We start from the raw sequence: 141,525 nt of genomic DNA, 5'->3' as shown, positions 1-141,525 counted from the left end.
CCTTTCAGTTTGACGACCAGCATGCATTTCTCCTCACACTGTCACCCGAGGTGTCCACCCAGTCTGTGATCTCTGGTAAACCCCTTAGTCTGGCCTTTGTTGTGACTGACCCTGTGGCTCACACACTCACTACTAGCACTCCACTGTGGCCAGCACGTGGGGACACGGGGGAGCGCATCCTATGGCTCCCTCATGTCCACACGGCACGGCCCCTTGCTCTCCCTGCCTCCCCCCCAGCCCCCCGCCGTTGGCCGAGTGGGGCACTGACAGCCCTACTTCTGAGCTTTCTTGACTCTGGGGCAGAGCAAGTTCATGTCGGTTCCTTATTTTGAAAAATCATGAATAGAAGAAAAAAGATAACCCATATTTAAATATTCTCCTACTTTTTAAGACCAAATAAAAATTAAATGTATTAGATTATAAACCTTTCGTTTGGGTCAGCGCCTCCCACTGTTTACTTCATGCTGACTCTTCTGAGTGGCATGGTCAGGCTGCAGCGGGTCAGCCCTCGCTAGGGCTACTGTAACAAAGCCCCACAAACCATGTGGCTCAGAGGGCAGAAATGATTCTCTCACAAGCGTTGCAGGTCAGAAGTCTGAGCTTGAGGTGTCGATAGAGCTGCGCTCCCCTGGAAGCTGCTGGGGAGGGTCTTTGGTTCCAGTCTCCATGCATGTCCTCCCGTGCATGTCTGTGTCCCCTGCCTATGAGGACACCAGCTTGCAGGATTAGGGCCCACTCTGATGACCTCATTTTAGCTTGGTGTAGGGCCAGCGGTTGAGGCTGAGGAGGTTCACATGGAATTCAGACAGAAGCAGAGGGTAGCTGTAAGGTGCCCTTTATTCACCTGTGGTGGCTAGTGAGCAGGCATGGGACAGCCACCTTCATTTTATTCATGGGAGCAGGTGAGCCAGTGTGAGACGCTTCTCCTCCATTAGAAGCCCACACAGGTGGAAGGCCTCGGAGCCTTATAGAGCAGCCAGAATAGTGGCTCTGAGTCCAGCACTAATGACAGTTACTAATGATCACAGGCACCTGCTGGCTTAATCGCGGTTACTCAGAACAATCTGGTGCCTTGTGGTCTTCAGGAGAGAGAGCCTAGTTGACTCATCTTCCCCATACTTGGTTATCTTTTTAAGACCCTGTCTCCATTGTGAGGTCCTGGGGATTAGGGCTCCAGCACCTGGATTTGGGGGATGACAACTCAGCCCACAACAGATTCAGCTTATGGAAATGAACCAGCATCATCTTTGTGACTGTCATCATTTTAACGCATGGTTGTGGCATGACCAGGGGCTGCCCTTTAACTTGCCCCCTTTCTCTTTGAGCAAAGCCCTTGGATGTCTTTTAAAACCCTTCTTCTTTCTGGCAACGTAAGAATGTTACAGACCCTTCTGAATTTTTTTCCCCAGCCAAAACTGGGAGCCCACACCTCCAGGAGGTTGTGGTGTTTGTGTGAAAAGTAGCCTGAAAGGCCTGGATCTGGTCCCTGGAAGGACGTGTGTGGTTTGCGGGCGACCAGCACTGCTGTTTGCACCCTGTACCCCTGCCCCAGAAGGCTCAGAGCAGGAAGGTCTATGTTTTTTTTTTTTTTTGGCGGGGGCTGGGTTTGAACCCGCCACCTCCGCAATATGGCACTGGCACCCTACTCCTTGAGCCACAGGTGCCGCCCAGAAGGTCTATGCTTTTTAAAGTCATGGGCTGATGACCAAATTGCTAGCATGTGGGTTTGCTGACACCTGAGATGCTCCTCTGTCTAGGAGGTGAATGGAGCTGTACTTATCTGGGGAGTGGAGGGAGGATTTTCACAGACCCCAGGTTGCAGATCTAGACTACAGTGGGGTCTGTGTCCTGTGTGAGAAAATAGGGAAGGAAGGGGCAGACATCATTTCTGCTACAGTGGCGGAGCTGTACAGGACCTGGTTCACTGCAGGGGGATCCAAAACAAGCCCCGTGGAGCAGCAGCCAGAGCAACAGCAGCCACAAGACATTGTTTCTCTCCCTCAGCCACCCCTTCCCCACGCAACCCCAGATCCATTTACACTTTACACATACTGGAGCATAATGAAAGAGTCTATTTTGAGGCTTCAAAAGTAGTGCTGCTGCGAGCCATGAGCAAGAGAGAAAGAGTGGACACTAGCCTGCACGGATGGTCTTGAAAAGCAAATGGTTTTTGAGGCTCCTGTCCAGAAGGAAAGTTAAAGGACAGAAATTTAGCAAGTAACCTGGTGGATTAGAGCTGCACCAAGAGAAAAGGTTGAAGAACGCACATCAACCCTGCAGAGGCGAGCGGCAACCCCAAGGATAAAAACAAAAGGTACAAAATCCATCACCAAGTGGACGGGAGTCCCCTCCCCCATGAGAACGGCTCAGAGTACCCCATAAACAAACAAGCAGTGTTCAAAAGTCTTCCCATTATTTTCCACGGGAGAGGCCCTCTAAAAACTGGACCTCCTTCCCCTACTAGGGTGCCATGGAGCTCTCCTGCCAGGCATAAAACTGTGTAAAACTGTATATATTCTCTACCTGCAACTCTGAGCTCCCAGTACTCCCCTCCACTCTCACTCTGAGGTCTGGAGGCCTGTCCCCCAGGAGTCCAGATTCTTGGGTGTTTTCTCGAGAGGTATGGACAGGGCATGGACTGCTGCTGGCCAGTGCTGAATCTGTGGCACGGGAGTGAGGAGAGGGCAGTCAGCTGAGAGGGAACCACACTGGAGCGGCAGTCACCCAAGGCGCAGAGCAGCAGCTGTTTTTGGCAACAATAGGATATTCCAGAGTCACACCCCCTGGATATTCCAGAGTCACACCCCATGTATCTCTGGCAACCAGAGGAGGCTGGGCATCTTCTCAGGTGGCAACCACTGGCGGAACAGATCTGGGATGGAAACAAGGGCCCCATGAGTAAAGGGTTTGCCTGAGGCGGTACCAGCCTGGATGGAGCGCGGGGACTAGAAAACCAACGTGCAGTGCCAGCAGACTCTCAGGATGGGGCTGACCCAGAGGACCGCTTTACTGAGCCTAAAACACACCCGGCCCTCAGGGGATCATCAGGAAGGCAGGAGGCTAGAACTGACAGCTAACCGTGCTGCAAATACAAACCTGCAGCAGCAAAGACAGGGCCTGAGGCGCAGGTTCTGTGAACTCAAAACAGCTTCTCTTCTGCAGAGAAATTTATCTGGGACAGAAACAAATTCCGCAAAGTTGTTCTGTTCGGTCAGTAACATCAATCAGGGTGGGGCTGGAACTGAGTGAACAGCCCAGCCACCATCAAGCGCCCGAGGTTGTCAGGCCTCACCTCCCCCTGCCGGATAGTGGCAGAGAGCAGCAGCCTGGCTGAGGAGACATAGATTTCCTTGTAATTCAGGCAGGTGCAAACCCCTGGAGTATCTGCTCATTGCAGGTAACTGGGTCACAGCCCTTTGGGATTATCAGTGACTGGGTGAGACAGAGGTGCAAGGTGGGGAATGAGGCATCAACCTTCCCAGACTAATCTATTTGCAGGGTGGGTCCTCCTGACCTCACAGAGCACCGGAACAAGTCATATTTGAGTTGTCAGCAGACCCCTGTGATCTAGTTCCCAGAAAACTTTTTTTTTCTTTTTTTTTTTTTTATTGTTGGGGATTCATTGAGGGTACAATAAGCCAGTTACACTGATTGCAATTGTTAGGTAAAGTCCCTCTTGCAATCATGTCTTGCCCCCATAAAGTGTGACACACACTAAGGCCCCACCCCCTCCCTCCGTCCCTCTTTCTGCTTCCCACCCCATAACCTTAATTGTCATTAATTGTCCTCATATCAAAATTGAGTACATAGGATTCATGCTTCTCCATTCTTGTGATGCTTTACTAAGGATAATGTATTCCACGTCCATCCAGGTTAATACAAAGGATGTAAAGTCTCCATTTTTTTTTTAATGGCTGAATAGTATTCCATGGTATACATATACCACAGCTTGTTAATCCATTCCTGGGTTGGTGGGCATTTAGGCTGTTTCCACATTTTGGCGATTGTAAATTGAGCTGTAATAAACAGTCTAGTACAAGTGTCCTTATGATAAAAGGATTTTTTTCCTTCTGGGTAGATGCCCAGTAATGTGATTGCAGGATCAAATGGGAGGTCTAGCTTGAGTGCTTTGAGGTTTCTCCATACTTCCTTCCAGAAAGGTTGTACTAGTTTGCAGTCCCACCAGCAGTGTAAAAGTGTTCCCTTCTCTCCACATCCACGCCAGCATCTGCAGTTTTGAGGTTTTGTGATGTGGGCCATTCTCACTGGGGTTAGATGATATCTCAGGGTTGTTTTGATTTGCATTTCTCTAATATATAGAGATGATGAACATTTTTTCATGTGTTTGTTAGCCATTCGTCTCTCGTCTTTAGAGAAAGTTCTATTCATGTCTCTTGCCCATTGATATATGGGATTGTTGGCTTTTTTTCATGTGGATTAATTTGAGTTCTCTATAGATCCTAGTTATCAAGCTTTTGTCTGATTGAAAATATGCAAATATCCTTTCCTATTGTGTAGGTTGTCTCTTTGCTTTGGTTATTGTCTCCTTAGCTGTACAGAAGCTTTTCAGTTTAATGAAGTTCCATTTGTTTATTTTTGTTGTTGTTGCAATTGCCATGGCAGTCTTCTTCATGAAGTCTTTCCCCAGGCCAATATCTTCCAGTGTTTTTCCTATGCTTTCTTGGAGGATTTTTATTGTTTCATGCCTTAAGTTTAAGTCCCTTATCCATCTTGAATCGATTTTTGTGAGTGGGGAAAGGTGTGGGTCCAGTTTCAGTCTTTTACATGTAGACATCCAGTTCTCCCAACACTATTTATTGAATAGGGAGTCTTTCCCCCAAGGTATGTTCTTGTTTGGTTTATCAAAGATTAGGTGGTTGTGAAATGTTAGTTTCATTTCTTGGTTTTCAATTCGATTCCAAGTGTCTATGTCTCTGTTTTTGTGCCAGTACCATGCTGTCTTGAGCACTATGGCTTTGTAGTACAGACTAAAATCTGGTATGCTGATGCCCCCAGCTTTATTTTTGTTACAGAGAACTGCCTTAGCTATACGGGGTTTTTTCCGGTTCCATACAAAACACAGAATCATTTTTTCCAAATCTTGAAAGTACGATGTTGGTATTTTGATAGGAATGGCATTGAATAGGTAGATTGCTTTGGGAAGTATAGACATTTTAACAATGTTGATTCTTCCCATCCATGAGCATGGTATGTTCTTCCATTTGTTAATATCCTCTGCTATTTCCTTTCTGAGGATTTCATAGTTTTCTTTATAGAGGTCCTTCACCTCCTTCGTTAGGTATATTCCTAGGTATTTCATTTTCTTTGAGACTATGGTGAAGGGAGTTGTGTCCTTGATTAGCTTCTCATCTTGACTGTTATTGGTGTACACAAAGGCTACTGACTTGTGGACATTGATTTTATATCCTGAAACATTATTGTATTTTTTGATGACTTCTAGGAGTCTTGTGGTTGAGTCTTTGGGGTTCTCTAAGTATAAGATCATGTCGTCAGCAAAGAGGGAGAGTTTGACCTCCTCTGCTCCCAATTGGATTCCCTTTATTTCCTTTTCTTGCCTAATGGTATTGGCTAGAACTTCCAGCACTACGTTGAATAGTAAAGGTGACAGAGGACAACCTTGTCTGGTTCCAGTTCTAAGAGGAAAAGCTTTCAGTTTTACTCCATTCAGTAAAATATTGGCTGTGGGTTTGTCATAGACAGCTTCAATCAGTTTTAGAAATGTGCCACCCCAAGATGGCAGCCGAGTAACAGCTTCCTTGCATCTGGGCACCGTGAGTCTGGGGATATAGGACTCCAGGCATCTCTGGCTGGTGGGATCTGCCTATCATCACCCCTGAGAGGATACAGGGAGTCAGCGAGAGACTTCTGGACCCCAAGAGGAGGACTAAAACAGTGGAAAACCGGCAAGTGGTCGCATGTGTTCAATCTGTCTAAACCCGCCCGCAACTGTAAGTTCAGTAGCAGCAAGACTGCAAACCAGAAAGGCCTTACCTGTGCACTGTTTTGGTGTCTTTGGACTTGGCACTCAGCTGAACTGCCTTAGGGAGAGCCTGAGCAGGAGTGCAGAGAACTTTGGCCTTTGTCTAGGGCCCCAGTCTGAGCTGCTGAGCCAGACGGAGCTAATAGTGTTTGGCTCTGGGTCACAGGCAGACATTGTGAGCGATCTGCCCCGGCAAGCTCCGCCCTCAGGGTCGCAGAGGTGGAATTGGGTGGGAACTGGTAACCCAGCGACCAAGTAGCCTAAGGGCGGGGTCTGAGCCGCCTTGCAGCCCTAACCCTCGGGGGCAGAGGGAGACACAGGGTAAGTGAATAGCCACTTCAGCAGTGATTCCAGCGACAAGCACTTCCCTGAGAAAGCTTCTGCTCAGTAAGTGAACAAGTTCAAAGTGCCTTTTAAGTGGGCTGAAGAGAGATTTAGGGTGTCTACCTGCTGGGGTTTGAGAAACTAGCAGCCTCCAGTCGTATCAGAACTGTGATTAACATCTCATACCCCAGAAGACCACGTGTTGCCCAGACAATATTCAATAACATATACATACTGCTTTGTTTTTGGTTGTGTTTTTTTTTTTGTTTTTTTTTTTGGTTTGGTTGTTTTTTTTTGTTTATTTGGATGTTGTGGATTGTTGTTTTGTTTTTTAAGTTCAACCTTTTCCATAAAGATCCTTTTTCTTTCTCAATTTTTCTAGTTTAATTATAATTTCCCATTGCTGCCTATTTCAATAATTAGAACTTCATTTTGGTTAGCGTTTCTACTGCTGTTATTTGGTTTTTCCAGCCAATTTTATCCCGTAAAGTTTACTGTTTGCTTGTTTTGGTTTGATTTATAGCATTTTTGTCTTTCCTCTCTACTTGGTGGAGGTGGGGTACTGTGTCTGATCAGGTTAGCAAAGAGCTGCTGACCTCAAGGGAACCACCCAACTGGGCACCCCCAGAAGGTGGTTTTTTTTTTAAGGTTGTATCAAAGTACCCTACTGTACACCTATATTGCTCTGTCTCCCTCTTTCTGTGCCTCTCTTCTTTTTGTCAATATTCCCTTTACCCACCCCCTCTCCTTTCTCTATTTTTCTTTTCTTTTCCTTATCACTCGGTCCTCCATTCTTTCATCCCTTTTTTGCTCTTAAACCTTCTCACCCTTCTGGTCCTGTAACCCTTAGTCCACAGGCACGAGAACTTAAAGAGCAACAGGAAGAGAAAGGAAAATTAGGGCAAGGAAACAGATTAAAGAAATCACCCATGAGGAAGAATCAGCAGAAAACTCCAGGCACCATGAAGAACCAATCCAGAACAACCCCGCCAAGGGACCATGAGGTAGCTACTGCAGAGGATTCCACCTATACAGAAATGTTAGGAATGACAGAAAGGGAATTTAGAATACACATGTTGAAAACAATGAAAGAAATGATGGAAACAATGAAGGAAACTGCTAATAAAGTGGAAAATAACCAAAAGGAAATCCAAAAACAGAATGAAATAAGACATGAACGATATGAAGAATATAAAAAGGATACAGCAGAGCTTGAAGGAAATGAAACAGTCAATCAGGGAACTTAAAGATGCAATGGAAAGTATCAGCAACAGGTTAGACCATGCAGAAGAAAGAATTTCAGAGGTAGAAGACAAAGTTTTTGAGGTAACTCAGATAGTAAAAGAGGCAGAAAAGAAGAGAGAAAAAGCAGAACGTTCAGTGTCAGAAATATGGGACTTTATGAAGCGTTCCAACATACGAGTTATAGGAATCCCAGAAGGGGAAGAAGAATGCCCCAGAGGAATGGAAGCCATACTAGAGAATATTATAAAAGAAAATTTCCCAAACATCACCAAAGATTCTGACACACTGCTTTCAGAGGGCTATCGGACCCCAGGTCACCTCAACTCTAACCGAGCTTCTCCAAGACACATTGTGATGAACCTGTCCAAAGTCAAGACAAAAGAAAAGATTCTGCAAGCAGCCAGGAGTACGCGCCAGTTGACCTACAGGGGCAAATCCATCAGAGTGACTGCAGACTTCTCTAATGAAACTTTCCAAGCAAGAAGACAATGGTCATCTACCTTTAATCTACTTAAACAGAACAATTTCCAGCCCAGAATTCTGTACCCTGCTAAGCTAAGCTTCAAAATTGATGGAGAAATCAAATCATTTACGGATACACAAACATTGAGGAAATTCGCCACAACAAGACCAGCTCTACAGGAAATATTTCAACCTATTCTGCACACTGACCACCACAATGGATCAGCAGCAAAGTAAGAACTCAGAAATTAAAGGACAGAACCAAACCTCCACACTGATGCAAAAGATAAAACTAAGCAATGGACTCTCACAAAATAAGACGAATAGAATACTACCACACTTATCAATGATCTCAATAAATGTTAATGGCTTGAATTCCCCACTGAAGAGACATAGATTGGTTGACTGGATTAAAAAACACAAGCCATCCATTTGCTGTCTGCAAGAAACACACCTGGCTTCAAAAGACAAATTAAAGCTCCGAGTCAAGGGTTGGAAGACAATTTTTCAGGCAAATGGAATTCAGAAGAAAAGAGGAGTTGCAATCTTATTTTCAGATACATGTGGATTTAAAGCAACTAAAGTCAAAAAAGACAAAGATGGTCACTTTATATTGGTCAAGGGAAAACTACAACAAGAAGACATTTCAATTCTAAATATCTATGCACCCAATTTAAATGCTCCCAGATTCTTGAAGCAGACCTTACTCAGTCTGAGCAATATGATATCTGATAATACCATAATAACAGGGGACCTTAACACTCCTCTTACAGAGCTGGACAGATCCTCTAAACAGAAATTAAACAAGGATATAAGAGACTTAAATGAGACCCTAGAACAACTGTGCTTGATAGACGCATATAGAACACTCCATCCCAAAGATAAAGAATATACATTCTTCTCATCACCCCATGGAACATTCTCCAAAATTGATCATATCCTGGGACAGAAAAAAATTATCAACAGAATCAAAAGAATTGAAATTTTACCTTGTATCTTCTCAGACCATAAGGCACTAACGGTGGAACTCAACTCTAACAAAAATGCTCGACTCCACCCAAAGGCATGGAATCTAAACAATCTTCTGTTGAATAACAGATGGGTGCAGGAAGAAATAAAACAGGAAATCATTAACTTCCTTGAGCATAACAACAATGAAGACACAAGCTACCAAAACCTGTGGGATACTGCAAAAGCAGTTTTGAGAGGAAAATTCATCGCTTTAGATGCCTACATTCGAAAAACAGAAAGAGAGCACATCAACAATCTCACAAGAGATCTTATGGAATTGGAAAAAGAAGAACAATCTAAGCCTAAACTCAGTAGAAGAAAAGAAATATCCAAAATCAAATCAGAGATCAATGAAATTGAAAACAAAAGAATCATTCAGAAAATTAATGAAACAAGGAGTTGGTTTTTTGAAAAAATAAATAAAATAGATAAACCATTGGGCAGACTAATGAGGAATAGAAAAGTAAAATCTCTAGTAACCTCAATCAGAAATGATAAAGGGGAAATAACAACTGATCCCACAGAGATACAAGAGATCATCTCTGAATACTACCAGAAACTCTATGCCCAGAAATTCGACAATGTGAAAGAAATGGATCACTATTTGGAATCACACCCTCTCCCTAGACTCAGCCAGGAAGAAATAGAGCTCCTGAACAGACCAATTTCAAGCACCGAGATCAAAGAAACAATAAAAAATCTTCCAACCAAAAAATGCCCTAGTCCAGATGGCTTCACTCCAGAGTTCTATCAAACCTTCAAGGAAGAGCTTATTCCTATACTGCAGAAATTATTCCCAAAAATTGAGGAAGAAGGAATCTTCCCCAACACATTCTATGAAGCAAACATCACCCTGATACCAAAACCAGGAAAAGACCCAAACAAAAAGGAGAATTTCAGACCAATCTCACTCATGCATATAGATGGAAAAATTCTCAACAAAATCCTAGCCAATAGATTACAGCTTATCATCAAAAAAGTCATTCATCATGATCAAGTAGGCTTCATCCCAGGGATGCAAGGCTGGTTTAACATACGCAAGTCCATAAACGTTATCCACCATATTAACAGAGGCAAAAATAAAGATCACATGATCCTCTCAATAGATGTAGAAAAAGCATTTGATAAAATCCAGCACCTTTTTCTAATTAGAACCCTGAAGACTATAGGCATAGGTGGCACATTTCTAAAACTGATTGAAGCTGTCTATGACAAACCCACAGCCAATATTTTACTGAATGGAGTAAAACTGAAAGCTTTTCCTCTTAGAACTGGAACCAGACAAGGTTGTCCTCTGTCACCTTTACTATTCAACGTAGTGCTGGAAGTTCTAGCCAATACAATTAGGCAAGACAAGGAAATAAAGGGAATCCAAATGGGAGCAGAGGAAGTCAAACTCTCCCTCTTTGCTGACGACATGATCTTATACTTAGAGAACCCCAAAGACTCAACCACAAGACTCCTAGAAGTCATCAAAAAATACAGTAATGTTTCAGGATATAAAATCAATGTCCACAAGTCAGTAGCCTTTGTGTACACCAATAACAGTCAAGATGAGAAGCTAATCAAGGACACAACTCCCTTCACCATAGTCTCAAAGAAAATGAAATACCTAGGAATATACCTAACGAAGGAGGTGAAGGACCTCTATAAAGAAAACTATGAAATCCTCAGAAAGGAAATAGCAGAGGATATTAACAAATGGAAGAACATACCATGCTCATGGATGGGAAGAATCAACATTGTTAAAATGTCTATACTTCCCAAAGCAATCTACCTATTCAATGCCATTCCTATCAAAATACCAACATCGTACTTTCAAGATTTGGAAAAAATGATTCTGTGTTTTGTATGGAACCGGAAAAAACCCCGTATAGCTAAGGCAGTTCTCTGTAACAAAAATAAAGCTGGGGGCATCAGCATACCAGATTTTAGTCTGTACTACAAAGCCATAGTGCTCAAGACAGCATGGTACTGGCACAAAAACAGAATAGACACTTGGAATCGAATTGAAAACCAAGAAATGAAACTAACATTTCACAACCACCTAATCTTTGATAAACCAAACAAGAACATACCTTGGGGGAAAGACTCCCTATTCAATAAATAGTGTTGGGAGAACTGGATGTCTACATGTAAAAGACTGAAACTGGACCCACACCTTTCCCCACTCACAAAAATCGATTCAAGATGGATAAGGGACTTAAACTTAAGGCATGAAACAATAAAAATCCTCCAAGAAAGCATAGGAAAAACACTGGAAGATATTGGCCTGGGGAAAGACTTCATGAAGAAGACTGCCATGGCAATTGCAACAACAAAAATAAACAAATGGGACTTCATTAAACTGAAAAGCTTCTGTACAGCTAAGGAGACAATAACCAAAGCAAAGAGACAACCTACACAATGGGAAAGGATATTTGCATATTTCCAATCAGACAAATGCTTGATAACTAGGATCTATAGAGAACTCAAATTAATCCACATGAAAAAAGCCAACAATCCCATATATCAATGGGCAAGAGACATGAATAGAACTTTCTCTAAAGACGAGAGACGAATGGCTAACAAACACATGAAAAAATGTTCATCATCTCTATATATTAGAGAAATGCAAATCAAAACAACCCTGAGATATCATCTAACCCCAGTGAGAATGGCCCACATCACAAAACCTCAAAACTGCAGATGCTGGCGTGGATGTGGAGAGAAGGGAACACTTTTACACTGCTGGTGGGACTGCAAACTAGTACAACCTTTCTGGAAGGAAGTATGGAGAAACCTCAAAGCACTCAAGCTAGACCTCCCATTTGATCCTGCAATCCCATTACTGGGCATCTACCCAGAAGGAAAGAAATCCTTTTATCATAAGGACACTTGTACTAGACTGTTTATTGCAGCCCAATTTAGAATCGCCAAAATGTGGAAACAGCCTAAATGCCCACCAACCCAGGAATGGATTAACAAGCTGTGGTATATGTATACCATGGAATACTATTCAGCCATTAAAAAAAAATGGAGACTTTACATCCTTTGTATTAACCTGGATGGACGTGGAATACATTATCCTTAGTAAAGCATCACAAGAATGGAGAAGCATGAATCCTATGTACTCAATTTTAATATGAGGACAATTAATGACAATTATGGTTATGGGGGGGAAACAGAAAGAGGGAAAGAGGGAGGTGGGTGGGGCCTCGGTGTGTGTCACACTTTATGGGGGCAAGACATGATTGCAAGAGGGACTTTACCTAACAATTGCAATCAGTGTAACCTGGCTTATTGTACCCTCAATGAATCCCCAAGAATAAAAAAAATAAAAAAAAAAAGAAATGTGCCACCTATGCCTCTACTCTTCAGTGTTCTAATTAGAAAAGGATGCTGGATTTTATCAAATGCTTTTTCTGCATCTATTGAGAGGATCATGTGATCTTTATTTTTGCCTCTGTTAATATGGTGGATAACGTTTATAGACTTGCGTATGTTAAACCAGCCTTGCATCTCTGGGATGAAGCCTACTTGATCATGATGAATGACTTTTTTGATGATAAGCTGTAATCTATTGGCTAGGATTTTGTTGAGAATTTTTCCATCTATATGCATGAGTGAGATTGGTCTGAAATTCTCCTTTTTGTTTGGGTCTTTTCCTGGTTTTGGTGTCAGGGTGATGTTTGCTTCATAGAATGTGTTGGGGAAGATTCCTTCTTCCTCAATTTTTGGGAATAATTTCTGCAGTATAGGAATAAGCTCTTCCTTGAAGGTTTGATAGAATTCTGGAGTGAAGCCATCTGGACCTGGGCATTTTTTGGTTGGAAGATTTTTTATTGTTTCTTTGATCTCGGTGCTTGAAATTGGTCTGTTCAGGAGCTCTATTTCTTCCTGGCTGAGTCTAGGGAGAGGGTGTGATTCCAAATAGTGATCCATTTCTTTCACATTGTCGAATTTCTGGGCATAGAGTTTCTGGTAGTATTCAGAGATGATCTCTTGTATCTCTGTGGGATCAGTTGTTATTTCCCCTTTATCATTTCTGATTGAGGTTACTAGAGATTTTACTTTTCTATTCCTCGTTAGTCTGCCCAATGGTTTATCTATTTTATTTATTTTTTCAAAAAACCAACTCCTTGTTTCATTAATTTTCTGAATGATTCTTTTGTTTTCAATTTCATTGATCTCTGATTTGATTTTGGATATTTCTTTTCTTCTACTGAGTTTAGGCTTAGATTGTTCTTCTTTTTCCAATTCCATAAGATCTCTTGTGAGACTGTTGATGTGTTCTCTTTCTGTTTTTCGAATGTAGGCATCTAAAGCGATGAATTTTCCTCTCAAAACTGCTTTTGCAGTATCCCACAGGTTTTGGTAGCTTGTGTCTTCATTGTTGTTATGCTCAAGGAAGTTAATGATTTCCTGTTTTATTTCTTCCTTCACCCATCTGTTATTCAACAGAAGATTGTTTAATTTCCATGCCTTTGGGTGGAGTCGAGCATTTTTGTTGGAGTTGAGTTCCACCTTTAGTGCCTTATGGTCTGAGAAGTTACAAGGTAAAATTTCAATTCTTTTGATTCTGTTGATATTTGTTTTGTGTCCCAGGATATGATCAATTTTGGAGAATGTTCCATGGGGTGATGAGAAGAATGTATATTCTTTATCTTTGGGATGGAGTGTTCTATATGCGTCTATCAAGCACAGTTGTTCTAGGGTCTCATTTAAATCTCTTATATCCTTGTTTAATTTCTGTTTAGAGGATCTGTCCAGCTCTGTAAGAGGAGTGTTAAGGTCCCCTGTTATTATGGTATTATCAGATATCATATTGCTCAGACTGAGTAAGTTCTGTTTCAAGAATCTGGGAGCATTTAAATTGGGTGCATAGATATTTAGAATTGAAATGTCTTCTTGTTGTAGTTTTCCCTTGACCAATATAAAGTGACCATCTTTGTCTTTTTTGACTTTAGTTGCTTTAAATCCACATGTATCTTAAAATAAGATTGCAACTCCTTTTTTCTTCTGAATTCCATTTGCCTGAAAAATTGTCTTCCAACCCTTGACTCGGAGTTTTAATTTGTCTTTTGAAGCCAGGTGTGTTTCTTGCAGACAGCAAATGGATGGCTTGTGTTTTTTAATCCAGTCAGCAAATCTATGTCTCTTCAGTGGGGAATTCAAGCCATTAACATTTATTGAGATAATTGATAAGTGTGGTAGTATTCTATTCATCTTATTTGGTGAGAGTCCATTGCTTAGTTTTATCTTTTGCATCAGTGTAGAGGTTAGGTTCTGTCCTTTAATTTCTGAGTTCTTACTTTGCTGCTGATCCATTGTGGTGGTCAGTGTGCAGAACAGGTTGAAGTATTTCCTGTAGAGCTGGTCTTGTTGTGGCGAATTTCCTCAATGTTTGTGTATCCGTAAATGATTTGATTTCTCCGTCAATTTTGAAGCTTAGCTTAGCAGGGTACAGAATTCTGGGCTGGAAATTGTTCTGTTTAAGTAGATTAAAGGTAGATGACCATTGTCTTCTTGCTTGGAAAGTTTCATTAGAGAAGTCTGTGGTCACTCTGATGGATTTGCCCCTGTAGGTCAACTGCCGCTTACTCCTGGCAGCTTGCGGAATCTTTTCTTTTGTCTTGACTTTGGACAGGTTCATCACAATGTGTCTTGGAGAAGCTCGGTTAGAGTTGAGGTGACCTGGGGTCTGATATCCCTCTGAAAGCAGTGTGTCAGAATCCTTGGTGATATTTGGGAAATTTTCTTTTATAATATTCTCTAGTATGGCTTCCATTCCTCTGGGGCATTCTTCTTCCCCTTCTGGAATTCCTATAACTCGTATGTTGGAACGCTTCATAAAGTCCCATAATTCTGACACTGAACGTTCTGCTTTCTCTCTCTTCTTTTCTGCCTCTTTTACTGTCTGAGTTATCTCAAAAACTTTGTCTTCTACCTCTGAAATTCTTTCTTCTGCATGGTCTAACCTGTTGCTGATACTTTCCATTGCATCTTTAAGTTCCCTGATTGACTGTTTCATTTCCTTCAGCTCTGCTGTATCCTTTTTATATTCTTCATATCGTTCATCTCTTATTTGATTCTGTTTTTGGATTTCCTTTTGGTTATTTTCCACTTTATTAGCAGTTTCCTTCATTGTTTCCATCATTTCTTTCATTGTTTTCAACATGTGTTTTCTAAATTCCCTTTCTGTCATTCCTACCATTTCTTCATAGGTGGAATCCTCTGCAGTAGCTACCTCATGGTCCCTTGGTGGCGTTGTTCTGGACTGGTTCTTCATGTTGCCTGGAGTTTTCTGCTGATTCTTCCTCATGAGTGATTTCTTTTATCTGTTTCCTTGCCCTAATTTTCCTTTCACTTCCTCTTGCCCTTTAAGTTCTCGTGCCTGTGGACTAAGGGTTACAGGACCAGAAGGGTGAGAAGGTTGAAGAGCAAAAAAGGGATGAAAGAAAGGAGGACCAAGTGTTAAGAAAAATAGAGAAAGGAGAGGGGGTGGGTAAAAGGAATATTGACAAAAAGAAGAGAGGCACAGAAAGAGGGAGACAGAGCAATATAGGTGTACAGTAGGGTACTTTGATTCAACCTTAAAAAAAAAACCAACTTCTGGGGGTGCCCAGTTGGGTGGTTCCCTTGAGGTCAGCAGCTCTTTGCTAACCTGATCAGACACAGTACCCCACCTCCTCCAAATAGAGAGGAAAGACAAAAATGCTATAAATCAAACCAAAACAAGCAAACAGAAAACTTTACGGGATAAAATTGGGTGGAAAACCAAATAATCGCAGTAGAAACACTAACAAAAATGAAGTTCTAATTATTGAAATAGGCAGCAACGGGAAATTATAATTAAACTAGAAAAATTGAGAAAGAAAAAGGATCTGTATGGAAAAGGTTGAACTTAAAAAACAAAACATCAACAACATCAACATAAACAAAAAAAACAACCAAACCAAAAAAAAAAAAAAACACAACCAAAAACAAAGCAGTATGTATATGTTGTTGAATATTGTCTGGGCAACACGTGGTCTTCTGGGGTATGAGATGTTAATCACAGTTCTGATACGACTGGAGGCTGCTAGTTTCTCAAACCCCAGCAGGTAGACACCCTAAATCTCTCTTCAGCCCACTTAAAAGGCACTTTGAACTTGTTCACTTGCTGAGAAGAAGCTTTCCCAGGGAAGTGCTTGTCGCTGGAATCACTGCTGAAGTGGCTATCCACTTACCCTGTGTGCCAAAACTGGTCTCCCTCTGCCCCCGAGGGTTAGGGCTGCAAGGCGGCTCAGACCCCGCCCTTAGGCTACTTGGTCGCTGGGTTACCAGCTCCCACCCAATTCTAGCTCTGCGACCCTGAGGGCGGAGCTTGCCAGGGCAGAGCACTCACAATGGCTGCCTGTGACCCAGAGCCAAACACTATTAGCTCCGTCTGGCTCAGCGGCTCAGACTGGGGCCCTAGACAAAGGCCAAAGTTCTCTGCACTCCTGCTCAGGCTCTCCACAAGGCAGTTCAGCTGAGTGCCAAGTCCAAAGACACCAAAGCAGTTCACAGGTAAGGCCTTTCTGGTTTGCAGTCTCGCTGCTACTGAACTTACAGTTGCGGGTTGGTTTAGACGGATTGAACACACGCGACCAACTGCCGGTTTTCCACTGTTTTAGTCCTCCTCTTGGGGTCCAGAAGTCTCTCACTGACTCCCTGTATCCTCTCAGGGGTGATGATAGGCAGATCCCACCAGCCAGAGATGCCTGGAGTCCTATCTCCACACTCACGGTGCCCAGATGCAAGGAAGCTGTTACTCGGCTGCCATCTTGCTCCGCCTCTCCCAGAAACCTTTTTAAACTCTCCTACCTGAGATAGGTGCTGACTGAGACAATTGATTTGGACCTCTTGAACTGGGCCAATTGCCCGAGGACTATCCAAGTGGTGCCCTGGGTGTGTGGTTGTAGGAAGATTTGATTTTTCTTTTCCAATTGTTGACTATGGGGGGCGGGGTGACTTAATCGCTGGGTATTTCTCCACAGCTGAGACTTCTACCCAGAGTAACTGTTTCACTAGGGTTGGACAGAGACCTGCTGAAAACAAGACAGAGCCACTTAGCCCAACCACACCAAGTAGGTCCCCAGTTTCTCAGGCTTTAGCACTGTTCAGTTCCTCGGAAAAACTCCAGGGAAAAAGGTACAGACACTAGTTCCAGCTTTTGGGCAAAGGGCTGGTTAATCACTACTGCTGGAGCCCCAACCCAACTTTTCTTTATCCACTCATTTAGTCAAACAATGTAAAATAATCATGGGGTGGAATCAGCGGAAAAACTCTGGTAACATGAATACCCAGAGTAGATCAACCCCGTCAGGGAAATATATGACAGATGTAACTGAAGATCCCATTCATAAAAAGATGGCCAAGATGTCAGAAATTGAATTTGGAATTTGGATCACAAACAAGATTAACAGAATGGAGGAAAAGTTGGAATTAGAAATTTGAGGAGCAATTCAAAAGTTGGAATTGGAAATTCAAGGAGCAATTCAAAAGTTGTCTCAAGAATTCAAAGAATTTAAAGACAAAACCACCAAAGATTTTGACACATTGAAGCAAGAATTTGCAGCCCTCAAAGATCTGAAAAATACCGTAGAATCCCTCAGTAACAGAGTGGACCAAGTAGAAGAAAGGATTTCTGACATTGAAGACAAAGCTTTTGAACACTCCCAAACTCTCAAAGAGGAAGAGAAATGGAGAGCAAAAATGGATCATTCTCTCAGAGAGAGAATGGGATAATTCGAAGAAGGCTAATATCAGCCTCATCGGAATCCCTGAAAGCAATGAAGTGGCTTTGCAAGGCACAGAGGCTCTTCTCCACGAAATTATGAAAGAGAATTTTCCAGACATGCCAAGAGATTCTGAAATTCAGATAGCAGACAGTTTCAGAACCCCAGCATGACTCAACCAGAATAAGACATCCCCCAGGCACATCATAATTAACTTCACTAAAGTTAATAAGAAGGAGAAAATTCTGAAAGCAGCCAGACGTAAGAAAACCATAACCTACAAAGGGAAGAATATTAGAATGACTGCAGATCTCTCTGCTGAAACTTTTCAAGCCAGAAGAGGATAGTCATCAACTTTTAATCTCCTAAAACAAAATAACTTTCAACCCCGGATCTTGTATCCAGCTAAACTGAGTTTCATTTATGATGGAGAAATTAAATACTTTAATGACATTCACGTGTTGAAGAAATTTGCCATAACCAAACCAGCTCTTCAGGATATTCTTAGACCTATCCTCCATAATTACCAGTCCAATCCTCTACTACAAAAGTAAACTCACTCAGAAACTTTTGATCAAACTCCAACTTCCACAGTGGCAAAAGGATTAAAAATGTCCACTGGACTTTTGAAAAACTCGATACCCAAAATTTTACCAGACTTATCAACATTCTCCATTAATGTAAATGGCTTAAACTGCCCTCTAAAGAGGCACAGGTTGGCTGACTGGATACAAAAACTCAGGCTAGATTTTGCTGCATACAAGAATCTCACCTTACCTTAAAAGATAAATATAGGCTCAGGGTGAAAGGATGGTCATCCATATTTCAGACAAATGGAAATTAGAAAAAAAGCAGGTGTTGCAATCCTATTTGTAGATACAATAGGCTTAAAACCAACAAAAGTAAGGAAGGATAAGAATGGTCACTTCATATTTGTCACTCTCAATATGATGAGATTTCAATTATTAATATTTATGCACCCAACCAGGATGCACCTCAATTTATAAGAGAAACTCTAACAGACATGAGCAACTTGATTTCCTCCAGCTCCATAATAGTCAGAGATTTTAACACTCCTTTGGCAGTGTTGGATAGATCCTCCAAGAAGAAGCTCAGCAAGGAAATTTTAGATTTAAACCTAACCATCCAACATTTGGATTTAACAGACATCTACAGAACATTGCATCCCAACAAAACTGAATATACATATTTCTCATCAGCCCACAGAACACACTCCAAAATCAATCACATCTTAGGTCATACGTCTAACCTCAGTAAATTTAAAGAAATAGAAATTATTCCTTGCATCTTCTTGGACCATGATGGAATAAAAGTTGAACTCAGTAACTACAGGAATCTGCATACTCATAAAAAAACATGAAAGTTAAATAACCTTATGCTGAATGATAGATGGGTCAGAGATGAGATTAAGAAGGAAATTGCCAAATTTTTGGAACAAAATGACAATGAAGACACAAATTATCAGAACCTCTGGGATACCGCAAATGCAGTCCTAAGAGGGAAATTTATAGCACTGCAAGCCTTCCTCAAGAGAACAGAAAGAGAGGAAGTTAACAACTTAATGGGACATCTCAAGCAACTGGAAAAGGAAGAACATTCCAACTCCAAACCTAGTAGAAGAAAAGAAATAACCAAAATTAGAGCAGACTTAAATGAAATTGAAAATAAAAGAATTATACAACAGATCAATAAATCAAAAAGTTGGTTTTTTGAAAAGGTCAATAAAATAGATAAACCTTTGGCTAACCTAACCAGGAATAAAAGTAAAATCTCTAATCTCATCAATCAGAAATGACAAAGACAAAATTACAACAGACTCCTCAGAAATTAAAAAATTCTTAATGAATATTACAAGAAACTTTATTCTCAGAAATATGAAAATCTGAAGGAAATTGACCAATACTTGGAAGCACATCACCTTCCAAGACTTAGCCAGAATCAAGTGGAAATATTAAAGAGGCCTATATCAAGTTCTGAAATAGCATCAACCATACGAAATTTCCCTAAAAAGAAAAGCCTGGGACCAGATGGCTTAATGTCAGAATTCTACCAAACCTTTAAAGAGGAACTAGTACCTATATTACTCAACCTGTTCCAAAATGTAGAAAAAGAAGGAATACTACCCAACACATTCTATGAAGCAAACATACCCTGATCCTCAAACCAGGAAAAGACCCAACAAGAAAAGAAAATTATAGACCAATATCACTAATGAATATAGACGCAAAAATATTCAACAAGATCCTAACAAACAGAATCCAGCAACACATCAAACAAATTATACATCATGACCAAGTTGGTTTTATCCCAGGGTCTCAAGTCTTTTATCCCAGGGTTTCAATATACGTAAATCTATAAATATAATTCAGCACATAAACAAATTAAAAAACAAAGACCATATGATTCTCTCAATTAATGCAGAAAAATCTTTTGACAATATCCAGCATCCCTTCATGATCAGAGCACTTAAGAAAATTGGTATAGAAGGGACATTTCTTAAACTGATTGAGGCCATCTACAGCAAACCCACAGCCAATATTGTATTGAATGGAGTTAAATTGAAACCATTTCCACTCAGATCAGGAACCAGACAAGGCTGCCCATTGTCTCCACTGCTCTTTAACACTGTAATGGAAGTTTTAGCCATCACAATTAGGGAAGAAAAGGTGATCAAGGGTATCCATATAGGGTCAGAAGAGATCAAACTTTTGCTCTTCGCAGATGATATGATAGTATATCTGGAAAACACCGGGAGTTCTACTACAAAACTCTTAGAAGTGATCAAGGAATACAGCAGCATCTCAGGTTATAAAATCAACATTCATAAATCGGTAGCCTTTCTATATACCAACAATAGTCAAGCTGAAAAAACAGTTAAGGACTCTATTCCATTCACAGTAGTGCCAAAGAAGATGAAATATTTGGGAGTGTTTCTAACAAAGGACGTGAAAGATCTCTATAAAGAGAACTATGAAACTCTAAGAAAAGAAATAGCTGAAAATGTTAACAAATAGAAAAACATACCATGCTCATGGCTGGGAAGAATCAACACTGTTAAAATGTCCATACTACCCAAAGCAATATACAATTTTAATGCAATCCCTATTAAAGCTCCACCATCATACTTTAAAGATCTTGAAGAAATAATACTTCATTTTATATGGAATCAGAAAAAACCTTGAATAGCCAAGACATTACTCATAAATACAAACAAAGCAGGAGGAATCATGCTACCAGACCTCAGACTATACTATAAATCGATAGTGATCAAAACAGCATGGTACTGGCACATAAACAGAGTGGTAGATGTATGGAACAGAATAGAGAACCAGCAGATGAACCCAGCTACTTACCATTATTTGATCTTTGACAAGCCAAATAAAAAAATTCAGTGGGGAAGATTCCCTATTTAACAAATGGTGCTGGGTGAACTGGCTGGCGACCTGTAGAAGACTGAAACTGGACCCACACCTTTCACCATTAACTAAGATAGACTCTCACTGGATTAAAGATTTAAACGTAAGACATGAAACTATAAAAAATAATAGAAATTACAGGGAAAACTCCTGAAGAAATCGGTCTGGGTGAATATTTTATGAGAAGGACCCCCCAGGCAATTGAAGCAACATCAAAAATATACTACTGGGACCTGATGAAACTTAAAAGCTTCTGCACAGCCAAGAACACAGTAAGTAAAGCAAGCAAACAGCCCTCAGAATGGGAGAAGATATTTGCAGGTTATGTCTCTGACAAAGGTTTAATAACCAGAATCCACAGAGAACTCAAACGCATTAGCAAGAATAGAACAAGGGATCCCATCGCAGGCTGGTTAAGGGATTTGAAGAGAAAATTCTCTGAAGAAGACAGGCGCATAGCCTTCAGACATATGAAAAAATGCTCATCATCTTTAATCATCAGAGAAATGCAAATCAAAACTACTTTGAGATACCATCTAACTCCAGTGAGACTAGCCTATATCACAAAATCCCAAGACCAGAGATGTTGGCGCGGATGTGGAGAAAAGGGAACACTTTTGCACTGCTGGTAGGAATGCAAATTAATACATTCCTTTTGGAAAGATGTTTGGAGAACACTTAGAGATCTAAAAATAGACCTGCCATTCAATCCTATAATTCGTCTACTAGGTATATACCCAGAAGACCAAAAATCACATTATAACAAAGATATTTGTACCAGAATGTTTATTGCAGCCCAATTCATAATTGCTAAGTCATGGAAGAAGCCCAAGTGCCCATTGATACATGAATGGATTAATAAATTGTGGTATATGTACACCATGGAATATTATGCAGCCTTAAAGAAAGATGGAGACTTTACCTCTTTCATGTTTACATGGATGGAGCTGGAATATATTCTTCTTAGTAAAGTAGCTCAAGAATAGAGGGAAAAGTATCCAATGTTCTCAGCCCTACTATGAAACTAATTTATTGCTTTCACATGAAAGCTATAACCCAGTTATAACCTAAGAATATGGGGAAGGGGGAGAGGGAGGGGAGGGAGGGTAATTGGTGGGATTACACCTGCAGTGCATCTTACAAGGTTACATGTGAAACTTAGTAAATGTAGAATATAATAGAATATAATATTGTCTTAACACAATAACTAAGAAAATGCCAGGAAGGCTATGTTAACCGGTGTGATGAAAATGTGTCAAACGGTCTATAAAACCAGTGTATGGTGCCCCATGATCGCATTAATGTACACAACTATGATTTAATTAAAAAAAAAAAAAGAAAGAAAGAAAAATAAAAAAGAGGAAGGAAGGTGGTTTGGATAGGACCGGCATAGAGCACTGGTGGCTCTCAGTCGGCCCAGCATGTGGGGAGCCCATTTGTGGGCCCCAGGCTGAGCAGAAGCAGCCTGGCATTAATGCCCTCACGGGAGACCATGGTCTGGGCCAGGGGTCCTCAAACTACGGCCCGCGGGCCACATGAGGCAGTGTGATTGTATTTGTTCCTGTTTTGTTTTTCACTTCAAAATAAGACACGTGCAGTGTGCACAGGAATTGTTTCATAGTTTTTGTTTTAGTCCCGCCCTCCAACAGCCCAAGGGACAGTGAACTGGCCCCCTGTTTAAAAAGTTTGAGGACCTCTGGTCTGGGCAGAGCAGGTGCAGAAGTCCAAGGGCCTGAGAAGTGCGGGGGATATAGTGACTGGGGGCTGAGGGCCAAGGTGAGCTGCTTGCTAGGATTCCTGACAGTACAGGTAGCAGACAAGGTCCTTCAAATGGGCTTAGACCATAAGACAAGAGTGAACAGCCTCAGAGGACGCTGCGTCCTAGAGGAGCTTAATCTGGCGGGTCAAAGGCAGCTCCCGGGAGGCCTTCATCGCCAGTCTATGCTCTCTTGGGCCAGCTCCCTGCCCCCACACCCAGGACATGCCCAGAGAGTAAGCATGGCCATGAGCCGCACTGGGGTCCTCATCCTGCTGCACAGCCCAGCACCCCACGGGCTCCAGCGGGCTGTGGACCTAGCCCTGGACCAGATGTGACAGCTGTGGGGTGGCGTGCAGGCACAGCACGGGAGGAGCTGAAGCAGTGGCCTGGAAGAATTTCAGGAAGGGGCACCCAGGTGGCCCCACCCTGGCCGCAGACCGCGTCTTCTCCCCCCCTCAGGTAGAGAGCAACCCTAACAAGTACCACCAGTTCCTCATGCCAGCCTTGGCTTACCTGGACAGCCCCTACAGGACCCTGAAGCTGGCTGCCATGAGGTTCATCGGTAGGTGCCCGTCTGATGGCCTCACCTTGTGGCCACGGCACCCACCCCACCTGCCACCGCCCTGAGCCTGCAGCCCAGAGAGCTGAGCTCACCCCCCAGGGGTGGGCAGGACTGCCCCCTCAGCTGAGCTCTGCTTGCTTGTCCCCTCAGGGGGCCTGGGGCTCCCCCAGCACCAAGCCCCCTGCCCACCTGCCTGTGCAGGGGGGATGCTGCAGGAATACCTCGCAGACCTCAGCTTCTGCCTCAAGAAGGATGACGTGATGACCCTCAGGAGACGTGAGCCAGGCCTCAGCCCCAAGCTCCCAGGGCTGGGTGGCTAGGAGGGGCTCTGTCCCTACCCTGACAGTGGAGGAGGTCCCCAGCCAGGTTGTGTTCCCTGAAACCAGGCTTTCCTAAGAGTTGGGCATTATCTTCTCCTTCAGACTGGGGCTTGGGGAAAGGCTGTGCCCCCACCTGTCCCCACTCAGCTGGACGGGGCCTGGCAAGCTGTGGCCTCCCAGTCAGACCCGTGGTCTCTGCCATAGGCTTTGAGACCCTCAGGCATGACGAGGACTCCAAGTGCCGCAAGTTCTACCAGGACTTCCTGGACGACATTGTGGAACTGTCCAAGTATGTGACCTGAGCCACGAGCTTGGCAGCACCCCCTTCCCCCGCCCGCCAGTCCTTGTTCTTGTCGTTGGGCCTTGTTTTCTGCTTTTATTAAATGTTGACAGAGTCCTCTGGCCTCCTGGGCTCCTTCTGCCCTGTTCCCTCCTTGGTACACTCAGGGCCCCACCAGCATCAGACCCTTCAGACCAGATACCATGTGTCTGTGGGATCAGAAAGGCCCTGGGCTCCAAGCAAGAGGGTCCCTGGACTTCAAGAGGTGGCCTTGGCAGCAGCTCCCCACTCTGCCCTGCCTGCAGCAGGTCCGTGGTCCTCCACGCTGCCTGGGCTGCCCCCTCCCCCACCCCGTCTGTTCTCTGCTTCCTAGCTCAAGTAGTTTCCTAAAAGCATATCTGATGCTGGGTCTGGGCTTCAGGAGCCAGTTTAAGTCTGGACCCTGGGCCCCCGCTCTGGCCCTAGCCTGCCTCTGCTCGCCATCTGTCTCCACTGCTCACTCTTCTGCGGCCACTGAGCCCTCACCTGCCAATGCCCGGGCCTTGCAGGGTGCTCAGCCTTCTTGGGACTTCATTCTGCCTCCCTGCCACTCGGCTGCTGCTTTGCTCACGCGTTCCTGGTATGGACGTGAACTCTCTCTGCAAAGCCTTCCCTCCTTCCCCAAGCCCAGCTTAGGGGCCCTTCAGTGCTGCCCCAGCCCTCTGCTCCCTGGTGGTGGCATTGGAACTCCAGTGCCATCTCTGAGGAGGCAGTGAGGATCCTTAGAGATCATTGGCACGTGGTCATCACCCAGTAAACGTGTGTGAAGTGAACAGGTGAAGACAATGCTTTGGCTTTGCTCTTGCCCTCAAGAGGCACCACAGGCCTTGAGGCAAAAGCACTGATGCATTCTGAGGAATTTCAGCTTTTTGTGGTTGGATGGACAAATGTCCCAGCAGGGGACACTTAGAAGAAGTTCCCAGAGAGTGGAGAGGAACACCAGGGCTGCATGAGGTGCAGGTGCCAATAAGGGACTCAGCCACAAGAAGGAAGAGGTGGTTGGCCGTGTGGGATGCTCCTGAGAGGCTGGGAAGATGAAGGTGGAAAGTGTTTGTCTTCAGAACATTTTGGGGGTGGCAGGGTGGGGACGGAGGCCAGGATGGAGGTCTCTGCCCTCTGAAGTGTGCAGACTAGATGCTCCAAAGATCCTTCCCACTGTAACAGCTTGATCTTGGATAAAGGTACTTTTTCATGTAGCTCTATTCACTCCCCCTGCCATACACAGAAAGGGTGAGGTAAATATCTAAAGCAGGGGTCCTCAAAGTACGGCCTGCGGGCCACTGCTTTTTTACCTCAAAATAAGATATGTGCAGTGTGCATAGGAGTGTATTCATAGGTTTTTTTTTTTAACTGTAATCCGGCCTGCCAATGGTCTGAGGGACAGTGAACTGGCCCCTGTTTAAAAAGTTTGAGGACCCCTGAAAGGTTTAAAGACAGAAAGCAAGTGGAAGAACCCAATAGCGGACACCGGAGTGGTGAGGAAAAAATAACTGAAAAATCTGGTGTTGCCCTTGGGACCAATACTGAAATTGGGTTGGAAAACAGGCCTGGGCTCCCCAGGAGGAAGGAAGAGGGAGAGCCGGACCCAACACTGCTCTAGGCCAGGACTCTGCGAGGGTCCTCCAAGGCAGGCAGTGGTACCCACCAATGCTAAGCAGAAGCAAGTGCAGCGGTGCTCTGGAGGAAGGCACCCCCACCTGAGCCCTCCACAGGCTGACAGGCTGAATTAAACCAGACGTGATCTCCCAGTAAAATAGGACACAAGGAAAGAAGGCCACCAGGTGAGAGTCAGCAGAGAAGTCACAATACTTTTAGGCTCCCAGGAAACCCAGATACTAGAATGAACAAATACAACGTACAGAATAATAATGTGTGAAATATTTAAAGAAACAATATATGGCAGCAAAAAAAAAAATGAGCAAGGATAAGGAAATATCAAAAATTACTAAGTAGATTTGAAAAAGAAATCAAATAGAGCTTTTAGATAGGAAAGATTAGTTATTAAATCTCAATGGCTAAATCAGCACATTAGACACAGCTGAAGAGAGGATTCATGAGCTGAAAGTAGGTGTGAAGTCACTCAGAGTTCTCTGAAGTTGATGAAAGACATGAACCCACAGTTATGGGAAGCACGACATATATTTAGCAAGATAAATAAATCTTTAAAAAAGGAAAAAAAAACCCTATGTAGGAATGACAGATGGCTATCAGACTTTTGAATGGCAAAGATGTGAGCCAAAAGAGAGAATGGAATGATGATTTATAACTACAAACCTGGCATTGTAACCCCAACAAACCCAACTTTAACTTTCAAGCATGAAGATGAAATAAACATGTTTTAAGATACAGGAAAACTGATAATGTTGCCAAGATGGTTAACACAGGACATTGTCTCCCTCTCCCCACATCAGCCTGGAGAAATAGAAAAGCCAGAGGGCAGCCAGGGACTCCAGGAACCGGCATCCAAAGTTTTAAACTCCTGGGGACATTGGATGTGACTTTGAGCTGATAAAAGCAGTGGAGGTGATGGAGCCTGGGAGTGCAGCAGATACCTGAAGGTGGCAGTGAGAGTCAGGTTGGAGGAGACGTCTGGAGCCCCATTCTTATCACCCCTGCTGTGCGTAGGCCCTTGGGATAGTCAGTTACTTCAGTTACTTCAGATAGATACTTCAGCTACTTCTGAAGCAAAGGAGTCGGGGCGGTGGCCTGAGCACCAGGGCAGAGGTCCTTGGCTGACGTTGGTGGCCAGCATTTGTTCTCAAGTGGCAGAGTGTTGAAAATGCACGTGGACTAACAGCAGGACTGGAGCATTACCCATCCCTCCCTCTCCAAACATCGATGTCTGCTGGGTTACAAACTACAGAGACAACCTCCTGGGGGTGCTGCTTCTGCCTGGGGGTTCAAGGTACCCCCGACTGGCAGAGGAGAAGGGAGCAGCACTAGTTTGGGAGTGTGGCACCCCTGCCCCGAGGCTCCCCCCAACCCTGTCTTTGAACATGGCTGGACGGACATAGATGAAAGCCTGCACTCAGCCTCTTTCCACCTTACCTAAAAGAATTTCTGATACTCCCAAATAGCCACCTGAGAAAACAACCGCCCAGAAAACTGACAAAGGGTGGTGCCTATTACTTGAGGCCGAGTTGTCGGAGAAGGTGGACCAAATACATTAAGCAAATTCAGTATATTTAAAGAGAAAGAGGAAAGCATTGGTATATAAAGTAAGAATAAGAAATCCTCCAAAAAAGAACAAGTCTTGGTATTAAAACCATTGTAACAGAAACAGCACCGTAGATTGGGTAGGTGCTGGTGTAGGTGGCCCAGGTGACTTAGTGCACGGGGAGGTCAGGCGGAGGACTCTCCCAGAAGGAACACAGGAGAAGAGGAAAGAGGGACCCACAAGGTGACACGGGCGGTTGGGGGGACCTAAAAGTTGAAATAAACGTCCTAGAACTTATGGTCTGAGGCCTAGATGAAAGGCCTCAGGCTGAGCAGGTTCCTGGAATGTCAAAGAAGGCAGGTTGGAAAAACACCCTCAAGCCCTTTGTAATACATAAGAACATTAAAAACAAAAGGATAAAAGACTGTGCCCACACAGGGACAGCGTAGACTTAATTCTGAGGGTAGAAGAACAAGTTCTTGTGAGGCGTTTCAGTAACACCTGTGACTATGAGGCAAGGATAGAATAATATTTTTATCTATTTAATTTCTTTTGAGATAGAGTCTCACTTTGTTGCCCTGGGTAGAATGCTGTGGTGTCATAGCTCTTAGCAAACTCAGACTCTTGGGCTTGAGCAACCCTCTTGCCTCAGCCTCCCAAGTAGCTGGGACTGTAGGTGCCGGCCACAGCACCCAGCTATTTTTAGAGACAGGGTCTCTCTCTTGCTCAGGCTGATCTCGAACTCCTGAGCTCAAGCAATGCACCTGCCTCGGCTTCCCAGAGTGCTGGGATCAAAGGCATGAGCCACCGTGCCCAGCAGAATAATATATATATATATTTTTTTTTTTTGGCCAGGGCTGGGTTTGAACCCGCCACCTCTAGCAAATGGGGCCGGTGCCCTACCCCTTTGAGCCACAGGCGCTGCCCCAAAGTAACTTAGAATAATATTTTTTAAATGCTGAAGGCAAGTAACTATGAACTTAGGATTTTATATCCAACCACACTGTCACTTGAGATCCACCACATAAAGACCACATTCAGCACACTTTAGAAGTGTTCAAATAATAAGAGAAACAGATCCAGCAGATTTTGACAAAGGCTTGGGAAGTAAGGGATTGAATAGGTTTACGAATAAGGTTTATGATTATCTCAAAATAAATGAAAGGATAGACTAAGCAAAGATGACCCCGAAGGGCTGTCAACAACTTACTCTGACAAACTCGAATCCAAGACACAAAAGCTATTCTAATGGTCAGAAGGGATGTGCATGATAGTGAAACATCACTGGAGCACACAAGAGGCTACAGCATTATCAACGCAGGCCCCAGAACTTAGCTCAGAATGGATCGAGCAATAACTGACAGAATCTTACCAAATTTTAAGACACACTGCAAGGTCATGGTAGTAAACTTCGAAAGCTGTGACAGAAAAGAAAAACTCAGAGTGTTCAGGGACAGTTCTGTCTTCACACATGTAGGAAATTTGATATATGGAAAAGATGGCAGGCAGGCCAACAGATAATGAATGGTCTCAGTGCTCAGATTAGAAACAGACAACAGAGCACAGTGGTGGACACTGTGGTCCTGGCTCCTCAGGAGGCTTACTCAGGAAGAGCACGTCAGCCCAGGAGTTGGAGTCTACAGTGAGTGAGGGGGTGGTCACCACTGCACTCCAGCCTGGTGACAGAGCTCGACACCATCTCTGGGGGGTGGGGGAAAACTGCTGGAAAGATGCATAATAAAGGAACAGGGCTCCCCGGTAGTGATGCCAAGTCCTGAACATGGAGGGGACCGACCCAGCCTTCTGCACATGCACAGAGGGGGAGTGACAGTCAGCAGGTGCTCACTGGCGGGACTGGACAGAGTGCGCTCCAGAGTAAGGCAGGGAAACTGTTAACACAGGGGGAACCAGATCTGGGGAACCACATGGGGTAAAAGTGCAAAACCAAAGTAGTCACAGCTGTGTGGAGGGAGTGATCAGTGTCCCGAGGGATAGTGTGAAAGGGGTGATATCCTGATGAATGTGAGACCTCATTAGCTTAATAAGTGGCAACAGTTCAAAGGGAAGCTGCAAGGGAGGAGAAAGAACCTGGGATTTCCAGGTGACTACAAGGTGAACATAGACTAAAAAAACAAATACTTAAAATGAGATCACCTCAAACAAGAAAGATTTTTTTTTTTTTAGGTATAATGAAAGCAGGAAAAGAGACAGCCTTGAGGGAAGACAGCCAGATCTCTGTGGGAATCACCCACATGTGGGACCGAAAACCTTAAAAAACATTATCTGATTGGATTTTAAACATCTAGTTGCATGCTATTACACCTCAAATTTGAGATTATACTTATGAAAATACTATTTAACAAAAGAACGTCAGGGTGTTTATATCAGTATCGAAGAAGATAGACTTAAAAGAAAAAGTGCTATTAGGTATAAAGATGGTTACTTTAAAATGAGAAATTCGGTTCTCCAGGAGGATATAACAATTCTAAACCTGTGTTCCTCAAACATACACAGAGCAGAATTTGTAGGCTTACACTGCCACAACTGGACGCTTTAATACGTCTTTTCCAATTATCGTTTGGCCAAGCAGATTTAAAGCAGCTGAAGGTCATGAGAAATGAGAAAAACCCAGCTAGAATGTTCTGCCTCTCGGAGCACACACTCAACATGGCACTGGTCGCTTCTGAGACCGGATGTGCTGCTGCCGTTCTGGGTGGGCACCAGGTGGGTGTCTCCAGTTATCAGTCCAGTCCAGCTCTGACACTGTCTATTGCGGGTCGGACCCCTGCAGTTTCCCCTGACACTGCCCACTGGAGATGCCAGTCTCTGGTGGGGTGTGGCCCGTGCTTCTGACCAGCTGGCTATAAATCAGGGTCCCACGTGCTCCTCCTGGGGTTTGGTGAATTTGCTGGAGCAGTTCACAGAACTCATGAGAATGCTTTACTGATGGTCCCAATTTATTATAAAGGGCATTGAAAGGACCTTTTGTTAAGGAGCTGGCTAACAAGGAAAGAGGAACTATCACGCAGAGAGGTAAGGGGAGGGAACTCACTGCAAGTTCTTGCCCCTTTAAGGAAAACACAGCACAGGGCCCTCTTCCTCCGAGTCTCTGCTTGTCTTGGCCTAACTTGTTTCTCTGAGTTTCCTTACAGCCGGGAGGAGCCCTGAGCCGGCTGCAGGGGTTGGTGCTCCCCACCACAGTTCCTGCAGGCCACATCTCAAGGATTATGAAAAGCTGGCCTCACAAAGAGAAAAGAAAGACAAGAAAGGGAACACATGGCAATTTTATGGCTGTGTTTGCTGCCAGTTGTCACTTTGGTTTTTTTTTGATAAAAGCCCCGAATCCACTCTCGATGCCTCTTCTCACACCTCTTTCTCTTGCCTCATGTCCTTCCCACCTTTGGGAAATCAACTTTCTTTCTTTAAAATTATTCTAATCTTTAAGGTAAAACAAACGTGTGTGTGTGAGAGACAGTCTCGCTCTGTCCTCCTGGGTACAGTGCGGAGGCATCATAGCTCACAACCACCTCAATTCCTGGGTTCAAGCAATTCGCCCGCCACAGCCTCCTGGGTAGCTGGGACCACAGCCACCCGCCACAACACCCGAATAGTTTTTATATTTTTAGTAGAGGTGGGATGAAGGCTGAACTCCTGAACTCAAGGATGGGTCACCAGGAACCTGCCTCCCAGAGTACTAGGATTATAGGTGTGAGCCACCGCGCCAGGCCTTTAATGTAAAATAAACTTTTTACTTCTTACCACTTTGGTTTTTGTGTGAGAAGTTTTCCTCAGCCTGTGTGTGAGTCACACCCTAAGAGGCACGTATGACAAAGGACACAGTTAGGGGGAGACATGTGTAGGGCAAGGTGCAGAGGGACAGAGCTCCAGCCCTCAGAGTACAGCACCATCTGGGAATGAGGCACCACAGGCCCGGTCCTCTGGGGGCTGGTGTGAAGGCTTCGCTACTAGGCACAACCGGTTACATCGCTGGCCACAGGTGACTGACCCAACCTGTACCCTCTCTCCTTCCTGGAGTCCCAGCCTCAGTCTTCCTGGTGACCAGCCCCATCCTGAAGCGCCTAGGGGCCACCTGTTATCCCATTAGCATACAGAACACACTCTGTACAGAGATTCCAAGGGTTTAGGAGCAGCCTTGCAGGAAACTGGTCGAGGACCAAATGTATATTTTACCATGTCGCAAAGGCACAGAAGATTCGAGCAATAAAATTGACCAGTTTGGTTCCATGAACACACAGAAGACTGTGCACTTAGCAGTTGCAATGTGCGGGTGGCATATTGGTGGAAACTGGCTGCGCACTGTGCAGCCCAGCAACCCGCACATAGACTGCCTTCACAGTGTGAGGCAGAGCAGCAGCATGTGCCTCTGCCCCCAGAGTCGGTCCTTGCCGTGAAGCAGCCAGGACTGCTCTCTCTGCTTCTCAGAAGAACGTCACAAACCCCAACTCAGGGTCTGAGTGCAGCCTGCTAAAAAAATGCCCTGGTGATGATGCCAGTGCCTGCCCACAGGGGTGTGGGGAGGCTGGGAGGTGAGGCGAGGGGCAGAGGTGAGGTGCCCGGAGCAGGTGTGGCTTTGGGAGAACGCAGGAGAGAGTGCTGCTCCAAGGTCTCTTGCACTGTTGCAAGACGACGAGGTCCAATGGAGAGAAAGAGCACCCGAACACTATCTTTATAAGAGGAAGGGCTTTATTCACCAGCTGGGAGCTTACAGCATAGAAGAATTCCAAATGGCCGTGCCTCTCGACTGGCTTGGTCTTTCCCTTTTTATCTACAGTCAAAAAGTTCCACCCCACAGGTACCCTTCTCATTGGCCAGTTTGAATCAAGCGGGAGATGCTATTCCAGCCACCACAGAATTACAGGATTTCACAGAAATGAAAATATCCAAGTTCCAGGAAGTTAAGTTTACAAATTCCCAAGAGCTGAGCCACCATGGAGAGGACCCTTCAGGTGTATCCTTGTGGTCTCCTTGAGAAGCCCTGTTCTCCTAGACCTCACCCTTCTTGGGTATCCTCTCTCAGCATGAACAGGTGCATTTCTCGGAAAGATGGATTCAGTGATCCCAGAGGCTTGGACTTGCACAGAAGCTGATGTCTGATGGTAGTAATATTTAGGAAAACCCAGACTTTGGTGAAAATCTGCTCTGATGCAACTTCAGAGCCCTTACAGAAGCTCTGCCACCTGCAGGCCGAAACGCTGCTTTGGAGCATTCTAACAAAATTTAAAATCTTGGTTTTTCCTTAGTTGATAATGACATAATTAAGTTAGGAATCACAAAAATGAAAGGATGGCCTTGCTAAATAACAGGAAAAAAACTCACCCCAAGCTTTCTAAGTAACAGCTAATTCCCTACTAAGCACCCCGTGGGCTGAACAGACTGAAAGGAAATGCAAATTCTTTTCTTTAACATTCACCAGACTTGCAGATTAAACCACTTCCGGGGGTTTTGCTTTTACAGCCTTGAGGAGTTCCTCAGTGGACAGCACAGGGGAGGGGATGAGAAGTTCAGGCCCAGGGGCAGAATTGCATTTCCAGTGATAAGCCTGTCTCCAAGAGAAAGGCAGCCACTTCTGTTATTAGCCTGACGCCAAGAAAAAAGAAAAGAAACGGATGCAGCGTTTCCCAAGGCCTCTCCTTTCATCAGCTAACACCAATCACTTACTTCCTTCCTTCCTTCCTCTTTGTCCCTATAAAAACAGCAAGCTGCTTGGCCTCAGGCCTGGCACCTCCCTTCTCTCTTTTTGGGTGCTAGGCCACACCACCTCCTCTCTTTCTGATTTCTCTCCTCTCCCTTCCTAAGGAAAAAAACAAACTTTTTGCTGTTATATATCCTAATCTCCATGAGAAAAATATTTCTTTCCTTTGCAGTGAGCACCTAGTGAGTTTTCCATTTTTACAAAAAAGATATATATTTTTAAATCCCATGCTTTGGAACTTTTAAAACATACATAAAATAACATATATTCAAAACATTAATCATAATGGAACTTTAAAAACCATTAGACCTGAATGATAATGATAATAATGGAAACTTGCAAGGGATGGCTAACACAGCACTGTAAGAGAAAGTCATACCTTAAAACGTTCAGACAGTGAAGAATGAAAGTTAACGAGTTTGTTTATTTTTGATGTTGTTGCAATTGCCATGGCAGTCTTCTTCATGAAGTCTTCCCCCAGGCCAATATCTTCCAGTGTTTTTCCTATGCTTTCTTTGAGGATTTTTATTGTTTCATGCCTTAAATTTAAGTCCTTTATCCATCTTGAATCAATTTTTGTGAGTGGGGAAAGGTGTGGGTCCAGTTTCAGTTTCAGCCCCTCATAGATGCGGGGTATGGACACAGGCTGCTCCTGTCCTCACTGAGTCCCCTTTTCTGGGACCCTCTGCCAGCAGCCCTGGTGCGGCCCCCACCTTCCTGAAGGGTTGACACTTACACAAGAGACCGGTGAGATCCGTGAGGTTGGTGCAGCCACTGCCTCTCTCAGCCGGGCCCCACCTGGCCTGTCCGCACCTGCCCACTGGGCTCACTCTGCCACCCTCTTGCAACAGCTGTCTGTTCAGATTGTCACTGGTACACCTGGAAGCAGGGCCAGGTGGTCTGTGGGCCCCTCCGTCCACCTACAGGAAGATGCCCACAAGAGCATGCCCTACCCTGAGTGGGACTAGTTCTCAATGCCAAAGCCTGATATAAGGCACCTGGTGGCTTTGGAGGGACTCAGAGCCAGGGGTCGGGTAAGGTGAGACCCATGAAGAGGGAGGTCCCGCAAGCTTTGGGGCCAGGAGCCCTCTGGCAGCCACAGGCAGAGACTTCCTAGGGGCTGGTAAGAGTCTAGAGTGGGGGCAGGGATCCAGAGGTCAGGACAGTCAAGGCCCCAGCCATGTGACCCTGGCCACATCACCCTCCCAGTAACCTGATAGTGACCTGGGTGGGCCAGAGAAGCACCCTGGGGTGGTGCCTGAGGGCTGAAGTTCTCTGGCCCAGCCTGAGTCCCCCAGGCCTCTGAGGACAGGCACCCCCACCTGGGCCATTAGCAGCAGCCACCCAGGTTGGCCCCCTGGACACTGCCTACCTCCATCTCCAGCTCTAGGAAGCCTGCGGGGGTGGGGGTCATGTCCCTGCTCTTTTCCTCCCTCCACCTCTCAAGTTCCCATCCCCTGGCTGTGCCCCTCCTCTCCTCTCTCTGACACTACACCCCCCAGGCCTGTCCTGCCTCCCCTTTCCTGCCCAGGGCCCCCAGGCCTGCCCACTCACAGGGAGGAGAAGCATTGCCCTTTGGGGACTGGGTGGAGCCCATCACTTGCTTCCCCTCTAAGGGTCCCTGAGCCTCAACTTGGGCTGAGAAGGCTCCGAAAGGACAGAGAGGGGAGGCCACCAGGGGTGGGTAGAAGAGCACTCCACCCCCGTGCATACCTTGAGGCCAGCCTGGGACAGACCCCTGTGTGGCCAGCACCCGAGCCACCCTGGAGCCCTGGTGTGTGGGTGAGGGAGCCCAGGAGGCTGCTGATGGGGGCGCTTCTTCCTGCCTCCCTCCCACCCCTGCCTGGGCAGGGTCCATATGGTGTTCCCAGAGAGCTGTCTTGAGCCTACAACACCTCCTCTGCCTTCCCGGGACAGCTGGCCTGCGGGGGCACCCAGCTGCCTCGTCACCCTGCTCTGGGGTCCCCACTTCTCTTGGGAGGCTGGGTGTGGGGTGTGAGGAGGGAAGGCCACCTGTCCACAGGAGGCCCTGTGGCTACTTGGAGCTGGTATCCTCTGATATTGAGGGGAGGCATCTGAATTTGATTGTCTTAAGATTCCATACATTTAAATACAAGTTTCTAGAATAGTATGTTCTTAGACTCCATAATTATAAATTCCAGAACCACATATGCAAAGAGCTGCCATCCCTAGTGGGCTCTGAGCATCTAGAAAGAGCCAGCTCCCCTCTGCAGGAGACCTGGGGGGCGCTGGCTGCAGAGGCTCCTGGGCTCTGGGCACTGAATGGAGAAGGCCTGCTGAGGGCTGACGGCCGGTGACTCTTGGGCTTCCGGCTCCACCAAGGCCTTATTTGGAGGTGTTTCCGCTGCTCGTGGGGTGGTGACTGGCACGTTCACAAGTTATTCAAAGATGTTCCTCCCTCCTGGTTATTTTTAGGGGCTATAGAGATACTTGGGGAGCCCGCTGCTTCCTGACACCTCAAGAAGTGCCGAGTCACAGAATGCAGGTCCCGGAAGGGCTCTCACAAACCACCCATCCCTGCTCCCACTGTTCTAGTGGGGAAGCCAAGGCCTAGAGGGAGAAGGTCTGAGTCAGGGCCGGGAGCAGTGGCCCTGGGTGCCCAGACAATGACAGCACAAGGCTGAGCCTCCCAGCTGGGCCCTGCACCAGGGTGTCACCTACCTTTGGGCCCCTCTGTAGGCTGTTCTGAGGAGGGAGCAGAGCAGGATTGTGGTAGGGCCCTCCTGCTCACTTCCCTTCAAGACCTGGGCTGCTTCAGCCAGATTCTTGGTGTTTTTCCAGGAGCCACAGGTGGAGCCTTCTCTGTTCAGTGCCTAGAGCCCAGGAGCTTGCAGGGTTTGCAGAGGGCCAAGGGTGGCATCTTTCAGAAGAGGGCTGCCTGCTCACTCCTGATCCTGGCCACCTCCCAGGGCAGTAGATGGCTGAGCAGCAGTTTCCAGACTTTGTGGATGAGACACCAGCTGTTCTGTCATCTCAGAGGCACCCAGAAGCTCCTGACAGGGGCCCTCAGGCCCTGCTCACCTCGACACAGCCTCCTGTCTCAGGATGAGATCAGGGAGCTAGGGTGGGGGGAGCAGGTTGATAGGGCACCCGAAGCTGGTGGAGGGTTCTGGAACAAATCCTACAGCAGGAAGCACATTGTGTCTGCTTCTGTCTGTAGTCAAGCCCTAGGAAGCAGGGCCTTCGAAAGGGGTGGGCCTGGCCTGGAGGGTCTGGCTTTCATAGCGGATGAGACCAGAGGATCAGGGAGAGGTTGCAGGATGGCCCCATTAAACAGGCAAGGAGCTGCCCCCATATTGGGAGAGGGCAGCCAGTCAGGATAGATGGAGTAGATGAGTAAAAACTGAGGAACAGGATCTGCTGATGGGAATAGGAGCCCTCTCACACTGCAGCACAAACCGTGGAGGTTAGACTCGAGGAAGGACTTCATGACAGCAGATTTGATTCCTGCTGGATAGGGGCCAGGGAAGTGGGGTGAGAGGGGTACTTACGAAGGATTTTGCAAGAAGGAGCCTCTAGCCAGCTTAGAGGCAAGGCCACTCAGGGCAGGGGGGCAACCTTCTCCTTTGTGTCGGTGACAGGAAGGAGAAGCAGAGACAGAAGTCAGGTGAGAAAGAGCTTCCTCCACATTTTAGGAGTGTGGGTGCTGACAAGTTGCACAGTGCCTGGGCAGCTGCTGCTCCTGTCAACTCCACTCCCCACAATGACTCAGAGACTCTAGGCATTGTCCTTATGTGTTCTTCCTTCCATTCCTCCATTCATCCATCTACCCATCCACCTATTCATTCATCCAGCCATCCAGCTAGCCAGCCAGCCATCCGCCCATCCATCCATCTCCCATCCATCCATCTATCCATTTGTCTGTCCATCCATATACAACCATCCATCCATCCGTCTGTCCATCCATCCATTTACCCATCCATTCATTCATTCTTCTATTCATCTGTCCATCCATCCATCTACCTACCCACCATCCATCGACCCATCCACCTATCCATCCATTCTCCAGACACTCTCAATCTGTAGAAGTGGAAGACAGAGGAAGCTGGTGAGATCATCAATTTCAATCCCATAAACACTATTGCCAGCAACGGAGATCTCTTTCCAGCACCACCACCACCACCACCACCACCATCATCAGTTCCGTCACCATCTCCACCCCACTGTTAGTGTTATTATCACCACCGTCACCACAATCACTGCCAACATCTCCAGTCCCAAACATATCTACACAATGTTATCACCACATTTGGCCTGCCAGTGTTCCTGCCCCTCACAGACGCCACCACCATTCTCAGCCCCATGGTTCTCCCTAGGGCAGGGTGGTGCTGGTGACGGCAGAGGAGAAGGTCTTAGCTTCACCAGGGACAGGTTGCCAAGGAGGGTGACACTTGCACAAGGAGGCCAAGAACAGCCGAGGGGACACAGGCCCAGGAAGATCTCTCTGGTGACCTGACTAGTCTGGACTCCATGGAAGAGAAGTGGCTTCTGGTTGGAGGGAGTGGCAGGTGGAGGTGCCACTAGTGCCCTTGGGAAAGCTACCCACTGTGTGTGGTCCTGAGTCAGAGCCAGCAGAGCAGGGCTTGTTCTCACTGCCTGTGGGACACCCCTGAGTCTGGGTGTCCCAGCTCTGCATAGCTGGATGGAGTAGAGGGAAACCAGCGTGCGTCTGAGGAGAGGCACCTGTCCCAGTGCTGAGCGTCTCCATGGTCCCAACCTCATGCACAAGCCAGCACAGGGCTCACCACAAGAAGGTCTCAAGGGTTATGGGACCATTCCTGGCCAGCCTCCTGCTCTGAAAGATATAAGAGAACAGACAGTAATTTCTGTGATGAATCATCACGAGGGGCAGTCATGGACTATGAACAGCTGTGAACAGTCAGGCTGAGGTAGCACATGGGATATAGTTTCCCCAAGTCTAGCCTAGGCCTCCTGTGAGGGAGGGGCAGGAATGGAGGAGAAACTAGATTCTGCCCACAGACTGAGTCATGACCTTGGTGACACAGAACTCTGATCCTTATCTCACGCTGAGCCCTGATCCTGGTCACACTGAACTCTGAGCCTGGTTCCACACCGAGCCCTAATCCTGGTCTCACACTGAAGCCTGATCCTGGTCACATGCTGAGTCCTGGCCCCAGCAGCACACACTGTTCTGAGTTGTTTGCCTTGAATGCAGTAAATGTGTGGCTTAGGTCCTTCTTGCTGTTTGTTTTACTTTGTTTTGCTGTAGCTTCTGTTGTAAGTGGTGCTGGGCATGGGCAGAGGCTGGGGAGGTCAAGAGGCTGGCCAAGAACCTGCTCCAGTCACTCGCCAAGGACAGTGGCGCCCCGAGTGGAAGCCTAGCTCTCAAGACCCTGGCCTGTGTTCTGTGCTTCTTTCGGCAACAGGGGCAGGGGGCTTGGTTTTCTCTCCGTATGCTCTAGGGTTCCTCCAGCTCCGTCTGTTACTTCTGGAGGAGGAGAGGAGGACCACAGCCCACAGCTTGGCACCTGAAACCCTGTCCAGGTGGGTATGGGATTCATGATCTGTACGGGTCCAGAGAGGTGGCACCATGTGTGCGTGATAGTCACTGAACCCCTCAGGAGGGGCTATAATCAAATGGCATTAATTCCCTTGCAGTATGCCCGTGTATACATGCCTTCTGGGGCCCAGTTGGGGCCAGATTTTGTTGCCAAGTCTCAGCAAAAATCCAGGTTTGAGGGAGTTTAGATCTGTGGCTCAGGGACTATACTTCCCTACTGGCACCTAGGGGCCTTCGCACCGCCACTGGGTGGCTGCAGATACATTGCCTGTGCGTCCACTTACCTCCTCCCATTCAATGTGGTGACCCGCAGTCACCCTCAGTCACTGCAGTCACTGCACCCACCAGGCAACTTCCTTGCGCAGGCCCCACTGTGGGCGAGCCCCGCGGGGCTCGTGTTCACATCTGCACAGTGAGACGTGCAGGAGCTGAGCAGAGCAGTCATGACAAGCCCTGCATGGCTGCAGAGGGCCCAGGACAGGCGGTGACCCTTTTGTGTCTGGCCTTGGCAATGTTTTCATTTTGGATGACATGGTCAGGGGCCATCATCTCGAGGTCCTGGGGCCTCCACATGGCCCACCCTGCACATCATGTCCTCAGGGCCAGCGGCCTCTGTCCACTGCCTTGAGGGGTCCAATGGGAGTTGGGATTTGTGGGGCTTGAGGAGGGGACCTCACAGGCCCAGGTTTTGTGCCAGGTTTTCTCACCCTGGCAACCCCCAGGGTGGGTGCAGTCTAAGGGAGGAGGCCAGGCCAGTGCCCCACTCTCCCCACACTGGGCCAGGCTTCCTGCAAGGGCTCAGGCCGCCCCCTGCTGGAGACGTGGAGTGCAGCAACATGGAGACTGGAACGCGCCCCCAAAGCTCCTTAGAGACCTGGTGGCAGTGGCAGCAGGACTCGGGTCGGGGCAGGGCAGGGCTTCTGCAGGAGTCTCTAGGCCTGCTCACAGTGCCCCCCATTCCTGCCCCTAGTCAGACAGGCCTGAGGACAGGAAGTTCCCAGCACTGGGGCTCAGCCTGCCCCAGGACCGAGGGGAGCACAGGACAGGGGTCTGGGGAGATTGAAGTCCACTGAGGTTGGTGGGATGGAGGTGCACCCACCGCCTGCTCCTACATCTTTCTCACTGTTGACTTTTTCCGTCCTGAAAATGACTCAGGGAACAAGGAAAGTCAAATGTGTCCCCACTGAGGGGCTGGAGGGAATGGGGGGTGGGTTCCAGCACTCAGGCACCCCAGGATGTTCCCACAGCCCCACCAGATGGGACACAGGAACAGGTGTGCCGGTGTGGGAGTCCAAAGCCGACATCCACCCAGAGCCACATGGGCAAAAGCTAAGGGCCTCCCTGGTCCCCATCACCCTCTGCCCAAGGACAGAAGACACCAAGGCCAGTCAACAAAGCCCACCCCAGTGACCGGGGCCATTTAGGCTGCACAGGGGAAAATCACACAGGTGTGGATTTTTAATTCTTTTTATTGAAGAAAAGAAAAGGAGAGAAAAAATAGATTCCCCCCACTTCTTCCTGGAGGGGGGCTCAGTCCTGCCCCTGGGGGCCACATGGGTCAGAGGGCTGTGCTCTCCGCTGGGTCTGGGGGCCCAGGGCCCTGGAAGGTGTAGGGGCTGGCTGCTTCCCGAGGGGGTGGGGGTGTCTAAAAAACGGTGCCAGGCCGGCCGGGCCAAGCAGGCTGGTCCTCTGCAGCAGCAGCTCAGGCGGGTGCCCTGGGGACGCTAGTAGCGCTGGGCCCGTCCACTGTGACCGCCGTCCACTGTGACCGCCCACCTGCCCACCGGTGCTCAGCCCGAGGAGGGCAGAGTCTGAGGCACCTTTGGCCTCTGGAGCCCTGTGCCCCGGCCGGGCCATTGCCTCCTGTCCTCCGTCTGGCTCTGGCCCCAGCACTGTGGGCCCTCTGCCTGGCCGCCGTCCGAGCGCCCTGAGGCCGGGGCGCGGGCCTGGCCCGCCGCCCACGAGTGTGTCTGTGCCCGTCCTGCAGCACAAGCGGGCAGAGCAGCATCCCTCCTCCGTGGCCCAGTGCGTGGCTGCCGCCCGCCCACTCAGACCTCGGTCTGGAGGTCAATGATGTCCTGGCCCACCAGCGGGATCGTGGCCCCCGACTTCTCCCACTCCACACTCCGCAGCTCCAGTGGTGACGGCTGCAGTGGCTCCAGCTCCTTTTTCACCCACGTGGGTGTCCCGTGGGCTTTCCGGAGACTCTCCCAGGGCCGCTTGTTGGGTGTCTGCTGTTTTTCTGGCTGCTGGGGAATCCGGGGGGTGAGGGGAGACATAGATAGGGAAGGAGAAGAGGAGGCAGACAGGGAGCAGGTCAGTGAGGAGGGGCCAGAGCAGGTGGGAGGATGGCAGAGCAGGCGGGCAGCAGCGTGAGCCCATCTCCTCACTAGGCTTTGCCAGGGTGGCAGCCCCTAGGATTGGGGCAGGGACGGGGCTTGAAGGGAAGGGGAGCCTGGAGGCCCCAGTGCTGTCCAGACCTATGGCCTGGTGCAGCCCTTCCTGCCCGGCCCTGGTGTGACAATGGGCACTACCGGCCTTCCCGCTCTTCCACACCTGTGTGCCCCACCTTCCTAGCAGTTAGGGTCAGGCTGGTCCTCAGGAAGGGTGGGATGAAGGAGTGAAGGACATGGGCAAGGCACAGGGAGAAGATCCACCAAGGCCCCCTGCCCTCCAGACCTTGGTGTCGGGGCCGGGCGTGTCCTTGTCCTTTTCCGCAGCGTGCTGCAGCTTCCGGTTCAAGTCCTGGAACATGTCCTGGTGTCGCTTCCGTGTGTGCATGATCTTCTGCAGGTGGCCGGGGAGGGGGCAGAGTCCTGAGCCAGGAGGGGCACTGGCCTGTCCGCCCCACCTCGGCCCCTGGGGACTTAGCCCTCTGCCTGCTGGAGTGGCCCCAGCCCCTTGGCCATGGGGGGGTCAGAGCAGGCGTGGCCCTATGTGTCAGGGGAGGGGACTTCAGGACCCACCTCAAAGTCCAGTTCTGCATACCGCGATTTCCGCCGCTGTGGGAAGAAGGACTTTGTGAGCATTTGCAAAGCTTTCCTGAAATCTCCTAGGCCCCAAGTCCAGGCCTCTCTCTGAGTCCCCCTGACCCTCTGCCTGTCTTCAGGAGAGCTGGGGACGTGCGTTTGGGGTGTCCACCAAGTGCCCAGGCTCCAGTGCAAGGGCCCTTCCCTGGACACACAGAGAATCCAGTTAGAGGGCCAGGAGCAAAGTTGGGGGGCCTACGGGGGCAGCAGAGAAACAGTCAGAAGCTGAGATGACAGTGACAGGCCAGCAGGTGGGCCTCTCAGGGAAGTGCCCCTCTTTCAGCTCAGTCTGAGCTCCTCCTGTAAGGAGGTAAGCTACAGATGCCCTCACCCTCCCACCTTCAGTTCAAAGGGGCCTGACAGCCCTACTTGAGGCAGCTCTCAGCTACACACTGGGTGTCAGAGACCAGCACCAGGACTGGGCCAGGGTGTCCTGCTTGGGTCTGCCCAGGACATGCTCCCGAGGGCTGAGGAGACCTTGATGCAGGGCCATGAGCTGGGACCTCGACAGAGAACTTGTGAACAAGGGCCACATCACCAGAGGCTGAGAGCCAGGAGGCGGGAACATGTCCCGGGTGCAGGGTGGGGATGGGGAAGGGGGGGCAGTTTTGCCGCCTTGTCTCTGAGCCCTCACCCTGTAGGCAGAGCTGGGGCTACTGAAGGCTTTAGCTCTTCAATGCAGAGCTGTGGTGCCCTGGACACCCAGTAGCCTTGATTCACTCCCCATGGTACATTCCCTTGGACCCTTCTGAAATGGGGTGAGACCACCCCTGCTGGGCCTGGAGTGGGTACCAGTGACAGGCAGCACATTCTGTGTATAAGCTTCCATCCCAAGGGCTGGAAGGCAGAGTGAGTGTGTTGAGTCCAGGGTTAGGCTGGTCACCAGCCAGCAGTGCAAGCCCAGGGCAGCCCATCCCACCCCACACAACGTCTGTGCCCCTTCCTGCTGGCAGGGATGATTCTGGCTGCTGTAGCCCAAACCCACAGTGGCCCCACTGGCCCTGCTGGCTGGGGTCCACCTGCCTCCTTACCTCCAGGGAGCTCATGGACAAGGTGGAGACATTCTCATTCTTGGTCCCGGCTCCTGTGCTGGGTCCTGCGTGGGCCGCAGGCTCCCCGGCCTCTCCCAGGCTGGGGGGTGCGGGCTCCAGGGTGGGTGGTGGGGGCAGGGGCTGCTGGGGTGGTGGGGGTGGGGGTGGTGGGGGTGGTGGAGGCTGGGCAGGGGGTGGCTCGCGGGAGGGTGGGCTGCGGGCGGGCACCCCAGCGTCAGGCGCTGTGCTGAGGTGGATGAGGCGGGTCTGGGGCATCTGGTCAATATTGATACTGTACTTGGGCTCTTCCTTGGGCTTGGGCCGCAGTGTGGCCGTAGCTGTAGGCAGGATCACGTAGCTCGTGTCCAGAGCCTTCTCCTGGGCCCGGCTCAGCTCTGAGTCCAGCTTCTTAAAGATGTCCCCATCACCAACAAAGGTGGACTTGGGTGCCTTATCCTTCTTGAGGGTCAGCGAGTGGTTGGGGAAGTCGGGGAGGGGTCCACCAGGGTAGCGGGGCGAGCCGTGCAGGTGCAGCTTGGACACGTTGGCGGGCAGGCTGTTGAAGTTGGTGGGCGGCCCCTTGCTGTGGGCTGGCTTCAGCTTCTCCTCCTCTGGCAGTGATGGCCGCTTTAGCGTGCCGGTTATGGTGGCGGTACGGCAGGCTGCGATGTCCTTGTTCAGCACTGTAGGGGCCATAGGGGAGAAAACAAGGACAGGCAGAGGTGGTCAGGGCAGCACAGGATGGTCCCCAGCAGAAGAGGCCCCAGTCGGCTGCCGCTGCCTCCTGAGAGCCCCACTGCATGCAGCTGGGTCCCGCCCTCCTGGCTGACCTCCGGCATGTGTCACCCCTCATACTGATGCTGCGGCAGTTGGGGTTCCTTTGCCTTGGGGCTGCCACATGGATGCCTCTCCCAGCAAGTTACCCAAGAGGAAAAATGGCTACCACCCACATACTGACTTCCCCAGCAGCTAAGGGCTGCCCCATATGCCAAGGACACAGCTCCTTATCACGGCCACAATGGCCTGGCCCCAGCTCTGAGTCAGTGGGGGACAAGGAGGCCTGGACTGAGACCAACAGCTGCCCAGAAGCTATGCAGCCAGCCAGGCTCCCTGGGGCCCTGCACCTTCTGTCACAGCTCCTCTTTGGTGGCCACACCTCACAGCCTGTAAACCTTCACCTGATTCTTGGCCTCTGTCCTGACAGCCACCTGGTCACAGGAGGCGAATATCACCCACCCAGCCCTCTCTCTCCCAGTGGCTGTGCAGGGCACAGGCTTCTCTGACCTCTAATCTAGGCTCCAGCTTGCCCCACGCCCTACCTGCCAATTGAGTCAGTTTCCACTGGCCAGTGGGGAGAGCCCAAAGCTGCCACCCCCACCCGATGGGCATCCACCCTCCACCTGCTCTTCTGGAGGTTCCACTCCCCAAAGATCCAGACGTGGGGCTCTTCCTCAGGAAGCCTGCCCTGCCCTTCCCTCTCTGTCCCATGCTGACTAGTGAACAGGCTCCCATACCACACTGGGCTGGCCTCTGGCCCCCAGTGCCACTCACTCTCCTGGCCATGCCCTTCTCTGGTCCCCTCAGGACCCATCAATCTGGGTCCTTTTCGCCACCTTCTGGATGGCAACACTGTCTGCCTTTCACCCACCCCTCCACCCCCTCTGGCATGGCCTGCCACCTTCTCCACCAGAGCTGTTCAGCTCTGCACCTCAGGAATCACCTGTCCCCAGGGCCACCCCACAGCCACCAGCACTGGGGACCCTGCCTTCTGTAACACCCATGCTTTGTTCACCAAGGCAGGGCCGCACCCAGTGCAGCATATGGGTCTGTTTGCCTTCCCTGCACACACCCAGCTGCTGACGGGCAAGATCCAGTCTCCTTCCAGGCCCCAGGCCCCTCCCTGGGGCGTCTGGGCCCCTCTACCTGCCAAGAGCAAGGTCTCCCCAGGACGTGCTCAGCACTGCCGAGTGGCCCCCACCGGCAGCCATGGCCACTCACTACACACCCACACATGACCCAGACGGCCGCATGGCTGTCTCACAGAGATGGAGCCAGGGGCAGAGAGAGACCAGTGCACACCCAAGCAGGCTGGGCCACACCACCTGATGCCCCCAAGTCTTGGGTTTGCCTCTTAGAGAGTTTGGGGCTGGATCACTCCCCATCCATGCTTTCTCAAGCCAGTCACCACGATCATCTCTAGAGAAAGTGCACCTCCAAACATATGACTGCCTGAGGGAGCATGGCCATTCGGCCACTCCACAGCTAAGAGAGATGCCACTTGTACCACCAGCCCTTTCCCAGAGCAGAGCCAGGGAAAGAAACACTCACTGCTGCCTGGTACCTGGAGGGTGGGGAGGGTCCTCCCTCCTTGCTCAGTGCCTGGCCCTTCCCCCTACTCCCCTCCTGCTGTCATTGACATCCCCCCAGTCTGGAAGTTCCACCTGCCTCTGCCTGTGCTCAGACAATGATGACGATGATGTAAAGGCCACACAGATGGGAGGCAGAGGCAAGGTGGGGCAGAGGAGGGTGGCCCCAGGTCTTACTCAACCATAAGGAAGATGCGGGTGGACGAAGGGGCTGTGGGATGCTGAGGATAGGACTGTGCTCTTGTCTGGGGGTCATTGTGGATGGGGAGAAGGTGCTGGGTCAGGTATGGGAGGCATATAAGATCTCCACCAGCACCTGCTGACCAGTGGTTCCAGGACAGAGTTCTGGAAGCTTCTTCTCATGCCCCACAAACCATCCTTTCAGCCTCTGGGGAATGGCTAGGGGTAGAGGCATGAAGGCTGAGGTCACTGCCACGTGGGCCTGAGTCTCCCTGCGCTGACCAGGGGCCACGAGGAAAGGCTGGGGGAGGGAGTCATGGATGAGATGGACAACACAGAGACATGCTCGGGGTGAAGAGAAAGAAGCAGGTGGGCCGGGCTGGCCACCTGTCGCTCTCACCTGTCAGGCGCTCACCTGATCTACAGGCCAGATCCACATCCTTCTCGAAGTCAGTCTGCAAGACAGGGACAGCAGAGTGGGTAAGAGCCACAGCCGAGGATGGGTGGGCTGCTGCTGGCAAGGTGTGCACGTGTGCAGGCTCGTGAGGGTGCGGGAGTCCAGACCCCCAAGGGTGCCTGTGAGCTGACATGTTGTCACAAATAACCCTGTCTGCTGGCCCACGGGAGTGTACCTGAGTGCTCTGGCCTGTATATGTGTGACTTTGTGTTTATGAGTGTGTGCGTGTTTGTGTATGTGTAGAAGTGCTGGGTTTAAGTATGTCTGTGAGTGTATTGTGTACACGTGTGCGTGTCTGTGCCTATGATGCGCATGTGTGTGAGTGCTGTGTATGTCTGTGAGTGCCTTGTGTGCACCTGTGCGTGTCTGTGTCTGAGTGAGCACATGTGTGTCTGTGCCTATGAGCGCGCATGTGTGTAAATGCTGTGTATGAATATGTCTGAGTGCCTTGTGTACAACTGTGTGTCTGTGCCTAAGAGTGTGCATGTGTGTGTAAGTGCTGTGTATGTCTGTGCCTTGTGTGCACGTGTGCGTGTCTGAGTGTGCACGTGTCCATGCCTGTGCCTATGAGTGCGCATGTCTGTGCCTATGAGTGCGCATGTGCGTGTGTAAGTGCTGTGTATGTGTACATGTCTGTGCCTTGTGCGCATGTGTGCACACATGAGTGTGCATGTGTCTGTGCGTGTGCGCACATGTGCGAGGCTGTGCATGTGAGCGTGCACATGTGTGGGGCACACAGTATTCTCTCTCCAAGGCATCGTGCAGCAGCTGGCCCCCAACCCCTTGGGCTCAGTCTCTCAGAGCGGTCCTTGGCCTGTGGTACCACAACTCTCTGTCCCCACGCCCTACCAAGGGGGCCCCACACCACGGCCCTGGGAAGAGGTGGGGTCAGGCTCAGCCACCCCTCCACCACCTCAGTGGTCCCTGCTACAGCTCCTGCAGAGGCATGAGTGTGTGACCCATGCCTACCCTCAGGGAGCTTGGTTCCAGACAAGGCCAGGGCAAGTGTGCCTGTGGAAAGGCGTCTAGCACCCATCTAAGCCTGGGTGTCCTTCTCCAGGGGCCACAGGGCTGCAGGCCCTTCATCTCACACCTGGTTGGCTGGAGATGACAAAGTAGTCACCTGAGGTCAGAAGTGAGACCAGGAGAAGTGTCAGTGGAAGGGAAATTGTGCCCCAAGAGGACAAATATGTGTTGGGACCCATGAGACCTGATGGTTTCTGGATGGAGACACTGAGGCTAGGGGTGCACTTGGACATGATGACCTGGCCCCCACCCACTGGGGCTGGATGCTGGCATCTGCTGTGGCCCTGCCTGTGACCCTCACAACCACCAGGAGGAGGCCAGACTGCTCGAAGACCCAGGGAACACCTGTGGCAAGCCAGGTTCACTCAATGCCAGTGGGCAGCAGATCCCAAATGCTAACCAGGGGAGGTCCCCAGGTTGTGACCAGGTCCTGTGCCGCCTGGGCTGGCATCAGGGAGGGCCCCCTGGAGGAGGTGAGCCAGGAGCACGTGACCCGAGAAGGGCAAGAAGTCGGTCCAGCACACAGAACTGTGGGGCCTGGTTCCAGACAAGGCCAGGGCAAGTGGCTGCTGGGGCCTTGGGGCCTGCGGGCCTGTGGAAAGGCGTGTAGTCCCACCTTCCATGCTGTGGAGCCGAGGCAGAAGGACCAGTGTGGGGGGCAGGTCTGGCGATGGAGGCGGGAGGAGGAGCCCCGTACACAGGACTGCAAGGAGGAAGGTACTGAGGTGGGGATGTTGTGGGCTTGAGGGGCCATCGGGAATGGCCAGGGGCCTTCACATGCGGGAGCCTGGTACCTGGGGGACCTGGGTTGCAGGAGGCAGAGGGAGAGCCCAGAAGGAGGCAGTGGCCGGGTGCAGGACAGTAGAGGTGGCAGGTGGGGGTTCCCTGAGGGTAGAAAGGCAGCCCCAGGTGAAAGCTAAGTGAGGCACGGTCCTTCCCTGGGGTGGGATTGAGGGAAGTGTCAGGAGCAGGAGGGCAGGTGACAAGTAGAGGGTGGTGTCTGGACAGAAGGCACCAGGGCCTGGGCATAGGGTGGGCACCAGCCTCCGCTTAACTCCTCATCAACTCAGCCCTTCTCAGATGGAAAGCCTGGGCCAGTGATTTCACCTTGGCAGGCTTCAGTTTCCCCAACTGCAAACTGGATTGAGAGTTCTTCCTAACGGGGCTGCTGGGGCCAGGTTCCGAGTCCTACCATGAGCTGGGCGTGGCCATTCTGGAAGGAGCCCCCGGAGTCCCCGTTGCCTTCCTCCTGCCGATCAACCACACGGCATTTCACAGCATCCTGGACCTGGGGAGGAGAGCTCAGAGTGTGAGCTGGCAGCAGAGGCACAGGAGCTCCACCAGGAGCAGCATCTGCATGGCAGGTGCCCCAGCCGTGGCAGTGGGGGCTCCTTGTGCAGGGCTGCCACTTGTCTGCAGGATCACAACCTGTGTGGTGGAGAAGCGACAGAGCACAGCCTGGCCCTGCTTTCCTCTGAGGTTCTCAGGCCTCTGTAGCACGATTCAGTCTTGCAGGGCTCCCGAGCACACTCCAGGCCCTCTTGGCCAGAGTCTGCCAGAGACAACCTGCCATCCGTCTGAAGCGGGTCCAGGACTGTTCTGAGTCACCAACTGAGTTGCTGACTGCCCTGGGCCCTCTCTGCTGATGCAAGTCCATCAAGGGTGTGAGGGCTGCTGGGTGGGTGGCCAGGCCCACTCCTTCACTCAGACGCATCACTAAGAACAATGTGCCCCACCAGTGATGGGAGCAGTCCCATGGGGGTGGCAGGGGACAACCCTAGCAGGCAGCCGGCACAGAGCTCATCAAAAGAAAGGCACTGCCCGCTATGCAGATGTCATCTGTTCAGGACACAGGAGGGAATGGGTGGCTCCCTGTCCATCAGGGAGAGCTCTCATCTTCCCGAGTAGATGTTCTAGGGGCAACAGTGTGCAAAGGGAACTGTCTGGAGCTGTGAGAGCACAGAGGGCTCCCTGGAGGAGGTGTCCTGAGTGGGAGCTGGAGAGGAAGAAGGTGGTTTTGCTGCCAGGAACACATTTGTCCACCCCAGCCCCAGGGCTCGGTCCCTTCTCAGCACTCTTCTTCTTGTTGCTATGAGGGGCTCAGCATGTGCAGCCCACCCCCCACCAGGCAGATCGGGATGGAAGGAGCACTGCGAGTCAAACTCACGCCAGGACACAATGTCCTCCAGCTTGTCCCTTGGGGAGCTGCCCACAGACATCTGCTGAGCACCTGCTGTGTGCCCAGACCATGACCCAGGATAGGCAGATCTGAAGAGTTGCGACTCCCAGAGTTCCGTCACCTGGCCAGTGTCAGACCTGAGACCCAGGCTTTACTGCACAGATGAGGGACTTACCTGGATGAATGTCCCTAGCCCATAGGGCCACCTGCACAGCCCAGTATGGCCCCTGCTTGGCCCATCTCCCTCACATATCTCCTAGCAGCAGCCTCCTGAGGCTGAGGACCTGGGCAGAGCTTGAGGCCTGACCACCTGGCCAGGAGGCAGGGCCCCTCCCTCCCTCCCTGGGTGACCCTATCACACAGAGCCCCTGTAAGGGGCTGGGAATTCAAAGACTAGGAGAAGTCTGGGGACACAGGGTCCCCTTTGCCCCCACCCCTCCTCCCCATTCTGAAGTTTCCCAGCAAGGAGACCACATGTAGGTCTGAAGAGCACAGGGCCAGTGCTCTGCCCCCTTTCCGTGGGGAGTCCTCCTCTTCACTGCTGCCTCCGCTCCTCCATCAGACCCCTCCACTTCACCCTCTGGTTGCCTTAGAAATCTTCTCACCAACTCCTGTCTTTCCCATGGTGTGGGAGATCACCCTCTACTACCTCACCCTCTACTAAGCACCTGCTGATCTCACAGTTTTAACTTCTAGAAGCTCTTTTTGTTCTTGGAATGTTCCTTTTAGGTAGGCTGCTGTTCTTGTTTCACAAAAGCCGGGCAGCCAAGGGCCAAGAGTTTGACTCGGGAGCCAGACTGCCCGGCCCCCAGTCCCCTTCAGTGGCGAGCTCTGTGCAGGGCTGGTCAGTCCTGTTAGGGGCTGTGAGAAGGCTGCTGTGAGACTCACTGACAGGAGGAAATGGCCAAGACCTCGAGTTGGTCTCAGAGGACGGGTCTGTGAAGCTTCATGGGCCGTCTCTGTCCCCACATTCCATTTCCTATTTGTTTGGTTTGGTCTAGGGCTCTGCTGGAAGCTCACTGCTCATCCTGGATCATGGCCCAGCTGGACATTTGTAGGTGCTGGACCTTGGGAACTCCCATCTTCCTCCTCCTGTTTCTCCTGGTGACCTGAGCCCCTGGAGAAGGGTGTTCAAACCTACCCGCAGTCCACCCAGGAGGCTGAACTGGAGGGTGACCGAGGGTCACTGCATATACATCCCCCAGGCCAGTGGGGACCTAGTGAGGACCCACACTGGGGAGGCTGGACTGGGCAGCCCCGCCAGTCCAAGACAGGATGGAAACTGCCACTTAAGAGCATAGATTTCCTTTGCCCCAGAGGCCAAGTCCCCCTGGGTCCCTGTGGCTCCTGTGGCAGTCTGCGGCCAGGCTGTGTTGGCTGGCCAAGTTCACATCCTCATCCTGCTCACCAGCCTCCCAGCTCTGCTGCTGCCATCACCTCTTTCTCTTTGTCCTTCCAAATCTGTGTGCTTTTAGAGAGGCCCTTTGCCATCTTCCGAGGGAGTAACCCACCCCACTTGTGGGCCTTTACCCGCGTCCTGGCTCTGATCTAGAGGCAGGTGTCTTAGTTGTGGGTGTCAATGTGCATGTGCTCCCACACTTCCACCTCCGGGAGGTCTGGATGCTTCATCCTCATCACTGCCAACAGCCACAAGGTAGTCAGGATGCAGTTTGGCAAAAACCTTCTATAGGCACTTTCCAGAAAGGTCCAGAAAAATGCTAGAAGCAAGAGTTTCAGCCACCCTGAAAGCTGTTTTATCTCTGCTGGCTCCCACATTCCCGTAGGCTCTGCCTGCTGCTGTCACCCCATCCACCCCAGGCACCTCTGGGTGGCAGGGCATCCTCAGGAAGTGGACATGGCAGTGAGCAAAGCCCCTGGCAGGCCTGACCGCACCCTTCATGAAGTTGCTGTGTGGTTTTCAGCCTGCAGGGCTGCTGCAGCCCACAGCAGCATCAGGCCTCGCCAGAGTCCCCCCGCAAGGGCACCGCCAGCTACTCGCAGCCATGTGGACAGACACTGTGGGCACGCATGGTGTCGGGGAGAGTGAGGACGCACCTCCCTGCGCAGGACGCAGTGCACCATCACGATGACGAAGCCCTCCAGGGAGTCGAACACCGCAAAGAGGATCTGGAAGAGGGCGGAGCGGCGGTCGGTGACAGCGAGCACAGCCGACATCCAGGTCAGCGCCAGCAGCGGCAGCACCACGCAAGAGCTCCACAGGGAGGCCCTGGGGACGGAGGGCGTCAGCGCTGCCCCGCCCTGTGCCCATGCCAGGCAAGGGGACACCCCACCCCAAAGCCCTGATGGGGGACCTGGCTGAGCCCCACCTTTGCCATGGGGCATTGGCACCAGGCCCCTCGTCTTCTCTGGGGTCCATCTCCCTCAAGGCCCCTAGTCCCTAGGCTGTGACCTGCAGCACCTTCTCTCCTCCCCACGGCTCCCCACCAGTCCTTCCCCACACTCTGCCCTCCCCTCTCTCCTGAGACTGTTTCCCATTCTGGGGAGGAGCCCTCAGTCAACACTGAGGTCCCAGCACCTCCCTCAGAAGCCGGAGGGCTCCCATGGGAGGTCTGGGGGCCTGAGGGAAGGTCTAGGCTTGGTGGAGTAGGGTTTTGGGGAGAGGCCTGGGCTCCTGACCATCTAGGGGAAGGGTTAGGGAGGCAGCTGGAGGGGCTGGCAGAGCTGCAGGCCTTAGCTAGTCCAGGCAAGGGGTGGAGGGCAGAGCCCCAGAGCCCAGAGACCGGGAGAGGGAAGCTGCAAAGGGACGAGACAGAGGACAGAGGACAAACAAGGCCAGGCAAGGGTCAGAGGAGACAGAGACAGACAGTGACAGACAGGCTGACAGGCTTCTCCTCCTCTTGGGCCTGCTCTGCCCACCCCTCCCGAGCCCTGCTGGCCCCTGCAGGGCTGCCCCTCAGCATGGCGCCCTCCCCAGGAGCCCCCTAACAGGCCCTGCATGGAGACACAGGCCCGGCCCCTGCTCATCCTGGCTCAGCTCCAAGTGTGGCCTGAGCAGCTCCCCTGTCCTCACAGTGGTGACAATGAGGCCTCCAGGGGCTATGGACAGAGGCACCAGCAGGTGCTTGGGAACATACCTTGACCTCATCCCTGACACTGACATGGCCTTGGGGACCACTCATCAGGCCTGTCTGCAGGGACCCACAACACTCTTCGCACAACATTGGGTGGGTCTGGCATCAGGCTCCCCTACCATTCCCCTAAGGAGCAGGTGGAGCTGGGACTGGACACAGGGGCTGGGAGAGGTGAGCAGGCCCACGGGTCTGGTCAGGGTAAGGATCTCCAATAGCAGAGGGCCTGGTTAGGGGCCGGAAGGCAGAGGCTGCCACCAAACTGCTAGATCAGCTCCCCACTCCCTGACCCAGCTCCCACAGCACTACTCTCAGCCCCAGGGTACAACTCTGTCCTCACCCTTGTCTCTCTGGACCTCTGGGTGGACACAGCCCGCCACGTCGGCCTCCTAGAATCTCCTCCTCAACACGGCCCCAGGCATGACCCTGCTTTTCTCTGGTGATGCTGTCCCAGAGAAGGAGTTGCCAGCCTCGGTTGTCATCACCTACTGGGCTCCACCACCTACCCAGGTTCCGACATGTGCAGGCCCAGGGCTGAAACTGCAGCCACTGACCCACAGAAGGGCCTGGGCTGGAGCTCCTGGTCCTGCCCAAGCCAGCACCCCCAGACCCCAGGGGACGTCCCCTGGCTGCCCATCCTCTTGTCCAGGCCAGAGCCAGGCGTTGCCCTGAAGACCCCCCCAGCCCCAGCAGGTTCTCCTTTCAGGGAAGCCCTGCCCTAGCACAAGGCCCTGCCCTGGCGAGGCTGCTCTGCTGGGCTGCAGTGGCCGGCAGGGCCTGGTCCATCTGCTCTGTGCCAAGGAGTCTCCGCGTAGACATTCAAGTACGAATGGAGGACCGAGGGATGCCAAGCAGGGCCCCTCCTGGCTCTAGGCCTCCGTGATGGTGGGGCTGCCCTGTTCCTCTCCTCCCCTAAAGAGCAGGCTGTTCTGTGATCCTCCCACACCCACGGCCACCTCAGCCTCCATGAGTTATCTTCCCGCTGCCTCCCACGTTACAGCCAGTCCTCGGCTGGCAGTGGCCAGGCCTGGGGACCCGCACAGCACTCCTGCCCTGGGTGCAGCCCAACAAAGGCCTCTGCAGAGGCTGTTGTGAAGGAGTCTGGGAGGGTCCAGCAGCTGTTAAGGGAACTCCTAGCTCAGAGGTGAGTGGGGGTCACCATGTCTGACTTGCTGCCTGACCTTCCCCTCAAGGAGCAGGCAGAACCCCCAAGGCCCCCGTATTCCCCCATCCACAATGACTTGCTGATGCGAAGAAAGGGCAATGCCAGACCCAGAGAACTGGGTCCTCCTGGGGGCGGGGGACAGTGTGGATTCCAGGCACAAGGCTCAGCCCCCTCCTTGCTCAGCCTCCAGCCTCATCCTCCCAGGCTGGTGCCCCTGACCCTGTTCCAGTGGAGGCTCACACAGTCCTACAGACGGGAGACCCAGGGACGAGAAGCCCAGAGGCTGGGGCCAGCTCCCCACACTGTGCCCTCCCTGCCGCACCAGTACGCCTGCGCCAGCTGTCCCTCCTCCCTGGGCTGGGGCTGCTCACTCCTGCACACATTGCCCCCTATGCGCTCCATGGTGCTCACACACGCACATTTGCCATACTCAATCACACACGTACATACACACTGACCCATTTCCAGTCACACACACAGACGCATTTATACACAAGTGTGGACCAATCACATATACCACATGATTCACACAGGGAGGAGATGACCACTTGGCAGGCCCTGTCCCCTTGCCCTGCCAGAGAGATGCGGGGGCCTTGGACCCAGGCGCCTGCGGTGCCAATTTTGCACAGGCAGTCGGGCTCCTGGAACCAAAAAAGTGCACATGGCCCAGGCCCACACCCAGCCCTCCCCAGCTGCCACCTGCGTGCCATGGCCACACCTGCCTGACGCCTGTCCCAGGGGCAGCCAGACCCTACGGCCGCTTTGCCAGGAGGATGTAAGGGAGCCTGGGGGAGCAAAGGAGGCAAGGGGTGGCCCAAGAGACCCAAAGTGGACGGCAGAAAAGAAAGAAATGAAAGGAAAACATAAAACAAGCAAAACGTGACTTAGAAGAGAGCAGAGCCCCGCAGGCAGGGCCGAGCCAGGAGGCACTAACATGGCGTTACTGGTGGCGTCGGAGGTGGCGTCGGCGGCAGAGAGGGCTCCACAAGCAGCACATTTGAGGGCACGCCCGAGGGGGGGCTGGGGCAGCTGACTGCAAGTGAAATTACAAGGCTGAAACAAAAGCAAGCCTGCTGTTCTCGCGGAAACCAAGGGCAAAAGAGAAGAGCAAAACCAGCCACTTGGGAGGCCAGCCTGGAGCCCCCACAATTTGGCTGATGGCCCTGGGGTCTCTTGTCCACCTAAGGAACCCAAGCCTGGGGCTGTAGACTGCACAGGCCAGGCATGTGGGAGGCAGTACATTGTCCACGCACCACGCTCAGCTGAGGGTGGGCGAACTCTGCCTCTGGTCTGCACAAAGCAGCATGTGCCATCCTACCCCCACTTCCTGTGCACCTAGGAGGGAGATGAGCTGGACTGTGGCTTCCCTCAGGTCCTCGTGGGTGTGGGCGTGCCCGTGCGCGTGAGTGCAGACCAGTGTGCTGGGTGCCTCCCATCTACGTGGGTGATTCTGGGAATGTTCCTGGGTATGCATGCCCATCGCTGGGCTGGCACTGGGCAGGGCGGGCAGCACACAAGACCTCCACAGCTGGGCTCTAGCACCTGCCTAACCCAGCTTGAGTCCCAGCTCCACCAGAGACTCATCCTCTGAAACCTCAGTTTACCCAGCTGTCAGGTGGGACTGTAAAAACAGAACCTGCCTGGATGGTTACTCTAAGAAGTAAAGATGATCAGCCCTGGGTGGGCTGGAGGGGCTGCTGCCACCTTTGTCTGCGGTGTTCAGACACCAGGGTGGCCCTGTCTCAGGAGCACATGCAGGACGGTGTGCTCAGGGGCTGGGTGGGGCATAGGGAAGGCTGCTCTAGCCTCCACTCACAACCAGGCTCTTGGCCCCCAAGGACACCCCCACCAGCTCAGCTGCTTTCTGCCCAGAACCAGGCACCGAAGGGGAAGCTTCCCGAAGCTTTTGTCCACTGGGGAGGGGAAGAGGGAGAGACAGAGACAGAGACCAAGCAACTGAGCAGGACGGGCACAGAGGGGAGGCGAGGACCTCACGCAGACACCAGTCAGGCAGGAGGGCACAGAGAGAGGAGAGGACAGGCAGGGGCTCCAAGGGCCGCAGGACACACATGACTCATCTGCCTGTGGTCAGGCCCATGCCGTGCAGCCCCTCTCTGTGACCAGGGCTTTGTCCCTGAAAGACCGAGCAGCAGTCCTGCCCTGAGCACCACTCTCGCCTTCACCTGGGCCCCCTGCCACCCACAGGGCAGTGTGCCCCATGGGCTCAGGTCCTCCCAGCCTCACCTATCTCTGAACTGTCCTCCCTTGATGAAAGCCCCACTGGCCTGAGCCATCTGCACAGGCAGGTGGCATACAGCAAACCTCGCGGAGGGGCTGGGGGAGGCCTGGGAGCCAAGTACCCAGCCTAGTGCTTCCTAAACAATCAGATTTACTGTTCCTGAGGACCTTACAGGGCCCCACCGTGTCTCAGGTCAGATGGAAAAACTGAGGCACAGAGTGAGGCCAGGGCTGGCTATAAGCCTGAGTAGGTCTTTGTTTTCTGTGCCTCAGTTTCCCCACTTGCTCGGGGATCCCTGGCCCTGCAGTCTTGGTCTGGGCAATGGAGCAGCCCCCATCACTGGGGAGCTCGAGTGGGTGGGCTCTGGGTCTCCTCAGCTCCATGCAGGCGAAGCTTGGGCCCAGGCCCTACCCTGCCCGCTCCTTCAGCTTCTTGTCCGTGATGCCATCTTTGGACACCAGCCTGTTGAACACCAGGATCCCGATCACCATGTTCACCTGGTGGGCAGAGAGAGGTGGGGTCGGGGCCGGCACTGCCCACGTGTGCAGGGCCAACTGCAGCCACACCAATGGTAGCCCCCATCCCTCCAAGTGTCACCTCCAGTGCCTCTGTCATGCAGACCCTAGTCAGGCTAGGGCCCTCTGGTGACAATTCTAGTTGCCACCCAGGTGCCACCCATACTGTCAGCATCTCTGCTCTGCTCTCAGTCCCTCCAGCACCAGGTGCTCAGCAGACCAGCCCCGGATGCCTCTCTGGCCAGGGCCTATCTCAGGGGCACCCCGCATGCTGGTTTGGACACACTTCGCCTGTGCTCTGCTCTGAGCAGGACACCCCTCCCTCCAGACGGAGGTCTTTACCTCCCTACCATTCCCATTATGCCAGCTGCACTGCGCCAGCTGGGCCCCTGCAGCCCGGAAGGCTCTTCTTGTTGTCTAAGGTAAGTCTCCCTCCTGTGCTGCTGCCCCAGCTACCACCCAAGGCAGGAGCTGCCTGCCAGGGCCCTGTAAGCGGCTCCACAGCTCTGGATCCCTGGATCAGGGATCCACTCCCTGACTCCTAGGGGGAATGGCTTTGCGGCCATAGAGCTCCCCAAGCTTGTGATTCTACATGTAGGGCTCTGCCTCCCTTGGTTCCTGAAGGGAAGTTCCCAGACTCTAACACTAGAGGCTCCGCTGGCCCAACAGCACTGTCTTTCCTGATCAGCCTCATCTTCTGCCATGACCAGGCGGGGAAGGCGTCCTGTCTATGCTGCCTGCAGCAGGCCTTGCTTGTCCTGGGAGGGGACGTGTGGGGCTGGGGCTTCCTGCCTCAGGCTGTCTTCCTTCCCCAGCCCCAGGCCCCTAGAGACACTGATAGGCACCCCTGATTCTCATGCCTTCACCCTGGGTGCCTTCGAAGAATGAGGGAGCTGTGAAATAGTGGCCAGGGATGCAGCCCCACTGTCTACAGCCCCTAAGACTTCCCCAACTCGTCCCTTGCATGGTCAGCCCCCATAGTCTGCTGCATCCAGCCTGTGCCCCAGCCCCTCACTAGGAGTGGCGCAGCCCTGTGGAGCCGCTGTAGCAGCAGGACTCTGTGGATACGGACGCCCTCTCCTGGGCACAGAGGGGAAGGGCAGCTAGACTCAAGGCTCTAGCTGTGGTTCTCCACCTTCCTAACGCCTCAACCCTTTCGTACAGTTCCCTCTGGGTGATGACCCACAGGTTGAGAAATGCTGCAAGTCAGGATGCTTCACCACAGGGGGACACAGGCTGGCTGGCTCAGCCCGACTTATGGCTGGACATAGCGGAGCCAGTGAGCTCAGGCAGGTGCCATCAGCTAATCTGTGATCTGGGGACAATAGTCCTGTGTGCACCTGTCACAGCCTTGCATTCCTCATCACACAGATGTATGAAACCAGTGGGAAGAAAAGTCCAAGGCCCAAGGAGGAAAGGTTGTCACTGGTACCCCTATGGCGGTAAGCAGCAGGGCTCAGGGGACACTCATGGCCCCCCCTGCACACTTCCTTCAACTGTCAGTCCACCTGATCCACCTCCTCCCTCTCCATCTACTCACTCACCCAACCCACACTATCTCCCAGCAGGTGGCAGCTGGTGCCTATTTATCAGATGAGCTTAGGGCTCACAGATAGAGGAGGCGGTGGCCAGCCCAGCTCCTGCAACCCAAACGCCCTGAGGGCAGGTGGGAGCAGGGCCGGAGTGCCACCCAGCCATTGGCAATCACAGCAACCCTGAAAGGGGAGGAGGTCCACCCCAAGCCCAGCCCAGGGGCAGGTGAGAGCATCAAGGCTCCAGGAGGTGAGAGGCCCAGCCTGGGACAGTGGGGAGAGGGCCCAGCAGGTCAGTACCAGCACAACAGCAGCCGCTGGTCCCACGAAGGCATACAGCAGTCCCCCCTCCAGGGAGAGCCAGCAGCTGTGGGGGAGACAGGCCATCAGTGCCACCCCCACATGGAGAGGGCCCTGCCAGCAGCTGTGGGGGGGGACAGGCCATCAGTGCCACCCCCACATGGAGAGGGCCCTGCCAGCAGCTGTGGAGGGGGACAGGCCATCAGTGCCACCCCCACATGGAGATGGCTCTGCCAGCTTCTCAGGAAGGAAGGAGATAAGCTGGGAAGCAGTGAAGGAAACCAGCACTTATTAAGTGCCTCCTGTGTACAGGGCACTTCCAACTCATTCTTCAGCTTTAGAACCCTCAGGAGCCCCCAGCCAGCCATCACCATCCACATCCTACAGATGGGGACAGGCCCAGAGCAGGGCATACACCTGCTTAGAGCCACATGGCAGGAGGCCCAGACTGGCAAGATGAATGTGGCCAGGCTGTCCCTCCTTCCCCAGGCTCCTCCTGGGGCCCAGGGCAGACCCTCTTCCCTGACATGATGCCGGATACTGGGCTGGCTCCCCAGTCCCCTCACCATGGGCCTGTGGTCTCAGCAGCCTGGCCTCTCCCCACACCCAGTCATCAGCCCATGCTCCTTGCATCTCTGGACACCACCCTTGGCATCCACAGGAACCTCAAACCCAGTGCTCATCATCCCCTCTGCCCTAAACAGGTGATCCCATGTTGTCTGGCAAACAAACTCCTCTTCACCCTTCCAAACCCCACTTCAATGTCCCTATCGCCTCCTGACTCACTCTGTCTCCACCAAGTGGGATGTCCCCTTCTCTCTCTGGGGGCAGTGCTCAGATTTCCCTCCTGGTGTTCACCCTCTGGGGCCTCATCTGTGCCCACTCCCAGCACTTCCCAGACAGGGAGGTCCTCCAGGCCTTGTGCATGCTGACCCCTGGAGCCCCACTCAGCTGGCACAGTCACCTCCTCCTGCCTCTCACCCCACCTGTTCCCTCCCCATAGCTGTGGCCCCTCCTGGCCTCAGTTCCCTGCTGCCCTCTCCTGAGCCTCCTGTCCCATCCTGCACCCCAGACCTTCTTCCCCTCCTTGGGAGCCCACCATGCCTCTAGGATGACCCGAAGTTTCCTGGCTTATCATGTAAATCCCCTAGGACCTGGCTCAGCTGACCCTTCAGTGCATTTGTAAATGAGCCCACTTTGGGGCTGTACCCCTGTCCCCACAGCTTTGCCATTCAGTCCTCCCTCTGACCACACTGTGTAGACATGGGCTCCCCACAGAGAAGATGGGGAGATTGAGGCTCAGAGGGGCTAATGGACTCATCCAGGGTCACCTAAAAAGGAGTTGGGAGGTTCTGATGACCTCAACCCCACTGCTCTCAATCCCACTGCCTACTGGCCACTGCCAGGAGGGAGGGCTCAGCCACTGGCCCCCAGCCCCATCCTCCCTGAGCCTCTGTGGGTTGGTGCCTGGCCAGGGTGGTGGAAGGCTCTGGGGGGCCGTGTGGGCGTCCACTGCACCCCACGTCCCAACTCACTAGTTCACGGTGCTGTACCCTTTGGCCTTGGTGAATCCCACGGAAATGGCCACGACCAGCGCAGGGAGCCCTGAAGGAGGACCAGAGAAAGGGTGTGGGGCCCCACTCAGGCCCTGGCACCCTCCACCTCTGCCCAGTTCTGCCTGTGGAGGGCAGGGAGGCAGAAAGATGCCGCTGAAGTCCCCGAACAGAGTGAGGCTATGGACAGGAGGTGGACAGAACAAGGACCGCAGGGCCACAAGCCGAGCAGGGAACACACAGGACACCCACTCCATCTGAACTTCAGATGAACAAGGTGTTGTCTGTCAGCACAAGCAGATCCCACATGATGCACAGGGCATGCTTGTACCAAGGAATTATTTGTTACCTGATAGGACAGGCTGCCTGTGTTTTACCCAGGGACCCTATGCAGGGCCCACAGGGAGGAGCCCACCCAGGGAGCGACAGAGGGACGGGGTGGCCAAGGGCGCAGAGGGGGGCTGTAAGGGGCCAGAACAAGCACCAGGGGAAGGTCCTGGTCAGGAGGCCCCGAGGGAGGCCCCGCCCACCGCTCACCCCAGCCGAGGCAGAGGAAGCGTTTTCGGATGAGACGTTTCCGGAGGCGGCCTGTCACAGCCATGTAGGACTGCCAGGCCTCGGTGAGCACCCAGCAGAAGGAGGACAGGAAGAAGAAGTGCAGAAAAGCGGCCACCAGCGTGCACACCACCTGGGCGGGCGGGCGAGCAAGAGGGTACTGGGCAGACACCTCCAGCCCCAGGCCTGCCCTGATGGGGCTGCAGCAACCACTACCCTCGCCGTCACTAGCCAAATCCCCAGGCAGGAAACAGCCTCCCTGAGGGGCTGATGAACATCTAAGCCCCTTGCATGGTACTACCACAACCCCATTCAAAAACTGCCAGGGACAGACAACCCTCCATCCCTGCCTTCTCAGCACCCACTCAGACACACCAGAGTCAGGGCATGCACTCACTCTGAAGCCCCAGCTCGAACCCATCCATTCAAGAGGTGGTAAACCCAAGGCCCAGAGAGGGCATGTCACACCTCAAGGACACACAGCAAGTCACAAAAAAGCTCACAGGGGCCATTAGCTTCAGCCACAGCACACAGAAGGCCCCTGAAGGCCAGGCTCTCCCTCTGTCTCACTGCGAGCCCTCTTGCTTTATCTTGCTTGCGTCATTATTAGGGTGACGCCTTGAAGAAGCAAAGGCTTCCACCTGAAGGCTGTGCCAGCTGTGATTAGCTAGACAGGTGTGGAGACCACAGGGTGGAGACTGGGGGTGGGTGTAACTGGGGAAGGCAGTGGAGGGGCCCCACCATGAGCTGCCAGGTTCAGGGCTGGCCAGGGTAGTAGGAGGGGTAGGGAGAAGGGACTCAAGTCAGAGCTTAAGTCATATTAAGCTCCCAGAGAGCTGACATGGGGCTGTCACAGGCTGATTCCACTCCTGACAGTGGGTTGGGTGGGGACTTGAGCCATCTCAAAGGGCCAGTCCAGCTAAGATGCTGGGACACTAACTGCCCTATCGGCCAGTAAACCAGTCCCCGTTGGGCTGCTGCAGTCACAGAGAAGTGAGGGACTCCACGTGGCTTGAGCAGCCTCTTTCTGCTCTCACACCCTCCTGCCTCAGCTCTCAGGGATTCCATGGTCCAGCCCCTGCTGTTCCACCCTCACTGGATAGGGTACAAAGCTGCACTGTGGCAGGAAAGAAAGCTGCCTACCTTGTTGCGGGTCTGGGTCTGCCCGATGAGGATGAGGGCATTGGAGGAGATGATGGATAGGCAGAAGTTGATGAGGATGACAGAACGCTCTGAGCGGATGTACCTGTGGGAAGGGGCAGGGCCAGGTCAGTATACAGCAGGGCCTCATCTTCACAGGGACTGCAATCCTGTGGCCACACCAAGACCAGGGCCCCATTCCGTCCCTTCAGTTACTATCATCACCCTTGCCACCATCATCACTGTCACCATCACCATTACTATCATCACCACCACCACCATTACCACCATCATCACCATCACCACCACCATTCCTATCACCACCACCATTACCACCATCATCACCATCACCACCATTACCACCATCATCACCATCAGCACCACCATTCCTGTTATCACCACCATTACCACCATCATCACCATCACCCCCACCATTCCTATCACCACCACCATTACCACCATCATCACCATCACCACCATCATTCCTATCACCACCACCATTACCACCATCATCACCATCACCACCACCATTACCACCATAATCACCACCATTATCACCATTACTATCGTCACCACCACCACCATTACCACCATCATCACCATCACGACCATTACCACCATCATCACCATCACCCCCACCATTCCTATCACCACCACCATCACCCCCACCATTCCTATCACCACCACCATTACCACCATCATCACCATCACCATTACCACCATCATCACCACCATTACCACCATCATCACCATTACTATCATCACCACCACCACCATTACCACCATCACCACCACCACCACCACCACCATTACTACCACCACCACCACCATTATCACATTACTATCATCACCACCACCACCACCATTACCATCATCATCACCATCAGCACCACCATTCCTGTCATCACCACCATTACCACCATCACCACCATTACCACCATCATCACCATCACCACCACCACCACCATCACCACCACCACCACCATTACTACCACCACCACCACCACCATTACCACAACCATCACCACCAGCAGCCCCAGGGGAGTGAGACCCTCCCAGGTAGAGACTGGAGGGTGCAGTGCTGAGCGTCAGGGGCTGTTACATGGCCCTGATGTGCTTGCATGACTTTGGGCAGGTCATATTCTCTCTGTGGGTTCTCACTTCTTCATGGGGCCATCGAAACAGTCCTTGCTTACAACTCAGAGAGGTGCAGTGATGGCCAGCAGAGCTCAGCAAGGCAGACACTTTGACCACTGTAGGAGTACAGCCTTCTCAAAACCTCAGCACATCAGAGCTAGAGTTTGGGGCCCCTGACACTCGGAGCCCCAATTCCTAGATGTTTTGGGAAGCCAAGGGCCTAGGGGTCAGAGGGGCTGGCCCAAGGGAAAGAGACAGCCATGTCCCCTTGTGGGGCGCGGGGGGAGCACTGTATGTTCTGCCCTAGGGCAGGACAGTGGAGGGTGCCTGCTGCTAGCCACTACGGGTCACTAGGAAAGCTCAGGCCACATCGACTTCTTGTTTCTCGACCTTGGACAGCAGCCAGGCGTCAGTTCTGATTATCGGCTGACATCGCGTTGCCGCAGGAGCCAGAGCAGCCAAGCGCAGTGGCTGCACGTCCTCTGGACACACAGAGAGTCCCAACTAGGTCTTGAGGGCAGCTGCCCAGGCAGTGACCTTGAGCTCACACTCCCTGCTCCAAGCTTCTACTCAACAGGGCTGGAAGCAGCAGGGGGACAGGAGCTGCCTGACAGGCACATGCCTGCAGTCACACTCATGCCTCGGCCTGGACACTCACACTGGAGCCCATGCACCCAGGCTTGTTCCTGTTTGAACATGAGTTCTCACTACCCATACCTCCCTGGGCCCCAGTGGGACCCAGAAAACCCAAAGGCTGGCACTCAGACCAGACAATACTTGCAGTGAGCACAAGGTTCCAGCACTAAGGCCCTCTGTGGAATGAGTTTGGCCTGAGGGATCCAGCAGAGGCTCTGGACCCCAGGGAAGGCTGGTGCAGGCAAGAGGACGGACAGGGAAGTCAGGTGGTGTGGGTGCATGCCAAGCTGGGGTGGGCTCAAAGCTGGCATCTGCCTGGGAATGCACTCAGGGAACAGCAGGAACTGGGACCTTATTTCTACGATGCACATTGTGGGTATAACTCGAGTGGTGGCTGTAGCCGGCCAGACCCTGGACCAGGCCAGGGGGGCCATGAGGCAGTTGCTGTGAGGCTGGGCTCAGTGGCAGAGGTGGAGGCCAGGTGCTGTCCTGGATGGTGGCAGTGGCTGGGAAGACGAGGAGGGAGGGAGGGAATGGAGCGCGGTTTGAGGGCTCCCTAGGCGGTACCCACCTCCACACGGACACGTAGATGATGACCAGCATGAGCAGAGTGAGTGAGGACACGCCGCAGCCCACGACGAGCGTCACGGATGGCAGGGCTGTCTTCTCCATGGTCTGCAGGTCACAGGGAGACCACAGGGAGTGAGGTGTGTGGGCCTGGGGGACCCAGGGCTCCTCTCTGGGCTGGAACCTCCCCTCACCCACCCAGCCCCTTGGCCCTGCTTTAGCCTCCCACAGAGAAGGATTCCAAAACACACCAAGCCCCTCCAGGACCTTCTTCTCTGGGCTGTTGCCTTCTGGGAGCTCTTGTCCCTTGCTGAGGGCGGGGCCTTCACCTCTACAGTGGTGCCATCACAGTCACGTGCCCGATGACAAACACTCTGTCTCTCTCACAGTATAGACACCCCCATTCGAAGCACCACCTCCCACATCATGGTGGGGTCAGGGAGGCGCCAGGCTCAGGGACCTCCCTCCCCAACCAGAGCCCACAGCCTCTGCGAGGCATCCATCTGCACCTGGGACTCCATGCTCACAGGGCCCCCTGACCCCATGTGTAACCTTAATACCCCTGCACCAAGGTCCCACCTCATCACTCCCTGCCTTCTGCTGGGGCAGGGGCCTGTGCTCTTCACTGTCCCCACAGCCTTCTGCCTGCCCCTCAGAGGCCACCACTCTGCCCTCCTCAGACTCTCCCTGACTCCCTGCACCCCCACCTGGCCCTGCCTGCCTGCCAGCCCCCCTCCCCGACAAGATCACCCCTCACCAGGCGGATGCCTCCCAGCCCCACCAGGGCTCTGCACCAGCAGTTCCCCACCAGGAATACATGTCCCGACTGCACCACCGTACAACCCAGGGTCCAAGCCAAGAGCTTCACTGCATCCCCATGCCCACGGCATGCCCCGAGGGGCACCATCTGCCCTCGTGGGGGAAAGAAGGCAGGCCTGGTAGAGGGCAGTGCTCAGAGACCACTCAGATGTGAGGCACTAACGAGAAATAGGCTGCACCCACTTACCAGTCTGCCACCCTCTAGCTCTGAGGGGAAGAGGTAAGGTGGGCGGGAGGGCAGGGCCCGGAAGGAGGGCTCCCTGGAGTCTGCTGCCTACAGAGCTGGCCCTGGCTCTCTGTGGAGGTGATACTTGCCCAATGATTCCTGATGCCTGGTAGCCCTTCCCTCCTCAGGGGGCCCAAAGGCCCTGAGCTCCAGGGCCTGCCCCCGCAGGCACCACTGCCCCACCATGCAGCTGGGCCTACTCCTCTCTCCTCGGCCACACTGCCAGCAGGCAGCCCACACCATTCTGCTCTCCACCCACACGTGTCACACTGCCCTTCCTCAAGCTGGAAGTGCCACCTCCTCCAGGCATCCTGCTTGCCCTCCAGACCCCTCGGCTGGGGTAATTGCCTGTCCCTGCAGCCAAGTGTCCTTCATGTCCACAAGCCCCACCAGGGCCAGGCCCAGCATGGATGCTGGGTCTGTTACTGACCAGATAAAGGAAGGTAGAGAAGACAGGATCCAGAAAAATTGGGAAAGTCACCCAATGTCACCAGATGGTCACAGGTCTATAGGGGCACAGCTAATGGTGAAGCCCAAACACACCCAGAGCTGGGCCTGGGGAAGGGGGTGCTCAGCCTTAGCCAGGATTGCCGGCCACCTTGAAGGTGACCTCAGTGCCCCACCATCCTGCCTCCCCGGCCCAGGCCCTCCCCAGGGTCTCGTTTGCAGTTCCCCCAGCTCACACCAGACCTAGACTTCCCCCACCACGATGCCTAGTCATCTGCTGACCACCCATCTGCAAGGCCTTGAGTGAGGCTGCCCCAGCCTGACCTGAGTGTGATATGGAGCTGTAGGTGGTGGGGGCCGAAGCCCCTGCTGGGTAAGGGCCTCTCCAGCGGCCATTGCCTACCTTCAGAATGGTCCTCCTGCCCCCAACTTCTATGCATTCTTGCCCCACTTTCCTTCTCTCCTCCAGCCAAGGAAAGGCCTGAGGGACCCTTAGGGGGTCCTCCTCCAGGTGACGCAAGCCATGTACCTGACATGCACAGATGTGCACAAGAGACCCCCACACCCAGCCCTCGCCTCCTGGGTCCTGGTGCCAGACTGGCACCTCACACATGTCCGGCCCTTTGCTCTAGCTGCGTCTCCCTGGAACTCGGCCAGACTCCTCTGTGTGCACAAGCACTGCTGGCCCACCAGCCTCTGGAAGTCACCACCTCCAGGCAGGACCCTTTGATTACCCCAGGGCTCTGGAGGAGACCCACTCTGCGAGCCAGGTGGCCTCGCCTTCCTCAGTTGTGCGCCTCAGGGAACTCTACATAGGTACTTCTCTGCACATCAGAGCTGTGAGCTCAAGCCTCAAAACAATGGCCCCTGGGACTGGCAGCCCCTGACCCAGTGATTTTACCAATGGAGAACTTGAGGCCCAGAGCTAGGAGAAGGTCAGAGGAGAGAGACAGGCAGGGGAGAGGGTGACCTCAGCAAATGTTTCCAAGACTTGGGGCTGGCCCATGGCTGGCTGTCCACGAAGGTCATGGGCGTCCGGGTAAGTGGCTCACGCCTGCGCCATAACTGGCTCCAGCCCAGACCTCTGTGGCCATCTGCTTCCGTCTGCCCTCATTAGGCCTGGCAGCCGAGAGCCTGCCAGCCCTCCCACCTGTCCGCCTGCTCCCTGTCCTCCCTGCCGGGCTCATCAATCGCCTGACAGTCCCAGCTCAGCAGGTTCTGGGTGCTGCAGGAGGGCATAGGAGGCAGCCAGGCAGGCAGGGTGCCCGAGACCCCCAGGACTCCTCAGGAGGGCTAGGCTGGAGAGCTCAGGGTGAGAGACTGGCCCCAACTCAGGCAGAGAGGTGGCAGAGCCAGGCCAGCCTCCTGTGGCGACCAGCTCTTGGGCCAAGCTCAGGGCCACCCCAGGGCCCTTGCTCATGCCAATCCCTCTGCCCATGCTCTTCCCTGATGTCCCCGGGTCAGCCTTTCTACTGTGACATCACCACCTCAAAGATACTCCTCAATCTCAGTCGGAACCAGCTCCTCACTCTGTGCCAACACCTCCCCTAGGTCCTCTCTAGGGCACTGGCTGCCCCTCCTATCCGTGGCTTTGCTTGGTTGTTTCCGGCACACAAACACCCAAGGGCAGCCTTCTTCTGAGCCATCTACATACCTGGTGCTCCTAAAGACTGATTCCGATGTTCGGTGCCTGCCACCTTCATCCTCTCAGCGCTGTAACACCATCCATGGCCCAAACAGCCACCAAATGAATTCCTTACTCTAGTCTGGGCTAAATCCTGAGCCCTGTCATATGATGAACCCTGACCCCTGAATCTAGTCACATGCTGAGCCTCGATCTCAGTCACATTCTCAGCTCTGATCCTGGTCACATCCTGAGCCCACATCCAAAACCCCAGTCATACCCTGAGCCCTCACCCTGGGGACATGCTGAGCCCTGGTACTGGTTTCAAATGAACTCTGACCCTGGTCACAGCCTACTAACACAGTTTGAGGCACATCACAAAAGTGATGCCAACAACTGTCCTTTGCTGGCTGTTTACTACATGCCAGGCTGTGTGAAAAGCCATAAATATATCACCTAGTTAATATATCCCCACGACATTCTGGGACAGGTGGCGTTGTCCCCCTCACAGGTGTGACTCAGAGTGGTTACTCAGCCTTCCGGCAGCCGCAGGCCCACAGTGGCACAGCCGGCATCTTCACCGACACTCTGGTTCTAGGCCAAGATTGGGGGGAGGATGTCTTATCTCCCCTCACTCCACGGCCCTGCCCAGATGTCATCCCACCCTGGCTGCTGGGGTGTGCCTATGGTACCTCATCTCTAACACCATCTCAGGCCCTTGTTCTGGAGGGCTGTCCCCTGAGGCTACTCTGTCCCTGGGATGTCCACAGCCTGTCAACTCAGACCTGAGTGCCCAACGTGCCCACTCAAGCCCCACCAGGCCCACACACTTGTCACTCCCACCCCCAACCCAGCTCTCCACTGGCCCCCTCCCTGCCTGCTGACTGGTCTACCCTTGTTCCTGCTGGGATCCTTCTGGCACACACACCTCACAGCCAACCTCTACCCTCTGAGTCTTCTCACTGCCCTCAGAAAGAAGGTCAGGCTCTCGCTCTGGCCCCAGGCCTTGCTGTTGGCATCTGTGTCTCAGCCTCTCCAGCCCCACATCCATTTCTCAATCCCCTGGCAGGGCAGCATCCTGCCTTTCTCCCTGAAGAGCTCAGCTGGTGAACTCCTGCATACCCTTCAGGACCTCAGGTGCACTGCTCCCCAAACCACGCTCAGGCAGGAAGGAGGCTCTTGCCAAACTCCCAGAGCCCAAGTCCTGGCCTTTGTTCAGCCCAGGTCGGCAGGTGCACACCTCTGCCCAGCATCAGGCCCTGGGGCCTCTCGAAGGTGGGCTCTGGGCACCCAGAGGGTCGGCACAAGGGATGAGAATAAGTCAGTGAGGGGCTGCACCATCGCAGCAGGCTCCACTCCACCCTCAGTCCCTCTGTGCTCAGTATTCAGAGGGTCAGCCCTCAGCCAGGCTAGAGCAGGCAGGACCAAGAGGTGGTACGGGAAAGGAGAGGAGGACCCTGGTGAGCTCTGAGGTAGGGCCATGCCCTCCCTGGTTCCTTCCCAAGCTCGCTCTCTGAGCCTGGGCTGGCAGCCAAGCTCTGCCCTTGAGGTAGCCATAGAGCCAGGCAGAGCCAGCTACTGGCCCATCTCACAGGTGAGCACAGGTGTGGGATAGGGGCATGGGTGCCCTGATGGGCCTGTAACAAACCACCTCTGGGAACACTGACATGGGTGGGTTGGGCTGCCTGACAAAGTAGGACTCTGCTATGTCTGCCTCCCCGCACTCCGTGCACACGGGGTGAAGGTCCCATCTTCCTGGGAAGGCCTCTGGGAACTACCCAGGCCCAAGCTATCCAGCTAACCAATAGCCCCTCTGAGGACATACTCTCCCAGCCAGGCTCACTCCAGAGTACAGCCCTGGTGACCAGTGGGAATGCCATTAGTCTGGGGATTGCAGCCAACTCTGGGGGGCACGGGGCTACCCTTTATTTTACAGGGAGGAAACTGAGGCTCAGAAGAACTTGGGCTGGGCCCAACCACAGTGTGTGACTGATCTCCTATGGGTTGGCACAGGGCTGGGAAGAGAGGGAGAGGCAGACATCCCACTCCGGGTCCTCTCCTGCCCTGGGTTCTCCTCCCACAGCCAGAGGATGCGCAGCCACCCACAGCCCTGTGCTGCTGCATTCAGCCTTGCGGGGCCCCAGGGAAAGAACACCTGCTGTCTTAACATCGATGACTATCCACATAGAAAGCCACCTCTTCCAGGGAGCCTCCAGGATGGCTCCATGACACCCACAGTCTTGCTTGAGAAGACAGCTAGGGGGGGTGCACTATGGTCAAGGGCAGCCTAGCTGTGCCCCCAAGACCTTAAGCAAGACCTTCTCTGGCCTCAGTGTCCCTGCCTATCAGTGGAGTTCAGTGGCAATGCTCTGTAGGCTTCCATCTGGATCTGACACTGGGAGACCCCAGCCTGACAATGGCCTCTCCGCACTTTCCAGAGAACAAAGTGGGGTGGCTGGAATATTCTCAGAGAAGCCTGGAACTGTCTTCCTCAGGGAACCTGGGGGGCAAACTACCACCTCCAAACACCCAGGAGGGCCATGTCCCCCTCTCCCCAGTGCTCCGGGCTCACCGGCTGCCCCAGTCCCTTTCCCATGATGTCTGGGGTGAGGGGCTCAGGGGCCCAGGGACCTGGCAAGGGGGACTGGCCTGCCTGGGGCTAGGGAGTGCAGCCCAGCTGGTGCTGGGACAAGAGAGCCCACCATCCACCCGCTCTAGTGGGCAGGGCCCAGCACCTAGGGCCCCAGCGCACAGGATGGCTGTCGCCATAGAAACTGGCAGCCCCCACAAGAATCATAGGAACAAAAAGGAGGCCCTGAGATGAGGCCTGCCTGGGGAGGGCTATGGACCCATGCCAGGACCCCTGCCAGGGGACACAGCCACCTCCACATTGAGGCTCAGATCTGGGTGGGTTAGAAAAGCTTGAGGAAGGTGGCAGCTCCTCCTTCCTACTCGTCCCTGTAGGTCAGGACCCTCTAAGTGGAGGGGTATGCCCCTCTCCCATGCAGTGCCCTCCCTAGCCCCAGGGGCTCAGGACCCAACCTGCCTCTCCCTGAGCAGGACCCAGCTTCCTCAAGGTCCCAGGCCTCCAAGGAGGATGCAGATGGGGCCCACCCATCACTCACATCCCAGGGGTCCCGGCTCCTCCCAGACCGGTCCCCAAGTCCCCACTGTCACTCACTCGCCACCCACGCGGCTCCCACCGTCCTCCCCGGTGGTGCCCAGCTCGCCAGGCCACAGCCGCTGCTGGGTGCTGCGACCCCGCAGGGCAGGGAAGGGGCAGCCGCGCGAGTCCCTCCCGCCGCCCTCACCCGCGCCTGGCACCCCTCCCATCCCGGCAGCGGGGTCTCACCGCGTCGGCGCTGAGCTGGGCTAAGATGGCGAAGGTGGAGAGCCGGTCACAGAGGCAGCGCGTCCGGAGGGCGTCGAGGGGCACCGTGCGGCAGCCGCGCCACGACCAGGGCCCGAGCTGCGGGGGGGCGGAGGAGGGTCTGGGGGCGGGCGGGACACAGGAGGAGACAGGCGGCAGCGTCAGCGGCGGCGGGGACGCGGGCGCCCAGGCCCCCCAGCGCGACTCCACGCCCTGCCCCCGCCGAACCCGCCGCCCCGCACCTGCGCCCGCAGCCGTGCGCCTGCCCGCCCGCCGCCGCCAGGCCCCGGGGCCCCCGGCGCCCATGCCGCGCTCCGCGCCCGCCGCCGCCGCCGCGAGCCGAGCTGGGAGCCCGAGCGAGCCGGGAGCCGCCCGCGGGAGCGCGGGGCGGGGGCGCGGGAGGGGGCGGGGCGGCTGGCCCGGGGCCCGGCGCCCGCGTCCCCACCGCCCCGGCTCTCTGGCCCTCGGGCGCCCGCGGACAGAAGCGGACGAGAGCGGGTGTGGCCGGGGCGCGGGGCGGCCGCTCTTCCGAGCTTCCAGCCCCACAGCCACGCGCTGGCTGCAGCTGGTGACCTTGGGCCGTGCCACCCCCCCCACATCCGCCACCCAGGGCCCTGTCCCCCGGCACTGCTCTTCTCTAGGGACCCGCACAGTTTTCCCCGCAGGGAGGCGACCTGCAGCTGAGACGTCCCTGCGCCCCTGGCCCCTGCTGTCTCTAGGCCTGTGGCTGTTCCGGGTTAAGCACAGGAACTGTCACGTTGTTGGGGCATCAGGGACTAAACTGCTCTGCGGACCGCCACTGAGCCAAATCTTCCCATCCTTCAAGGCAGCCCTCCAAGCGTCCATCCCTCACAGACCTGCCTCCCAGGCTGGGCCTGCCTCCTTTGCCTGCTGGCGCTCAGCTAGCAGGAAGCTCAAAGGGAGGGTCTCACTGGGGCCAAGTCCACAGCCTGTGGGCCTGACCCATGGCAGAGGGGCTCCAGGCCTCCTGAAGAGATGAGCCAACAGTTCCAAGGTGCAACTTTGCAGCTGCAGAAGCCCCAGCTGAGCAGCCTCCTGAACTCCAGCAGGCACCGCCTTTCCTCAGTAACTGGGACCTACCTTCCCAGAAAAGCCCAGGTCTTCTGACCTCTGCAAGGAGAGTCTCTGATGGTCTGCCGCAAAGCCTTCATGCTGTAGTTGCAACCATTCCCAGCCCCAGAGCCTTCAGCTCAGCCCCTCCATTGTACCCCACTGCACGCAGGGGGGTCTGGGGGCCTAAGCCCAGAGGGACCTGCCTGGTTATACAGTGGGCCTGCTGCTCTCCCTGCCTGCCCTCGTCAGGGGAGGCTGGGAAGCCACCCCCACACAGCCCTGAACCATAAACTCAAGCTGTAGATCAGGCACCTGCTCTGAAGCACACCTGGGCAGCATCCTAGCAGTGTGACCTTGGAGAGCTGTCTATACCACCTCCTGCTTGAGTTTCCTCATTTCTAAAATGGGGGTGAGCACTCAGCACACTTGGCATGTGCTGAGTGGCACAGGGCTGGGCTTAGTGCACCTGCCAATGGAGCCCCAGCCCCAGGGATCTGGGCTCAGAGCCGTCTCTACTGAATTTGGGGTGTTGCTGCCCAATCTCCTTCCTTATTTCCCTCTTTTCTCAGCAGCCCAGGGAGGCACGACAGAACTTTCTGAAATTCAGGCCCAGAAGAGGAGGGACACACTTGGGGTAAGCTGGGAGGTCCTGAGAACATCCTTAATGTCTGCTTCCCCCTTCTCCTGGGGGAGAGACCTGGTCCTGGCTTACAGTGAAGGAAGTCTGTGGCCCAGGGAGGAGGGCCCAGTCTCTGCCCGTGGGCTCTGCAGGGCTGGCTTTGGGCTGTGTCTTCCTGGGAAGCACCCTCCCCTCTCAAGTGCAGAGTAAGATACCCAAGTTCCTATCCCATGGGGCCAGGTTCAGAGGCCCCAAGGGCATCCATCCTAGGGGCCTCCATAAAACGAAGAGACCAAAGCAGGCAGGTGCCAGCACCTTCAGACTCCTGGGCTCCCAGGGTACCTCTGCCCAAGCCTGTAGGCCTTGGCCCATGTGAATCTCACAGGTCTCAAAGGACAACCACAGCACTGTCCCCAGCCACTGGGATGGAAGCCAAGGACCCAGGCTGCTCCACACACCCCTGCCCTGTATCCCTAACACGACATGATGCAAAAGTCAAAGCTTGGAGCTGAGACCCCTTCCCTTTCTCCTGCTGAACACAGAAAAGACAGGGACCCAGGCAGGACATAGGGCTGTATAGAGGGAATGGAAACAGGAGCATGGGGTGCCTGGGAAGTCCTGGAGCCATCAGTGGCACTCCAGATCCTGCACCCCCAACACAGTGCCATGTACCAGGCATGCCCCTCTCACTATCTCCCGTCCATTCCACCCTCCAGCACCACTGTGGACCTATGCCACAGGGGAACACACAGGGTACAAGCCTGAGACCCACCAGGTCTCGGGCACAGAGCTATGAGGCCCTGGCTGAGCCCAGCTCCTCAGAGGGCCTATGCTCATGCCTGGCATGGATGTGTGGCTGCAGTCTGGTCTGACCAGAATGCATGTGCCCAGGGAAGAGTCCTGCAGGCTGGTTCTCCCTGGCTGCACTGAAGAACAGCTCTATGGCAGCCAGTACTGAGCACACATACCAGTGACCAGGCATGGGCACTGCCTCAGCCCTCCAGAACCCAGCTGCCCAACTGCCCAAGGGCTCCTGGGAGACTCCAGCAGGACAGCACCTGAGGCCTGGGGTTTGGGGAGCCAGGCTGGTTGGGGGAAGCTGGGGCCAGGAGCCTGGCAGGGTCCCAGCTGTAACCGGTGAGTCCACAGGATGCCAGGCCCACAGCTGCCCGCCACCACCTGGGAGAGTGCCAGGCTGGGAGCAGTGCCTAGCCTGCAGGGCTCCTGCTGCGGGCACTAATTACCTTATCAGCCTCCTGGGCAGTGGGGAGAAAGGGGCTGCTGCCCACTATGCTGAGGGGTAAGGCCAGGACCTGCACCTATAGCCTGGGCACCTGCCCGTAGCCAGTGACCTAGCTGGCCAATCACTTCATAAGTGCTTGGCCCAGGGTGGGGCACAGGGCCTCAGGCAGATTCTGCCTCCCCGCCCCTCTAGTGTCCCTCTGGCTGCAGCAGGCCTGGGCAGTGTATCGAGGGAGCTCCAACATGCAGCTCATGGACAGGGACCCTCTCCTTGCTCTTCCGTGCCCTCAATAATAATGGCTTCCATTCTGAGCTAAGGGCTTTCTGGCATTTTATCATTCGATCTTTGCAATTATCCTCAGGTCAGCTTTGTAGATAAAGAAAGCAAGGCTCAGAGAGGTGGCGATTGTCCAAGGCCACACAGCGGGACAGCAGTAGGACCTAGATTCCAGTTTTTATCTGTTGGGCTGCCCTTCCGCCCAGGGCCTGTGCCATCTGAACCCTGACTGAATCACAGGTCCAAAGGGGCCCTAGAGGGTAGCCTGACGTTGGACAGAGCCTGATCTGTTCTCAGCCCATCCCAAGCCAGAAGAAGAACCCCATTAGTGAAGGATTCCAGAAGTAACCTGAGTCCTCCTTGCTGCAATGGACATCAGCTGAGGACTGGCTGGCGTTTAGCAAGACAGATGGAAGGGTAGTCCCTGACCTGAGGACCCTTGCTTAGATCTTAGACATGCATCAACCCAGGAAAGATCAGAAAGCCTCAGCCAACCTTTCAACAAAACCTCTAGGAAACATCCTCTTATACCAGATCCCAACTCACATCTGGAAGTTCTTCCCCAAGTCTGACTGAAATACTTCAGGGGCAGCTGCTCCCATCTCTGCACTCAGGCAGGTCATTCCCTCCTCTCGCATGCCGCAACTGCTCCCACACGTGGGAAACCATTTCCTACCTCTTTTCTAAGCCATAGAAACTTGGAATATCTGGGTCAGAGAGCCAGGCCCCCCCTTCCTGGGCCCAGGCCTGAAGAATCTGGGTCAGTTACTCCTGCTCCCCACTCCTTGGGCCCAGGGTGAGAGGAGGAGCTGAGGCAGTAAGACCTGCCAGGACCAGAGAGGAGTGGGTCCCCAGGGGTACCTGGGACCCTCAGATAGGAGCCCAGGACAGGTGTAGCCACTGCACAGCTCTCTGCAAGCCACTAGTGAACCCTACCAAGCACCACTCAGCTCCTACCAAGGTCACCAAGCACCTCCATGTCAACAAACTAAGGGACATTTCCTGTTCCATTTATCCCATCTCTGAGTTGTTCACAGTCCTGAGCCAACATGTGCCACACAGCTGTGGCCCTGAGTGCACGTCCTAACACATGACAGTCCTGACGACACCCACCACTGGTACACCAGTGGGGACAGGTGCTGAGCTAAGATGCCATGTGAGAGCAGCCAGGGAAGGAAGGGCACTGCCAACCTGCCTCCTCCCCCTCTTCCTCCAGGACAGAGAAGCAGAGGCTCCACTGCTCCCAGGGACCTGCTAAACCTCCCTGAGTCACTTCCCCACTCTATGCTCTGCCACCCTTGGGCCATGAACCCTACTTCCTGTGACCCAACCAGCAGCCCCCTAAATCCAGTACTGGCCACAAGCCCCCAACCCAGGGTGGACCCCCCCCTCTTCATTTCACACTCAGCTTCAAGGGCCGCAACCTTGTCCCCATGTCCAAGGTGTGGGTGGTTCAGAGAAGGCCACACCAGCTAGGGAGGGGTCAGCAGGTAAAACAGGGTAGGCAGACCTCCAGCCCTCTTAGACCAGATCACTTCTTTGCTGGGCTGGTAGGCCTGGCATCCCTCTCTCTCTGGGAGCCCCTGTCAGCCTGGCAGACAACCCTGGGCCTCTGTGCCCCCTGCCCAGCTACATCAGGAGAAGAGCCACTGAACCCTGGGGAGGGCTGGGTTTCCAGCCCAGGGGACATCAGGCAACAGTGATGGAAAGGGCATGTGGAGAGCCCATCTCCCCATCCCTCACAGCAGAGCCTTTGCTGCATTCATGATGCCTCCCACCAGCCCACGAAGCAGGTGCTATTATGGGACTGTGCGCTGTCGGGGTCCCCTTGGATTTGATGGGCTAATTCACACTCTAGTGTGAATGACTCATAGAATGTCCTCCCACACAGCAGAAAGAAGCCAGGAGTGGGCACAGCATGCCCCAGTGGGGGATTCAGGTACTAGGCAGGGAGTGGAAATGTCTCTGCAGGCAGGGGCTTCTAGGAGTCCCCCAAAACTAAGCCAGTCCTTCAAAATCCTTAATGGATTGGCCTCCACCTGGATCCCTCAAACCAACACTCTGCTCCATCACCATCTGAGTATGAGCCCTGAGTAATCATCTTTTATCACCAGGAGGGCCCACTCCCAACTCTACCATCTTGGCCACATATCAAGACTAGCAGTGTCTGTTCCCCTGGGAAGCCTGCCTGGATAATCAGGCTTCCCACCTGCCCTTCCCATGAGATCCCCTGCATTGCATCTAAGCCCTTCATCACCCTGCCCTACTGCTGTGCCTGGTTCCCTTCCCTGTGTTCTGCCTGGCCCAGCAGCCCAAGCTCACATAACAGTCCTGCTGGGCCCTCCTTGGCCTGACAGCCCTGCCTCCATAGGCCGGCCCAGAGGGCAGCCTGGCACACAGGCAGCCTCTCCTACCTCTGGGCCTACCTCTGACCACATGACGCTGTTCTCTGGCCAACTCAGACTTGTCCTTCATGTCTCCCCTGAGCCACTGCCCCCTCCAGGAAGCCTCTCTGATCTCACCTCCATGTCCAGCCCCTGTCAGGCTGCCCGTCTGTGAGGACCTCTAGGGGAGGGAGGCCCAGGTCAGCAATACCCCTTCCCAGTTCAGGGTCTGAGGACAATGCCTGGGGTTTGGAGGGACCCTTGGCCTCTGTGACCCACAAATGCTGGGGTTTGGATATCTGTCTGACCTGGGTCTTACTGAATCCCAGCTGGTGGTCTTGCCTCTGGGGATGGCTCTTGGAGTCTCTACTGGTGCTGACCATGTCTGAGCCTCACTCAGCACTGACGGGTCTGTGACTGGGGCCTCCAGAGTGTTTCACATTCCCCACCACAAGAGATGCCAATCTCATGGCTCCTGCCAGGCACCGGCCACACTGAGTCAGGGATTCTAATCACAGACCTGCCCCAGGACAGGAAACCCAGCCCTCCCCAGGGTCCAGTGGCTCTTCTGACCCAGCTGGGCAAGAGGCACAGGCCCAGAGCTGTCCATCTGGCAGACAGGGGCTCCCAGATAGAGTTGGATGCTGGGCTCCCCAGCTTGGCAAGAAAGTGGTCTGGCCTAAGAGGGTTGGGTGCCTGCCCACCATATTCTACCTGCTGACCCCTCCCCCATCCGGGGGCTGGCACCCAGAAAGTCTGCCCCTCACTCGGATCCTCACTTATGGCACCTGGCCCCTCACTCAGATCCTCACTTATGGCACCTGAAGCCCTGCTCTGCCTGGCCCATCACCCGCCCTGCCAGCTAAGGGGCCACCGCTGAGACACTCACATCCCTTATCCCTGAGGCCACTGCTGTCTGTCTGGAAGATCAAGGGGCTGGTAAGCTCACTCACTCATTCAACAAATGGCTCTGTGTTGGGCACTAGGCACACCATGGGACTCCCCTGGTTCTGGGAGATTCCAAACCTTCCCCCATTACAGCCAGCCCAGCCTCACCTCCTCCAAGATGCCTTTCTAGATGGCCACTTTCCTGGGCTCTCTACCCCATTTTCCCATCCACCTTGGCTGGGATCCCATGTCTGCTATGCTGGCTTATTAACTGTGCCATGGGTGAGTCCTGCTTGCCACAGGGGGCATGGGTTGCAAACACACCTAAGATCTGAGACGACCACCAGCAACACCTGCCACCACAGCCTCCACTTAATGGCTACCACTGAAACTGGCCACTACCAGCAACACCATCTACAATACAACCACTATTACCACCACTACGGTATCAAAACCACCACTGTAATCAGCATACCACTACTACCACCATCACCGACAGTCATTGATACCACAATCATTATCACAAAAACACCATCACCATCACCACCAACAGCATTATCATCACCACATTCATTACCACTGCCACCAACTTCCTTACCAACACCATCACCACCTAACACTATTACCACTATCAATAGTACTCTGACTGCCATCTTATCTCCAATATCACCACCACCACCACCACCATTGCCACCATTGCCATCACCACCATCATCACCACCACCATCACCACCACCATCATCACCATCACCACCACCACCACCATCTCACCAACACTACCACCACTATCATTGGCATCATCACGATCACTACCACCATTGCCACTGTCACCACCATTGCCATCACCATTATCATCACCATCACTACTACCACACTACCATAATCACCACCATAGCCCTCTTCCTTTCTTCATGGCACCACAATCATCACCTGATCACCCACAGTACAAGCATCACCTCCACTATTAGCAACATCACTGTGCCCTCATCACCACCACCACCACCACCACCTCACCAACACTACCACCACCATCACCATCACCACTATCACCACCACCACCACCACCATCTCACCAACACTACCACCACCATCATCACCATCATCGCTACCACCATCACCAGTACCACCACTATCACCACCACCACCACCACCACCATCTCACCAACACTACCACCACCATCATCGCCACCAATATCACCATCATCGCTACCACCATCACCATCACCACCACCACTACCACCACCATCATCACCACCACCATCACCATCATCATCACCACTACCATCATCACCATTGCCACCACCACCACCATCTCACCAACACTACCACCACCATCATCACCATCATCGCTACCACCATCACCAGTACCACCACTATCACCACCACCACACCTCACCAACACTACCACCACCATCATCGCCACCAATATCACCATCATCGCTACCACCATCACCACCACCACTACCACCACCATCATCACCACCACCATCACCATCATCATCACCACTACCATCATCACCATCGCCACCACCATCTCACCAACACTACCACCACCATCATCACCATCATTGCTACCACCATCACCAGTACCAACACTATCATCACCACCACCACCATCATCACCACCACCACCACCACCATCACCACCACCTCACCAACACTACCACCACCATCATTACCATCATCACGATCACTACCACCATTGCCATCACCACCATCATTACCACCACCATTATCATCACCATCACTACTACCACACTACCATAATCACCACCATAGCCCTCTTCCTTTCTTCATGGCACCACAATCATCACCTGATCACTCATAGTCCAAGCATCAACTCCACTATTAGCAACATCACCATGCCCTCATCACCACCACTGCCACCACCTCAACAGATTTGATACTAGCCTGGTAATCACCATCCTAGACAGTCAACAAGCATTTATCTAGCACTATGTCCAGGGCACAGTGCAGATACAACCAGTCTTGCAGAAGGTCTGACCACCATTGTCATCATCAACACATGGCAATTGGAATCCAGGCAGCCACACCACTACCAATGCCTGTCATCCCTGACCACTCCCCTCCAGGCATCTCCCAGCTCATCTGACTCCCAAAGACACAGTTTGCTCAGGTGACCTCAAGGGCATTTCACTACCCCCCTGCTTTCAGGTACCTCTGCACTAAGGTCAAGGCAGAAGAATGGACACCCATGGTCACTCTGCTAATCTGGAAGTCCTTCCCATGTCTACTCCAAATCCTACCTTCCCCTGTTCCAAGTTGGCCCCCCACAGAGATGAGACCAGTCTGTTACCACTGCCCTCTACCAACATCGGGGTACGAACTACTGCATTTCCTGGGAAGCTGCAGTTTTGATTTTGACTCTTTTCTGTTGCAATAAGCAAGTGATCGCACCTCAGAAGAGTCCCACCGGTGCTAGGCAGCTAAGGGAGGAGGCTCACATCCTCCCAGGCATGTCCCTGTGACACCCTCTGCAGCCACCCCTCCACCTGTCCTCATCACACCTCTTCATGGCTATCCTATCCCTATGCCAGGGAGGGACCTCCACCGTAGGGGAGGGGGACGGGGGCCTAACAGATACATCCATCTGCCTGCCCATATTTAGGCAGCACCAAGCAGGAACCAGGAAACTGACATCTGGTGCAGTGGGGAACAACGTGAGACCCCTAAAGGCTCCAGTCATAGACCCATCAGTGCTGAAGGAGGCCCAGCCAACACCACAAGAGGCCCTGGGAGCCAGGTACAGTCACCAGGCCTAAAGAGCTAGCTGTGACGGGTGCTGGGGCCATCTGGGTGTGAAGGAGTCCAGTGGACACTGCAGGATCCTTCAACACATGAGCCTACTGGGGGACTCCAGGCAAGCACAGCCACCATTCTGAGTCCTGGCTTGTTGTCCCAGGCCTAGGCCTGTCATGTGTCAGGGCTAGTAAATACCAGCCCTTCTCTGCTCACCTTCTCTGCTCCTAAAAAGAGGCATGGGGGTTCAGGTAAGGAGCTGATGGGACCCCAGGCCTGAGCAGCCTTGCCTGGCTCCAGCCTGCCCGCTGTCTCACTGACAACTCTCTGGGCAGCGCTCTGGGCTGTCTGCCTCTGCAGGTGCTGCCTTACTGCCAGATGCCCTCCAGCTCATGCTCCACCCCCAAGAAGCCCACTCTGAGTTGGCCCCACATCCCCTGCTGGCCACATCACCCCGTTAGTAAAGAGAAGGGCCAGGGTGTGAGCCCCAACACCCCTACCTACATTTGCCTGACCAAGTGCCTGGCTCCCCACTAAGACCAGCCCAGGGATGGGCTGGAGAACAGATTGAATGGCCAGCGGGAATGGTGTGGTCACGATGGACAGCCTGAAGCAAGGAAGGCCTGAGGAACAGTGGGCAGGCTCCTGGGGACAGGGGTCTGGGCAAGCAGGTGGGGGTGGGTGTGTCTGCTGTGGCCCACCTGACCCTACTCCATGGCAGAAGCCCCTCTACAGCCATGCTTCCTGGGGCTGCAGAGGCCAAGCATGCAGCAGGGCTCTTCTGGCAGAAAGAGAATGGAGGCATAGTGGGGGGACGGCAGCCACAGCTTGAAGGCGCTGGGCAGGGACTGGCAGCAGCTATCTAGACTGGGGGCAGGGCAGACGCTGTCTCTCCCTGCAGTGGCCTTGGGGGTGGCAGATGTCTTATAACATTGCACAGATGAGGAAACTGAGGCCTGGACTTGCATGGCCAGCAGGCTGACAGCCAAGGATTCCTGAGCCAAAGGGAAGGACTGTCATGGCCTGTCAATTTCAGCTATAAGAGCGATGGACTCCCCCAGCCCTCATGACATAGGGACCTGAACAGAGGCCCCCAGCCATGTCCAGGCTCTACACCTCCCCACCTTCCCTCCTTACAGGTCCTTCACCCCATGCCTTGGATGGGGGCAGCTCTTTAGGGCAGGGTATCCCTGGTAGGCATTCCCTGGGTATGTGGAGTGTGAGCGCCTCTTGAGGGAAGATATGCTCAGGTAGTGAGTGAGTGAGTGAGCCCCAGACCCACTGAAATGGGGCACATCCCAGTTCCCTGACCCATAGCTCTGAGTGTCCTGTGTGCACCAGAACCATGTGTGTGGGAGCCTTTGGGGCTGACAGGAAACAGGAACATGCTGGCGAGGACGGTGTGGGGATGCTGGAAACCGGCAGGGGGCCTCCTGGGGAGAGTGGCAAAGCTGCAGGGCAGGGACAAGTGGGTTGGGTATGGAGCAGGCCGTGGGAGGGGCAGTGAGAGGCCTCTAGGCCAGGCCAAAGAGCTGGGTCCATCCCTGCTGCAGGGATCTCGAGAGGGCCGGGGACTGCCCCTACCTCAAGTCTAGACCATGGGGTCCTGTCTGTGGGCATGACCTGTTGGCCCTGCCCATTCTCCCAGCTCTCACACATGCAGAGAGCCCCTCTGCAGGTGTGGAAACTGCAGCCCGCAGAGGCCCCGCTGCCCCACTGCCCAACCAGGGACTGACAGGGAGAGATCAGAGGATGCGGTGCTCGGCACGGTGGTCTTGTTGCTGACAGCAGCCCTCCACCCTTCCCCCACCCTGGGCCCCTGCCCAAGTCCAGGGGAGTAACACACATCGTCCCTCCCTCCCTTGCTTGCTCATGGGTGTGGATCCTGAGACCCATCCCAGGCCACCAAAGAGGCCTTCTGTGTTGAGGCTGCCCCTCCCCCGCACCCTACCCCCCCCCCCCCATCAGGAACCAGCCGGCGTGGGAGAAACCGGGCTGGGAACCGGCTGCTGACAGCCCCTGTGGGACCCTGCCAAGTCTTCCTTCCGTTACCCCCCTCAACTGCCCTCTCCAAGGAGACCAGGAAAGGGGTGGGAGGGGGCGAGACTCTTAAAGGGACCAGGATGCTTGCTTTGACAAGGACCCCAGGGCGGAGCTAGGCCTGGTTCCCAAGCCTCATCCAGGACAACTGACCCAGGCCTGGGGCCTGCACAGACCAGCTGAGACGGTCCACATGGGGACCTTGGGCTTGCCAGAGAGTGCCCCAGGCCTCGGTGTCCTCAGCTATAAAATTGGTTAAAAAGAACTGGCAGGCTGAGGAAGCCCGTGTGAGTGAAATGAGGCAGAGCTAACAGTGTCTGGCTCAGGGCAGGCTTCAGGAAAAGGGCTAAGCAAATGTCCCCCTTCACGTACCACACAACACCCCCAGCCTGTCCCAGGGCCTGCTCTGTTGGCTCAGGGCTATGACGGGCAGAATAAGGGTGCTCAGAGCTCAGACTAAGGAAACTCCCAGGCTGGCCAACAGGAGCCTCCTGTGGGACTTCTCAGGGCCTTTATAGTCAGTGTGGATGTGGACCCAGGAGCACGGGAAGCCCTGCCCTTCCCGGAGCCCTCACTTGCCATCATCTGGCAGGACATCTTCCACCATGCTGGTGAAGCAGGATGAGGGATTCAGGCCTGTGCCCTGGCCTGTTCCTAGGTCACCCCTCGGGACCTCACTTGTGAGGACTCCCCACCTTTTATTTGTACACTCTATGTAACCCTGGGTTTTTTTTTTTTTTTTCAAGGAGTATGAAAAGACTGCAGAATGGGGATGGTGGGCAGAGGGGAAGCGCAGAAACCTACCTAATGGATTTAAAGAACACTATCCAGGTGATGGGCGCACTTACAGCCCTGACTCAAGCATTGCAAAAGCTATCCTGTGTAAAAAAAATTGGGCCCCCTTAATATTTTGAAAATAAAAAATAAAGTACTAAAGCTGTTTTAAACAAACAAAAAGATGGCAAACCATAGGCGACTTCTCAAGTGGGAGAAGCACCAAGGAGCTGTCCGTTCAGGACCCCAGCGCTGAATGCCCAGTGTGTGCTATTGGCCTCTGTCAACGCATCACCCATCTCTATCCTTTTCTTAGCCCATCATCCACCCACACACCCACCCATCTACCTACACATCAATCTATCACTCACTGCTCTTTCAACAGTGGGCTTAATGGTGTCCCCTTCAATATATATGTCAAAACCTTAACCCCTGGAACCTGTGAATGTGATCTTATTTGGAAACAGGGTCTTTACAGACATAAATTAAGGATCTTAAGGTAATAAATTGGATTAAGGGTGGGCTACAGATCCAGTAACTGGTATCCGTACACACAGACACACAAGGGAGAAGGCCAGGTAAAGCTGGAGGCAGAGACAGATGCTGCCACCAGCCAAGGAACACCAAGGAAGGGCTTTAGAGTCACCAGAAGGTGGAAAGTCAAGAAATGAATCTTCCCTAGAGTCTTCAAAAGAAGGACGGCCCTACAAACACTCTGATTTCAGAATTCTGGCTGCCAGAACTATGAGAATAGATTTTTGTTATTTTAAGTCCCTGTGTTGCCGGTGACTTTGGTCATCTGCATGCAGCCCAGGGAGACTGAAGCGCTCCCATCCTGCAGCCGCCTCCGGCCTTCTCCCCTTCTGCCTGCCCCCATCTCCACCCACACTTTCCTCCATCATCTCTCATTGATCATGCACCCAGCCTCCTCACTGCCTCCCTGTCACTGGGGAGCCCACACTCGCACTCCTGAATCTGGGTCTGAGTGTCTTCCAGGATAGCTGCCCCTGGCCAAGGCCCTCCGTGTGGGGTGGGCCTGGGGCAGACACAGACTAGCACCAGCTGCTTGTCCACGGCACCCCCACGGATCCAGTTACTATCTATCCCTACCTCTGGCCACCCGATCGTTACCTTGCCTGTAAACTTCTATCGATCCACACAGGGAGGTGCTCGATTCTGGGGGTACAGACACAACTTTGACACACAGTCACTGCCCCCCCAACTTGAGACACACGTGGCTAAAGATAAGTATGGGATGTGCTAAGGAACAGGTAGTCTCTTCTGGTTTGGACATCTGGGAACTCTGCAAGGCCCCTTTGTCCTCCTTTCCCCCCACCCCAGTTTCCCTCCCGACCAGGCCTCCACTGCCAGGAGCCAGGCCGGTGCAGGGGTTTGGGGGAACAGAAGTCCTGGGGTCATGCTGCCAGGCTGGGGTTCAGGACTGATGACTCCAGGTGTCTGGGCCTGAGAGTGTGGGACTTGGTCACATTCCTCTGGCTGCTGGGGCAAGGGGGATTCTAGGGGCTCTCGGGCTCAAGGTTTACAGAGCACAAGCAGTACCTTGAGTATGGACCCTGAGCCCACATGTGCAAGCGTGTGTGTAACTGGGGAGGCAGGCAGGCAGAGGGTCTGCACAGTGGTGGAAGCCTCTGCTGCAGTCTTTTCTGGAGGAAAGGAAGCTGTGCACATAGCTGCAAGTGGTGGCCCGCAGGCAAGCATGTGACATAGGCTCACTGCATGTGAACATGCGCAAGTCATCCCAGCTGAGACACAGAAGCAGGACTCAGCCTGTGACCAGGATCGGAGCTCAGTGTGTGACCCAGATTAGGGCTCGGTGTGCAAACAGGATCAGGGCTCAGTGTGTGAGAGAGTAAGGGCTCAGTATAACCAGGATCAGGGCTTAGTGTACAACCAAGATCAGGGCTTAGCCTGTGACCAGGGTCAGAACACAGTGTGTGACCACAGTGAAAGCCCATCTGACTGAGATCAAGGTTCAGTTATAGAGCATAATTCTGGATCTAAGAGGTCACTATTTCTCAGCAGATGGTCACTAATGGCCTCACACTTCTTTCCCCTATAAATCACTGGACTGTCCACATATCCCACCCACTAGAGGACTTGTCCTCATGCTGGTGCACAAAAACACAGGCCCGCTCCCTAGTGCATGGGTGGAGGTAGACCCAGGGCTCCTCTCAGCCAGTTCACAGGGCACTGGGTGGCCCCAGGAGATGTGGAGGGTGGGGCACCCAACTCTGAGCAGTGGGAGGTGGTGGGCAGGAGGAAGGGGCTGACTCTCCATCAGCCATGACCCCAGGCTACCTGGTCCTGGAGCTGATGGCCTCAGTCAGCACACTGGACCCGCAACAACTCAGAGGCAGCAGGTGCAGCTCAGAGCCCAGGCTGCGTCAGGAGGCCCACGGGGATGGTGGGTACAGTGCTGTGCTGCCAGGCCCTGCTAATGCCCGAGGACGTGGCCACAGTCCTCTGGCTACCTCGACCCCTACTGGAAAGCAGGAAGACTCTGGCCACAGGGACAGGAAGTGGAGGTTTCAGGGGCAGGATCTACCCACAGTTATACAGCATGTCCTCTTGGCCATAGCGTGGTCCCCAGGGCTGTGTCCTGGACCTTTCACAGCCTGCTGCCCAGGGGGCAAAAGGAGATGATGGATCACTCCTTTCTGAGAACAATTTACTACCAAGAGCTGTATGGTCTGGGGACTCGACCCTAAGGAACAGGATGGCAAAGCAGCCGTCCAAGGATGCTGTCTCATAGGTGTTTAGCTTAATGGAAAGCAGGGAGGCTCCCTAGGGCCACCAGGAGGGGCCAGCCCTAGGAGCTACTGCTTAGGAACAGCTCCAAGAGTGGGCTCTGGGCTATGGAGAGAGGCTGTGGCAGGGTCAGGGGCGAGACGGGGGCAGCCCATAGCCAGCAGCCTCCACCTTGGAAATGCAAACCACAGGGGAGGCCTGTGCAGTCTCCTGGACCACCAGGGCTTCTTTTTCCACCCTTTTCTGATTTCTCTCTTTGGACAAAGAGCTTGTGATGCTTGTAAAACCCAGAGTAAAGATCAATAGCCAGAGAGCTGCCCCCAGGGGCCACCCAGTAGGGAGGAGAGGTCATGAGGGCAAGGTGCAGGAGCCCCTACCTGCACAGTGCTGGGCCAGCCAGGCCTCTGCTCAAATGCACCTCTCAGAGGCACCCACATGCCTGCTTAGAGAGGCGCAAAGGCCACCTGCCACCTAGTCCTGCTAGCTCCATTTGCTGGGACATGCATGAACTGACATCACCGTTTTCCTGGTCACTGCTCCTCCTCACTAGGGAGAGGGAGAGGAGGAGGCTAAGGGCCAGGACCTCCTGGAGCCTTGACCTTCCCAATGGTCAGAAATCATCAGAGGAAGGACAAAAGGCTGTGGGTTGATGGTCTAAAGAGTGGATGGACTTGGGTGATGGGCATGGCCACCCCAATCCCACAATAGCCTCAACCATTTGGCCTCTCTCTATACTGCAGCCCTTCATCTGTGCCTTTCCTAGAACCTAGGCCTCCCCGTCACCGCAGGGCAACCCCACCTTCCTGTAGCACCAGACATTCTAACACCTTCCCTGACCCCCAGGACACCCAGCTGTCTGCATGCCCAGCACTCAAGGGACCACTGAGTGTGCCACCAACACCCAAGTGGCCACACTCATTCCTTAGCCTGGGAGGGGTACAGGGAGGCCTTGGGCTGGCAGGGCTCGAAGGATATACAGCAGCAGTAGGCAGGTGGGCAGTGACCAGACCTCCCTGATGCTCGCCAGAGCTCCAAAGGGTGAGCAAGGCCCAGCCCCATCTCCTCAAATTCCACCTCAGCTATCCCTGGAGGTGCTTGTGCTGGGGGCCTCTGGCAAGACGCTTCCTTCAGACTGAATATGACCCCTTCCTGCCCCCCACCAGCCTCACTCTGGCACTCCCACACGGGGCTTGCGATCTCGGCTCCCCTTACCTCGTTAAGGCAGCTGGTACCCATCAGCCGCCTGCTAAGGAACTGAACCGAGACCACATGACCATGCAGCGTGGCCGAGGACCCCAGCAGCCTGTACCCCATCTGCCTACTCCGATCCTCCAGTCATACCCAAAGCTGCCCCCGTCTGCTGTGGCAATGCTTCCCAGCTCCTGGGCACCTGGTAGGCACCCCCAGACCCAAACGACAGGATGAGGGCAGGCCAGGACATCTCCGCCTATCACCTCACCCAGAGTGGGCCTCCAGGCCCCCTTCTCCCCTGACTGCAATTCCCTGGAAGGGAGGTGGGAGACCAGACATGGGCTCCCAAGCAGACCTGGGCAGGGACAGCGGGGAGGACTGAGCCAGTACACAGATGGACCAGGGTACCAAAACTCACATCTCCCTGCCACTGGTCAGCTCCCTGGAGCCCACCCCAGAGCCCCAAAGCCATGAAACCCTAGTGAACTTACACATCTGTCTCATCCCACAGGATACAGGTCTGGTTGGTGGTGCCCTGGGAAAGAGGGGGAGAAATCAGGAGGGCCCACCCAACCAGCCCCCACCCACTGGTCACCGCTGGGACCCACCCATAGGTGTGCAAGGTGCTCAGCCTCACTGGGCCCCCAAACAAGGAGAAAACGGAGCCTAGAGAAGAGCTGGGAGTGGCCCAAGGTCCCAGGACCTGGCCCCCTTCCCACCAACACTGCCCGCTGTGTGGCCTTGATAGCTCCTGTTCACTCTGTGAGGCCAGGTACTATGACAGGCAGGGCAGTGGGGGCTGGTACCCATCTTCTCTGATGCCAAACGGGGTAATGGGAAGACCTCCCTGGGCAGAGTGTGCAAGGGTGAGGCGGGCACTCAGTGGGGCCTCAGCTAATGCCCCTGTGCTGTTTTGATGTCCAGGGTCCTAATGGCCATGTCCAAGAGTGTGCTCCGGGATGCTGCCTTCACCAGGCCTGCTGGGCGCCAGCACTGCCAGGATGGGCAGTCACAGCAGGACGGGCCAGCTCTCACGAGGGTGGTGCTCCACACACTCACAGGAGCTGCTCAGCCCTCACTCAGGCCCATCTCTTCACATGTGTTAAGGCAGGAAGCTCGGCACAGGGAGGTGGAAAGGACAGGGCAGATTTCTTCCCTTACCTCCCTGCAGCCCTGGCCTAGGGCTCTGGTTCTCAGCCTACCCGGGGGGCACCTTGGCTCTTATTCCTCTGAGGTTCACGGGGAGCCCTGAGGAGCAGAGCCCAGAAGGGGCTGTGGGAGGCCCTGAGTGAGCTTGACAGCACCCACAGGCCCCACAGAGCCAGGGTTGCCGCCACCTGCTACCTGGCCAGGCCTACACCCCAGGAGATTGTGCCTGTCTGAGGGCACATGATAGCACTGACCTAGACCCCGGGTGCCTATCCTAGGTGGTTCCGGGAGGTTGCCCTCGTGCTAAGGTCTTTGGGAGCCTGCAGGGTTAGGACTGGTGTCCACCTTGGGGGAAGGGAGCCAGGGCTGGAAGGTGTGCAGGGGGCAGGAAGTGCAGGTCAGGCTCTGTTGCAAAGGAGTGGCCCTCTCTTCTCCAGGGAACAAGCAGGCTAAGAGGCCGAGAGTGGAGTAATTGGACCCAGGAATGAACTCAGATGTAGGTGCACCTGCTGTGTGACCCTGGGCAAGTCATTGTACCTCTCTGAGCCTCAGCTTCCCCAACTTTCCTGCCTTGAGGCCCCAAGGCATTACTGCCTAAGAAGTGTGATAGGAATTTCATGAATGCAGGTGTGTATATAAGTGCACACAGAGGACACTCACATTGTACATGTGGGCAAATTCAATCTCCAAGGGTGTGCGCAGGGAGCGAGGAGGGGGCTTCACAGTCACAGAGATGACCTTGGAGTTCAGAACAGTTGTGTTCCTGGTGGGAAGCCAGAGGAGCAGGGCTCATCGGGGACCAAGTCCTGAGAAGCCCATGGTCGTCCTCTGATGCCCACATAGAGCTCTTGCAGCCCCGGCCACCCTCTGTACCCTGCCCATTATCCCCATCGCCTCCAGGCTGCCCCCAGCCTCCCCATCTCCTGTGGCTGGGTTCTGCCCACCTGCCCAACTGGCGTTGCCCACCTCACCTCTGCAGGGCCAGGAAGCTGCCGAGGTTTCGGTAGAGCACAGTGCCCACCACGAACACGGACGAATCATCAGCCTCTGAAGAGAGCACACTGTTACCTCCTGACTGCAGCTGGGTGGGGCTTGCCAGCGTGGCTTGGAACTTGCTCTCCCTCCATGGCCCTAGCAGGTAGGGAGGCCTGTCCCCACAACCCATCACAGCGCTGCAGCTGGGGAGCTGGGGTGATGGCCTGGTGGGAGCTGTGGAGTAGGCCTAACGGGGCTTCTCTTCCCAGGAGCCAGTCCCTACAGTGTGACTCCAGAGAGTCCTTGTCCCTCCCTGCCGGGAGGTGGTCCAGTTCATCCCCTCAGCAGACTGCCTGGGCCATGGGCTTGACCATAGTCCCTGCCACCAGGGAGGGGAAGGAGGGCTTCCTGGAGAAGGGGAACACCTGGAGCAATGAGAAGCAGCAAGATGCTGCCCCTCTGGGAGCCTCAGGCTGGACTCCAGAAGGCACTTCCCAGGACAGGGACACTATTCTTCAGGATAGCCCTCCCCTCCCGCTCTCACTCCTCAGCGTCCTCACCTGGGAGCCCTGTGGAGAAGACGCTCTTGGACACAGTGACCCTGTCCTCTGGCACCCTGGCCCAATCACCTGTGGCCCGCCAGCCCTTCATGGGGAGGCTGACGTCAGTGGCTCCACTGGCCGGGAGCTTGTGGATGCTGAGGACTGGGGGGGACAGGGCAAGACAGAGACAGAGGGTCATACACATGGGCCACAGCTGTGGGGGCTGGAGAGCAGGCCTGGATATGCAGGGTGGTGCTGCAGGGGTGGGTGGGCTATGTCCCTGACCCCAATGGGCTGCAGAGCAGGGGCAGCAAGAGGGGACAAGTGCGGATGAGCTCGGATCTGACTCTTCAGGACCAGGGCTTGTTCATGGGCATCACTGACACCGCTGCCCGCTCCCTCCTCCACTCCAATGATGCCCACGAACAAGCCCTGGTCCTGAAGAGTCTGACCTGTGAAGGGCTCTATGGCGGCCCCCAGGAGCACTCAGGCCCTGTTCCAGCCACCCCCAACCTCGTGGCCTGGAAGGTGATCAAGGTGGATTCTGGGGTCTACTTTGTGGCTAGTAGGGGGGCCCATGCCAGTGCTCCCCCACAGCGCCAGGACGCAGGTGCCCAGCTGCCCCCTCCAGCTCTGTCCTGTTCACATGCTCCCCTGCACTGTGGGGCTAGAACGGGATAGGTGCAGCCCCTCCTCACATGGGCTGCACTGGGAGGGCTCCCCAAGCTTCCTTTCCTGCTCTGCGAAGGGTGGTCCTTGAGGTCAGGGTGGAGAGGCAGGGGTGGTGAGGGGTGTGGGTTTGGGGAAATCCTAAGGGGATGTGCAGCTGGGGAGGGGTGCTGATAGGAGATGGCTCCCAACCCCTCCTGCTGGGAGCCTGGCCCTGGGCCTGCAGCCTCAGCCCACACAGGCCCCATAAGCTCCTGCCAAGAGAACGTAGCCCAGGTTGGGCTCCCTCTGTACCCTCAGAGGGGGCCTGAGGGGCTCCCTGCCACCCATGGCTCCCTCAAGTATCTGGGTACAGGGGTTAACGGGCAGAAGGCCTGGGAGAATAAGGCAGGGCAGACAGCAGTGGTCCCCATGGAGAGGCCCCGTGCCCCCTCACCAGCAGCCCATGTCAGATGCGGGCCAGAAGGGCTCCCCGCAGGCTGTCTTGCCTTACCAACCCCCCACCTGGCACTGCCTTCCCTGGACTTGTGTGGTCACCTCTGTGGACTAAGGCACATTTCCCACAGGAGCCCCGGGGGCCAGGAGCCCAGTGCCCCCCACACGGCCGCCCTCACTTCTGTGTGCTTCACCAAAGGGTAAACTAACGAAGGAAGCTTTCACTTGGTGCACTTACTGAGCACCTACTGTGTGCCAGGAACTGCACATAGAAACCTCTCTTGGGAGTTGCCAGGGGAAGGAGGACAGACAGAAACCCAGGCAGAGGGAAAGAGATGGTCCCTGGTCTGCTGGGCAGTGGAAAGGGGACACTTCCAAACAGGGAGGTAGGGAAGTGCTCCCTGGAGAAGTGACCTGTAGATGAAGACCTGGGGAAGGTGGGGCTGCTCACTGATAGGCCCCCCTAGGCGGGAGTGGGCAGCGGTGTCAGGAGTGCCCTGTGCTGCCGAAGGGCCTGGTGGGGCACCAGGGGCTGACCAGGGAGCTCTGCCTCTAGATGTCCCCAGTGACTGTGATGGAAGCAGAGGGTGCCCTTGAGAGGAGGGGCAGGCGTGCGACTGGCAGTGAGGAGGAGGGTGTACAAAGGGCTGCGGGGGGCGGGGCAGAGGAGGTGGCTGGAACAATGTCCTTGGGCAAAGATGGGAACCCAGGGTACGGGGCCACCATGGGAATAGTTAAGGGTGAAGTGCAGACACAGGTGTGGGGTGGGCAGGGGTGCATGGGCCACCCTCTCCCTCCGGCCAGTGCTCAGCAGCTGACGGTGCGGGGTGGGTAGAGCAGAGGCCTGGGAGGGCAAGTGAGGGGCCGATAGCGGAGTGAGCAGGTGCTGTGGGACACATCCAGAGTCACTAGGTGTGTCCGACAGAAGCTCCTGCTGGAAACAGAATCCCCAATTCACATGCCATGAATTTGGGGATAGGGCCTTTGGGAGGTACTTGGGGTTAGATGAGGTCATGAGGGTCTGTCAAGATGGCACCAGGGGCTTTACAAGAGGAAGAAAAGAGACCTGAGCAGCCGACTGGCTCAGGCTCATTGTGTGCTGGATTCTGTGTGGGTGACTCAACAGGAGGCCCTGGCCAGCACCACGCCACGCCCCTAGACTGCTCTGGGTCCAGAGCCTTGCGCCAAATCAATCCTGTTCTTTTCAGACTACCTCTTCCGGAGCAGTCACAGCAACAGAAAGTGGGCAGACAGCACAAGGTGTGCAGGGCACTGGGCCAGCAGGGGCCTGGGGTGATTGGGCTCATGACATGTGGGCTACAAGAGGTGGCAGGGTGGAAGGGTGATGAGGAGTGACCCTGAATGTTCATTGGCTCAGGGTGGTACCCCAAGGCAGGAACAGGTCCTGGACCACGCTGGGTGCTTAGGCAGCCACCTGCTATAGTGGCATCCTGGCCAGCAGGGCTGATGGCCCATCCTGCACCCTCCCTATGGGGCCATGAGTACCTCACCTAGAACATGGTGCTGAGGGGGAAGTTAGCACCTGGAATGCTGATGCTGGGCCAGGGAGTCCCAGGCCGGCTGACTCCCCTGACTGGGTGACCTCTGACAGCCCCTGGGCCTGCATCTCCCCACCTGTGAGATGAAGGCTGGCCCAGGCAGCATCAGAGGTGCCCTAGCTCTGTCCAGGCTCTAGGATCCTAAGCCCCTAAGGTGGAAGATAAGCACTCCAGCCTCTGGCTTAGAGAGGGCATGTTTGTCTGGCCCAGGGCAGCTCTGTGCCTGCTGCCACTCAGGCATTAGCAGGGGAGCCCAGAAAGGCCCAGGGCATATGTGCTGACAAAGCTCAGCTGATCTTGATCACATCACTAGAGGCAAAGCGTCCCACAAGGGAGGTGACAATTTTCCTCCTTGGTGCTATCTGGGTCACAGCTGTGACCAGCGCCCACTCCTGGGTCCTCCACTATGAGGGAGTTTGGGAAGGGAAGGTTTGGGAAATGTGCCCCATGAGAGGTGCTAAGAGGTGTTCATGGTGACAACCACGAAGTAGCCCTGCTGTGCATGCTTATGACAACAGCTGCCATGCTCCTCCAGACCCCAGGACTGTCTCTTCCCTCCCTGCATCCCCTTCAGGTGGCGCCGTCATCACCTCATTTCAGAGATAAGGAACCTGAGACCCTCTAATGAGGTGCTTCTGGGACCGGGACGGGGCCACACAACTCTGCCTCCAAACCTCAGGGAGGAGCCAGGGCTGACTGTGCACAGAACCCAGGGAGTCTCAGAGATCGGGGTGTGGTCTGGGCTGAGACTAGGGGCTCCCTCATCAATCCCAGGAGACTTGGTCTGTGTAACCTAAGTGGCCCACAGGGCGTCTGGTTGCTGCCTCTATGTTGATGAGGAGACCAAGGCAGAAGGGCCCTGCCCAGGGCTGCAGAGCAAGGCATGGGGGGTGAGCAGAGGGAGGGGTGGACTCACCCAGGTTGTCTGTCACCTGGTATGCATCCCTCAAGTCCTTCATACGGAAGCCGATGACATCCACGAAGTCCTCCACCAGCCTGAACAGCTCCTTGGCATTGGGGCCCATCTGGGAAGCAGGTGTGGTGAGCAGCTGGAGGACACGCCTCATGGCTCTACGAGGCCACTTGCACGCCTAGCTGGGACACATCTCGCCTTCCCCAGCCCTCTACCTCCCTTCCTCCTCACTCCCTTTCTCCGGGTGCTCTTGGTCATTTTCTGCCACTCAAGGCAGCAGAGCTGGTGACCTTTGAGTACCTACCACTACTCTCTGGATGAGAGTGCTAAGGCCCAGTGGGGCTGCTGTGCTCTGGCCCCATGGGGGGCCCAGGTGGGGGAGGGTCTTTGGGAACCAGAGGCCCTCAGATGTTGCCCTGCCGACAGGAGAGCAGCAGGTTCAAGTTGGGCCTAGGAGGAAACCTGGTAGACTGCTCCTCCCCAAAAGAAAGAACCACCAAGCCCTTGACTCACTTTCCCATCTCCACTCCAGCCTTACGAAATGAGCTTCTGTCCTTTGACACATGAGGAAACAGAGGCTCAGTTTATGTGGCTCAAAGTCACACAATGGACAAGAAGCCATGCTGGGATTTGAACCCAGAGCCATCCACAGTGCCTAGTGGGGCCTGACTCCAGGAGAGCCTGTGACTTATAGGTGCCAGATATGCCTACACCGGTCCTGACCCTGCTGGCCCGAGGGCCCCAAATGTGTCCATACCAGCTGAGCCTCCTCCCACTTGTCCCGGTTCTCCTCTGCCAGCAGGTTGCTGATGATCTGTACAAAGTTCTGGAAGAAAGAGGAAGAAGGGCCAGTGAAAGATAACAAGTACCAGGATCAGGGCTCAGTATGTGACCAGGATCAGGGCTCAGTATGTGACCAGGATCAGTCAGTATGTGACCAGGATCAGAGTTCAGCTTGTGACCAGGATTGGGGCCCAGGCTATGGCCAGGGTTGGGACTCAACCTCTGGATGGGGGTTCCAGGATGGCTCCTCCTTTCCCAGCTGACCTTCCTCTAGAATGGTCCCCTGGGAGCCTACCTGCACATCCCCTGGGGTGGGGCTGTAGTACGCCCTCCGGAATATCTCTGTCATGTTCCTTAGGACATCAATGGTGGACAGCAGGTCCCCGCTGTAGCTTGTCCCATCCTGGGAGATCTCCACCAGCGTCTGGATGACCTCTGAGACCCCCTCCCCAGGCAGCCCTCGCTGAGCCTTGGCCAGATGCTCCCGGGTCTGGGGAGGGTGGAGAGGGCTGGATGCCATCACCTCTGCAGGACATGTCCAGGCAAGTACCAAGGACCTCCCATGCCTAGAGAACCCTCTACAGCCCCAGCCTCATGTCCAAATAGTAGGTGTGTCACGGGGACAGAGCTTCTAGGGGACAGGGCAGAGGAATGGCCTTGGAGGTATGGGGACGGGGCTAAAAACCCAATGCCAGCCCTTACCATCATCTGAATGTTTCGGTAGTCAATGGAGACACAGCGGATATATGTGGGGGTCTCCCAGTAGGCAATGCCTTCCTCGTCCAGCTCACAGCGTCGCAGAATGAGGCCTAGAGAGACCTACCACTTCTCAGGAAGATGCTCAGTGCCCGGCACAGGAACCCCACCCAGGGCTTCCAGACAGGAGACCTAAGGATAGGATGTTCTGGCCCTCTGGGACAGGGTCTGCCCATAGTCTCACACTGAGAGCACAGTTGGTACAGGACTAGACTGGCTTCACTTCCTCCTTCAACACATTTCAAGGACACCTGTACCAGGTGCTGGGACTCAGCAGATGCCAACCTTCAGGGACCCCACTGCATGGAGGTGGAACTCTTGGCCAAGGGAGCCCCTTCTGACCCAGAGCCCTGGACAGCCAGCACCTGGGCCCCCTGCCTGGCCACATCCACTGGGCTATGGCTCCTCTGCCTGGCCCAGAGACACTGGGGCAGGCTCGGGGTGCCATGTGGCATCAGGTATAACAGCCTTAAGTACAGGCACCCCCTCTGACCCGGACCTCACTCCCAGGAAATCACCAGACAAGTGGGGACAGCTGAGGGCACACAGACCCTGCTAGCCACAGAGAAGCACTGTGGCCTGACACCCTGCAGGAACTGCCACACAGGCAAGGGATGTGATGGCTTGACTTGGGGGTCCAAAAATGAGGGGCACCGAGAGACATGCCCCACCCGCAGACAGAAGGTCAGGGAAGGTCACCGCCACGTGAGGCTCTGAGGCTCTGAGGCTCTTCATCATGCTTCTCAGGGTTTGCAATATGCAACCAAGACCATGCATCGTGTATAAACAAAAAAGGCAGGGGAGCCACAGCTGTGGCTGGCAGCACACAGCACCCTGTCCCAGGACTACCCCAGCCCTCCCCACAATAGCCCTACACAGAGAACTATATTGCCTCATTTTACAGATAAGAAAATCGAGGCTCATAGAGGTTAAGTCACTTTCTCAAATCACACAGCAAAAAAGGGTAGAGCTTGCTTCCTCCCAGATACAAAAACTACCCACATTCCTTCACACAGGAAGGGCAGAGGAGACTAACCCTCAGCGCAGCCAAGCCCCTTCCCCATGGGGCCCGCCCTGCTTCAGCCACTCCTCAGCCTCCAGCCACTCCTCAAGGCTGGTGCAGATGTTCAAAGGACCTCCACTCACAGGCCTTGCAAGCCCAGGGCAAGGGTGTTAACTCCCCTGTGCCTCAGTTGTCCACCTGTAAACACTTCGTGTGTTCATTGAGACTTACTGGACGTCTCATGTGAAGGGCCTCGTGGAGGCCCTGGCCCTCAGTGGGAGCTTAGGATATAGTGGCCACCAGCTGTCCCCACATGCAGTTCTAGCCTCCTGGCTCCTGCTGCCTGGCTGGTGCATGAGGCTCTCTGGGCTCTGTCCCCACGGACAGCTACATGGAGCTGGCCTCACATTGTTTCACACACCTCTCTGCCCTCACCTGTGGCATTGCGGGGACACCGGACAGCAGCCACCTCTCCCGCTGGGGTCTCCTTCCAGACCACTGCCCCAAGGTTGTCCTCGTCACAGATCTCATGGGGCTCTGCCAAGGGGGCAGGAAAGGGGAGCTGAGTGCTGGCAGCAGGCAGAAGGCCAAGACCCCTCTGAGAAGTCTGCTGTCATTCCCAAGCCCTGAGTCCACCCAGTCATGCCCAACTCCCTGCCCAGTGCCCAGTTGCAGTATAGGAGGGCTCTTACCGGGACACCGCTGGGTACCGCACTGCCGGTACTCATCTTGGGGACCCTGGCAGGCCACTCCTCCAAAGAAGGGTCCAGAGCAGACGCGCTCCCGTCGTTGGCTGCCACCCCCACACGTGACGCTGCAGCTGCCCCATGATGCCCAGGTTTGCCACTTGCCGTCCACTGCAGGGTTGCCAGACACAGAGCCATGGGGATGCAGGGATGTGGGGACCATAGCACAGGGGTGTGACAGAAAGACCCAGAAGTCCATGCCACACAGGTAGGGACATAGGACATGGGGATAGGGAGACACAGGGACCCAGGGGCAGGAAGCCGTGGGAGAAAGGACATTGAGACCAGGAGAGAAGAACCCAAGGTCAGCTGGACACAGGATGAAACAAATGCCTCACTATGCCTGCTGCCCAGTGGCCCCAAGCCCCGCCACATACCCTGATCCCACATAATCATATGCGGGGGCCCACGATAACCCCAAAGGGGCCTGTCCCTCCCTGGAGGCTCCTGTGACCCCCCAGGCCCAGGGCAACCCTGACCTGGGCACTGCTGCAGGAAGCAGTCTCGCGTCTCCACCCAGTGGCCCTGGCACTCAGCGCCCCCATAGGAAGGCCCGTTGCACTCGCGCGTTCGCTGCTGCCGGCCCTGGGAGCAGCTGGCGGAGCAGGCGCTCCAGCTCGACCACTCATTCCAGTTTCCGTCCACTGCCCGGCCCAGGGGAGGAAGAAGACAGGAAGCCAGCGTGAACACCCCACACCCCACAGATTGTCCTGTGACGGGGTGCAAACACCTTGGGGGGCTAGTACCCCAGCTCCTAGCTGGGGACAGAGGTGTGAACATGTCCAGAGGCTTTGACCCCACACCCAGCCTGGGACAGGAGTATGAACACCCCAGGAGCCAGCACCCCACCATGCAGCCTAATACAGGGTATCCCCAAAGTTCCCCCTAAAGCTGCCATACAGAGAGAAAAGTGGGAAATTGTAGCTAAACATACCTTTATTTACAGATAAAGTGTACATTACACAATTTTACAAAGAGGTGACCAATATGTGAAAATATTTTACAAAATTGTGTAATGAATATTTTGTAAATAGCTACATTTAGCTATAATTCCCCATTTTCCCTATGTATAGTGATTGTAGGGGTGACTTTTAGGACACTTGTATGTGGCTGAGGACACACCCTAGGAACCCACCACCTAACATGGTGAGAACACCCAGGGCTCCACCTCACTCTCCTTCCTGGACAGTCAGAGATTCCAGACTCCAAGCAGCCTGAGGTGGTCCTGGGATGGGCAAAACCAGGCTCCTGGGACTGGCTCTGCCCGGCTCGCCCACCCCCATAGCCCACAGTGCCCTCCCTCTCACTTACCAGGGCACAAGGCGATGTTGCAGAACTTGGTTTGCTTCTCAGGACCCTCACAGGGGTTGCCTCCAAATTGCGGGGGCCTACAGGTGCGCGTGCGGTCCCGAAAGCCACGGCCGCAGGTGCTGGAGCAAAGGCTCCAGGGTGACCACTCGTCCCAGGCACCATGCACTGCAGAGGGACAGAAAGGCACCGCTGCCCTCTGCCTCCCCCTCACCGCTGCCCCAGCTCCTGCTGCCCCAGCCCCCACCCCACCCCACTGCCCCGGCCCTGTAGCCACGCCCACCTGGGCATACTGCCGAGTTGTTGCACAGCCTCTGCTCACGCAGGGGCCCACTGCACTGTGTGCTGTATGAGGAGGACACGCAGAAGCGTGTGCGGGTCTGCCAGCCCTCACCGCAGGTGCTGGAGCACACGCTCCACGGGGACCACTCTTCCGCTGCTGGGTCACCTGTGGGCCAGACTATAGCATCACCGGCCTGCCCTTGCCTGTCCAGGAGCCACCCAGACCCTCCCAGGAGAGGCTACCTCATTGCGCACAGGCAACAGGGCCTGGGCTCAAGGATGGGCCATTTTCCCCCTAAGACGGGAGGCCCTAAAGGCCATCTGTGCCTTCTGTGGGGCCTGGGGTGTGGGGCCTGTGGGGCCACTTCCCTGACACCCGTTCCCCTAAAGCCAGTCTGCCTGAAGACAAGAGCCTGGTACACAAAGGGTTAGTCTTATTATCGCAAGTTATTGCTTATAATGAGCAGCAATTACGAGCTGGTAGTGTTTTCCCCAAGACCTGGGCCTGGTCATCCCCCTCTGCCAGCTCACCAGTCTGGGGGGCTGGGAACCCGAAGTGCTGCAGCTCATCCCCCAGCTCCTCACGCCGCCGGGCATCCGTGGACCGCAGGGACTGGCTCCGGGAACTGCTGCGCCCAGCGGCTGCAGGACAGTCTTAGTCAGAATCTGTCCTGAGCTCGAGACAGACAGTCTATGCCCAGGGTCCTCTCTGTCCACGGCAGGTAGGGCTTGCCAGCACCACCCAGGCCACCAGTTGGGAAATCATGGACCAGGGCACTGCCTGTCACCAGCTCCCAAGTGATCAGAACCCCTTCCTGTGGTCCCCTCTCCCTCTTTGACTACAGGGCCCCAGGCTGGTGGTCACTTGCAGAACAGCACCTCTGAGCAGCTGCTGCCGACCCCTGTCACGGACCAGCCCCCAGCCATTCTCCTGGGGCAAGGCCCCCCTCAGACTCCTGACATAGGATCATCTTCCCAGGGAAGTTCATCAGGGAAAAAGCAACCCGAAGAGTGACAGCCTCATTTCAACTCAATTTAACTTTATGAAACCAGCTAAGAAATGCATGCGGTCATTAGAGAAGCTTATTTTGGACATGCATTCCTGAGCCAGCGCCCAGCTGGACAGGCAACCTGACCAGCGCTACCTACGTTGTGGGGAGAGGGCAGGCCCCACAGCCAACTTTCTGTGTGCACCCCCAAATCCCCAACCCACACGGAGGCACCACCCTATTTCTGGGCCCTTACCTTCACAGGGCTGGCAGGGCTTAACCTGATGCCTCCCCCCTTCCCAGACCCCTCTCCCACAGGCCCTGCCCCACCCTGCCCCACACTCACGGCCACAGGCCTTGCGGTTGCACAGGCGGCCCTCCTCTAGGACGCCCTCGCAGCCGCCTCCCTGCACACCCGGTGTGGGCAGGCAGGTGCGTGTCCGTGTCTGCAGGCCTCCCCCACAGTCCCGCGTACACTCGCCCCATAGGGACCACAGCTTCCAGCCGCCTGGGGGGAACAGAGGGCGGGGGTCAGAGTGGGGCAGGGCACAGTGGCCAGGAAAGGGGTCAGTCGTGCAGGTGTGAACCAGAGGCACACACAGGTCTCAGAGGCAGAGTTGCAGGAGAGGGCCTGGCTGGAGAGGGCCAGCTCCCTGAGCACCCTCTGGAAAGATCAAGTCCCATTGAGCCAGGAGGTCCCCAGTGGGGGGCCGGGGGGCCACTTGGCCACAGCCCATCCTGGTTGCAGGAGGGATAATGAAAGTATGACTACCTTCCACCTGCCTGGGATGGTCTACGGCAGGAGTCCTGGTGACAGAGCTGAAGGCAAAGGGGCCTCGGTTGAAGCCCAGCCCTCCATTCAGTTTTGGCCCCTTGCCTGCCCTGCTCCTCACAGCCTCAGCGTCCTCTCCCACTCAGCAGAAGGCTGACCCTCAACTTGACCAGCTGTGACCTGTGAGCCACCACCCTCACCCCATACAGGGATGCCAGAGGTGGCCAAGGTCCCAAACCTGGTGGCCAGATAGGGCCTCAAAACCAGGGCCCAGCCTGATTGAACCTTCCTTAGACTCAGCAGAGTTTGCCACCAATGAGGGCACCTGGTCTCAATGGTCTGCATGCCCTCCACCGGCCACCCAGCCAGGCCTCTCGCGGGTGCTCTCTGCACCCTGGTCCTCAGAGCACCCTTGCCCTCAATGACCCCTGTTCTTCAAGAATCCAGACCTCGCCTCCCAAGGCCTAAGCCCCTTGGTGGTCACAGCTTTCCTAAGAACACTGGGGACCACCTGGGCTGCCTCTGGTACTAGAGCACTGGGAAACAGTGAGGAGCAAGGAGCAGGGGCCCCCCTGGGGGCAGAGCATAGAGGCTGCTTGGGGACTACAGCAGCTGTGTCTGGGCCTCCTGCCCAGAACCCTCCCACCACATAGCACTGGCCTCTGCCACTGCTTGGCCCCAGTGGTGTCAGGGCCCATGCACTCCCACAGCAGCAGGGTGGACTTTAAAAGGCCCAGCAACCCTCCCTAGGCATCTACTCCTGGCCAGGCTCAGAGCCAGGCATTCCACATGCAGTATCTCTGCAGAGAGCACCCCCGATATCACACTACTTAGGGGATGGCAAAGGGACTGCAGATGGCATTGCGAAGGCCCACCCCTGGAACCCACCATCGAGCTGGGGGCACTTCCCTGCACTGTCTTTTGGGGCACCTAGGGCCAGGCTGCTTGCTCCAGGCTACAGCGAGAGAGGCCTCCCAGGGGCCAGGAACCAGGCTGGCTAAGGGCAGGTCACACTTGGCCGGTCAGGTCAGAAGGGCCTTATCTGTGGCTTAGGGGAGGAGCCCCATTCCAGGAGTGGGAATTCGGACTGCAGGAGATCCCAAAGTGGGGAGCTCCAAGGTGGCCCCCCTACCACCCACAACGGTTGTCACCCCCCACCACCACCACCCACAATGGTCCAGGCCGTCACCCCCCGGCCTTAGATATGTCATCTGCAAAACAAGGATAATGGCAGACTCCCCAGGATGACCAATGGAAGATAAATGGCAACAAAGGGCCTGGAAAAGACATTGTGTGGGCATTGAGCCTTCCCGAGGCTCAGCAGAGTTGGCCACCAATGAGGGCACCTGGCCTCAATGGTCTGCATGCCCTCCACCGGCCACCCAGCCAGGCCTCTCATGGGTGCCCTGGGGTCACAGCGTACCCCTTGGACCCCATTGTCCAGATGGCTCCATCAGGCGTTGACTTGTTGGGTACATCCTGTCCTGTCCCCAAAGGTAGCCAGAACGCCCTCCTCTTCCCTGAGCCAACCAGCAGGGGGCACCAAAGGCAAGTGGACGGAATGCACTGAAGGGACACACGTCACCAACTATGGGGGAGTGAGGGCCTCGCACACCCCCCACAACTCCCGCTGGGTGGATAGGATGGGTAGGGGAGTCTTCCATGGCCTTACACCTGCTGTGCAAACTTCTCTACCTTCCCTCACAGAGTCCAGACTCCCACAGGTCCCAGAAAGGCAGGGCCCTTAGGCTGAGGGCACCCAGCAGCCAAGCCCCTAGGCCCTGTGCTGAGGGATGGAGAAGTCCCCAGTGTGGCCTCCAACAGGGAGTTCAGGGCAGCTCCTGCCCAGAGGACAGGCACAGGTGACTGGTTCTGAAGTCACCCGTGACCGGCCCCTCATTGCTGACACATGCCTTAACTTAGGACAAGGAAAAGAACCAGGGTTTGAAGTGGTGATCAGATTCCTACCTGCACTAAGGCTGCCTGCCAGGACAGACTGGGGCCCAGGCACTCAGGCTCCAGTAGTTTCACCTGTGAAAGGTGTCTCATCCCATAATTCTGAGACAAAGGAGCAGAGGAGCCCACAGAGGCAAGCCTGGGGACAAGGTCACAGTGGCATGTCCTGCCTGCGCCCCCCACCCCCCACCGCTCAACCCAGCCCCCACTCGGAAGCCTGAGTGACGTGGAAACTGGCAGTGGGCGGAAGAGAAAGGGTGTCCAAGCCAGGCTAATCGGAGGATGCCACTCGGTTCCCATGGTAACTGCTGCAGAGTGCAGCCTTTCGGGATAGACCCAGGTTAGTCCTCAGCTGCCAAGACACCCACTATTTCAGGGCTGGTTACCTTGGTGACCCAGGTGGTAAGGATGTGTGGTTGGGCAGGAAGAAGTGGGGGCACAGCAGGAAAGGGTGGGGGGGAACACTGGCTCGGAGGATGAACTGTCCCCAATCCCTTGCCAAACTGACCCTGACTCTAGTCACAGTAAGCCTTAAACCAGGTCATAAGCTGACTTTGGTCACAAGCTAAGCCTTGACCCTGGTTGAATACTGACCCCTGATCCTGGGCATGCACTGCTTCTGTACCCTTGTTGCATACTGAGCCTTAATCTTCATAGACTGACCTCTGATCCTCTATCATATACTGAGCCTTGATCCCAGTTACATATTGATCCCCAGCCTTGGCATGCCCCCCATACTAATGGACACTCAGAAAATGGTAGCTGCTATTTTTATTATAATCTTTGTTTTTAATCTGTTTTCCCACCCATAGCAGACTCTCAGTAAACGTTTTGTCTAGGGAAGGCACCAAGGCCAGAGGGGCAAGTACCCAGGAAGGCCTCCTGGCACCCACAGTGCAAGGTACAGAGATTCTCAAGCCACCCTCTGCTGGGTGGCCACCATGTATCTGGCCTGGGTGGGTTTCCAGGGGGCAGTAAAGGAGTGGGCAGGGCTTGGGGGGGGGCGCTGCCCCTCCAGGCCCGGAAAGAAGCTGCCATTCTTTCCCCACTCAATGCTCTCTCTGTCTGGAAGCCTCATTTCCATCTCATTAAGGGGATGAATAGAGCCAATTAATGGCCGCCAGGCAGCCTGGCCACCCAGGGGAAAGGGTGCATGGTGAGGGGGCACCGGCATCCTTCCTAACCTGAGGCTGTGGGCTCCCCAGATCTCACCTCCCATGCTGGCTGGGCTGGGGGTACTGTGGGAGTCCCTCCCTCCAGCAGGGCCTCCTGCTCCCGGGGCTCTTCTTTGGCAGAGGGGAGCCATGTACTTCCAGCCTCTGCCGGCAGAGGTCTCCCGAGTCCAGCAGGTTGGGCAACACCTGGCCCTGTGGTCAGTTCCTGCCCATTCCCGCTCCTGCTCAACCAGCCAGGGTTCTCAGGCACCCGAGGTATGGTCCAGGGCCAATGCCCCTAGGTCAGGCTCCCAGAAGGACCCCTACCTCCTCTGCCACCAAGTTAGAGCTTATTCTGGGGGCACCGCAACACCTCCTCAGAGGCTTGGATGCAGAGCCCCTGCACTAGACAAAGCCTCTCCCCAGCCCAGCCCACACTGGCCCGGTGGGTCATCATTCAGCCTGCCCAGCAGCCCGCAGCCCAGCAGGCCTCAGAGCCGGGCACCCTCAGCCCTCTTCCCTCCAGGCCATTTCCCAGATGAGGCTGAGAAGCTTTGTGACCTGGGTCTTTCCTAAGCCCCTCACCACTCTCTCCTTGAAGCTTCATGCAGGCCCTATAAGTAGGTATTGTCTCATCCCCAGCTCACAGAGGAGAAACTGAGGCTCGCTGAGTTGGCAGTCTGTAGGGGGGTCAGGCTTCTCTGCCAGGCAAGCGCTCGCAAACCTGAAAGCTTGGGGTGCACCCAGGGTACTTGGATACATCACTGCCCCACCCTCCCGGACCTTGGCTGTTAGGCAGGCTGGCAGAGGCGGACAGCTGCTGACTCTATGCCCCTCCACACCATCATTCCAGGAAGTAGACCACAGATGCAGGGTGGAACTCCCAGCCTCTCTCATGGCCTCCAAGCTGAGGTAGGTGCTGTGCTCAGGGCTGGGCCAGCTGTGGGAACTTCTCTGTGGATGATGGCACCCATGTGGGTACCATTTCCACGTGGCCCCTTCCTGCTACCTCCCTCTGGAATGGATATTGTCTATGGTGGGGACTGAAGCCTTCTTGTTTTCTGGATTTTCTAAATTGGCCCTTGTACAAAAAGAGTACTCCCCTGGCCAAGAGGGCAAAGCCAGAAGTCCTGGATGGTGGAGGCCCTGGCACCTTCCCAGCCCCTCCTGGACTCCCTGTCACCCCAGACTCCACCTGGAGTCCAAATCACACCAGTCTTGAATCTTCCCCCACCCCTTCATCCCCAGGCAACCTCCAGATGCTCATGCCCAGGGGCTGAAGCCAAGCTGGAGAGTGTGGGGGTCACAGCCATGTGGCCCCATGGCTGAGCAGTGATGGCCCTGGAAGCAAGGGAAGGAAGGGGAGGTGCCCTGGACCTGCAGGCCAGTCACAGCTCCTCAGCCAGCATCACAGACCCCCACACCCCTATAGAACCCACCTGCCTGGCAGAGTATACATGGTTCATACCGCACAGCCAGCTCCACCTCCCACCCTCTCAGACACATAGGGGCACATACGGACACACACACAGGGGCACGCACAGACAGGCACACAGGCACACACACAGGGGCACGCACAGACAGGCACACGGGCACACACACAGGGGCACGCACAGACAGGCACACGGGCACACACACAGGGGCACGCACAGACAGGCACACGGGCACACACACAGGGGCACGCACAGACAGGCACACGGGCACACACACAGGGGCACGCACAGACAGGCACACGGGCACACACACAGGGGCACGCACAGACAGGCACACGGACACACACACAGGGGCACGCACAGACAGGCACACGGGCACACACACAGGGGCACGCACAGACAGGCACACGGGCACACACACAGGGGCACGCACAGACAGGCACACAGGCACACACACAGGGGCACGCACAGACAGGCACACAGGCACACACACAGGGGCACACACACTCTGGCTCCCAGCCCCCAGGGTGCTACTTTTTCATTATCTTTCATGTTGCTTCTGCAATAAAATTCTTTAATTAAAACATGAATATTTAAAACAACCCTTGAGAGAAATGGCCCCATCTCATCAAAGACAGAAAAATGCAGAGAGAGACAACGGGAGAGAGAGGCTGAGAGAGGAGAGACAAGGCCAAGACTGGGGTGGGAGCGGGAGCCTCACGGCAGAGAGGTGGCGGTGGGCGGCGGGCAGCAGAGGGAACAGTTGCTCTGGCCTGAGGAATGTTCGCAGAGTCTGACGCGTGACCTGGCCATGTGGCATTTGGACAGGCCGGGCGGGGGGCAGGGCTGAAAATGGGCCACAGCCTCGTCTGGGCCGCCTGCTCACTTTGACAGGCATGGATGGACAAGCCCGTCTCAGTGTCCCCGTGGCCACAGTGAGGGACAAGGCTCAACACACAAGACCTGGCCTCCTACCCCAGCTCAGCTGTGTGTCTTCTGGTGGCTGTGTGACCTCTCTGGTCCTTATGCCACCCCAGCTCCACAACACTCTCTGAGCAGAGCTCATTTCATTTTTTTTTTTTTTTTTTAATTTGAGACAGAGTTTCACTATGTCCCCCTGGGTAGAGCACAGCTCATTTCAGAGGAAGACCCAGTGGTACCAGGTGGTGCCACCTGGTGGTAGCATGAAGCAGCTGTGCTGGGTGACCCTGGCCACTGCCATAAGATCTCTGTGTCTGATTACACTTCACAAGCATTTACTGGGTGTCTGCCATATGCCAGCCCCTGTGTCAGGTGCTGGGGGGAGTGACCTGGCAAATACCCTGCTGTGTGCTGCTGACATCTTATTGCAGAAAGACAGGTAAGAACGGACACAACAAGTAGGGGAAGTAGCACAGAATTCCTGGGGCACACGTCTGTGGGGAGAGGAGCAGAGACAGGGTGGGTCAGAGCGCTGGGCTGGCTGTGGACATTTTCCACAGCTCGGTCAGCACTGGCCTCGTGGAGAAGGAAATGCTTGAGTGTCCACTAGTTATTATGTGGATGCTTCTAGCACAAAGTAAATGCTCAATTAACAGCTGCCATTATTCCTGTTAAGATCATTTTTGCTCCCCAGTCTTAGAAGCATCAGAACTTCCTGGGACCAGGCGTGGGAGTAGGGTCTGAGATGTCTCTAGGCCTGCCCTCCCCCCCACGAATGTGACCTCCCCGCTTTGAGTGGCTGCCAACCAAGTGCAGGTGTTCCCCAGACCATGGTCCCAAATGACCGGCCCTGCCTCACGGCCTCTGCACCCTGCTGTGTCTCAAGACACTGCGGAGAGCCTGGCCTTGACGTGCACACACATACGCTCACACATGCATACATGAACACACAGGCAATGCACTGCACACATACCGGTGCCTGCCACGTGTCCAGACGCATGTAAGCACATGAACGTACAATGTATTGCACACGTGCACACATGCACACAAAACAGTGCACACATGGACACCCAAATAGACTGTGCATGCACACATTCATGGGTGCATGCACACTGTGCTCACATATGTCCCATGTGCTACACACACACAAGCACATGCACGCACATACATACAAATGCACACGCACCGTACTTGACCACATGTATGTGTGAACACACAAACTTTCCCACCTGCTTCTGAGCACCACGCCCCAGCACCCTCTTTCTCAGAATCCCTAGCACACCCCACATCACCCAAACCTGACCTGCACCTGCTCCCTGAGTGCTCTAGGGTCTCTCTGCCTAGTAATAAATGAGCACACTGATGTCTCGTCATCAGCATTGCTTCAGCTCAGAAACACGCACCCCAGCCCTAGTCCTCATGGCAATCTAGGAAAGCAGACATTTTTACTCTTCCTGTTTTAAAGATGAGGGGCCCTGGGGACCAGAGAGCTGATGGAGCTGGCTCATGGATCTGAACTCAGGCCCTGGGGCTCTGCATATATGGCTCAAATGCCATCTTCAAGCATTCATTGCACTGCCTTGGCCCTGTTCTGGTGTTCCAGCTGCCATAGCTTCCCGCTTACAAGACACTCCCCAACGGCCCACAGGCATCTCACACTCAAGTCCACTATGGCCTCTGGCTCTTCTTCCTCCTGACCCTCCATCCCAGCTTCCCCACCTTGGATTATATCCTTATACCTGGCCAGAAGCCTGGGAGGGGTCTAGCCTTCTCCTGCCTCCTGCAAACATCCTTTCATCAGTGGGTCACCAGTCCCACCTGCAAGGCTGTCCGTTGTCCTCTTCCCTCCCTCGGTATCCGCTCCCTGACCAGGCCAGCATCAAATCCCCCTGGACGTCCCAGGCTTCCCCTCCAACCTGACATCTGTTCTACAATCATAGCCTCAGCATCTTGCAGTTCTGCCTAAAGCCCTCCAGGGCCCTTCAGTTCTCAAGATAACGTGCAGAATTCACTGGGAGGAGAAGGTTCCACCATCAGTCTAGGACCCCTACCAAGGCCTGCAGGTAGCAGGTGCTCAGCACAAGAGTCCACGCATCCTCCAATGCCAACTGCACCCCTCCACCAGCCAAAGTGCACTGACGGTGCTCAGCTCTTGCCAGCAAGCTCTACACTGCCTGTGTGAGGCTAACAAGGACCAGTTCTCTCATACTACATGTGATCATGTCCCAAGCCCCTGAGGTCTGTCGCATCCAATTTGATGAAACAACCCTGCAAAGTAGTCAGTATTTTGCAGATGAAGGAACCAAAGCTCAGAGGGATTAAGTGGCCAGAAGCAGCAGGGCACGACATGGCAGGGTCTGCCTGTACCTCCCAGCGCCACACCAGCCCACTGGCCCATCACTGTGCTCCTCACAGAGGCCCAACACTCTCAGCTGCAGGCTCTCTCCAGGCCCCTAAGACTCCCATCCCCGCCACACCACAGAAGCTATCCTTGCCAAGGTCATGGTGACCTCCACTTTGCCAGGCCAGAAGGTTGGTCCTCAGCCCTTCCTAGCTGGCCGCTGGTAGCACCTACCACAGCTGATGGGCCCATCTGTCTTGACTCAGAGTTTCCACTTGGTTTCCTGGGCCTTTATAGCCAAGGACACTGCCCCCTCCTTGGGCAACTGGAGAGGTTAGCTGAGCCTCAGACCCCTTCCCTCCCACCCTGTTCCCCTCTGTCCCTTTTCCCAGCCTGCAATTGGAATCTGAGATCCATGACCCAGGGCTAGGAATGGATCTGTGCTCCAGGATTGCTGGCTAACCCTGCAGAGCCTATTTTATGTCTTTAAAGACATTATTTTGAGAAGTCCATAGGCTCCTGGTATCTGCATGTCCTTGAGAGCCTCTATGCCCCATGTCGACCCTCCTGGCAGCAAGTACTAGGCTGGCCTGAGCGGCATATGCACCACTAGCCCCTGCCTGACATGGCAGACTCAAGCCCCTCGGATGCCCCCACACCCACATCCCATCTCAGTGCTATCCCAGCCTCTCAGGCGCTCTGACCAAGACCCTGGCTGCCTTTTCTCTTCCACATGTCTCAGGGCGGCAAGGCCTGCATGCTCCAGGCCTATGCAACACCGACCTCCTGCACCAGGCTGGTCAAGGCCACTCCTGTGCAGGCTCCAAGGGCTGATACCCCCCAACCTGTCCCCTCTACCTAAACTTCCATTGTCTCACAGCTCCCAGAACTTTGAGCAAGGTCCCCTGGTCCGAGTACATGGCAGCTGCCCACTGAAGGCGGCACTGCACTGCTCTCAGGGATCTTCTTTAGGGTGCACCCAGCCAGGAATTTCAACTCATCTTGGAGAACAGTAGGCCCTACCGCCCCTTCCCTCATGCATCCATTCAACGCTGGACAAGCACCTACCAGGGGCCCGGCCCCATGTCCTGGGCCCCAGCTCCCTGCCCTGGGCCCACCATGGTGGACATGAACTGTGTGCTCCCCTGCTGGGGAGGGAGACCTGCCAAGCAGCCTGGGGACCTTTCCACCCCACCCCATCCGCAGAGCCACCCCCAGGTCTTCTCCCACAGCCTCTCACCTGAGGTGCCGTGCCCCCCTCGGTCCTGGGTGAGGCTGGTAAGGCAGTTTTCAGGGCCTCCGGCTACAGAGTCTCTCAAGCAGACATCCCCGCGGGGGACCAGGGTGCCCGTGGCAGGGTCACCAGTGTCACCGCCCAGGCAGGCACAGGGTGTCTGCATGATGCCACAGGGGTGCGAGCTGCGGCTGCCAGCCAGGCAGGCGTCCAGCCAGCGGCACAGCATCTGGCAGGCGGCCCGGCTGGGATTGCGGTTGCCCACGACCAGGTACTCCACTGAGAAGTCATCGCCGGGGCCCAGGGGCCCACCCAGGAGGCCGAGGTCAGGGTCATGGGGAGGCAGCTGGTGGCGCATCTGCAGGAACTGCTTGCTGGCCTGCAGGAAGGCGAGGGGCGCAGAGGGATCACACAGCCGCAGCACCTCATCGAAACTCTCCACGCCCAGGTAGGTGCGGGTGGACTCCAGAAAGGAGTCAAACTGGTAGGTGTGGACGCGGCCTGGGCCGCTGCAAGGCGTGGGTGCCTTGGCCACCTTCATGTAGAGTGTGTAGCGCCGTGGGTCTGGGTTGCGCAGCGTCCAGGAGCAGCGCGAGGCATTGGCTGGGAACACGGCAGCCGCTGAGAAGTAGCCGAAGAACTTGCCCTGCACTAGCGTGGCACACGGCTGGGCCCCGGGCCCCGCTTCTGCCCCAATGGCCGCACGTGCTCGGCGCCCCAGCAGTAGCAGCAGCAGCAGGAGCGGGGCGAGGATCCAGACAGGGCTCGGGGCAGCAGCCTGGCCCCTCATCCTAGCTCTCGCGGCCGCCGGGCTTCTGTGGGCTGGGCAGGCAGGTGCGGGCCAGGCCTGGACATGCCAGGGTCCGGCAGCAGGCAAGGGCAGGGGGCTGGGAGTCGGGTATAGGACAAGGGCAGGGTGGGGAGAGGGCCTGGCTTCAGGTAACAGAGAGGGCAGTGACGGCTTCCAAAGTCCAGGGCCCTGGCACCTGCCAGTGGCCACCAGCAGCAGCTAGAAGAAGAAGAGCAGAAGGGTGAGAGTGAACCCCTGAGGAGGTACGGGCTGGGGGCATGACCTCTCCAACACATCCTGGCTCTCAGCGAGGAGAGGAGGGCTGTGGCCACATACAGGCCTGGTGCCCGCCCAGGCACCTGCTCAGTCCACCTGTGTTTGCTACCCACCAGCACATCCACCTGCAGGGGCAGGGACCAGTCAGGGCAGAAAGGTGCCTCATGCCCCATCCAGGCCTGAGGGTCTCAGCTGTGTCTGTCAGGCCAGGCAGCCTGGCCCGGCTCCTCTGAGGCTGACACTGTAATCACAGAGCCTGGATCTCTTAGACTCTCTGCTCCCTTTCCTGGCTGTCCTTTGCCCCCACCCACCAACCTTCTCTTCCCAGCAGAGATTTTGCAAACCCAACAAGAAGGTAAGTGGGAGGGAAAGTGGAGGAGAAAGGTCAGACTGGCCATGCCCCAGCCTCATGCCCCCAATGCCTGGAGGGTGCAGACACCCAAAGCAGGAGTGTTCAGATCCTTGCACCTGCCATGGCTGTCATCAGCCAGCCTCCTGCCTGTCCTAGCTGTTCCCCTCATACACCTGCCAGGCAGTCTCCCTTCCGGGCCTGCCACTTGCCTTCAGTGCCAGGGTCCCCTTGCCCCATTGCCCCAGACAGCTCCAGGAGCAAAGCCTAGGGAGGGACAGCAGGTGGAGCCACCAGAAGCCACCTTGCCCCACCTCTGCCTCTGTGAGGCCAGCACCATTACTCATAATTTAGTGATGGGGAAACTGAGGCTCAGAGAGAATAAGGCCACAGAGAGTGGGTAGCAGAGCCCCAACTGGCCCCAAACTTGTGACACTGGGTAACATGTCTCAGTTCCAGTAGAGGGCCCTGGCTGGGTGACTGTACACTCACACTGGCCACATATGAGCCACATGTAATCAGGGACACAGCAGAGCCACCTGGTTGTAGACCTAGACAAATTTCTTCTGTCTCCAGACCTCAGTGTCCCCACTGTCCTCAACACTCCTACCCAGGTTGTCCATCCCACCTAGGTGCTATACCAGTGGGGAGGGAGGGGAAGTTATAGCTAGTCCCCTCCCCCAGCCCACCCGGCTTCCTGGTGCGGACACCCCACTCTGCTGACCGTGCACACGCCGGCCGCCTGCCCATGGACTTGCCGCTTCCTGCTGTCTGGGCCCAGCTGGCTGGAGACACAAGGTCAGTCACTGCTCTGCAGTCCCCTCCTGGCGTCCTTCCTGCACGGGCCTTGTAGGCAGAGCGAGGCACTGGGCTCAGGCAGCCTCTGGGTCTGGTCCCAGCCTCAGCTGAGGCTCCGAGCTGATGGGAGCTAGGACACTGGCAGCTGGCTTGGGGCTCCACCTCTTATGTCAGTGTGGCCTCTGGCAAGTCCCTCACTGCAGAGCCTCAGTTTTCTCATCTGTAAAGTAGGGGTGGGAGCCTCACTGCTCTCAGCAAGAGGGCAAGAGCTAGATGGGGGGAGGGGGGCGAGGTGTTAGCCAGAGAGGCACAGGAAGTGACCCCAGCAGGGAGAGGAACAGGCAGGGATTTCTGGGTTCCCAGGGAGTAAATGTGACCAAACTCAGCCCTCTGAGGTCTCTTTAGTGACAAAGCTTCAGCCCTTCCTCAAGGGAATTTTTTTAAAAAGCACAAACCAACAACTCGAGCTTCTCCTCCTGGCACCTCTGGGGTAGCCCTGGGGAGATGCTGCCTATGGCCACTCCTCTAACTCCACTCTGTACACACTGGGGGTCTGGGCATGACCTCTCTTCTGTGCACATGGGCATTGAAGAGTCCACCTGCCCTGACCACCTACTTCACTCATGGAGCGAGAGAGCCGTAGCCAGGGTACCAAGAGGCAGAGGCAGCGCTATTTGCTTGGGGCACCAACTTGGAGCTTTACCTGAGCCCAGCCAAGTCCAGTTTCTGGGCCCTCTCCCCTACTCCCAGCTGGGACCTAATGCCAAGGCTGCCACCAGGTCTGGGCTGGAGCCCCATCCCTGGGCAGGCTCCTCCCTAATACCCCCGAGTCCCAGGAATCAGCTGCAGCCTCAGGCCAATGTCACAAAGCCCAGCAGAAACTTCAGTCTCACCTCCCACCTCGTGACAGCGTCCAAACTCTAACTATCCCCTGCTCATGGTGCCAGAGGCCTCAGGCAATTCTGTCATCCCTAATTTTCATTATGTGGCACCCCCAAATCTACCACTTTCCTCCTAGAGGGACATGCACAGCCTGAGATGCTTAGATCTCCCCTCCTCATCCTGGCCCCTGGTGGCTCCACCCCATAGCCCTCCCAAAAGGGGGCTGGCTCTGGGGTCTGGAATGCCAGGAGCAGGTACAGAAGCCCAGATACAAAAGCACCAGCCACCGTGGGCAGGCCTGTGGACAGGATGAAGTCCTCTAGGGCCTCAGTCACCTTGTCTGGAAAATAGGTGCAGCCTGGAATAGACAGCCTCATATGCCCAGCCATATAATGCTGGGAAAAGGGGGATCATGCCCACAACACTGTACGGACTGTGCCTGCCCCAGCTCAGTGTGAAAACACAGAAGAATCCATCTCAAACCTGTGGCAGGAGACGGGACTCATGTTGAGAGCAATCCTGTGCCAGGCACTTTGTCTTTGAGGCAGAAACCTCAGGGGTAACTTGTTATGGCTCCATTTTACAGATGGGCACACTGAGGGCCACAGGCGAGCCACACCCTGGTGGGGCCTCAGAGCTAGCACTGGGCACCTGAGGCAGGGTTCCAGCCTAGGACTGTCAGCCAAGCCTGTGTTCTCTGGGGTTCTGCAAGGAGGCCTGCGGGGGCCACCAGGGAGCAGGATGGGGAGGGGAGCAATAGGGCTCAGGTCACTCCCTGGTACCCTGACATCCCCTAAAATGCCTTGGGCTCAAACTGCTCCAGCCCCAGGATTTGGGGCAGGCTCTGTTGGCCAAAGGCCGTCCCACCCAGCAAAAGGGAGTTTGACAACCACACAACCAGCCTGACCCTGACTTTTCTGGCTGGGTCACAGGGCAGAGCTAGGCAGGAGGCCCACGCCGTCAGTGTGGACAGCACCTATGCTTGCCAGCAGGCACTAGCCCCCAACCTGCCACATCTACCCTCTGACCAGCTCCCTGTACTCAAAGCCTTCCCACACCCAGGGAGGCCCAGAGCTGGCAGGGGTGGGGGCACCAGGAACCAGCTCCTTGGGCTTCAGTCCCCCATGTCAGGCTGAGCTGACAGTCAAGCCACAATAAGGTAGGGCATGAAGGAGAGGTGCCTGAAGGTGCATGGGGGTCAGGTCTCGATCTGTACTCCATCTAGGGCTCCCTCTGCCTGCTAAGGCAGGGGTGGGCCTGTATAGTAGCATCTAGGCTAGGGCAGTCGGTGGGGTCAGAGGGTCACAGGAGACTTCCAGGGGCAAGTGGGGGAGTGGTGGTGGCCCTCACTGAGATGAGAGGGCAGAGGTCAACCTGTGTGGGTGTTTGTGTGTTTGCTAGTGTGCACATGAGTTCCGGGGTGTGAACAACTTGGCAAGTTTATATGAGGTTGCACGGCAGAGCCTGAGACCAGAGACAGACCCGGGGAGGGTGTGTTTAGTGTTTCCTAAGGGTCAGGGGCCCCAGGGAAAGAGGACCAGGCCCAAAGCAAACGCTAGCTCTGACTGGCACAGTGCCCTCTCTGCCCAGCCTGGCTCACACCTCCTCCCTTGGCCACACCCAGCACTCAGACGGCCTCAGTCAGGAGGGCCAGGGCCCCTGTAGGCTTGGACTAGACAGACTCTGAGTGCCAGAGCTCAGCACCCACACGGCGCTTCTCTGACAAGGGTCTCAGCCTTCCTGATGGTCTCCACAGGGACCCTGAAGGTAGACACCTGCATGGCTCATCCGTGGCCAGCCCAGGCCTGGCTGCCTCAACCCACCCTGTCCCAGGTCTCCACTGAGGGTTCGAGATCTGTGCACCTCCAGTCACAAGCGACAAATGAGAAAGGCTCTGGGCTCTGGGCCCTAGTGCCCAGGCCCAGTGTGGTCACTGGTGAGCCTCTCATGAGGTGTCTACACTTAACTACAAGATGTCATCAGCTCTCTCACCAGGAGTCGGCAACTGTATCACCCCCCCACCCGACCACCATAGGCCTCTCTCTGGTAATGGGTTCCCCATAACCTGCTACCCTTCATGTACCCAAGGATAGTGAACAATTAGTGGCAAGTCTCCCCCAAGGCCCCCACCACTGCTGTCACTCTCTTCAGTGTCACACTGCTCTTGTTGCCAGGCAGTTCTTCCTGGCATCTAGCCCCCATCCCTCCTGCTGCAGAAGAGGCTAGCTGGCTGCTCTGGGTGCAGAGCACTCTCTCACTCTCTGCCTCTCAGAGCTTGCAGAGTGGCCTTGGGTGAGGTGGGGACTGCACAGGTCTTTGGGCAGGGCTGACGGGGTGGAAGCCACCAGGGCTGAGAGAATAGAGGCCAGAGGGGTCACAGCCAGGAGGAAAGATTCCCTAGCCTGGGGTTCACAAGCACTGACTGTAGTCCAAGGCAGGCCTGGCATTGCAGGGGACCCCTTGGTCAACCTCGCATCCTCTCAGGGAGGCAGGAGAGTGTAACCCCAGCATAGTACACCTCTGTGAGGGCACCACACCCATCTCCCACCACCTCTCAGGCACATGTCCATGCAAACCGCACACCCCAATCCCAGATCCAGCCCTGGGTTCTGTTCACCCTATACCTCAGTTCCCACCATTCAACTGGGAGCTGCTATCAGTGTCCCTGCCCACCAGGCCACTGTGCACCTGCCCAAAGCTCAGCACTGACCCCTGCCACCCCAGACCCAGTCCATACCCATAGACACGACCCCAGGCCCAGGCCTCCTGCGTCCCTGGCCCGCCCCCCCTAGGCCACCAATGGCATCCCCAGACACCAGCCACAAAAGGCACTCTGTTGTCCTGCCGGCCTTCTGAACAGTGCCTGCCTGTGTGTCCTGAGAAAAGGCTGCACTGGGGGAGAGGAGGGGCACCCTCGGCACTGACTGCCCAGGGCGCAGGGAGGCCGGTGGCCAGCCCTCCTGGCTCAGCATGCCCCCACATCCCCCCGGGGGGCTCCCAGACTGAAGCCATTCCAGCAGCCTGGTCACCGGAAGCAGAGGCAGCACCACCACACACCTGTGGGGCCCTGGCAGGGCATCTGATAGGGAACATAGGCCCAGGACAGCCTGTGTGCACATCTCAGGGGCTCTAAGCCATGATGAGGCGGCCAGGGAGCCAGGGACAGGCCAAGCTGAGAAAGGGGTTCCAGGAAAGCCTGCCTGCCCAACCTGTGGCCACCGTCTGCCCACATAGCCTGTGCCCAGGCCCCATGGGCAGACCTGCAGGGTAGCTGGCTGCCCTCAAGGAGCCCAGATTACTTTGCATCCACAAGCAGAAGCAGACTTGGGAGTGAGCGCATGGCGGGTGGCCTCTGGGGATGGGCCCCTGTGGGCGTGAGAGCCCACCCTACCTAGCAGCTCTGCCCGGTCCAGCCCCTCAGGAGCCATCCAGGGGATCTGGCCAGCACCAGGGAGAGAGCAAGCACCCCTGGAGGGCCCACTGCAGGGTCAGGGTGGAAGGGGCTTTGTGTGGTGCTAGGTTCTGCCCCAGACAGACTCTCCTCCAGTCACTCCCACCCAGAGGGCAAGGTGGCCCTCACCCACACTCCCAAACGTGGAGACTGAGGCCCAGAGTCTGAGCAATGGTCTCAGGTAGCACCCCCATCCCACCCCTACTGCACAGACCACCTTGGCCTAGGTCAGAGACCAGCTCTCCAATGGGACTTAGGCCCCTGGGTCACTGCACCAGGTCTAGCCTAAGGCCTATCACCCCAAACCGCCTGCACCCCCTACAGACACTCCTTATGCCAAAGTCCCCTGCCTACCCACGCCCTCCCCCTCTGCTGTGCTGAGATCCAAGGGACATCTCAGGGCAGGTCTGAGGCCAGAAGGAGGATGGCTCCATCATAATAGGAACTGTCCCCAAGGGCAGGGCTGCCTGGTTAGCCTAGGGGTGGCAGCAGTGGATGGGATCACAGTGGGAGACTCACTCTTAGCCTGGACGCCCACTGGGGCAGGTCTCCTGGCTTCCCCCAGCACCTACCCTGATCTTGCCAGACACTGCAGCAAGACTGTCACCCCACAGAGGCAGGGCAGGCATTCCAAACCCATGCTGAGATGTGACACTGAGCTCCCCGATGGGAGGCTACACCCCAGGAACAAGTCCCATCCTGGGCCTCTATATGCCCTGGTGGGCAGGTGGGTGTGTGGACATGGGGGGACAGTCCCAAGACTAGACCTGCCTGAGCTTCCAGGAGGAGCAGAGGGTATGTGTCCTGTGGGTGGGGCAGGCTGGGCACTGAGGACTCCAACATGTGTGTACAGTTGTGTGTGGATGCCACATGTTTATGCGTAAATGTGCATGCTGGGAATGAGCAGGCATGTGATTACACAGGGGGTGAGCGTGCAAGTGGTGACATGCAGTGTCTGCGTTACAAGCACGGTTGTGCACACACTATGTGCTAATGTGGCATGAGTGTGCATGTTCACAGGGGTGTGCATGTTTCTTCAGTGAGTTACAAGTGAGTGTGCATGCACGGGAGGATTGTGTGTATGACATGCGTGCAGGCATGTGCAGAGTGTGTAGTGCAGTACACCAGCTGTAAGTGCATGTACACATCTGTGTGCTCGAGGGGTGAGGACAGGGCTGTGTGTGACCTGGGCACCATTGCAGAGGAAGGTCTGGACCAGCATAGGAACAGGCTCTATGAAGTTGGGGCCTGGGGGAGCACAGCACAGTGAGGACAAGGAGTTGGGGTTGAGGCTTTGTGGGACTCCCTCTGCACCTATCCAGGTTTGCCAGAATAGGTGACACAGGCCCAGGACGCACCCTGCTACAACCCAAGGCACCTCACATATACCTGTCTTCTACTTCAAGGACCCCTCAACCCCATGTTTCAACCACGAGTCAGCACTCTCAAAACTGACCCCCCATTAAGTGTAAGGGGAGACAGCCTGGGGAACAGGGAGTTGCACGCCTTCCTGCCATCAGCCTGGGTCTCATCTCTCTGTCCACCCTAGCCTCGGAGCTTCCAGTAAGCTGCCCCTGCACGAAGCCCTGATCTCTGGCCACTCTGGGCCAGATGACACAATCACTCCATGGGCCACTGCCTGCTTTGCACTGGCATTACAGGGAAGCTACAGAGAAGCCAGTATACACTTCTGACCAAGCCCTGGAGTGGGGTGCCCAGGACAGATGCCAACAGCTGCAGGACCACAGCAGGAGCCTGAGCAGGAGATAGGAGCCAGAGGTGAGGGTCAGGTGGCAGACCCGACAGAGGGAGATGGCTGGTGCTGGTGTTGCTGATGGGGGTGGGGAATGGTGGGAGTGATAGGGGTGGGGTGACGGCAGGTGCTGACAGATGAGAATGCTGTGGCCAATGGTGATGACTGGCAGGAGGAAGGTGTGGGAGGGTGCAGGTTTGTTTGTGAAAATGGCCGTGCACAGGAGGCAGCTTGCCCTGTGCTTGCACTGGCTTCTGTCCCCACGAGCCCACAACTGGGCAAAGACACCAGGGCAGTGGCATACCAGCATTCTGAGTGTTACTTTTCTTTGTGAGGACACTTGTGCTTGCACTGTGCACCTGTTTATGCTGTGTTTGTACATGTGTGTGCAGGGCTGGCTGCAGCCTGCTGTGAAGAATTGGGTGTGTCTTGTGCAATGTAGCTATGGGCATGGGCAGCCCCAGACAACAGGGAATGCATTCTGTCCCGTGACCCAGCTGCTCAAAGGTGCACCTATCATCCCTTTGGCATGCTCATCAGCAAAGTCATCAACATTGTTTAAGACCCTCCTATGGTTCCTCATGTACCCAGGACACAGGCCGAGGCCTCCAGGGCTCTGAGGTGTGGGCTCTGCTCCCTCTGAAGCCCCAGTCCTGCCATGGACCCTCCTTCCAACTCCTGTCTATCCCTCATACCTGGACTGCACCCAGGGCCTTTGCCTGGCTGTTCCCTCTGTCCAGACCTTCTGTTCCCTTCACTGCCTGCCTACCTACCCCTTCCATGAGCCGGCTGGTGGCTTCAGCCTTTGGAAGCCTCCTGGGGGAGACCCCTATGCATCTCTTCCTCCCACACCCCCCCACTGGCCTTGTCATTTGGGAGAGGGTCAGACAGGAACCAGGCCCTCCTCCTTGCCCACTGCTGTCTCCCAGTGTGAGTATGTGCACGTTGGCACCAGAACATTCACTTCATCTGTGTGCAGGGGATCCCCGGCCCTGTGTGTTTATTTAGAAACCGGAGCTCTGCCCAGTGGCCCAGCTGCAGTCAGGGAGGCCGGAGAATTCCAGAGGACAGTGGGAGAGCAGAGCAGGGAGTGCAGGCACTGGGGGATTGACCCACCCTCCAGGGTCAGGGGCTGGGTGGTGTCAGGGTCTCCTCCAGGGTGCACAGCAGGCAGACACAGTGTGGTTTGGCCAAATCTTGCACCCACAGCAACTCACACGAGTCTTCCGCTGAGCCACGCTCACACATGTGGAAGTCTGCATGCCTGCACACACGTGCCCGCAGCCTGCCGGACACACACGTGCACGCGTGGCACACATGTACACATGCACACAAACACGCTTGCTCACGCCTGTGCACGGCGTATGGGGCACGGGGACCAGTAGAGATGGGGACTCAGGATGACACGCGAGGCGCGTCACCGGCTCCAGCGGCTGGAGCGGACCGGCGGGTGAGAAGCGGCAGTCGCGGCTGGGTCTGCCCAAGATGGGGCCTGAGCCGCCGGCCGGCCGCGGAGGAGACGGAAGGGGAGGGCGGGGCGGCGCGGGAGCAGCGCGGGCGCCCTCTCTCGGCCGTCCGGGGAGGCGCGCCCAGTTCTCCGCCCTCCGCTACTGCAGCCCCGCGCCAGCCGCCTGGGCCTGGAGCCCCCCGTGGTCCCCAGGAGACCAGTTCCGAGGCCTGGAGGCCCGCTCCAGGAGGTGGGACCGGGCCAGGCCGGCAGGCCAGGGGGAGAGGGTGCCGCAGGAGGCTGCCTGGGCCTGGAGCGCTCGGCCGGCCTTGCCAGGAACCAGCTCCTGCCCGGCCCCGCGGCTGTGTGACCGCAGGCCCGAGCTCCCTGCGACCCAGCCCGCCCGGACGCCGCAGACTCAGCACGCTGCGGACCCAGCACATTAGATCTCGGGTCGGGGCTGGGAGGGCTCCGAGAGCAGAGCCTGCGCCCCATTTCACAGACGCGGATACCGAGGCCAAGCGGGCCCGGAGCCTGGAGCACGGGAAGGGACCAGGGGGGCTCCACAGCTCGACTGGTCCCCTCCCTGGCCCGGGATCCGGAGGAGTGCGGCGTGATGCCGAGGGCCACGAGTCGCCCTCTCTCCGCCCCCGCGAGGGACCGCGGCGGCAACAGGCGCCCTTCCCAGGTATCGGAGGCGGCAAAGTGCCCGCTCTCGCCCCCGGCGCAGCGCCCGCCCGCGGAGCCGCATGCTGCTCCGGCAGCACCCCCGGCCTCCAGGCTCTGAGCTCCTGCGCCAGCCTCCCGCCCCCCAGATCCAGGCGCAACAAGTCTGAAAACAGCTACGAGGACCAGCGAGCGAGCCAAGAGGGAGAGCGCTGGGCGCTCCGGGATCCCGGACGCGCGCCACATCCGCCTCCAGGGACCGGGCGCGGGCGCCGGGCGCCGGGGACTGACTCTGCGGGCTGCCCACACCCGCTTCCAGGGTCCCAACTCCTCCTGGGCGGGGGCGCTCCCCGGAACCCCTCCGCTACCCCCTTCCCCTGCTTGACCTTGCTGGGGTTCTCAAAGCCGGACCTGGCGGCACCCCGGCGAGCAGGGCGTAGAGTTTTGCTGCCGCTGCGGGTCCGGAAAGCAAAGGCTTCCCTCTCGACCTCCTTTTCTGCCTCCTCAGCTGCGTGGGTCGCCGAACAATGGAACGCTTGAGGGTTCTGGGGGACGTTATAGTAGCTCCCCCAGACCCCAAACACGGTATGCGACCTCCCAGATACGAAAAGGGTCCCCGGCTTCCGTTACCCCCACGCTTCCGCCCGCGCCACCGCTGCTTCTCCCCCGCGGCGGCTCTTTTTTGGAGGGGGCGTGTGTCTGTATCTGACCAGTGGGCCACGGAGGGTCTACTTGGCTCCCCAGGGAGGGGCTGGCGTGCGGACCTCCCAGCCCCATCCCTAGCGCACACGCCAAGCGCTTTCTTTGGAGCGGGGGTGCGCCCCTTGCCCACCCACACTCCTTCCTGCCTTTCAATTATCCGGGAGCTGTCGCTGAGGAATCTGCGCCCCAGCCGCGGGGGAATGACAGGGAGCTCTCCAAGGGAAGGGTGCTGAGGGAAGGGGGTTAGGGCTCTTCAGGTCCCAGCCCAGGTCCTCACACTCCGAGAAACTTGGAAGCCCAAAATAAGAGTGTAAGGATTCTGCTGCCCAGCGGGCCTGGGTCCCGGTGCCAGGCCGGGCGCTAGCTGGGGCTGCCGGGGAGTGACCAAGCAGGAGCCACCGCTGCCGGGCGGAGGGACCGGGGCTCCGAGCCGCAGCCTCCAACAAGCCCTCTCCGCCACCTCTCTCGGCGGAGGTTCTCAGCTCCGCCGCCCCCTCCCAAAGCCAGAGGCGCGCTCTGCTCTGCCCGGGGGGCTGCGGAACCAGCGGAGAGGGTTCCTGGCCGGGGCCAAAGCTCGCGTATTCCCCGGGAGGGGGCGGGGGCCATGCTCCTTCCTCCAGGCGTCTCCGCGCGGCTCTTACGAACGCGGCGGTACTGGAGGGCCAGCGGCCTCAGCTCGCTGGGGACGCGGACCCGGGAGTGCTCGGCGCCCGGCCCCGCAGCTTTGCGAGGAGAGGGTACGGTGCCGACCCAAAGTTCAGAGCGGCTGATTCGCGCGGCCTGTCCGACCGAGTGGAAAGGTAGACGCGGCGGGAACGAGCGAGGGCGTTCGAGTGTGTGCTGGGGGGGGGGGGGCGCCAAAATAGCCCTCCAGCAGAATTGAGAGTGGGGGTGAAGAACCTCTCAGAGCAGGCTCTATTGCCAATGGCAGTTCTATGGGTAACGGCTTCAAGGAGTCTGGGTGCTTCTCAAGCCTGCCCCAGGCTCTGTGCGTGGAGGGAGGACGTCTCGGGCCCCTATACACCTATACAGTGTCTGTAGGGGGCTCTAGATGTGATTAGAAGAGGTACACACGGGAGGTATCTCTCCTGAGCCTGTCCGGGTCTATGTGCGGCTGAGGGGGGCCGTCGAGGGGTTCCCTTAGACCCCTGCCCGCGTCGATATGTGTTGGGGGTGCAAGGGGAACGCCCTCCCCAGCCTGCTCTGGGTCTGTGCATGTGATGGGGAGGGTGCCAGCCTGCCAGGCTGAGTGTATGGATTGGGGGGGAGGTGAACAACGCAGAGCAGCCTCTGCTACGTCCAGGTCGCCCCCTCCTCAGCCTGCCCAATGCGAGCTCCCAAGGACCTGCCACATTCCTTGCCCCCGCTGCAGTAGGCAGGGGGCTGGCGGGGGTTGGGGGGTCCAAACTCCCGAGCTCCCAGCACAAACCTCGGAGCTGTGAAGAAGCCCCAAACGGCGAAGTTAGGAAGTCCGGGCGCCCGCCCCTCCCCCGCCTCCTCCCTCCCTCGCGAGCCCCCTCCCGCCGCGACCCCAAACCCCCGCCGAAGCCTTCCTTACCTTCCCCAGTAGCGGCGGCCCCGCCGGCGAGGACTTGATCCGGCGAGTTGTAAATCCCCGGGAGCGCCCCGCGTCGCCAGCGGCCGAGTCCGGCACCGGACCGGAGAGGGGGCTCTTCCTGCCGCCGCCGCCCCCAGCCGTCTCCGGGCCTAGCCGGGACGCCCCTTGGAGCGCACCCGCCGGCGCGCGCAGGCCCCCTCCCTTCCCCCAGCCTGCAGGAGCCCCTGGGCGTCCAGAGGGTCCCGATGCCCGCGCTGCGGGCTGTGCGGGGCGCGCGGGCCCAGGCCCGGCCAGGACGCGGCGCGACCGCCTGTGCTCCGGGCTCGCCGGCTCCGCGCTCTCTCCGCCGGGGCCGCCGCCAACGCCGCGCCCGCCGCCGCCGCCTGCGCCCGCCGCTCCCTCTCCGGCCGCCGCCGCTCCGCTCCTCTCGCCTGCCCCGCTCTTCTCGCCTTTTTTCCCCTTCCTGAGGGGGGGGCCAGCCGAGCCGAGCCGGGGGCGGGGCGGCGCGGGGAGGAGGAGGAGGAGGCCGAGGACGTTGAGGAGGAGGAGGAGAGAGGCGAGAGCAGCTTCCCCCCACCCGGCTGCCGGCGCTCCCCAATCTCTCTCTCTGAAACTGGATCCCGAATCGGGAGCCAGAGACTGCATTACGGATTACATCAGGCTTTATAGAGCTTCCAGATCACACATTAGAGGGGGAGCGCGAGCGGGGGGCGGGGTGGGGGAGGGGAGCGCAATAAGGGTGGGGGGCGGATAAACCGCGCACACCTGGGGAAGCCCAGCTCCTGCCTGGTGCATCAAGAAAGCCGGGAGTTGGGTCTCTGCTCTCTGCCTCCCCAGGAGCAGGGGAGTGGCCGCCTGCATGGATGGATGGTGGATGATGGAGGGTCCGACGAATGAATGGAGGGGCGGAAGTTGGGGGTGTGAATAGACAATACAGGTGCGTGGGTGGACGGGCTAATGGAAGGATGGACACGGCAGGTGGATGTAGAGGGAAGTGATGGGAAGGGATGGTTAGAAGGACAGATGACTGGAAGGACCTATGTTAGAATGGATGGAAGGAGGGAAGGAGAGGCTGGTAGGGTTGGGTGGGTGAGTGATGGACAGCCTCCGTGCAGGGTTGAGTGGATGGGGGTGCCCAGATGGAAGGATGGTGTGTGGAGAGGAGTGTGAGAGTGGGCTGGTGGGCAGGAGAGGCAGTCAGAGGCACACGCCCCAGACCCCATCCAAGAGGATCAGATGTTGGAGCTCAGAGGGCAGCTGTGAACCGCTCAAGCTGGGTTTGCCCAGGCCTTCCTCAAGGCCACTCCCGCCCGATGCTGAGGGGAGGAGTTTGGGGAGGGAACCAAAAGGAGATGGGCTTGAAAGGGAGGTCTAGCCTGCCACTGACCCTGTGAGGCTGTCCCCAGGCCCGTCTTCCCATCGTCCATTCTCCTTTGACTTGGTGACTTTAGAGACATCCCAGTCCTGCATCTGGACTTTGTTCTCCATCAGCTGATGGAGACAGGCCCCTTTGGCTGCCTCATCTCCCAGGGTAAAGCATCTGAGTCCCTCTTCTGCTTGGAGCTCTGGCCAGGTGCCCAAAGGGGGCTCTTTAGCATGAGAACCAGAGTCCCAGAGGAATGACCTCAGGAGAGTGACCTCAGGTCCTTCTCCAGCAGGGAGGTTCTGTCTCAAGCCCCTTGCTCTGTTTTACATTGTGGTTCACTCTGATGTGAAACCTCTGAGTGGATGTCCAATGCTTTGCTCACTTACCATCTTAGCAGGCCATTGGCACCATTGCTGCTCAAGCCCAACATCTGGTCCACCTGTCTGCTTCTCTCAGCAGATCCAGCTGGGGTCTCTGTTAGGGAGCCACCTCTGTCACCAGCACCATTAATTCACAGGCACTGTCACGCTCTCAGCCTGAAAGCCAGCACCCATCCCCACATTGTCCTGCCCTGGCGCCCAATCAATGCCATCTCACTCTGACCACCATGTCAAGCACTGAGGTGGGGGCTCAAGGCAACCAGGCACTGTGCTCAGCTCACCAGAAAGAACTGTGTCCAAAGCAGTCCTTGTGAAAGGCCAACCAGGAGTATCCTGAGGGACTGGTCAGAAGGGCCATAGAGGCCCAGACCTGGAGGCAGTTAAGGGAAGGTCAGGAGAGGTCCCCCATCCCCTCTAGCCTCATGGGCAGCACCATACCTTCTTCCTGGGAATAAGCCTTCTTCCCCAAGTCTTTGGGAATATTATAAACAAAGAGGGGTGACCAGGTCTGCCTTTGAGGATTCCCTGCCTCCCCTGCCCACCCTCAACCGGATGCCTGGCTCTGGTCGACCTTGCTCTAGTCTCCTGGCTGCACAGGCATCCATGGCCACCAGGGGGCCCCTGACGTTAGTCCTGGAGGCTGCAGTGAGGCGGCAGCATCTTGGAGTGGGATTTCAGCCCTTGGTTCTGTCACCAGCCCCTTCTTCCCTGATTTGGGGTCCCACCTTGGGGACTCAGGACAAGGCAGAGGCCCCACCAACTGGGTCATCCAGGGCAAAGAGGTCTTCCCTCTCAGAACAGGGCTTCTAGGCAGGTCTGTGCCTTTCCCTGCCTGCTTGGGGCTCCTGCTTCCCTCCCTAGCCTGCCCTTTTAGAAAATCACTCCCCACCCTCCCCCATCCAGGACTAGATAGCCCCACCTTCCAATGCACAGGAGAAGAGGTCACTGGCCCCTGGTGATCAGGTGCAGGGAGTTCTGTGCTCTGCCCGCGGGACTCAACTCCCAGCTGCCTGCCCTCAAATAGAGTCACATTCACCCTCCTGCAGCCTCAGTTTCCCTGTTGGTACATGCATACCTCGGCTTAATGATTTTGAAGGCTTCTAACGGCACAGACACTCCAGGATTCTAAAATGTTAAACCAGTGGCTGGTTTTCCAGAGATTTGCCTCAACTGACATCCCACACTCTCCTTGCCACCGCACACCTCACACCCAAATTCGTCTCTTTCTGGAGGCCTGGCCATAGCCCCAAGAAAGCCAGGTTTGGCTCAGCACCTGGAGGGTGGAATTGGTGGCCCCAGCTTTGTTTCCTGCAGTACCTCTTCATGCCCTGACCAGTCCCTGACCATAGCCTTAGACCCAGCTGTGACCTTCTTTCTGAAATCAAACTCACTGTACTTGAGTCCTGACCTGTGGCAGTTTATAACCTGACCTTTGTCCCAAGGCTCCTTGTAGACTCTAAGGCATCCCTGAGGGATGAAAAATAGAGGTGGGGCAGGGCCAGGGTGCCCCCAGAGGGGGAGTGGGAAGAGCGCCTCGAAGACCTATCTCAGTGGTTCTCAACCCTCCCAATGCCACAACCCTTCAATACAGTTCCTGTGGATCGTGACCCACAAGTTGAGAACTGCTGACCTATATTTCCAGCTATTATACATGGGACCATCTCATCCTCAGGGAGATCACAGGCAGCAGCAGGGCAGACTAGATCCAAGCTCCCTGAGTCTTGTCTGAGCTCCCACCCTGACTTCAGGGACTTCCTCCACCCTCACCACCCCCACCCTGAGCTGAAGTGCCACGAGAGTAAGCAGGAGGAAGGCGGGATTTCCAGCTGCTCATGAGCTCTGCAGGCCAGAGGCTGAAGGCCCTGTGTGCCGTGCGGGCTGCACACAGTGAGTAGTTGGCAATGCGCATGCATGGTAGTTAATTGTGGGAGCAACATGCTGCAGTTGGCCTCCCGGTCAGGACATTCAGAGTTCCTGCCATGCCGCCACCGAGGCCCTGCCCTCTGCCAGCTTTATCATGGTGCACCCCTAAGCCCCTCACACCCCCAGCTCAGCCCAAAGGCCCCCCTGTGTTGTGAAGATGTTAGAAAAGTCAGGAAAAAGGGGTTACTCTGAGAAAGTGATGGCAAGGGCAGAGGCTCCCATTAACAAGGTTCTAAAGGGAGACTCTGCTAGCTTCTCCTCCAAGAAGCCTGCCTTGGTCTTCTCGTAATCAGGCATGGCTCATTTCTGTGTCCCAGGCACGTTGCAGTCACCCCTGTCTAAGCACACCCCTCAGCAAGGTCAAACATTCTGGGACCCTCCCTGGCTCCTCTGTGCAGAGCCCCCTGCTCCTACCTGCGCCCAGTGAAGGGCAGCAGAGTAGTCGGCCCCTCCACAAGGATGCTGCACCCCAAGGCCTGCCCAGGGTTAAGGGTGACAAAGACAAGCACGAGAGAAGGTCTGGGGAGATGCAGTCAGTCTCAGTTCTCTGAAATTCCACTGGCTCAGCCCCAGTCTGCACATGTGGAGGGGACTCAGGCCTGGATGCTCTCCAGCCACTCCAATGCAGGGCCAGAGGCGAGGGAGAAGGGTTACAAGGAGGTAGGCCCAGGCACCCCAGCCCAGGCCCCCAGGAGGCTGAGAGGACCCAGAGGCTGGTGATCCCCCCACAAGCCCCTGCCCCCTTTCTCTCTTCCCTCTCGGTCTCTTCTCACCTCCTTCCTGGGCTGCCACCCTGGACTGGGGTGGCAAAGGACAAAGAAGGTCTGACCTTGAGGCCTAGGCACCTGAGCCTGGGAACAGTCTCTCGAGGCCTCTGTCCAGGGAACCTCCTGCAACAGTAGCAATGTTCCATGTCTGCGCCTTGCTGCAAAGCCGCACTGGCCACAGTGGCTGCTGAGTGCTTGAAATGTTGCCTATGGACAGGGAAACTGAATTTTTAATTTTACTGACTTTAAATTCATGTAAACTTAAATAGGCACATGTGGTTGGTGGCTACTGTATTGGAAAGCATCTCTCTGGATGGTCATCCCAGCCAGTATCTGGCCTCCACCCAAGTCCTAAGGTTCCCTCCATGGCGGGGCTCGCAGGCAGAGGGAGCAAGTGCTGTGGCTATAGGCCTAGCTGGTGACCAGGTGAGCCCAGACCCTCCTGTCCCCACATAGGAGACAGGAGAGAGTGGGGGTACCTTCGGATGGGTCACTGTAGTCACCACAGCTCAATGGGCTGGGTTATGTTCTGGCGCCTCCAGTTTTTAACTACATGTCCTCAGGAAACGCACTTATCCCCTCTGTGCTGTACCTGCTTTATCTGTAAAACGGAGAAAGTAACAACATCTACCTCTGTGGCCTTGGTTGGGGTTACAGAGCAATGAGGGGGGGCCCAGTCTGGACTGAGAGCATCAGTGTACTGCAGGGGCTCCTGCTCTCTTCTGCCAGCTTCTCAGCCCCACTGCTGCCTCTTCTGTCCACACAACTCAGCCTAGCATAGGAGGCAGGATGGCCTTTTCCAGCCACTTTGGCTCAGCAGGGTGCTGTAGGTGGGAGCTTGTCTCCCATCCCCTGCAGCTCCTGCCCCCACTCTCTGCAGTGCCCTGGAGTGCAGTTTCCCTAAGGCCCAGGGACAAGCCACATGTACCCCCTCTCCAGCCCACTGTGTCTACCCACCAGTACCCACACACTGCAGGAAGGCCTGAGCTAGCGGTGTTCCCCGGGCAGGGCAGAGATACAGGGAAGGACCTAGACCATGGGCTGTTCCATTCCCACAGGTGACTCCCCACACCTGCCTCAAGTCTGCTGCAGCCTCATACCCTGGCTCTCCCCTCGTTCCCACCGCCTCTGAGTGAGGCTTGGAGAAGCCAGCCTGCCCTCCCCAATCCTGGGTAAGCACCTCCCCTCACAGACTGAGGGTCACTTGGAGGATGCCAGGCCCAGAAAGGCTAAGGGCTCTGCAGCCCAGGCAGGGCACATGCTTCTCTTGGGAGCACCTGAGGATCAGGCACCTGGGAGCCAGGCTTGCCCCCAGCGTGGGTCCCCACAGGCTGGGAGTGGGCAGAGGGCAGGGGCAAGCAGGCAGGAAAAGGGCTAGGGTCAGGGGAGTGTCCCATCCCACTTTGAACTCTGCCAAGACCCTTCTGTGGCTGCAGCTGCCATCTCCCTGCACTCTCCGGGGATGGCTCACAGAGGGGCAGGAGCTGGCCTACGACACTCAGCAGGTCCCTGGAGCCCAGGCCCAGGGCAGGCTGCCAGAGAGGAAAAGGAGGGAAGGAGCATTTCCTCAGCACTTGTTTGGGGGACTCGAGACTCAGTGCTTTGAAGCATTTCTCCCACCCAATCCTCATGGCCACGGGCAATGTCTGCCTGAGAGGCACAGGTCTCCCAGACTCCCACACTGAGGCCACCACCGGACAAGGACCCAGCCATGAGGCTGAGGGTGCCAGGTTTTCTCCCAGCCTTTGTGCTGATGCCAAGTCCTCGACCTTCTCCCGAGGATGAGCTTATGTAACTTGAGGGGCCCTCACTCCTTGGGCACCCTCTTTGGCTGCTCTGGTCTCCCTGGGGGAGGCGGCAGCAGGAAGGCGGTGGTTTGGGGATATTTCAACCGCTTATTCTTACAACTCTCTATGTGAGAACCAGGTGCCATCTCGGGTTTTCCTGACACTGCCTGGGGGGGCTGGGTGGAGGAGAAGCAGGTTAAGGACCTTGTGAGGTGGCAGCAGGCAGTCAGCACTGTGATTGTGGGGCTCCTGGGTGGGGGGTTGGGGGGGAGTCCTCAGGGCCTGCAAATGGTCCTGATGCATGTTCTCTTGACATGGTCTCCGCAGTTGGCAGAGGGGGCAGGGATGGTCCCGTTGCAGAGTTGGAAGAACTGCACCTCTGAGAGGGGCTGGGACCTCCCCAAAGTCACACAACCGGGGGCCAGGACCAACACGAGCATTTGCGGTCTGACCAGAGTAGGGCCCAGAGTCATGAGCTTATTCTTTGCTGGGAACTTTTAGGATTGATAGAGCAGAAAGAAAGGGTGAGGAGACAGTCACCTCACAACAGAGAACTGCTCCCAGTCCTCACAACACCCTGACTCAGCACTGACCCTGTTTCTAGAGTTCTGACCCCTCATCCCCATCTGAGCACTGGTCACATACTGATCCTGATTCCTCATCACACACCAAGCTCTCTGATTCTTGAACCTTTAGCCCAACTCTGGGCACATGATTTCTGATCTATAATCATAGACTAAGCCCTGACCCCCACCACATCTTGGTCACACCCTGAGGATGGGCATCAACCAGTATTCATCAAGCCCTTCTTCTGGAACTAGCATCCTGCCCACACCAGCCAGTCCTCTACCCCACCCCCAGCACACTTGTTCCCAAGGCGGAGCCTATGTGCCCTTCAGGGCCTGGGCACAAAGAGGCTCTTCGGGTCCCCCAGGTCAGGCCCCTAGAAGGTTCTCTAATCTATAACTCTTAGGATGAGCCTTGTTTGCATTCCAGTCAAAGGTGGAATCAATCTTCCAGCTCCTGGGGTTGGTTCCTAGAACTGCAGCCTTCCCTAAACCTGGCAAATGTGTGGTTGCTGGGACGGGGGCCGAGGAGGGTGCACTATGGGGAATGGACTTCACATGGTGATGACAATGCATAGCATTTGTTCAGTACATTCAAATTTACACAACACTTTCAAATATTTCAACTTATTTCACACTCAAAAACATTGAAAAGTAGAGATATTAGGGAACAAAATTCCCCTCTGAAAGGTAGGGAAACTGAGGCTCAGACATAGCAATCAATGTACAAGATCACAAAGAAAGCAAGTAACCTGGCAAATCCTCTCCTGTTTTCCAGACCAATCTGCCCAGTGGCCGCCTGCCCTTAACAGTCCTCTGCCTGCAATCTTCTGATGTGGAAGATAGATGATGGAGGTGATGGTGATGATATTAACAGTGTTGGGCGGCGCCTGTGGCTCAGAGGGGAAGGGCACAGGTCCCATATGCTGGAGGTGGCGGGTTCAAACCCAGCCCCGGCCAAAAACCACACATACACACACACACAAAAATTAAAAAAAAAAAAGATATTAACAGTGTTTATGCCAGTTGTGAGGGTGGTAGTGGTGGTGCTTTGGGGAATAGTAATGACAACATTCATTTTGAAGATATTGACGAGAACGGACCTGCCTGGTTTGGGTAACTCAGGGTGCTGAGAACTGAGTTGTGTGGCTCTTTCCTGCGTGTCTCCTGAGCCAGCTAGTGGCTCATTTAATGTCCATCTCCTTCTGGAGTCTGGGGGTGGGGAGGATCCTGCCCCATCAAGCTCTTCCCATATCTTATTCACCGACTCTCTCAGGCAGCCCCCTGTGGCTGTGTCATCTGTCTCTCAGCAGAAGGGGTGGCAGGGCCTGGAGCATCCGTTTCTGCCCCGTCCCAGACCCCAGCTCAGGCCTCGGCCGAGGGAGGCTTGACTAGGCCACTGTCTGATGAGTGGAGATGTGAGGAGTTCAGATATGGGGGTGATGTGCAGACAAGGGGGAGCAGCTCCTGACATCTCCAAGGACCCACATCACTCTGCAGTGGTCCCCTCCCCTCTGCAGCACATGGCCCTAGGTCAGCTCACTAATCTTGGATATTAAATCACCTCCTCTCTGTCCTCCACTGGAGCTGGGCCCTCAAGGCCTCCATCTCCCACAGGTCTCGGCCTAGGCACGCACAGCTGCACATGTGCATGTGTATGCACACACAAGCATAAAAACGCACACATCAAGTTTACACATCCTCGCATGTGCACACAACTGGCACATAGGACCTGGGGTGGCCCTCGATCACACAGCCAGGGGGGTGACACCATCCTTGGGTTTTTTCCTAATCCTGGGACCCTGCCCACTGCACTGTATCCCACATGGCCTCAAATGACACCCAAGCCTCTGCAGGGACCCCTGATGGATGCAACCCAGACATAGCTCATGGACTTCTAGGAAGGGAGCTGCCACCGCAAGAGGGCCCCTCTTGTGTCTTCCAGGGAGCTGGTGGAGAGTCAGTGCCACCTGGAGGGGAGGTGGGGCCCACCCTCACTTATGAGGGTCTTTGATGTAGTGATGCCAGAGCCTTGAGAGCCTCGTGAGCAGAGTGAAGAGTGGACTCTTTCCTGGTACTCTTCCTCGCTGTCCTGTGTAGAGTGCAGAGTCTGTACTCTAGTCTGCAGAGGGGCTGCAGACCCTGAGAGTGTGAGCCTCAGAGCACTGGCCATGGCCAGAGAGAGATCACTCAGGCTACTCTGTCCCCTCTGCCCAGGGACTTCCTGATTTTGAAGCCACCTTCTCACATGCTGCATTTCTCAATCCCCAGAGCACTTCTCACTTGGCCAGATGTGCTTTGAATAAATGAATGGCCAACTGAATGAATGAATGCAAGGAGGAGCAGACTAGTTGTGGAAGACTTTGCCTGGGAGACAAGGTGCTCACTAATCCAGGGACATTAAATCACTTCCATCCAAGCAGGTTAGAGATGATGGGCTGGGACAGGTGTTTGGGCAAGTGGAGACCCCAGTTCTCTGCATGAGCCCCCCAGCCCCTTCAGAGCTGGGCTCTTGCTTCCCTGTCCTCTCAGCTATCCTGTCCCCAAGCAGGACAGCCAGGGATAAAGCCCACAGTCAGAGCTTCATGTCAGGTCCCAGGAAGATAGCACAATGGGCCCAGGGAGGTATCTGTCTGCAGGTGGCAGAGGCATGGTCTCTAGAGACACAGCTAGTGCAGCCACCTCTAGGTTGTGGGACAGGAACGGTGGGCCAGGCTGCACCCTGCTGACTGAGGCCTGCACCAAGAAGTTAGGGGCAGGTCAGAAATACGCCCAATGCAGCCCAGAGGACTCCGCTACCGGCTCAAGGCCTCGGACCACTTGCCTGCCTGCAGGTGCTGCCTGTGTGCCACGAAAGGCTCTGGAGAATAGAAGGAGAATGAGACAGGGACCCCTGGGGACCAGGACCCACCTTGACTTTCCTGCCATCCTGGGCCTGGCTCCTGGGAGCTCCACCTGGGGCCTCTCCCTAGGCAACCCTGGCTGGAGAGGAGGGCCCAGCGAGCCTGGTGGCCTGTGATGTGACTCATACGGAGATGTCTGCTGGAGAATGGTGGAGCACTGTCTGCCAGATTAAATTAGGCGCCTCAAAATTAAAAATACATATTTATTTTAACCGGTCGGGGTGTTCGGAGAGAGATGAAAGGGAGGGGAGAGGAAATATTACTAATTAGATAATTAAGGAAGCAGAGAGGAGCATGCTGAAACCAGAGCAAGGAGGGTAAATTGTGAATTCCCTGAGCCTCGCCAATTTAGAGGGTAGAAAAAAGGAGTTACAAGCAAAGAGAAAAAAATAAACAAACAGGCAACAAAAACCCAGCCCACCAGCCCGAGCAGTTTCCATTAGTGCTCATTTAGGGAATTAGCAGAAGGGAAACAACGGGAGCTGAGCAGGCCCTGGGGCCTCCAGGCAGAGGACGGAGGACAGGCACCATGCAAAACCCCAGGGAGCTGGGCCCGTGGCATCTGGGGCAGGAGGCTGGGGCCATGGCTGGGAAGCTTGGCCTGGCCTGGCCCATCAGAAGTACAAGCCTGGCCGCTGTGGCTGCGGCCTGCCGAAGCAGGGCAAGCACCTGGTGGTGCAGGGGTGGCACGGGCTGGGGATGGCTCTCTGGGGACTGGGTGGTGCTGGCGCTGACGATGGCACTGGCGCACCTGACGAAGATGCAGTTGGCAATGAGGGAAACTACAGACTGTGTGGTTTTCCTGTTACCCAGGGCCCCAGTTTGGATGCTCGATGGTGATAGAAGAAAGATGTCAGTGCTGGAGACAGGCAGGTCTGAGGGAGGCGCAAGGGTTGTGGAGGTGCATGGGGTATGGTTGTCAGGAGGACACGGAGCATGAGAGTGATGGTAAGGTGGCAGCCTGAGGTTTGCCAAGACGCTGGGGTGCCCATGTGGGTGGATAATGGAGCCCAGGCCGCTGCCCCTCCACCAGGCAAGCAGCCTCATCCTAGCTCTGACCCTGGATAGTCCCTGGGCCGAGGGTCGATCCCTCTAGGTGAACTCACAGTCAGAATATTTCTATCTGGGACACACCCAGGGGCCTGGGTGTGGGACAGAATGTGGCTCCCTTCACAGGCTTGGTGGGTAGGCCGGCAGTGACCCAGGTGGAGGTGACCAAGAGAGAACAATGTCCTTAACAGAGGAGGAGGCTGTGTGCAGGACCAGGGTCGCTGCAGGCTGTGGGTCCAGTTCCTGTCATGGCCAGATCCATGGCTGGATCCAGATCCTTGGACAGGATCTGGGGGTGTCCAGGATGTGCCACTGACAATATCTGTCAGATAGTGTGTGGGCCGTGTGTGTATGTGTGTGTCTGGAGGCACTGGTCTCAGCTCCCACCCATAAACACCCCCATGTCACACCCCAGTGTGCACTCCCCACAGTGCCCGGAGTGGTTCAGGCTGGTGATTTGGGTCATGAATGGGGCCACAGATTGTGTAACTCATCACCCCGGGCTCACCTCCTTAGTGCCCACAGCCACTGGTGACCTGCAGGCCCCAGATTTAGATGGCGTGAAGAACAGCAGCTCCCCAAAGCCTGAGGAGGTGGGGAAGGTTACTTCCCCAGAAATAACAAGAGGAAAGACACAGGGCCATCTTCTGCTCCCTTCCCCACCACTGCCCTAGAGGCACTGAAGCCCCAGTGCACAGAGGCCCAGGTGGTGTCTAGAACTCGTGATCTGGGAGCTCCGCTGGTTCTCCAGCCTCTGGATATTTCAGGGCAGAGGTAGAGGTGAGGCGAGAACAGGGGCCGCAGATTCCCAAATCCTGGTGGAATGAGAAAGGGGCAGCTCTCCGTGTGGGGAAGGGGCCTGCCCTGAATGGACGGCTCTTTGATTTCCCCCCACTCACATCTCCTTTGGCTTTCATAGCAGCCTGTGAGGGGTCCAGGTGCCCATTTTGCAAGCGAGGAAGGGTATTGGGCTGTGGCTCCCTGGGGACCGGTCGGAGTCATACACAGACTGGGCATGGGCTCTTGGAGCTAAGCTCCCAATCTCTGCCCTGCTGCAGCCGAGCTGCCCAGAGGCCGCCCTGTGGTGTTTCTGGGCTCACCCTGTACCCCCACCTGTCTCTGCTGAATCAGTGTGGAGAGTAGGGTGTACTGGCATGTACCCGTGTGTGCCAGCCCTGTGTATTTGTGTGGGTGTCTTATGTGTACCTGTGGCTTATACATGTGTATGTGTATGCTGCAGTGAACCTATGCTCACACTTCTTACATGTGTATCTTGTGTGTTCACACATGTGTACACACACACGTGTATAATTTTCACATGCACTGTGCACCCTGTGTGTGGAAGTGTGTACCTGCTGTGTACATAGACAAGCACAAGAACACACAGGGCGTGCAACAATGTGCAAACAGGGTGCCTGTGCATGGAAACACACAGGATGTGCACAGGCCCCATGTGTATGTGTAAGTGCACGTGTGTCTGTGTATGCCATGTGCACATGTGCTTGGTGGGTGTGTGCAGCCAGAGGAGGGAGGCCCTGGGGAAGCCGGTGGTAACACAAATAACCCGTAAGGATTATATAGAGTTCATGCTGTGCTTTTCACAGATCCAGGAAAGGTGTGAGGTGCTGCCTGAGAATTTTAAATTGAGCCAAATGCAGACCTGCCTGGTGTCCTGGGCATGGGAACCAAGGGCTGCCAGGTTCTTGGTCCTAGGCCACTTCTGTCCTGGGGACAACTGCCCTCTGCCTGGTCTGGGCAAGTACCCAGAGCCACACCCAGGACCCACCTCCCACATCTTCCCCCACTGACGCTGCATTCCTCCTCCTGTAGGAAGCTGACCCTGTGTGACCTGGCCTCCTTGTCTTCCTAGGACCCTCCCACCTCTCTCACACAGCTCAGCTCCCCCAAAGTGTCTTCTGGGAAGTTGTCAGTGGCCTATAGCAGAAAATCCAACTCAAGCGGGCTTAAACTGCAAAGGGAGGGATTGGCCCATGTAAACGAAAGGGCTGGTGCTATTAAGGGATTCAGATGAACTGAGATCTGGGCTTCGGCTCTGCTTCTCTGAGGTGCTGCTTGCTTTGGCTCATCCTCACATGCCAACTCTGTCTTCATGGTGGTTTACTTCATGGAGAAGGATAACTTCAGTGTCCCTGGCTCCGACCTGCACCTCACATGGGTCCTCCTCATCGCTGGTCTTACATCTCACATGCACCATGTGACCACCAGGCAGGAACAGAGTGGCCTGTGCTGCTCTTTAAGAGAACTTCCTGAAAGTTGCCCACGTCATTCCCATGCCTCCCATTGATCAGAAGTGAGTGACCCAGCTGTAAGGGGGCCTGGGAGTGAGGTACCTTCCCCTGGCATCTACTTACCCAGTTGAAGACCCAGACCCAGACCCAGGTTCTCTTCCTGGGAAAAGGGGCACTAGGTAAATGGGGCCACAGGCAGCTGATGCTACAAACACCACTTCCTGGGAATGTCTGGACCCGTGGAGGCCAGCCCAGCCCAGGACAGGGCCTGCCCTTTGTTGTAAGGGCTCATGGATCATGGCGTCCTGTTCCAGCCTCCCTGCTGGGAGCCTCAAACTCCCAGATGACCAGACATTGTCCTCTTGGCCAACCCACAGTCTGGTGGGGGAAGACAAGCCTTGGGGCCAGGCAGTAGGTGGCAAGGGACACCAGGGATGGTGGGTCAGGGGCCACTTCAGATGCTAACCCTACTGGGCAGACCAAGATGGGGAGAACCTCCCCTACTGGGCTTTAGGCCCATGCTTGGCCAACCACACAATGTCCTGCCTAGGCAGTGGCCCAAAGTGTATTGTCCAGCTGAGGGAAGGGGTGGCCTGCAGGAGATAGGGGAGGACAGAACAAAGTAGGCAGGATGGCTCCAGGTCCTGGGCTAGTGCCTGCCTGGAGTCCATGGCTGGAGTAGCTCTGTGGCCAGCAGAGAGTGCAGGGCCCCAGCCTCCTAGCCTGCACAGTCTGCCTGCCTGCCCCACAGCCAGTCCCCTAGCCTGACCCCACCCTGTCGCCCACCTCTGCCCTCATTGCCTCGTCCCAGATCCGTCAGAGCCATGGGGGCCTTGTTCTCACTCACTGGCCATGCAGGGAGCCAAAGTGTCATTTAATTAATTAACAAGTCCTCTGCTGCAGCAGGAGGGAGTTTTTAGCACAACCCAGTTTGACCGTTACACACAGAGCGCTTGACAGACACGCATCTTGGTCATGGCCTCTCTTTCTAGAGGGCCTGTGGATGCAAGGCCTTCTCCTTTTAGCTCCCCATACTGGGACCCTGCAGAGGACCCAGGGAGCTCCTGAATCAGCTTCTGGCCTCTAACCCACATCACCTGCCATCCTCAGCCCTCTGCCCAGGCTCCAAAGGTGTGGCCAGATGTTGGACAGAGCTGGCAGAGGCCTGAACAGAGAGCAGAGGGGAAGCTGGCTGCGTACTGGGAGAGCTGACCACTCCTGCATTTAAATTATAGTCCTTCTTACCCACACCCCTGCCCCCTGGCTGGGCCTCTGAGTCCTGGTCTGTAAAGGGCGTGCAGGTAAATGAGACGGTATCACAGGCACCTGGCAGAGGCCAGCAGGTTGCAGGTGCTCAGTAACCACGTTTCCCCCTCTCATTTCCTCTGCTGAGCCTCCAGTCTGACGGGGAGGGTGCGCCATGCTTAGACTGCTGGCAGGGGACAAGCACCCCCTGACGCAGGTGGAGAGGTAGAGACCAGGAGGAATGCTGGCGGGAGGGGTGAGGCTCAGAGCTGCAGGGCTGATAGGGACAGCAACATCACTGCCAATCCTGTGTCCCGTGAAGAACGAGACAGCCAGAGCCTCACCCTGAATGCTCCCACCAGGCATATGCCTACAGCTCCGCCATCTTGGGGTTCCAGTCCTGCCCTGGGGCTGCAGCTCCATCTCAGACGATTAAAAAAAAAATTAATTCACATGTGGAGTTTTATGAATTTTAATCAATTGTTATATTTAACATCCCCACAATCAGGATGCAGACCATACAGTTTTGTCACCACAACCCCCCCACTTGCAGTCACATCTCCCACAACCCTTACCCGTAGCAACCACTCCTGTGTTCTCTGTCATCTCCACCCTGGCTTTTTGGAAATGCTGTGTGATAGAATCAGACAGGATGCCTCAGCCCCACACCACTGAAACCGAGGCAGGTGTCGCATGACTGGAGGTTTGTTTCGGTTTGTCACTGGTACTATCTCACAGTATGGATGCACCGGGATGCGTTCACCTGCTCACCCTGTGAAAGGTGTTAGGTAGTTTCCAGTTTGGAAAAAAAAGATACTATGGACATTTGTCCACAAATTTTTATGAACATAAGTTTTTACTTCACTTAGGTAGTAACTAAAATGGAATTTCTGAGTCCTGTGGTAAAGGTATGTCTAACTTTATAAGAAACCTGCAAACACTTTTCCAGAGCGGCTGGACAATTTTGCATTCCCACAAGCAACATGCGAGAGTTCCAGTTGCTCTGGGCTCTCACTAGTACGTGGTATAGTCAATATTTTTTGTTAGCTATTCCAGTGGGTGTGAGTTGTTATCTCATTGAGGTTTGAATTGGTTTTTCCTTAATGACAGATGATGTTGACTATCTCACCAAAGAAAGATGGTACTTCTTTACCATCCAGATATCCTCTTTCAAAAAGTATCTGTTCAAGTCTTTTTCTCACTTCTCCCTTTAACCTTTCATTTCAAAATAATGATAGACTCACAGGAAGTTGCAAAAAATAGTACAGAGAGGTCTCCTCATTTTGTTTCACCTGAGAATATCTTTCCCCTTCATTCCTGAAGGATATTTTTGCTATGTATAGAATTCTGGACTTCAGTTCACTCCTTTTAGCACTAAAAGATCATTCTCCTTCTATCCATGCTTTCTGAGGAGACATCCTAAATCACTTGGATAATTTTTCCATTTTATACATACTTTATTATTTTTCTCTTTTTGCCTTCAGATTGTTTTCTTTGTCATTAGTTTTTAGCAAATTGATTTTGATGTATCTGAGCAGGAATTTCTTTGGACATGTGCTGCTTGGAGTTCACTGATCTTAGATCTGTAGGTTTATGCACTTTACTAACTTTGAGAAGTTTTCAAATGTTATTTCTTCGATTTTTTTTTTTTTTCTGCATCGCACTCCTTTTTCCATCTCCTCTGGGATCCCGATTTAATAAGTGCTGCACACCTTTGATATCACCCCACAGGTCTTACAGGTCTTTTCATCTTTTCCCCCCTATTTTTCATATTGGATGCTTAATATTTATCTCTGTTCATGTTCACTAATTATGTCTTCTTTTGTCAACTCTACTGCCCTACTGAGTTCATACCACGAACCTTTTTATTTTGGTTATATATCTTTTAGTTCTAATGTTTCCAATTGGTTCTGTCTTTTATTCCACCCCCCTCACTGACTGAGCCTTTCTATAGGTCCATTGATTTCAGGAGGGTTTGCCTTTACTTGTTGGATTATTTTTATAAGAGCTGCTTTTAAGTCTTTGAATCTTAACATTTGTGCTATCTCAAGTTAGGTTCTGCTTATTGCTTTGTTTCACACAAAAATGCAAGTTGTCTTTTACTCACTCTGCATATGCCAAATCATTTTGGATTGTATCCTGGAAATTTTGGATATTATTCTATAAGGCTATGGATCTGGTCTAAATCCTATATGGAGATAAAGATACTCTTGTTTTAGCAGGCAATCAACATAACTGGTTATGATGAGCCTTTTGCAGGTTGTGATTTCTGTGTTGGTTCAGTGTTCTAAGCCTTTTAGGGCTATTCAGATCTATCCTGTGTGTAGATACCCAGTGGCCATTCTGGAACTCAGGTGGTGTCTACCCCATAGGTTATTTCTCCATTGTGTGGTATGCTGCTTAAGGTCCATGCATGCTCAGCTTGGGGTTGATCCTAGCCAGTCATAAGCAACTCTATGGGGTTGCCTTCCTAAGCTTTCCCTCCATGTCCTCCTCTACACTTCCTCTCCCCTGGGATTCTTCTTTTTGGATTTCTGATCAAAAGAGGGGTTTTCATTAAGACACCTGCTGTACACTTCCCATGCCTGTGTCAGCATCTGGGAGCAAGGATGGTGTGAAAGAGAAAAAATTCAGGTTCATTCCACCTTCTTGAGAGCACAGTTCTCTGATTAGAGATGAAGTTTCCCTCCTTTGGCTCTTCAAATGCCTGGGGGCACCCATTGCTGCAGTTGCTGCCCTGCGGGGACACCACTGAGGGACTGCCTGGGGCTGGGGTTAGAGATAACAGAGAAAAGAACAAAAGTGACAGAAATCTCTCCCATTCTTGCTCAGTGTTAGGAGACTGCTGTTATGCTTTTTGAGCCAGAACTAGAATTTCTACAATCCCTCCTTGTCAGTGCTGATGCCCACTTCCAGACCTCAGGTTGTCTTGAGTCCTGGCTGGAGGACACCAGTGGGAAATAGGGAAGCAAACGACTGGTTGGCAGGTGCTTCGGATGCCAGTTTTCCTCCCCAGTCCACTTGCTAGTGTTTACTTTCGAGAATCCTCATGCAGCTGCTGTCTTCATTGGGAGAGAAAAGCTGGAGCGTGCCTGTGCCTCTCACCAGAACCAGTGAGACACTTCAGTGAGAGCTGGAACCTTCAGACTTTTAGTGCAGATGCTTCCCCCATCCCCATTCCCACAGCTGCCTGGGACCGACCTGTGGTAGACCTCTCTTTTTCCCATTTCCATATTGCAAACAGAGCGGAGTCTCACATGCTCCATCAGTGGGCACTGTTTGAGTCTGAAGCCATAGTGGTTACCCCCCACACACACCGCAGGGGGCTCCAGTTCAGGTAAGAACTGGAGACAAGGCTCTGATGTCCCTTTGCCTTCTCTTGCTCCAGGTTGACCACTAGAAACCAAACACCATGGCTGGATTAGTCTCTGTCCTGCTCAACCATCCAGAAGACCCTTTGGCCTGGGTGGGTGAAGGTGGTGCCCAGACATTCCCCGGGAGGCACTCCCTGACAGGTGGTCTGTGAGGCTTCCCACCCCCCAAAACAGAGACCCAGAGAGGCTTCTAGATACCAGGGGCCCTGGAGGGTTGACCAGGAGAGGTCATGTAAGAACCAGCCTCCATGGAAGGGGAGGAACCCAAGCGCAGGGATAGCAAAGGGTCCTGGTGACACTAGGCTTGCCCCTGCCTCTGGGCCTGGCCATGGGACTCATATCCGGGAACCAGCAAGGTGCTCTGTGGCCTCCCCAGTGTGAAGAGCCCTTTGTACCCACACACCAGAGCCCCACAGTCTTCTTCCAGTTCCTGTGTGGAGCCCCCCATATACCATGTGGTGCACTTCAGCCCCTTGTGGAGCTGCCCGTCCTCTTGTGGAGCCCCCCAGCCCTCTCTGGGAGCCCCACTGCCTCTCCTGCCCCAGCCCTCCCTGCCTTCTGACCTCTAGCCCCTGGGACTGCTTGACCCCATTCCCACATGGCTAGCCCTATTCTCTGCCTCACAGCCCTGCTCTCACTCCCCTAGGTGTGGCCAACACTGCTGGGAGCTGTGGCCACACCTCTGCCTGCCACCAGCCCTCCTTCCAGGCTCCCCCGCCCTGCCCCTGTAGGCAGAGCCTTAGGGCTGGCAGAGGCCATGGCCCAGAAAAGCCAGCACAACCCCATGGTTCTCAGCAACCCCACAGCTGGAGACTGCCTACTGGGGGGCCATTAGCCACCTTGCTTCCCTCTCTGAGCCTCAGTCTCCCCATCTCTAAGATAGGGAACAATACCCCTCCCTGTACTATGTGTTCCAGAAGACTGTGAGCCAGCTCCCACCACAACACCACAGTTACCCCCAAGGTGCCAGACACAGTTCTGGACAGAGGGCCTCCTAGGACACATCAGCTACTTCCCCAACCCCTGTGGCTTACTGGGCACCCAGCAGTGCCAAAGTCCAACACACCCTGGGAAGCCCTTTAGCTGCCCAAGCTGCCTCACTCACAGAGCTTGTCCAGGCTGGACCAGCGGGGCCTCCAGTAAGGGGGAACAGAACCTGACTCAGCCTGTTCAAGCAAAAGGGAACAAGGGACCCCCATAAATGCCATGAATCAACCAGCTTCAGGTCTGGGTGGATCCAGGAGCTCACTCCCAAGCTCTCAGACAAGTTCCTACCTGGTGACCAGCAAGCTAGTGGCCCAGAACCTTCAAGAGCCATGTTCACTGATGCAGAAGTCCCAGTAGAAAGGAGCAGAAAGGGCCTTCCTCATGCCCCACCTTAGCCAGGGTCCATCCAAATCACACAGAATGGAACTCCATGGGAAGGGGGTGTTCTGCTCAGAGGCAGATTCTGTGGGGCATCTGCTGAGAGAACAGCATCTGTGAGGGCAGAGGAAGGGATCCAGACAAGTGCTCTGGTCCTTGAGGCCTCAGCTGACTCCATGGGGGCTGCTGGAGCTGGAGGGCTGTGGAGCTGTGCCAACCTGTGCCAAGGGGCTCAGTCTCCAGCTACCAGCCCTGGGCTGTGGGCCGCACTGGGAGTGGAAAAGAAGTTCCATAGAGTCCAGAGCCTGCCCAGAGAGGGCCCAGGTGGAGGTATAAGGATAGGCTTGGGGAGGGCAAAGCAAGCCCTCCTGAACCTTCCCACCCAGCCGGCAGCTCTGCGGACCCACTCTGTGTCTTAAGTCTCCTCTTGCCCACTGAAGCCTGTGGCTTCCATGTGCAGCGGCTGAGCCCAGCACAGAAACAGAGGACAAGAACGACGGGGAAGACAGCCAGACTCCTGGAGGGCACAGGAGCAGAGAGCTCACTCAGGTGGGGCACAGCCATCCCAGCATCTCCCGGCCCCCTCTCAGGCCAGCTGCGTGTCGTTGATTGGATCCACATAATAGGATGCTTCATGGGACCACTTCCAGGCTCCCAGAGCAGGCCTGGAGGACAGATCCTATCTGGGGACCCTGATATGAGCAGAGGGCCGTGGTCACCAAGACTCTGCTCCAAGCTGGTGGGCTGCTGGCAGCTGTCGCTGGAGCACACGGCTCCTCTCATACCCATCAGCAGATACCCATGCTACCCTAGGCCCAGCCGTACCTGGTCCCTGCCCCTGCCCCCTCACTTGTCCCACCAGAGGCTCTTCCTCCAGGAGACAGAGGCAGAGACCACACTGCGAACACTACAGTGACTCACGCGGGCTCCTCCTCACTTTATTTTTATCTCCATCAAGCCCTATAAATACAGCAATGATCACCAAATACAGTCAATATTCCCAGCGCCTCCACCCCCGGCACTGGCCTGCTGTCACCAGGGGGAGGCCGATGAGCAGCCCTCCAACATGGCAGAGGCCCCAGGGCGGAGAGGAAGATCTTTAGCATGGATTGGAGGCAGAGACCCCGCCCTCCCCAGCTGGACGGTCCGGCACCCCCTCTTCTCTTTTTGGTTCTGGTTCAAAGTATAAATAGTGCACCTTCTCATGTGGGAGACTCTGGAACTCAGTTTTCCAGCCTGAGAAATGGGGGTGAGAATCACGAGGAGGTGTGTGTGGCTGGCTCCCTGCCCCCAGAGTCCACTCTGGGAGGGACATAGACTTTGCTGGTTTTGGTCTGCTGGCCCCAAGTACCTGGTTTGTTGGGGGAGGGAAAAAGTGAGTGGATGGGCGGGGGACATGAGGTAATGGCCTTAAGTACTCAACATGAAAGGGTTCGGCATGGGGACATCATTGTGTTTTACCAGAGCATTTCCTAGCAGCCAGAGATATAGACAGGGAGGGCCTCCAGGCCACCCCATGCTTGAGATGGCCTCCCGCCTCCCCACCTCTGTGAAAGATGGCACCCAGAGGCAAACCTTGCAGTATGGATGGTGGGTGCCTGCTGGGGGGTATCAAATCCAAAAACCAGTACAGGTGGCACTCCCACCTGTGCCAAGCTTTGCAGATGTATTTACATGTGGTTGGCCCAAGTCCCCATTTCCCAACAAGAAATAAAGGCTCAGAGATGGTGGAGCAACATTCTTGAGGTCACACAGCAAGGAAGAGGGAAAGCTGAGGTTTAAACTCCAGTTTTCTGACACTTTTGAGCACCCTGAGGACAAGCTCTTGGTGCTTTTAGAAGCCACATCTTCACAGGTCCATGAGCTTCCTGTGGGGCAAGCTTCACAATCAGCAGCTTGGAACTCAGGTCACTCAGCTGCAGTGTTTCAGAGGCTGCGGCTGCTGGGGGGCCCTCTGAGTGGCCCTCCCCAGGCCCTCGAGTTCCATGAGCTCTGCACACTCTGTGGGAGGAATCAGTGAACAGTAGGTCTCCACAGTGGAAAATGTCGAGGGCAGAAGGAGGCTCAGAGCTTTTCCTCCTCTCCGGAAGGCCATTGCTCATCAAGCACACTAGAGTCCAAGACCCTGCTCTGGCCCCTAGGATGTGTCCAGTCAGGAGCTA

At 55.2% G+C, this 141,525-nt stretch overlaps 2 protein-coding genes across 12 annotated transcripts; one reads left to right on the top strand and one right to left on the bottom strand.

The window, feature by feature from the left end:
• Positions 1–40,047: 40,047 nt before the first annotated feature.
• On the bottom strand, positions 40,048–120,955 carry ADGRB1 (adhesion G protein-coupled receptor B1). Of its 9 annotated transcripts, none has more exons than XM_053558509.1 (31): positions 120,389–120,955; positions 107,723–108,725; positions 98,252–98,413; positions 97,448–97,558; positions 96,918–97,082; positions 96,638–96,802; positions 95,806–95,970; positions 95,273–95,437; positions 95,016–95,117; positions 93,524–93,630; positions 93,117–93,311; positions 92,796–92,864; positions 92,042–92,150; positions 88,481–88,624; positions 87,917–87,992; positions 87,606–87,708; positions 86,288–86,331; positions 69,761–69,899; positions 63,297–63,400; positions 60,956–61,058; positions 59,795–59,972; positions 59,240–59,309; positions 57,705–57,771; positions 55,769–55,854; positions 50,920–51,091; positions 47,878–47,973; positions 45,603–45,657; positions 42,657–43,339; positions 41,563–41,598; positions 41,276–41,383; positions 40,048–40,845 (listed from the first exon to the last, which is right to left on the bottom strand). In XM_053558509.1, the coding sequence occupies exons 2-31, from the start codon at positions 108,504–108,506 to the stop codon at positions 40,645–40,647; spliced, it is 4,764 nt and encodes a 1,587-aa protein (XP_053414484.1). In that variant the 5' UTR covers positions 108,507–108,725; positions 120,389–120,955; the 3' UTR covers positions 40,048–40,644. The 9 variants fall into 9 exon arrangements, with proteins under 9 accessions (XP_053414484.1, XP_053414490.1, XP_053414482.1 ...); XM_053558515.1 differs by having other exon boundaries at positions 40,048–40,842; positions 45,618–45,657; positions 59,795–59,945; XM_053558507.1 differs by having other exon boundaries at positions 95,806–95,980; positions 96,639–96,802.
• On the top strand, positions 115,820–128,131 carry LOC128563243 (mucin-1-like). 3 transcript variants are annotated; one of them, XR_008373767.1, is made up of 3 exons: positions 115,820–118,713; positions 125,883–125,996; positions 127,956–128,131. XR_008373767.1 is itself a non-coding variant. In XM_053558527.1 (2 exons), the coding sequence occupies exon 1, from the start codon at positions 117,262–117,264 to the stop codon at positions 118,666–118,668; it is 1,407 nt and encodes a 468-aa protein (XP_053414502.1). In that variant the 5' UTR covers positions 115,820–117,261; the 3' UTR covers positions 118,669–118,713; positions 127,956–128,131. The 3 variants fall into 3 exon arrangements, 2 of the variants coding, with proteins under 2 accessions (XP_053414502.1, XP_053414503.1); XM_053558527.1 differs by lacking the exon at positions 125,883–125,996; XM_053558528.1 differs by lacking the exon at positions 127,956–128,131 and having other exon boundaries at positions 125,883–126,104.
• Positions 128,132–141,525: the final 13,394 nt, after the last annotated feature.

This window comes from Nycticebus coucang, chromosome 13, assembly GCF_027406575.1.
Source record: "Nycticebus coucang isolate mNycCou1 chromosome 13, mNycCou1.pri, whole genome shotgun sequence".
NCBI lineage: Eukaryota > Metazoa > Chordata > Mammalia > Primates > Lorisidae > Nycticebus > Nycticebus coucang.
Note: the sequence above shows the minus strand (reverse complement) of the source record. Positions and strands in the feature narration are given on the sequence as shown.

Bases quoted from the DNA above. Each gene is read 5' to 3' on its own strand.
- LOC128563243 (XM_053558527.1), top strand. From the start codon at position 117,262: ATGTGGAAGTCTGCATGCCTGCACACACGTGCCCGCAGCCTGCCGGAC.
- ADGRB1 (XM_053558507.1), bottom strand. From the start codon at position 108,506: ATGAGGGGCCAGGCTGCTGCCCCGAGCCCTGTCTGGATCCTCGCCCCG. The intron at 93,312-93,523 runs GTAAGGGCTGGC...CACCCTCCCCAG, and splicing joins ACCGAAACATTCAGATGATG to ACCCGGGAGCATCTGGCCAA. The intron at 86,332-87,605 runs GTGAGTGTCCTC...CCTCTTTCCCAG, and splicing joins AATTTGCCCACATGTACAAT to GGCACCACCAACCAGACCTG.